At 35.6% G+C, this 144179-nt stretch overlaps 4 protein-coding genes and 1 long non-coding RNA gene across 6 annotated transcripts in view; 2 read left to right on the top strand and 3 right to left on the bottom strand.

Annotated features, from left to right (window-relative positions):
- The window catches only part of LOC132547654 (sestrin-1-like), a 57327-nt gene extending 14779 nt beyond the window's left edge, over positions 1-42548 (bottom strand). For both annotated transcript variants that reach the window (XR_009554125.1, XM_060211438.1), the window contains exons 1-3: positions 42464-42548; positions 41935-42267; positions 9515-9580 (exon numbers count right to left, since the gene is read on the bottom strand). Coding sequence is in view for 1 of the 2 variants with exons in the window: in XM_060211438.1 (XP_060067421.1) it covers positions 9515-9580; positions 41935-42237 (369 nt within the window). In the remaining variant the exon portion in view is untranslated. The remainder of the gene's footprint in view (positions 1-9514; positions 9581-41934; positions 42268-42463) is intronic.
- LOC132547655 (uncharacterized) lies at positions 41916-44480 on the top strand. Its single transcript, XR_009554126.1, has 2 exons — positions 41916-42277; positions 42558-44480. It is a non-coding gene; the product is annotated as an uncharacterized LOC132547655 (long non-coding RNA).
- An 11315-nt stretch (positions 44481-55795) lies between these two features.
- On the bottom strand, positions 55796-109167 carry LOC132547677 (epithelial cell-transforming sequence 2 oncogene-like). Its single transcript, XM_060211467.1, has 25 exons — positions 108961-109167; positions 108389-108424; positions 107524-107763; positions 106843-106980; positions 106259-106358; positions 105772-106019; positions 105325-105369; positions 102918-103060; positions 102099-102222; positions 101405-101520; positions 100891-101075; positions 99049-99138; positions 98455-98637; positions 97820-97923; positions 97458-97541; positions 96868-97048; positions 96253-96437; positions 94599-94744; positions 94259-94327; positions 93517-93741; positions 93037-93193; positions 88911-88976; positions 88238-88326; positions 70022-70194; positions 55796-56373 (listed from the first exon to the last, which is right to left on the bottom strand). Exons 1-25 carry the CDS (start codon positions 109165-109167, stop codon positions 56246-56248), a joined length of 3462 nt encoding a protein of 1153 aa, XP_060067450.1. The 3' UTR covers positions 55796-56245.
- A 2773-nt stretch (positions 109168-111940) lies between these two features.
- LOC132547664 (mucin-2-like) lies at positions 111941-122140 on the bottom strand. Its single transcript, XM_060211451.1, has 3 exons — positions 122055-122140; positions 118877-118939; positions 111941-117601 (listed from the first exon to the last, which is right to left on the bottom strand). The coding sequence occupies exons 2-3, from the start codon at positions 118900-118902 to the stop codon at positions 113461-113463; spliced, it is 4167 nt and encodes a 1388-aa protein (XP_060067434.1). The 5' UTR covers positions 118903-118939; positions 122055-122140; the 3' UTR covers positions 111941-113460.
- A 2930-nt stretch (positions 122141-125070) lies between these two features.
- On the top strand, positions 125071-126739 carry LOC132547741 (uncharacterized). Its single transcript, XM_060211542.1, has 2 exons — positions 125071-125324; positions 125895-126739. The coding sequence occupies exons 1-2, from the start codon at positions 125112-125114 to the stop codon at positions 126051-126053; spliced, it is 372 nt and encodes a 123-aa protein (XP_060067525.1). The 5' UTR covers positions 125071-125111; the 3' UTR covers positions 126054-126739.
- Positions 126740-144179: the final 17440 nt, after the last annotated feature.

The following is a 144179-nucleotide window of genomic DNA, read 5'->3' as shown; positions in this document are numbered from 1 at the left end:
ATGATACAATAAAACTAGTTATATAAATAATATTGATTAGTTTTTGATCAGGCCTGATAATAATCTACCATGTTTCCTTAAATCTCTGCTAACTCACCACAGTATGGCCATGTTCATTGTTGTCTGGGAATTAATTAATGGACAATGAACTGAGTGACATATGTACTGGAAAATTTAATCTAGAAACGTTCATGCTAACACCCTGACTTAGAACCAATATCATACCTTTCTCCACCCTCTTTAATAGCCTAAGACAAAGTATCATTTTCTGGGCATTATACTGTTAGGTAAATCAATGGGTATTAATAATTGACATCCTGTCTGTGTATGCAGATTATAAGTGACGTCCAACTTGGCTATCTGAACAACTGTCAGGTAATTAAGATGAGGGCAAATGAACTCAAAATTTAGACAAAGATAAATCAAGTCTGCCAATGATATACATTACAACATGATAAAAGAAAGACCTTATCCCACTCCTTTCAACACTTCTCACTGTTCTACTTCTAGTACTTATATTCCAATTCTGGAATATGAAGTAGAAGTACATAAAAGTTAATTTTCAGTTTTCAGTAACTGGTGGGGTGATAATTTGAAACTTATGATCAACTTAATGTTATGCATGAAGGCATCATGAAATCTTGATTTTCAATTTTCAACATTCATCAGGAAAAGTATTTATATATCTTTATTGACCCCTCCCCAAACTAGCAGATCACCAGGAAACAGTCAATACAATATTAAGGCTGCTGAACTATACTATATTATCAATATCACTATCTCATCCAGGGCTTTCCACCAAATAACCAGCCTGCTTTCTCTAACAAAAGAAAGGTGAATTATTCTGATCTTACACCCTTAACTGTAGGTGTGAAAGGGCTTGTAAGTTGTTAAATCATACACCCTGACCTTATCAGATATAGAACACTTTCTTGACTTTTATCATTTGAGACAGGCCAATGTTATCATGCACACCTTTGGCAGTGTGATTATATCTTGACCACTGTCCAGAAGGACTAAGAGTTCGACTAGTGCTGCCAGGTAAAGCTATACACCTGTACACCTGATAAATGTACTCTCTTACACAGGATGCTAGGGGCAGGTACACACTGATGACTGTCAGAAATTCTTATTACACAAAAAGTGATGTAAACTCTTGCCTGAGAGGAAATAGTTCACCTTAAATGACCACTTCGAAACAAATGTACCTTCAGACCATTGCAATTCAAACTTGTCAAATCAGTCCTTCACAATTTGCTTACCAGAGAGTTGACCAATATCAGTTATTATGGTATATCTGTTATTAGGCACCTGTGGTAATATTATGGTATATCTGTTATTAGGCACTGGTGGTAATATTATGGTATATCTGTAATTAGGCACCTGTGGTAATATTATGGTATATCTGTTATTAGGCACTGGTGGTAATATTATGGTATATCTGTTATTAGGCACTGGTGGTAATATTATGGTATATCTGTTATTAGGCACTGGTGGTAATATTATGGTATATCTGTTATTAGGCACTGGTGGTAATATTATGGTATATCTGTTATTAGGCACTGGTGGTAATATTATGGTATATCTGTAATTAGGCACATGTGGTAATATTATGGTATATCTGTTATTAGGAACTTGTGGTAATATTATGGTATATCTGTTATTAGGCACCTGTGGTAATATTATGGTATATCTGTTATTAGGCACTGGTGGTAATATTATGGTATATCTGTAATTAGGCACATGTGGTAATATTATGGTATATCTGTTATTAGGCACTGGTGGTAATATTATGGTATATCTGTTATTAGGCACTGGTGGTAATATTATGGTATATCTGTAATTAGGCACATGTGGTAATATTATGGTATATCTGTTATTAGGAACTTGTGGTAATATTATGGTATATCTGTTATTAGGCACCTGTGGTAATATTATGGTATATCTGTTATTAGGCACTGGTGGTAATATTATGGTATATCTGTTATTAGGCACTGGTGGTAATATTACGTTATATCTTATTAGGCAACGTAAAACCAACTAGCAGCTATTAATTTAGTCACTCAGAGGTTTCATGTGATTGTTGCAGGTCTGCATGTGTTAAGTTGTTGTTATATTTACTTAAAGTGTGAACTAGTTCTCAATTCATCAATGCACAACTAGTCCATGTCTTGAAGTACTGATGTCTGCAATACACCAACAGTTTCAGTGTCATAATCTATATGTTTAACTGTCCATTAATTCTAATGTGGTGTTCTGTTCTGCTCTGAATGTGACCAGAATTTAATGCTTATTTTTGTAGGTATTAGAGCATGACAGTAAGCTTCAGTCTAGAACTTATCGTCTCCAATTTTAAAGTTACTACTTGCAGGCTATATTTTTGAATCTAAGTTTGTGTAAGGTACGGTACATGGCAGACTCTATTTGAGCAAGTCTCTGCCATGTAATTACCAAAGACCTTCTTTTATGACCCAAAATTTCAACCCAAAAAATCATGGACAGGTAGCAGCTGCAGCATTTTCATTTATTCTTAAGATGCAGTTGTTAAATCTGGACGATTTACAAGAAAATTCCACAAAAGGCCCCTCATATTTCATCGATGAGAAATAGTGAGCGACCAGACCAAATCCCAATCCATGCAGTTATGGCCAGTCAACGAAAACTGGCTGATTCATCACTATCAGTCTCAAGCAGGTTGAATGTCATGTGAACTAATCATACCCTGTTTCCAACTATCAGGCACAAGTACAACTAATCAAATACACCCAGTGATCCACAATTCTGTCAAAAATGAAATCAGTTGCCAAGAGGTAGTGTAATCATGGTCTGGTGTTTCCTGTGACAAGACTTAAGACATATAGCTGTGTTATATAATAATATCAAAGTGTCAAATGTATCTAAATTGATGGAAAACACATTTAAGCTTTTAGGAGAATTGGAAATATAATAAAAATATCTAATGTTCATGAAGTCGTCATAAGTAAAACAGCTACAATTAAAAATGTACGAATTTCTGCAATTTTAATGGAGAAGCTATTTAGTTAACAAAGTGAACTGTCATGTTGCCCAGGGAAAACATTAATCAGTTCAGATTTTGTATAAGAAGCAAAGATCTCTCTTAAAGTAATTATCTCTTGGAACAGTGTTCAACCTAAATACATGTAATTTCTAATTCCATATACTGATAATAACAGGTGGCTTTGAAAACATTGATTTTATCAAATAAAACATTCTGTTATTTAAATATCAACCATATTGGTGAGTAGAGCTTGGTTACAGAGCATGATAATAAAACTCTCACTGTGCTGTCTTTAATTTCTAACATCTCTATAATAAAGTTAATACCAAGAGCTGTGTATATTTTTAACCAAAGAAAATGCTTAAAGAAAGTGATATTAAAACTCTCACTGTACTGTCTTGAACTTCGAATATCTATACAGGGTAACCAAGCATGTTACATAAAGGATTAAGAGATAAATGTTAAGAGTTCAAGTCATTTGGGACTATCAAAATAGTCTTCATTTTAACTAGATATAGAAAAACACACTATCTACAAGACCAAACTATGCAGAAAACTCAAGTCAGAGTTCAATTCCTAAGAACCTTGTTTATAATTTTATATAAGTTTTGATCAGATTAGTGAGATAAGCTATTGAAAACCCTATGTACAGATCTTACACGCCATAGAATCTGTTAAGTAATGGCCAGCACTGGAGACCAATCTTTACTTAGTACTGTTATTTTGACTGTGTAATCAATGTGTAAGCATTCCTTGTATGGTACACTCTAGACCTGAAAGTCTCCAACTCGTACATAATCAAAGACCAACTAATTATACATACTGGGATATATATATTGTGTCAGTGTGTCAATAGTTCTGGAATGAAGATTGTACTCCATTGTGGATTCTAACCCCAAATAAACCGGACAAACAATGGGTCAATTGTATGCAAAGAACATTTTAAACAACAGTCATAATAGTTCAGCCCTTCCATACAAGTTCTTCTTTATATGTAATTAGACCAGACTAAGTTGAATGAGTGACCTGGTACAAGTGACCTGTGGGGAGATTATCTACCTAAAGATATTAACGCTGTATACTCAAGACAGGTACTACAGTTAAAACTGTAAGGCACGAAATTACAAGTAAAGTCTAGTGGTCTTGGCAGTTACCTGAGGTACAATACTGAGTATCAACAGGAGGGTAAGCCTGGCACAAAAGAAGAACCAGTAATAAACAATATGTCTCCCTCCCTTCTCAAACATGCCATATAAGTTCTTCATGTTCTTCAAATTCCGTATAAGTAGACTTTAATCTAGAGATGTACACACACATGGGTACTTATTGGCCTTGCTGTAATGTATTAAGAATGTGTTAATAATTAGAAAATACTGTTGTATATATCACCTTTTGAATCCCATGATTATATCTGTTTATATCTGTTTTAAGAGCTGTGCTACATCATTGTCACATGGTTTAAATGGTGTTTTGCATGCTTTTTTACTGTCACAAAAACTATATGCTAAAATCCTTCTATGGCTTTGACTGTGATATATCAAGGACTTAAAATATTCAAAGTCCATGGCTATATCATGACTGATGTATAATTTGTGTCTTAAGGTCTCAAACAAATGCCATAAGATCTACAAGTTTTACTATCAAATTTTGCATTCCTTAATAAAATCATGATTAATGATCTCTGCATAAAGAGATACTTGTGACATAAGTCTACCATTTGTGGTTTACATGTGATAATAATGTAGTATGGCTCTCACAGACCATTTCAACACAAAAATTTGAAGTGATATAAAAAATGGTTTCCATCACATTAGGTACCTATTGTTTTATTAAATAAGACCTATTGTCTTACATTAACTTTATCTACTTTTATAAAGATCTAATGTCTAATATTAGCTTTATTTACTTTTATAAAGATCTATTGTCTAATATTAGCTTTATTTACTTTTATAAAGATCTATTGTCTTATATTAACTTTATCTACTTTTATAAAGATCTATTGTCTTATATTAACTTTATCTACTTTTATAAAGATCTATTGTCTAATATTAACTTTATTTACTTTTATAAAGATCTATTGTCTTATATTAACTTTATTTACTTTTATAAAGATCTATTGTCTAATATTAACTTTATTTACTTTTATAAAGATCTATTGTCTTATATTAACTTTATCTACTTTTATAAAGATCTATTGTCTAATATTAACTTTATCTACTTTTAAAAAGATCTATTGTCTTATATTAACTTTATTTACTTTTATAAAGATCTATTGTCTAATATTAACTTTATTTACTTTTATAAAGATCTATTGTCTTATATTAACTTTATTTACTTTTATAAAGATCTATTGTCTTATATTAACTTTATTTACTTTTATAAAGATCTGTTGTCTAATATTAACTTTATTTACTTTTATAAAGATCTATTGTCTTATATTAACTTTATCTACTTTTATGCAATCATTAGAAAACCCTAAAAACCACTAAAAATTAAATGACCCTAGTTTGACCCTGACAATTGATTATTGATAGCAATGAGAGATTTATGAAAGATTTTAAGCATTCTTGATTTTTCAGGAATTTCTTTGGTTTGTCTGCATTATGTGTAGATCCTATCAGTTCTATTGACATGACCTTGACCCAGGTTGTCAGTTTGTAGTTGTATGTCTGACAAATAACCCTGGGGTGCCTAAAAACAGGGAGTGACAGATTGGCAGAATGGTATATTGTGACTAGTGGATTCTTTATAGTTTTTGCTGTGTCTCATTTCTTGGGTAGGTGCAAGCAACATTATACACGTATGGAAACAGGTATCTCCTAATACTATGCATGTAGCACATTACATGTTAGCAAGTATCTGTAAAATATTAACAGGAATTTTCGCTAAACATTATGTGACAAATAATACATGTATGCTTAAGCTAGCTGACATATCCTTAATACCTAAATAAAATTAATGAAAGGGATAATGAAATCCTATTAAACTTAAAACCTTTCAAAATGAACATGGCAATGAAAACCTGTGTTCTAACATCCTGTTTACATGCACATGAAGTTATCTGAAAACAATGAGGCGTTCCAAATATGCTCAATAGTTATGAAAACTGAGAAGATTGGATGATTTATAATTCCTGTTTCAAAATATTTAAATTTTGTTGCTATGCATAACACAAACCACACCCCCAATAACAATGCAACTGTCTGTGGATATGATTTCAAAGAGTTTTACGTATTCTCTTCTAGTCATTTTCAATATATTCATACAAGGTGTCCTTTCTAATCTAATATTTACATATAGATGTACCTGTTAATTGAATTATTGTGTCATGTTACCTATATACCCTTACCCAACACCTGCTATAACTGTATGTAAATTAGACATGTCTCTGTCACCACTTTCCAGCTCCTGAGATGTCTATACATCATCCTGTCAACCATATGGTTATCTGGACAAACAAAGCCCAGTGATTGGTCAGCTTTGGTCATCGGTGAAATATGTCAAAACCTGCAGATGGCATGTGGTTCATGTGTGACATGTCACCACACCAGTGTGGTGTGATCACCTACGACTGTCACTCCACGGCACCATATAGGTAGTTACAGGGCAATTAATGACCAAAGATCTAACATAATCATGAAAGATGGTAAAAAGTAAGTTCTTTTAAATATTGAAAGCTGTCTGCAGGCGGGTGGATTATCAGAAAGAAACAGACATTTGTAAATTGATCAAGTAACTCAGTATGATTGGAAAGGATGCCAGATGAGACAACCAAAATAAAAAAAAGAACAAGTGTGGTTATAATAACACCTGCACCAATTTAATGACTAATCATTGACCATAGTCTGGCGGATAGGACTTTACATGGTGGCCCATGTGAGGACTGTGTTACTCTCGCACATTAAAGGTGGCCGGTGTGAGGACTGTGTCACTCTTGCACACTAAATATGGCCGGTGTGAGGACTGTGTTACTCTCGCACATTAAAGGTGGCCCTTGTGAGGACTGTGTCACTCTCGCACACTAAATATGGCCGGTGTGAGGACTGTGTTACTCTCGCACACTAAAGGTGGCCTGTGTGAGGACTGTGTCACTCTCGCACACTAAAAGGTGGTTATAATAACACCTGCACCAATTTAATGACTAATCATTGACCATAGTCTGGTGGCGGATGTGTCAGGTGGCCCGTGTACTGTGTCACACACTAAAGGTGGCCCGTGTGAGGACTGTGTCACTCTCACACATTAAAGGTGGCCGGTGTGAGGACTGTGTCACTCTTGCACACTAAATATGGCCGGTGTGAGGACTGTGTTACTCTCGCACACTAAAGGTGGCCCGTGTGAGGACTGTGTCACTCTCGCACACTAAAGGTGGCCCGTGTGAGGACTGTGTCACTCTCGCACACTAAAGGTGGCCCGTGTGAGGACTGTGTCACTCTCGCACACTAAAGGTGGCCCGTGTGAGGACTGTGTCACTCTCACACACTAAAGGTGGCCGGTGTAAGGACTGTGTCACTCTCACACAATAAAGGTGGCCGGTGTGAGGACTGTGTCACTCTTGCACACTAAATATGGCCGGTGTGAGGACTGTGTTACTCTCGCACACTAAAGGTGGCCCGTGTGAGGACTGTGTCACTCTCGCACACTAAAGGTGGCCCGTGTAAGGACTGTGTCACTCTCACACACTAAAGGTAGCCCGTGTGAATACTGTGTCACTCTCACACACTAAAGGTGGCCCGTGTGAGGACTGTGTCACTCTCGCACACTAAAGGTGGCTGGTGTAAGGACTGTGTCACTCTCACACACTAAAGGTGGCCCGTGTAAGGACTGTGTCACTCTCACACACTAAAGGTGGCCCGTGTGAGGACTGTGTCACTCTCGCACACTAAAGGTGGCCCGTGTGAGGACTGTGTCACTCTCGCACACTAAATGTAGCCCGTGTGAGGACTGTGTCACTCTCACACACTAAAGGTAGCCCGTGTGAGGACTGTGTCACTCTCACACACTAAAGGTAGCCCGTGTGAGGACTGTGTCACTCTCGCACACTAAATGTAGCCCGTGTGAGGACTGTGTCACTCTCGCACACTAAAGGTAGCCCGTGTGAGGACTGTGTCACTCTCGCACACTAAAGGTAGCCCGTGTGAGGACTGTGTCACTCTCGCACACTAAAGGTGGCCCGAGTGAGGACTGTGTCACTCTCGCACACTAAAGGTGGCCAGTGTGAATACTGTGTCACTCTCACATACTTAAGATCCTTCAGTGCCTTTTTGAAAAAGAGCAAGCATGATAATGCCGGTCCAGGTGTTTAGGGATAATGTTTGACTATACAATTGTTTTGAAGGCATTTGACAGACTTCAAATTAACCTTAAAGTGAACCAAATTTATGTAGGCCCAAATTTTTTCCTTTCCACTTCTAGACATATTTCAGACTGCAAGAGTTAGGATAAGGCATTATTTGATCCTGGATCTAGCATAATCAAACATTCACTGCTACAGATGGTTCCAACCCCCTGAGGGGGATGCAGGTCACTCCCTCACATTGCCAGAACACTCATGTTCAGAGTTACAGAGACAGAAAACCTGTCAACCAACAAACCAACCATCAACCAACCTTCAAATCTGAATTTGACTGAAAAATGTTTAAGGTATAAACAACTAATCACAAGAGATTGATTTCTACAGCAAGCTAATAACAGATGCTGTTCTACAGATATCACAGCAAGTGAGCAGCTGTCTTTTCAAACATTCTCCTATATATATATATTACATTGAGTTAATGATAACAGATGCTTGGTTTGTACTTCCCCAGCAATTTTTCCTTCTTCATTATTACAGGACAAGTCAAAAGTTACATAATGTCAATAGTTATTACTTTCCTCCTACATATATTACAGTGAGTCAATTTTTACACCATGTCAATAGTTATCACTTCCCACCTACAGATATTACTGTGAGTCAATTTTTACACAATGTCAGTAGTTATAACTTTCCTCCTACAGATATTACAGTAAGTCAATTTTTACACTATGTCAATAGTTATCACTTTCCTCCTACAGATATTACAGAGTCAATTTTCACACAATGTCAGTAGTTATAACTTTCCTCCTACAGATATTACTGTGAGTCAATTTTTACACAATGTCAGAAGTTATTGCTTTCTTTCTATAGAGACTACAGCAAGTCAATATCTACTATGTCAGAAGCGGTCACTTTCCTCCTTCAGATATTATAGCGAGTCAGTTTTTTACATGTGACAATAGTTGTCATTTTCCTTCTACAGATATTACAGGAAACTTTGTAATTGTTTTTTTTCACTTTTTCACTTGCTATATACATTACAAGTAAACAGTTCCTTGTTGCAGCAAGTTTATGGTTGCTATTTTCTCTAATTCTAATTTTACAGAAAAAAAAACCCCAACAGTTTTACTGCTTACATTTACAATTTCCTGTAGTTTCACAATAAATCTGACAGATTCAATTAAAACTTTTCTACTTACCTCCCTTTCTGGTACAAATGTGCTTATTCCCCCTTTATGCACTTGTGGAATTTTATATGACTTCTCCTGTAAAAAGAATTAAATGATTTAAAAACGATACATTTTATCATTTTTTTCCAGCTCTCCCTTGTCATACAATTTGTTATAATGAAGGCTCATTTTCTCCCAGATGTTACACACAATGATATCCTTTTGATGAACTCAAGGTAATGATAATATGTCAAACAAGACTGTCTCATGATCAGGTGATGTGATAAAAAAGACAACACTGCTGGTATTCAGTATTCACCTAATGATATTTCACAGAAGTACAATGTAGAAGTATGTATATATTAATGTCACCATTTTTAACAGGTCTATATCATATTTCTAACTACAATGAAAAATTCTGTTTGTGTTTTGATTATAATATTACATCAAGACCAAAATAACCTGTCACACTGATTCCCCTGATGGAATATTCATAACCGACCATTACTGTTTAACCTGTCACACTGATTCACCTGATGGAATATTCATAACCGGCCACTACTGTTTAACCTGTCACACTGATTCACCTGATGGAATATTCATAACCGACCACTACTGTTTAACCTGTCACACTGATTCACCTGATGGAATATTCATAACCGGCCACTACTGTTTAACCTGTCACACTGATTCACCTGATGGAATATTCATAACCGACCACTACTGTTTAACCTGTCACACTGATTCACCTGATGGAATATTCATAACCGGCCACTACTGTTTAACCTGTCACACTGATTCACCTGATGGAATATTCATAACCGGCCACTACTGTTTAACCTGTCACACTGATTCACCTGATGGAATATTCATAACCGACCATTACTGTTTAACCTGTCACACTGATTCACCTGATGGAATATTCATAACCGACCATTACTGTTTAACCTGTCACACTGATTCACCTGATGGAATATTCATAACCGGCCACTACTGTTTAACCTGTCACACTGATTCCCCTGATGGAATATTCATAACCGGCCACTACTGTTTAACCTGTCACACTGATTCACCTGATGGAATATTCATAACCGGCCACTACTGTTTAACCTGTCACACTGATTCACCTGATGGAATATTCATAACCGGCCACTACTGTTTAACCTGTCACACTGATTCACCTGATGGAATATTCATAACCGGCCACTACTGTTTAACCTGTCACACTGATTCACCTGATGGAATATTCATAACCGGCCACTACTGTTTAACCTGTAACATGACTTATAACTTTCTTTATATGACCTTTATATGATAGTAACCCTATCTTTATATAATAGTAACCCTACCTTTATATGATAGTAACCCTACCTTTATATGATAGTAACCCTACCTTTATATAATAGTAGCCCTACCTTTATACTCTATATTAATATGGCTTAACATGACAGATCATTACAGTTCTGAATTCATCATTGAAAACTGGAATGTAGCAATCATTATTAAAAACTGAATTCAAACAAAGGGCATTCTTAATGTATGTATAAGCTGGTATGAGAAAATAATTTGTGCTATAATAGAAACCTTCAAAAACATATTTATCTTAACAGAAGGCCCATCCCAAATAAGTACATATACATTTCTTTCATTCTTGTTTATAATTTGACCACATGTTAATTCTAAACAAACATACACCACATTGTATATCATTATATCTGCACTATCTAGTATCTGGTCTGCATAGAAATTTTGTGATATTATGCCATGTTCCTAGGGACATGAAGACACATATATAGACTGATGACAAGGGAGATAATTCTGTGGGAAGTGTTGGGATTTAATTTCATAAATAGTGTAATGACTTTTGTAATACTGTAAATTAGCTCAGGAATAATTTAAATGGATTTCAAGCTATTTTCTTTGGTCGTGTGTAAGAAATATTAATGTCCAATTGAAAGTCATTCCCATTAGCTTCAGACCACTTTGCACTTTTATGACAGCCACAAGATATATTAAAGCTGTTGAAAGACCCTACAACACTGCTGTCTGTAACAGTGACACTATCTGTTAAAAGTCATTGCCTGGATATTACAGAGCCTCCAGCAGGTCCACCTGATGTAGGTGACAATGTATCTTAAATCTTAGAGCCAGCTGACAATCAGCAGATCCAAATATAATACTTGAAGCATCTTTAAATCATTGAAGCATGCAAACCAGGTATATCCTTATGAAGGTAAGGTTATAAGGTAAAGTTCATGGCAGTAATGATACACAGCCAGTCAGATCGCTGACTCAGCAGATTCTATAGAATACATAGCAATAGGAAGAGTCAAGGAGACCAGTGACCATCCACCTGATGGTCAAGTCTGGTATAAACCACTGACTGATCTTTGGTTAAGGTATTAATTGTGACACACTGACTGGTTTTCAGTACCAGACTTTCTGACACATTAACAAGTGAATTTTCTTTTCTATATCGTAATTGTAACAGCCTTATAATCATACAATATAATGTACATTGTACTCTCCTGTATGTCAGTGAAAAGCTTGAGAAGTAGTTCATCTCCTGTGTATATAACACTATAGAAATAGATCCACATATATATGTAATTATGTTATAAAACATTGCGATTTAATTACACTCCAGTACAGATTAATGTTTAGACAATTATCATAATCACTACCATTAAACTATGATAAATTATCACATGTAGGCTATATCCTATCTACTAAATGTTTATATACACTCAGTTATTCCTGTATCATAGACTGCAATGTCAAAAAGTATATCATTTCACTTGTGTGACCCTCAATCAGTTAAGATGTCATTACTAACAAGATGTAACACAATGATTTTAATTGTCTGCCCATCATACTCTTATATGCATGGTGGAGCTGGAACCAATCGATGTCACATCAATTGATCATGTTGATTACTGGTTTGTTAATGATGTTTTCCTGAGTAACTATTTCCTGAATGATGTTTAATGTGTTACAGAAGAGAAATGATAACTTATAAAATCAACTAAGTCAAGTCCTTAGAGGCCGACATTTATAAAGCTAGACTCAAAGTCAGGGAGTGGGCTTATTTCAGGACCCCAGAGGTCAACACATTACTCTTTACTCAAAGTCATAGGGTTGGCTTATCAAAGGATAATAGGCACAGAGAACCTACATACAAAGCCTGACTCAAAGTCCTGAGGTGGGCTTATTACAGGACAATGCACCGAGATAACCAACATATAAAGCATGACTCAAAGTGTTGAGATGGGCTTATTACAGGACAATACACCTACAAGGCCAACACATAAAGCCTGACTCAAAGTCCTGAGGTGGGCTTATTACAGGACAATGCACTGAGAGAACCAACACATAAAGCCTGACTGAAAGTCCTGAGGTGGGCTTATTACAGGACAATACATCTAGAGGGCAAACATATAAAGCCTGACTGAAAGTCCTGAGATGGGCTTATTACAGGACAATACATCTAGAGGACCAACATATAAAGCCTGACTCAAAGTCTGGGAGATGAATATGGTATATGTATTACAGTTGGTAATGTTGGGCTGACGGGATACTGAATATGATCAGCTGTATCCAAGGTATATTTATCATGTCATCAGGTGTCAGTATTGTAATGTCAGATTAACTTCACTCCTGGTATATCATACTTTATGGAAATTGTATAACTCTCAAAATGAAACATTCTCTGAACCAATAACTGTAAAATGAATGGACCTTCAGTTGCCAAGGAAAATGTTTTACAATTAGAGTTCATATGTCTTGGAAACTTTCTTATATCTCCGGACAAGGTGAGGTGTTGCCTAGGACAGACAATATTTATTAATAAATTATCAGTTATTTCACCTCTAAGGATATTGTTATCTTTTAGATGGGAATTCTACAAGAAAATTTTTAAGAAAAACTTTGGCTATTTGTTAACTCGATCTGAAGAAGTCCACAACTGTATAAGCCTGTGTCTCGATCTGATCAAGATACTTTACTCTTTGTTTAATATTGAAGTGAAATCAGAAAACAGATTAACAATACTATTAATACATTGTTATTTGGTGTTCTAGTTTTTGAAACTGTATATTAGTATCGAGAGAAAAGTTTGTTTTCTCTTTGTTCTCAATCACAACAGCTGGTGTCCACATTCTTGTAGCTAGTAAATGGTATGGTAGGACCAAACACTGATCAATATTTCCTTAAGTCTAATATTCCACAATTAGTAGTCAATATTAATGCCCCCACAACACTTAATCACCATTGACTCTAAACCCTGACACACATTTCTGGTGTAACTTGATTCCACTGACCACATACAACAAAAGCATTGATATGGAACCTTTTGTATAGGCAAAGTCCAGAAGGTGTTTATAGTTTTTACACTTGCCACTTCTGTTTATCTCCACACACTTTTTGACCTGCAGTCCCTATTTGACAGAAAGCTGTTGCTAGGCAAGTTTACAGGTGTCAGACTAGTCATTGGTCAGAGCAGGTGCCCCTTACCAAACAAAGGCATTCTTTACATCAACAATAAAGAACTGGTAATGATTACGACCATAGTGTTCACTAATACAACAGCAAGGTGTTAAGTTTTATCTGATTACTGACATCATTTGTTACAAACTCTATTGCCCAGCATATCAAGTTTTCAAAAACTAACAAATAGAACCTTCTTTTAATAAACAAATTTCCCGTTTGGTAAGTTAGAAGTGTGAAAACTGATTATCTATACAATGATGTGACAAGAGGGAAAGTACGAATATGGTTTACTGATATCTAATGCCAAGGAAATATAATTGGATATCTGTAATAGTTTTAAATACAGTCACTCAGCTGACGGAGCATGCTCAAGAAAAACAGAGGGAGTAGTGTAAAAGGAGTGGGTTGGTTTGGCTTATACATAGTGTTAAATATGGTCTCTGTCACTCAGCTGACAGCCTGAGCATGCTTCTTCTGCTCAAGTGGTAGAGCCAGTTGATAATGTGTCTGAGATCTCAGTTTGATTCCTGATTTGGGCATCACAAGAAAATCTATAGCATGGATCAGCAAAGCCAATGCCTATAAAAAATATCTCCAACACAGTCACAGAAAATTTAAATGCTGACAAAAGTAAAGGGCAATAACTCTGTAAAAAACAGTCAAATTAATATGTTCTATACACAAAGGTTATGTAAAACCTCTTGTTATGAAAAAAAATCCAAACTTTAAATAGATCAGTAAAAAGTTGGTTGAGCATATCACCAGGATGTTTGACAATATGGTACTGTACTAGGTCCAGTCTAAAGTGTGTTCCTAGTGTTAACAGCATAGAAGGTTCATAACCTTCAGATATCTCGCCAAGTACTGACCATACCTCATCTAACAAATGTTGACCCCATCTCAAAGCTTATACATTTTATCAATCAGATACATGTACTAGTATATGATAATTAACTTATAATGTATTTTATGTTCACTTTAGTGCTAAACTTTGTTTCTTTTTCATGATTCAACTTTTGCTGCACCTCCAGATATTTTTATCATCTCCATATTTCCATAGGCTTCAGTAAAAAACAACACAGAATACATGTATGACATGTTAGAACAGGACAATACCATTGAGAGTGTTATAAAAACAACAAAAATAACCATGATCATCAATCCCTCCAACAAAAAAATTCAAGATATGTAGGTTAATGTGAAATGCCAGAATGATTTATATATTGTTTATATAACAGTACATCTTCTAAGTATTAATGGTTTAACATCTAGTGTGACAGCTTGTAACACCACAAACATTAATATCATATCATTCTTGTTAACACTGCTGATTAGGCATGTACACCTTCCTTAGAGTTCAGGTCATCTGATGTGGTAATTTCCCTATCTCAAGTGGTGAGTGTCTGGCTCGAGAGCAGAGGGTTGCTAGTTCAAACCCCAGCATAGACAGGGTGCTTTTCATAACTTGTTCCCCTCACATAACTACACAAATTGTACCAAAGTTTTCTATATAAACCAATGGGGATTCCATGCAATCAGAGAACAAAAGTGGGGGTGGAGAGATCATCTATGTCAGAATAAAAAATCAATAGCAATGTCAGATTTTTCTATCAACAATGATAAGAGCACTCCATGGTGGAACAAAAGGGCAATAACTCTTGTAAAATCATGATGCCTACAAAGTATTGCAGAATTTGGTTGAAAATATTGAGAGATCTTTGGACAAGATTAACACTGAACTGGATGCAATTCACTTTCCCAAAAATTATATTGCAAGATTGAAAATTTGCTAAAACTGGACTATAAGAAAAAAATACTGTAGCAAACAGATTATCTATCTATCATACAGAACTGGATAATGAATATCTGACTTCAAGTACATGTTCAAGGTGACCTTTGATTTAGATGATACATTGTCTAAATCTAATCTACCTGTATAACATACATAAATGTATTGTCTGTACAATTTTTGTTTGAATAAATCATGTTGATTGAAATAAACATCATAAAATTATAGGATTGAGTTGAATTTACCTATACAGTTTCTTAAGAATATATCCTCGTTTGACATACCTCCTACCACAGAGCTTTATCACCTCTAAATACCTCTACTACAGAGCTAAACACCTCTACCCTCTCTACCACAGAGCTTTATCAGCTCTAAATACCTCCTCTCTACAACAGAGCTGAACACCTCTAACTCTCAACTACAGAGCTGAATCACTTCTTCCACAGAAATTCTTGGTCAGCACTTAATCTCCAAGGTGCCTAAATTCTTGCAGTATTGAATGTTGAAATTTGACATTGACCATTGCAAATCAAAACAAATGAAACTGATTTCAGCCTGCTAAGTTATAGCATTTACTTGATCATAGGAGTTACATAAGGTTTATTTATTCCAAAACCTCCCTGTATAACATTCATCCATTCCATCATGAGTCATACAGCGTTCATCCCGTCTTTCCAACAGTATAAATGTTTCCCTCTCTATTTACCACACTGATACCATTCACCCCTGCAGTTCTGTAAGTGATATAGGTTTCACCTCAACATTTGCCCGAGTGATGGGTTCCTTCAATGATACGATAAAGTTCTGCCAGGAAGATAGGCTTGATTCCACCATTTCCCAGGGTGGTATATATATCATTCACCTGTCGGGTCTCCCTCTGAGACAATCAACAGAGAAACAGTTGTAGAAATTAGTGGTCATAAGCTATGCTATATCTTATCAGGGCCATGCAAATTGATGACCTCAATGTTAATTGCCATCAAGAAAAGTCTTACTTCAATGAATTAACCCTCAGTCTGATCAATAAGTCTTCCTTCAATGAATTAACCCTCAGCCTTATCAATAAGTCTTCCTTCAATGAATTAACCCTCACCCTTATCAATAAGTCTTCCTTCAATGAATTAACCCTTAGTCTGATCAATAAGTCTTCCTTCAATGAATTAACCCTTAGTCTGATCAATAAGTCTTCCTTCAATGAATTAACCCTCAGCCTTATCAATAAGTCTTCCTTCAATGAATTAACCCTCACCCTTATCAATAAGTCTTCCTTCAATGAATTAACCCTTAGTCTGATCAATAAGTCTTCCTTCAATGAATTAACCCTTAGTCTGATCAATAAGTCTTCCTTCAATGAATTAACCCTCAGTCTTATCAATAAGTCTTACTTCAATGAATTAACCCTTAGTCTGATCAATAAGTCTTCCTTCAATGAATTAACCCTTAGTCTGATCAATAAGTCCTCCTTCAATGAATTAACCCTTAGTCTGATCAATAAGTCTTACTTTGAAGAACTAATCCTCAGTCTCATGAATGAAACTTATTTCAATGGAATAACCCTCCGCCTCATGAATGAAACTCATTTCAATGGAATAACCCTCCGCCTCATGAATGAAACTCATTTCAAGGGAATAACCCTCAGCCTCATGAATGGAACTCCTTTCAATGAATAGCTCTCAGCTCCATACATCCACAAGTCCTAAATAAATTGACGTTCAACTTCATCAATGAAACTTTATTTGATCATGAATTAATTAAACCATCTCACTGACTCCCGTCTCCTAGAATTATACTACAGTCTCATCGTTATTTAGAGAATTAAGTAAAAGCTTCCTCGTAAATCCACTTCAAATATTTCATACTATATATATCTTACTCACAATACGCCAGACAGGGGTTGTTTCCCTTTATCATCATACCATATATACCTTTAAGCCTGTCCATTATTGTCTATAAATTTCTGGCTCTCATCTAACTCCATCCTAATGGTGTATGTAATCTAATTCATTACCCATAAGTCCAGAGAAATAGTAATTGGCAATAACGTCCTGTTTGGGATAGAGTTACCTGGTCCTGATCAATAAACATACATAGATGATGGTAAGGCTAAATGACATCGTCAATGGAAACTTTCAGCTGTATGACGAGATATGATCTTCATAATCGATAAACACTTTAATCTCTTAAAACAATGTATACTTTGTGAAATAAGAACTGCTTCCTGCTAAATTATTGTGAAATACTGGAGTGTTATTATCTCAAACGCCACAAAGCTCTGATAACACAGCCAATATTTCTCTTTAACAACTCATATGAAATGTCAGGACAGAAATGGATTAAGACCTCTTTAATACACCTCCTGGTACAGTTGACAATTCTAAATCCCAGCATCACTCAACGTGCCTGGTGCACATTGTCCTTAATCCTGTAATAATTAATCAATTTACTGGTATGAACTATAACAAAAGAAAACCTGTACCTGTTCAATGCCAGTTTGAGAGGTCGATCTATGTCTGTGAGAAACAATCAAAATCCTTAAATAAACAACATTGATGTCTGCATCATTACGGGTAAACAGAGAGCGACAAATCCAAGACATTAGAGCTATGTCAAATACAATGAGTAAATGTCATTTAATTGCTAATGAAATTTCAATTTCTAAATAAAAAATTTCATTTAATGTTTCAAATCCGTCTATGTTATATAGTGTAGAAACTTTGATAGCGCCTGTAACAAAAAATGTATATTTTGTGTTGTGTGCAAACTTTGATAGCAGTACTTGTATAAAATAAGCTTATTTTGCATCGTGTCGTTACTTGGATGTAATTTGTCAGTCATGTATCATGTGACATTAACAGAGTTGATAAAGTTCTTGTTTTCCTTTTGAACACAACATTCCACCGAGTGATCTGTGAGGGATCTTGGTGCACACCCTTGTTTGATCTTTATTTAGTCTTTCAAGTTAGATTTTGTCGCTTACTTTCCTTTTTTTTTCTTTTTTTTTTCGCTCTTTATATTATGAAATTTGAAAGCTACTTATAAGAAATAGTAATGTTGATCTAACGTCAATCAAAGATGGCTGCCTGTTGGCCATTCTGTTTTTCTGATTAGTCCCAATACTTCTAAGAATTATAATATCAAACCATTACTGTCAAAATCCAAGAAGGAAGCCTTTTCTGTTCAGCCTCAAATGGACTATGCACAACTTGAGGCTGAGGCGAAATTTGAAAATTATTGTTCCATCCAGTTCACTTCAAGAAATTGCGATAACAAACTACAGTATTACTATCAAAAATGGCTGCAGGTCAGCCATATCCTCCCTCAGATCAGTTCCAAAATCCAAAAATTCACAACTAGGGACCAAGAGCAATATACATATGGAATTTGAGAGTGATCCATTCAATATTAAATTGTAGAAACAAGTTATTACTGTCAAAATCAAAGATGGCCGCTTGTCAGCCATATTGTTTTCCAGATCAGTCCAAGAATACGACAATCCACAATACATACAACAATCCACCCATCACTTCACAAAAAAGGTATTAACAATGATTGTCCAAGGACAGACAGATCAATCCCGAACACTGGACCAAAGATGATGAAGGGCCATTTGAACAGCCAATGATGGTAGCCTTAAAGTAATGGATGGAAGTTTCAAGAGATAAAAAATTTGAGTAGTATGTCATAAAGAAACAGGGACACACTAATTCCTGTATTGTAGAACAGCAAGTAGCATCTATGTCTGTTAAATCAGAAGGAAATGAGGCTGACTATCACCAGCTTACAGACAAGCTAACAGACTATCAATGGAATCAGTTAGCCATCATAGTTTTTTATATGAATTATATTTTTGCTGATCTAGGCATAATGTGAAGAATAAATTTTAAAATCTTTTATTATGAAGATAACAAAGTCATGTTATATGAGTATGATATATGTTAACTGGATGTCTGTTCTGTCTAATCACTCCATTACAAAAGTGAGCTGTCAATCATATCCCCTCTCCCACATCCATTACTTATATATTTCACCTCCCCTTTCACACTTTTAATTCCGTGCTGTAAGTGGTCTTAAGTACCAGGAGGTACAGCTATGTAGTAGTACGTTTTCTGAACATCATTGATATATATTAGTGAGACAAAGGTGAACTTAATAGAGGAGCATAACTGTGAGATCAGCATTACTTACAGCACTATAACACAAAACAGTTTCCTAACCTGATCCTACACATCGTTAAAACAGAAGCTCAATCACTGGGTCAGACAGGTCTTTCCTTCCTGCTGTTTTTATGGTACACGTTGGTTATCTTATTTCCTTGCCAATTGTACATCAATATAACTGATACAACATAGGTCTTTCATCATCCTCACCTAGATAATCATGAACTTCATTGGAATTTGGAGAAAAGGGGGAGGGAGGAAAGTGGGGGGGGGGGGGACAGCAAGAATGCCAGTGAAGTACTGTGTGTGGAGAAAGGTAAGGGAGTGCACGAGGAGAGATGGAGTGCTGGAGGAGGGAGGAAATGAAGGTAGAAAGGGAAACAGTTGGGAAGAGGGAAAAAACAGTATTTCAATCCTCAAATGAGTTCCCTCCTCAAGTGTAAAAGTTCAGTATTAAAGTACAGGGGGGCATTTTTGGGAACTACTTTCAGCTTACTATTCCTCTTCATGTACTACAACTGATGATTGTGAAACACTGAAAAAGGAGGTTTATTTGTGGATGTGAAAAGGCTTATATGCAGATAAATACGGCAGAAGGGAGGGGCAGCATAGGTGTTGAGGGGATCAGTGGAAGGGGGCAAAAGCAGTAAAGGAAAGGTGAGTAGAGGATAAACGTTGCGGCAGAGGGTTGGTGGGCAATAAGTATGGAGGGGCAATGGATCTGAAGAGTGGAGGGACTGGTGGGCAGAGAAGAGGTATAACAAAGGGCTGGGAAAGCAGATTGAAGGATAGAGAATAAGAGATGGGGAAGAGGGAAGCAGAAAGAGGAAATAGGAAATACCGACAGAAGGAGCAGAAGTGGAGATAAGAAGATGGAATTGAATTGATAGGGAAGTGAACAGTCAAGAGGAAGGGGAATGTAAGCTGTGAGAACAAGGGTGGTGGGAGGGGAGGGTGTGGGGGGGGGGGGGGGTCAGATGTCATGAAAAGTTGGAAATATAGGAAGAAAGGAGAAAACAGGTGAGAATGTACATATGTGTAACATATGTGCTGCATCAGAAACACCATTGTGTGTATTACATCTACCACTAGAGGGAGGCTGTATCACAAACTCATCATAAAAAGTGCTACAATCAAATAGTTGTCATCCAATTTGTTAATGTTCTTGATCTACTTAGTCCTGAGTCTGTCCAATAGATGCACTGCAGTATACCAGCTACAGAGAAGTGACACTGTGTAGTCACTGGGGTATCAGATCTGTCAAAATGTATTATCTTCAAATAGATTGTCAATTCAAAATTACTGGGTACTAGGTTATGCTCTAAAAATACACCAACAGTGATCATTATTTGCCTCACTGACAAATTCTGTTAAGATATACAGAAGTGTTTTTCTCCTGGATAAGACTTGGTTGTCACTTGGTGGTCACTTGGTGGTTTATTGTAAGAGTGGTAATATTGTGGTGTAAGTGTCTGCCAGATTTAAATTTGATTAATGATAGAGATGAATACTTTGTGTTACACAGTTCTATATAGGCCAAGGTTAATGTTTAATCTCAGTTAAGATCCCATATTGTTCTGTGCTACATCTTATACACACATCTGTTGTGTACATCAGACTAATATGTACATTAAAGTGATGTCTATAGTTAGTCTTCTAAATTGGAAATATCATGGAAATTTATGGTTTGTTAAGTCTAGGACATTTTACAGTATTCCAGCTCCCAGGCAGTATATATTATTCTAACTGTTGCAAAAAGTGATCACCTTGAACCTTTTATTATCACAGTACAAATCAACATAATGAGATAGCATTCAATCAGTGTTTGGTACCAACTGCCTGAGCCTATAACCCAGTCAGTCTGAGCCTATAACCCAGTCAGCCTGAGCCTATAACCAAGTCATCCTGAGTCTATAACCCAGTCAGTCTGTGCCTATAACCCATTCAGTCTGAGCCTATAACCAAGTCAGTCTGTGCCTATAACCCAGTCAGTCTGTGCCTATAACCCAGTCAGTCTGAGCCTATAATCCAGTCAGACTGACACTATAACCTAGTCAGTCTGTGCCTATAACCCAGTCAGTCTGTGCCTATAACCCAGTCAGTCTGAGCCTATAACCAAGTCAGTCTGTGCCTATAACCCAGTCAGTCTGTGCCTATAACCCATTCAGTCTGAGCCTATAACCCAGTCAGTCTGAGCCTATAACCCAGTCAGTCTGTGCCTATAATCCAGTCAGACTGACACTATAACCTAGTCAGTCTGTGCCTATAACCAAGTCAGTCTGTGCCTATAACCCAGTCAGTCTGTGCCTATAGCCCAGTCAGTCTGTGCCTATAACCCAGTCAGTCTGTGCCTATAACCCAGTCAGTCTGTGCCTATAACCCAGTCAGTCTGTGCCTATAACCCATTCAGTCTGAGCCTATAACCCAGTCAGTCTGAGCCTATAACCCAGTCAGTCTGAGCCTATAACCCAGTCAGTCTGTGCCTATAATCCAGTCAGACTGACACTATAACCTAGTCAGTCTGTGCCTATAACCAAGTCAGTCTGTGCCTATAACCCAGTCAGTCTGTGCCTATAGCCCAGTCAGTCTGTGCCTATAACCCAGTCAGTCTGTGCCTATAACCCAGTCAGTCTGAGCCTATAACCCAGTCAGTCTGTGCCTATAATCCAGTCAGACTGACACTATAACCTAGTCAGTCTGTGCCTATAACCAAGTCAGTCTGTGCCTATAACCCAGTCAGTCTGTGCCTATAGCCCAGTCAGTCTGTGCCTATAACCCAGTCAGTCTGTGCCTATAACCCAGTCAGTCTGTGCCTATAGCCCAGTCAGTCTGTGCCTATAACCCAGTCAGTCTGTGCCTATAACCCAGTCAGTCTGAGCCTATAACCCAGTCAGTCTGTGCCTATAATCCAGTCAGACTGACACTATAACCTAGTCAGTCTGTGCCTATAACCAAGTCAGTCTGTGCCTATAACCCAGTCAGTCTGTGCCTATAGCCCAGTCAGTCTGTGCCTATAACCCAGTCAGTCTGTGCCTATAACCCAGTCAGCCTGAGCCTATAATAACAAAGCCAAAGTCCATACCCAATTTGCTACAGGCAGCGTGACATTTCACCTACAAACCTCTGGTTATCCCAACCCATTGTTACAGTCTGAGAAACAAGAACAATATTCTTTAGATGTCACTATAAGAAAAAAAATGACATCTTTCATACTGCATTGCAGAAAGCATTATAATGTTGTACGTTAGTGTAGTTATCACTGATGTGATCACACCTTTGACCTTTGACCTTTGACACTTTGTATATATAACAACTCATTAACATTTTATTACAAAACTTTGCCAACAACAATACACAAAGAAATCTTTACTACCATCCTACAACTTGCCAAGTGTTACTCAAGTTTCTACTGATCGATGTCACTTGTTACTTTTTATAAACTGAGTAATAAACAAAAGCCCTGTTTGGCACTTCTTACAGGTACTTTTACCTCTTGGCTTACTCATAGCATTAACATATATCTTACTTTAATCATAGCACCTCTACCTAATTTTCTTTGCAAACTTTGGATGACCTTGACATTTATCATAGTACTGGTGCACTATCCAGCAGAATTAACAGATTTTGGTAATTGAGCAGTCAGCACCCTGGCATGCACTCTCCATCATGCACATCACACACATGACTGTGTTCCTGTTTACTCATAGCCTTGACCTTTGCACTTTCCTCCTGATATTGCACAACCAAAGTAAACTTATTTTGGCAACAATATTGTCAGGAAGGTTGGGAGCACTCACAAGGAATCAAGGAGGAGTAATGAACCAGGCATATTGTGGATGTCATCTGTAAGCAGAATCCCACAACTCATTACAGCTGTGGCATTCTACAACTTATTGGACTAACAAGAATATAACTAGCCTAAATACACAGTATTAAAACCTTCAAATCATTCAACACACTAAGTAATTAAAAAAAGTTGCAGAACATACCACAGGTCATAGGAACAGGATATCACGTCAGAATACACTACATCATAGGATAGAGATATTCAGTCAGACTATACCTCATCTTAGAATAGAGATATTCAGTCAGAATACACTACATCTTAGAATAGAGATATTCAGTCAGAATACACTACATCACATGATAGAGATATTCAGTCAGAATACACTACATCACATGATAGAGATATTCAGTCAGAATACACTACATCTTAGAATAGAGATATTCAGTCAGAATACACTACATCACATGATAGAGATATTCAGTCAGAATACACTACATCACATGATAGAGATATTCAGTCAGACTACACTACATCATAGGATAGAGATATTCAGTCAGACTACACTACATCTTAGAATAGAGATATTCAGTCAGAATACACTACATCACATGATAGAGATATTCAGTCAGAATACACTACATCACATGATAGAGATATTCAGTCAGAATACACTACATCTTAGAATAGAGATATTCAGTCAGAATACACTACATCACATGATAGAGATATTCAGTCAGAATACACTACATCACATGATAGAGATATTCAGTCAGACTACACTACATCATAGGATAGAGATATTCAGTCAGACTACACTACATCACAGGATAGAGATATTCAGTCAGACTACACTACATCATAGGATAGAGATATTCAGTCAGAATACACTACATCATAGGATAGAGATATTCAGTCAGAATACACTACATCACAGGATAGAGATATTCAGTCAGAATACACTACATCACAGGATAGAGATATTCAGTCAGAATACACTACATCATAGGATAGAGATATTCAGTCAGACTACACTACATCATAGGATAGAGATATTCAGTCAGAATACACTACATCATAGGATAGAGATATTCAGTCAGACTACACTACATCATAGGATAGAGATATTCAGTCAGAATACACTACATCACAGGATAGAGATATTCAGTCAGAATACACTACATCTTAGGATAGAGATATTCAGTCAGACTACACTACATCACAGGATAGAGATTTTCAGTCAGAGTACACTACACCATAGGATAGAGATATTCAGTCAGAATACACTACATCACAGGATAGAGATATTCAGTCAGAGTACACTACATCATAGGATAGAGATTTTCAGTCAGAGTACACTTCACCATAGGATAGAGATATTCAGTCAGAATACACTACATCACAGGATAGAGATATTCAGTCAGAATACACTACATCATAGGATAGAGATATTCAGTCAGACTACACTACATCACAGGATAGAGATATTCAGTCAGACTACACTACATCATAGGATAGAGATTTTCAGTCAGAGTACACTTCACCATAGGATAGGATATTCAGAGAATACACTACATCATAGGATAGATTCAGTCAGAATACACTACATCACAGGATAGAGATACACTACACTACATCAGGATAGAGATATTCAGTCAGAATACACTACATCATAGGATAGAGATATTCAGTCAGAATACAGTCAGAATACACTACACTCATACAGGATAGAGATATACATCATAGTCAGAATACACTACATCACAGGATAGAGATATTCAGTCAGAATACACTACATCAGTCAGAATACACTACATCACAGGATAGAGATATTCAGTCAGAATACACTACATCACAGGATAGAGATATTCAGTCAGAATACACTACATCACAGGATAGAGATATTCAGTCAGAGTACACTACATCATAGGATAGAGATTTTCAGTCAGAGTACACTTCACCATAGGATAGAGATATTCAGTCAGAATACACTACATCACAGGATAGAGATATTCAGTCAGAATACACTACATCACAGGATAGAGATATTCAGTCAGAATACACTACATCATAGGATAGAGATATTCAGTCAGAATACACTACATCACAGGATAGAGATATTCAGTCAGAATACACTACACCATAGGATAGAGATATTCAGTCAGAATACACTACATCATAGGATAGAGATATTCAGTCAGAATACACGACATCACAGGATAGAGATATTCAGTCAGAATACACTACATCTTAGGATAGAGATATTCAGTCAGAATACACTACATCACATGATAGAGATATTCAGTCAGAATACACTACATCTTAGAATAGAGATATTCAGTCAGACTATACCTCATCTTAGGATAGAGATATTCAGTCAGAATACACGACATCACATGATAGAGATATTCAGTCAGAATACACTACATCACAGGAACACTGTCAAACAAAATTCAGCCCTTTTTCCATTCTGAAGCTTTAGACTATTCTTGCCAAAGACTTCAAAAAAATCCATAAATATATCTATTATTATCAGACAAAAATTCTTTACAAAGTGAATTCTTACAGATTGGTAGTCAAGCTAACAAGGCTTATATGGTGAAAGGTCTCCAAGATCAGTTTTCCTTGACCTTAAATGTGATTTAATGAATGTCATGAAGTGAGGTAAGAATGCCATGAGGTGGACCATGAGGTGGGCCACTAGGGCAGGTGTACCAAGGTCATATTGTGTACCTTTAGTTAACATGTTCCTACTGATACAGTTAACATTGTAATTTAAATATTACAAGATTTCATATTCATACAGACAATATTAAGCTGACAGGGTGCTTACATAAACAAATAAAAAGAAATGAGATATGACTATAAGGACCCTAAAGTATGACCCCATCATGTATCTAACTATATACCTAATACAAGCTTTCTTCTGTTCTAGCATGTCAACGGTATACAACATCCTTCACCACCAATAGCTAGGTGCTTAGTGGTAAGGGGATACTAGTGATAAAGGGACATCAAATGTCACTCTTTGACATTGATTCAAGGTCAACTGGTTAGGTCTTTCCACCATCTTAATGATATACTTGTTATATAATGCATTAAGGCAGAGTAACTGAGGACTTCTGGTAACTATGAATACTAGCATTTCAATATTGTGATTCAAACTCTCACAAGCTTCCTTTTCTAATTCAGAGAAAAGATATTGTATCAGAATATGTTGAACAGAATAAAATGTTGGTGGCATTCAGATCTACTCAAGACTATGTAATAAGTCTGAGACCTAACAGGAGATTGAGGTACAATGCTAAAGCTAGGACCTGACAGTAGATCTAGGTGCCATGGTAAGGCTGAGACCTGATAGGAGATCTAGGTGCCATGGTAAGGCTGGGAACTGACAGGAGATCTAGGTGCAATGGTAAGGCTGGGACCTGACAGGAGATCTAGGTGCCATGGTAAGGCTGGGACTTGACAGGAAAACTAGGTGCCATGGTAAGGCTGGGATCTAACAGGAGAACAAGGTGCCATGGTAAGGCTGGGACCTGACAAGAGAACTAGGTGCCATGGTAAGGCTGGGACCTGACAAGAGATCTAGGTGCCATGGTAAGGCTGGGACCTGACAGGTGATCTAGGTGCCATGATAAGACTGGGCCTGGCAGGAGATCTAGGTGCCATGGTAATGCTGAGACCTGACAGGTGATCTAGGTGCCATGGTAAGGCTTGGCCTGACAGGAGATCTTGGTGCCATGATAAGCCTGGGACCTGACAGGAGATCTAGGTGCCATGGTCAGGCTTGGCCTGGCAGGAGATCTAGGTGCCACGGTAAGGCTGGGACCTGACAGGTGATCTAGGTGCCGTGATAAGGCTAGGCCTGACAGGAGATCTAGGTGCCATGGTAATGCTGAGACCTGACAGGTGATCTAGGTGCCAAGGTAAGGCTTGGCCTGACAGGAGATCTTGGTGCCATGATAAGGCTGGGCCTGACAGGAGATCTATTGAAGTCCTTGTAAAAGAGGTAGAGCACTGAAGTCTGAAGGAATAACATAGAACATGGTAGGAGATCCAGGTTGTTAAAACCAGTTCTGGCTAGACTGAAGAAATCTACGTAGGAACAAAATCATAGTCTGAATAATTACAATTTGACATTTTGAAGAATATCATAACAGACTAATGTCAAGCTTGTCCAAAGTAGGTCTTCAGGTGTGTGTTATAGTGAACCAGACTAGTTTAGTTGCTGAAAGCATATCTAATGGCCTCGGATAGTGTGAAATCTTTTTTTTTCTTGCATTATGCTCTAATCATTTCACACTGAGAGCTGGCTCCATAATCTAGTCACCTTGGCATTTTAATACAACATCGACACTCAATGTCTGCCTCACACATCAGCAAGTGATGGCTGTACACCTGGAGATAGGCCAGGGAATCGTAAATCATCGGAAGTGGTCCAACACCTGTATCTGAAAATCTCCTCCCATGTTCCATGATTAAGTAATGTCAATATTTCTGACCCAGCATTTTTTCAATTTAATGTGTGAAATACAGAATCAGAGGAAGGTCAAGGATTTTGGCAACGGATAACAAAAAAAAATGATTATACTGAAGAGAGATGAAAGTGGTACATATTGTCTTGATGGTAAGGGAAGAGGACTGGGAAATAGGAAGCTCAAGCAATCTGTTCACAGGAAGCTTAAATCCTGGCTTTACAAAATGAATGATGCAACAGACAGAAAACGTCCAAATAAAATCACGATTTTGAGGTCAAAGTCGCTCCTATTTCATTAACGAAACATTAGAACAAACACATAAGGACTTTAGAGCGAAAGATCAGCTCATAACTAGGTAAAGTACACAACCACAAGCTTCTCACAATGAATACGCTGACCGCAAGCATTTTAGGGTTGGATTTTATTGTTCATTGTGTGTATACAAAAAGGATGAAGTTTTTTAAATATACCTTTTCCCATTCATAAAAATCAAAGGAAATGCTATTTAACTGTGAATGGTTAATGGAACTTTTGGCTCTGGTAGTACATCGCATTTCCATTTGTACAATATGTCTACATTTATCATATAGATTCTGTTTTGCAACCCCATGCCAGATTTGTCTGTATATACATGTATATTATTTGTGTCTAATTCCAGAAATATTGTGGTTCTGCTTGTATCTAAACAACCATTAGAGCACACAGACTTGACCTCCTCTAATGTGTAGGCTGTTTGTTGTACTTATTACACAGACTTGTGAAAACTGTCAACAACCATGAAGGCATAGCAGGTCTGTAACATGAAACTTAAGCACAAACAAAATATAAAAACAAATCTAAAATGAATTTTGAATGTTTTCAACATGAAATATGACCATCCTAGTGCTCTTCCTGTAAAACAGGTCACCATATGGCTGTACTTATTCCTTATACCAGTATATATAAATCATGTGATAGCACTCTTGTATACAGGTGCTTGTCTTGTCAGCAAATTATCATTAAATCTTAATCCTGAGGTAACAGTTATAAGCTGTGAGATGTTCTATATCTGTCAGAATGATACCAAAGGTATGGCACTCAAATATTTTCAGTTGATTGTTTAAATTTTTCCACTATCAAATTGTTTCCCTGACATAAAGGTGTGTAAAATTTATACCCTTGCTCTGGCTTTGTATTATAATACCCATTACAAAGGGCATCAAGTACACCACAAACTACAGAATTAATGACTAGTATACATTTGAAAGAAGTTGTCTGAATTTATGCCAACATGATAAAGCTAAGTATTATACTGATTAATCTTGATGAGAGAGCCTTGAAATGTGCCCCCTAACCTTTGAAATAGCAACAGATTTGGTACCTGTTCCCTAAACACTGCCTGTAAATATACCTGTGTAAACTGACTTCCCTTACTCTATAACGATACCTGTGTATAGTGACCTCCCATAAACACTGCCTACAAGATACCTGTGTAAACTGACTTCCCTTACTCTATAATGATATCTGTGTATAGTGACCTCCCATAAACACTGCCTACAAGATACCTGTGTATAGTGATCTCCCCTAAACACTGCCTACAAAGATACCTGTGTATAATGACCTCCCCTAAACACTGCCTACAAAGATACCTGTGTATAATGACCTCCCCTAAACACTGCCTACAAAGATACCTGTATATAATGACCTCCCCTAAACATTGCCTACAAAGATACCTGTGTAAACTGACTTCCTCTACACACTCTACAATGACTTCATTCATAATTACTCCACACCAGCAATACCATGAGAATTTTCCTTACGTGTTGTTTTTTGGTTGGACATGAATTCCAGTTCTTCACCACAGATTATTTTTTTGTCCTTATCTAAAACAGTCCATGTCTATACACAACTACACAACTCCTTTATACACCTAGAGTGGAAAATTCCAGTCCTCATTTGGACATACATATGTACTATATATAACATCTAATGACTTAAAAAAACTTTTTGAGGATGGCATTATCTGGTCTTCTGTACATTTTCTTAAGATGTCATTATTGTAATCAAATACTGGGACAATTTAAAGGGATCTATTCAAACCTATAGTAACCAAACAAAGCTATTGATAGTCTGTGGTGTCCTCCTGTGGTTAGGGTAAAGTGTACTTTCCAACGGACAACAATATTGCAGTAACAATGGACATCTGCCTAATAAGGGTTAAACATTACACTACGATTGTTCATATTTGTCATTAAAATCTTGGTTAATAAAAAGCTTGTCCCTCTCCTTAAAATACTGTTTATGGTAGTACTGTTAAATACATATTTTGATTTGATTGAAATGACCTTCAGTGTTACAGGAGTTTTAGGTTTACATCTTACTGTTAAAACTTTAATACTACGTTGCCCGTTTATCGACATATATTGAAGTTTTTGTTATCTTTTATCCCAAAACAACTAAATCTACATTCATAACAGAACATTTTTCACTTTGTTATTCAATGAAATCTCCTATTCATCTTAAGTTACATTCCTAATACAAAAAAGTTGTAAGTTATAAAAGTTATAAAAGTTACATAACATGTTTCAATACCAGATGGCAGAATCATATATCTTCATGAACCATTCAATACAGGTTGGAACATTTGGCTATTTCTGTATGAAAGGGAATTAAAAATAGTTTAAACATCTATTGAAATGTTGCACTCATAATGAAATCCTAACGAATCAATACAACACTGATTAAGAATTGTCCTTCAACTATAACCCTCCTTCCAATAGCAATGCTTGCTTAAATGCACAGTCTTTGTTCTGAACTTGACTATGTATTGTACTTATCAAAGATATTAAATACCGGACTGTTATGTACAAATACTACAGGAGAGGATAGAGAAGCAATGGTTAGATCACTCAGGACAAAGCAAGGTATCTCCCACATGTTATCAGTTCTATCCTTGTACAATACAAGGCTTTGTCAAGGAGATTTTATATATCACCTTATGTCTTACACTGTAAACAACAGCCAGAGACACAACAACTCAAGTAAGGTCATGCCTGCAAGACAACAAAATTAGGGTCATGTATGCAAGACAACAAAATTAGGACAACAAAATTAGGGTCATGTATGCAAGACAACAAAATTAGGGTCATGTATGCAAGACAACAAAAGAAGGGTCATGTATCAGAGACAACAAAAAATAGGGTCATGTAGTGCAAGACTCCAAAGTAGTGTTATACATGCAAAGGTTAGCATGTGAGACAACAAAAGTATGGATCATGCATGTGAGACAACAAAATTAGGACAACAAAATTAGGGTCATGTATGCAAGACAACAAAATTAGGGTCATGTATGCAAGACAACAAAAGAAGGGTCATGTATCAGAGACAACAAAAAATAGGGTCATGTAGTGCAAGACTCCAAAGTAGTGTTATACATGCAAAGGTTAGCATGTGAGACAACAAAAGTATGGATCATGCATGTGAGACAACATAAGTAAGGGTCATGCATGCCAGACAACAAAAGTAAGGGTCATGCATGCCAGACAACAAAAGTAAGGGTCATGCATGCCAGACAACAAAAGTAAGGGTCATACATGCCAGACAACAAAAGTAAGGGTCATGCATGCCAGACAACAAAAGTAAGGGTCATACATGCCAGACAACAAAAGTAAGGGTCAAGCATGCAAGAAAACAAAGAATGGTCACCGTAAAAGCAAAAGAGCCTTTTATATAAGAATAGTACGATTTAATCAAAAGCTTTATAATAAATTTCAAAAGAAGTGCTGATGATGGTACAAGAACAATAAACCATCATCTTCTGTCAAACAGGCACTGAGTCAGTATACATCTTCCTTCCAAAAACTGGATATCAGTACAGATTTTAATGGAACAATTTTGGAAATTGGTTTTCACTCAAAAGCTGGATGAATCTAGAGATTTCCTGTCTCCTGCCAACCAGATCATAACAGCTAATGACATGTGATTTATGTAGAAGGAAAAGCTCCTTATTCAATCATGACTTACATACTGGAAATCTAAAATCAGTATGAAATGTAACACAAATATCTTATCGAAAAATCTTCCAGATCACCAAGAAGATGGGTTAAATAACACAATTACTTTGCTTTAGAATCTTTAATCCAAATGTGTAAGAAACAATTATTGACTGTAATGAATGTTTATATGTTTTACGAACATTTACCACACCAGCTTAAAGTAACACATGTTTATCAGACATTTACCACACTAGATAAAACGAAAGAAGCTGCTTTAACAGACTTCATAATTTTTATTGAATAAAAAGTTGCTAGATTTCACGAGTTAAAGGGAGAAACCGACTTTTATTCCCAAAATGATATGTGTGAAGTGCGCATGATGTAATCCGAGTCCATGACGCATCCATTCACTTCACACAACGTCAAACCAATCACACAGTTGCAGACAGAAAACTGCACCTTTCAACTGCAAGTGCTGCAAGTCTTCTCAATCATTAACAATAAAGTTGCACTTCTGATGTACAACATCATTTTGTTATCATAAACCTTCATAATTGTCAAATCATGTGCATCAGATATTTTATATTATCATCTATTGGGAACACAACAATAACTGTATCAGCTATTGGGAACACAACAATGGTTGTATCATCTATTGGGAACACAACAATGGCTGTATCATCTATTGGGAACATCAGATATTTTATATTAATGTGCATTTTCTGCTAATTCATTGACTTGTTTTCATATTGCACAAAAGTGACCGTACCATCTATTGGGAACACAACCATGGCTGTATCATCTATTGGGAACACAACAATGGCTGTATCATCTATTGGGAACACAAAGATGGCTGTATCAGCTATTGGGAACACAACAATGATTGTATCATCTATTGGGAACACAAAGATGGCTGTATCATCTATTGGGAACACAACAATAACTGTATCAGCTATTGGGAACACAACAATGGTTGTATCATCTATTGGGAACACAACAATGGTTGTATCAGTTATTGGGAACACAACAATAACTGTATCATTTATTGGGAACACAAAGATGGCTGTATCATCTATTGGGAACACAACAATGGCTGTATCAGCTATTGGAAACACAACAATGGTTGTATCAGCTATTGGGAACACAAAGATGGCTGTATCAGCTATTGGGAACACAACAATAACTGTATCATCTATTGGAAACACAATGATGGCTGTATCATCTATTGGGAACACAACAACGGTTGAATCAGCTATTGGGAACACAATAATGACTGTACCATCTATTGGGAAACACAAAGGTGTTTGGATCATCTACTGATCGTCTGTTGGGAACACGAAGGTGTCTGGATCACCTACTGATCGTCTGTTGGGAACACAAAGGTGTCTGGATCATCTACTGATCCTCTGTTGGGAACACGAAGGTGTCTGGATCATCTACTGATCCTCTGTTGGGAACACAAAGGTGTCTGGATCATCTACTGATCGTCTGTTGGGAACACAAAGGTGTCTGGATCATCTACTGATCCTCTGTTGGGAACACAAAGGTGTCTGGATCATCTACTGATCCTCTGTTGGGAACACGAAGGTGTCTGGATCATCTACTGATCCTTTTTGGGAAATTTAAATGTGCTTTGATCATCTATTGAGATGCCAAAGATGTTAAGTTGAGCTTGTTGTAAAACAATGTTTAAGCATTATTTGATATTCTATAGGGAGGTACCAGTTACAGGGAGGGCTTTAGCACTGTCACCCTGGTTAGGATCATATTTTATACACAGGAGTTCCTGATCAAACGTCTATATTACTATTGTAGGATTGTACTGGCTCTGTGATGTAGCCTAACTTACCAGGACTATAATGACCTTTATTTAAAACATCTACGCTAGATTTTTAAATTCAGAATTACTGCTGAAAGTATTATTTGTGTAGGAGCATTCAGAATATCATATTCACGAATACAGGTTTCAGAGATAATCAGTCCCATTTTTTCCTGAATAAATGACACTAAATTCCAAGAATGGAACTGAAGAATGGACCAGAGTATTCATTACATTTTGATTTATAAATAATCCATGTAATCAATCCTAGTATGGCACTTTGGCTGTTGCGACAGTTAGGAATATATGCTTTTACCTTGGGTCAATACGCATTCACAGCTTACCACGCAGATGATGCAGTCACATAAAATTACAAATGGTTGTGAGAGCGAATAGCTGACAATTTACAGGCATATTTCAACACCAGCGTCAACTGAAGAAGCCCAGTAAGAGTGAAACTGGTTGACAGTAATGGAATAAACTGAGAAACTCTAATGCTGCTGTGGTTGATACTTGATCCTAAATTGGTACATATTGGCCATCAGATGGACAGTATTTCATTGTCATCATATAACACCCACTTCATTCCTGATCAGTCCACCACACCAACCAACAATCAGTGTTCAGATTCCTACAGACCCAGTCCACCACACCAACCAACAATCCGTGTTCAGGTTCCTACAGACCCAGTCCACCACACCAACCAACAATCAGTGTTCAGATTCCTACAGACCCAGTCCACCACACCAACCAACAATCAGTGTTCAGGTTCCTACAGACCCAGTCCACCACACCAATCAACAATCAGTGTTCAGATTCCTACATAGATCCACAAACAGTCTGACTTCGAAGGATCTATAAACAATATATTCCAAATACCTAACTTTTTTAATTGAATGTGTAAACTTCTATCACTAACATCTAAAAACTTACCTTTCCTGGTTCAGTTCCGACTAGCTTATCTCTTCTTTGATAAATAATTTTACGAATCTTCCTATAAAACCACTTCATTTTCAAAACTTCAACTTTGAAATGGTAATTTTATTAAGTCTGATGTCATGAAATATGGAATGAAAATAATACATTACATGTCAATAAAAATAACATAACTTTCTGTTTGTTTCACATAAAGATCTCAAAACTAGTTTATTTAAAGGTTGAATGTAACCCATTTTACCAGGAAGAACTAAACTTATATAGGAACACCTCAGTAGTGACGTGTCGGGTCTATTTAATGCTACCTCAACCAAACAGGTACATAACAGTTCCAGCATAATGATCAGCTACAACTACAGGAGAAAGATGATGTATACTGTAAAAGCATATGTGTTCAATGGTGAGTATCTTGACTTTATAAAGACTAGAGGTATCTTTCTGAAGTGGATGGCATTACAGACAATCTGCCGGTAAGTTTCTATCTTCCTAACACACCCTATAGGTATAATTATAGAAGTCATGTCAATATGGTCAAAAAGAAACAATGACAATAAACCTCATTAAGGCTAGAGTAACAGAAGTGTATTGACAGTTTGGCACTGATATGGAATTCTAGATCATACACAGAGGAAAATTTCAAAGTAAGCCTGGTTTATATATTGTCTCTAATTTAAGTTTAGTATCTAATACCCCAAAGTTTTTAATCACCAAAGTCTTTTTGTATCATTTTGTCAAATTACTTTTCTTTGTGAGCAAATTCTTGATGTAATTGTGTCAGTAATTCAGTATTACACACATACAACTATGGGTTATTTTCAAGCTTTTATCAGTCCAATGAAATTGCATACAAAACAGCTATTACAGAGGATAATAGAATAATTGCTATCAATAGCATCAAAACAATTGCTAACACCTTTTTTTAAAATTTCTGAATTAGATATTGGTGGGCTTATATGTTCCATTTCTACAGAGCTGAATTAGATAACAATAGGCTAATATGTTTCATGTCTACAGAACTGAATTAGATATTGGTGGGCTTATATGTTCCATTTCTACAGAACTGAATTAGATATCGGTGGGCTTATTACCAGACATAGGACTATTGCTAAACAGTAATTATACACACCATACAAACTGAAGGTACCTGATGATAATGGTCCTTGAAGACAGATTAATGACAAAAATGTTGATTTCCAAGACGTCTGTTCCTTCTATCATCTTATGATTACATAAAAATAAATGGTTCTGAGGTCCTACAGCTGGCAAATGGTTCTGAGGTTCTACTGCTGGTAAATGGTTCTGAGGTTCTAGAGCTGGTAAATGGTTCTGAGGTTCTACAGCTGGTAAATGGTTCTGAGGTCCTACAGCTGGCAAATGGTTCTGAGGTTCTACTGCTGGTAAATGGTTCTGAGGTCCTACAGCTGGCAAATGGTTCTGAGGTTCTACTGCTGGTAAATGGTTCTGAGGTCCTACAGCTGGCAAACGGTTCTGAGGTTCTACTGCTGGTAAATGGTTCTGAGGTTCTAGACCTGGTAAATGGTTCTGAGGTTCTACAGCTGGTAAATGGTTCTGAGGTCCTACAGCTGGCAAATGGTTCTGAGGTTCTACAGCTAGTAAATGGTTCTGTGGTCCTTTTACTGATAAACGGTCCTGAGGTTCTACAGCTAGTAAATGGTTCTGTGGTCCTTTTACTGATAAACGGTCCTGAGGTTCTACTGCTGGTAAATGGTTCTGAGGTCCTATAACTGGTAAATGGTTCTGAGGTCCTATAACTGGTAAATGGTTCTGAGGTCCTATAACTGGTAAATGGTTCTGAGGTTCTACTGCTGGTAAATAGATCTGAGGTTCTAGAGCTGGTAAATGGTTCTGAGGTTCTATAACTGGTAAATGGTTCTGAGGTCCTATAACTGGTAAATGGTTCTGAGGTTCTACTGCTGGTAAATGGTTCTGAGGTCCTATAACTGGTAAATGGTTCTGAGGTCCTATAACTGGTAAATGGTTCTGAGGTCCTATAACTGGTAAATGGTTCTGAGGTTCTACTGCTGGTAAATAGATCTGAGGTTCTACTGCTGGTAAATGGTTCTGAGGTTCTACAGCTGGTAAATGGTTCTGAGGTCCTACAGCTGGTAAATGGTTCTGAGGTTCTACAGCTGCTAAATGCAACAACTGCTAGTCATTGAAATCTCCAGAAGACTTGTAATAGATTATCAATCTTTATTGAACAGAAATCCATTGCTATAGAAACACCTTAAGGAACGTGCGAGAAATATTAATGTATACTCTACTGTTTAGAATTACAAAGGACTGTCCATTTCACAGTTTAGAAGGTCTTTTCGTCCAGTTTCTTTTTTTTTCATTTTAAGTCATAAATCCACAAAGCTTAAATTACTTTAGGAGGATGATCGACAGAAAATGATAAATTGTATTTGTTATGTATTTGATTGGTTTGATATCATAAATGATCAAAACAATAAAAGTAACAAATTTACTGCTGATATCATTAATCCTTTATTTTCTTCTTAATTTTCAATTCTATCAATGCATCACTCAATCAGTACTTTATTCCAAAATCATATAGAACAGATTTTTGATGATTGATATGATTAAAATTATACCAATGGTAAAGATGAAAATACAGCAGTAATTGAGAGATCTTATTTAAAGTTTTATACTGTTCCTCACACAGTATAAAACCCACAGCTATTGCTTTCTATATAAACCTAAATTCCTTTAACTATACACAGGTCAGTGACAAGATATCAGATATTTGTATCACACACCTGTCTCCCAAAACACCTGATGTTAACATATCTATATGTCGCTGACCCATTGGGTCATTCATCTTTTGGGGTGGAGCTGATCTAAACCTTTAGAAAAATCAGCCACTGCACTATCATTGACTATCACAACTCAAAACAATGGGGATTATCTCATCACTGGATAATCATTGAATATCACACAAATGGATAATCAGTGATTACCACACAAATGGACTGTGACATCACTACTGAGGTTCATGTTGTTTCGTTATTGTGACATCACTACTGAGGTTCATGTTGTTTCATGACTGTGCTGTTACTACAAAGGTTCATGTCATTTCATGACTGTGCTGTCACTACAAAGGTTCATGTCGTTTCATGACTGTGACGTTACTTTCGTTTCGTGACTGTGACACTGAGGTTCATGTGACTGTGCTGTTACTACAAAGGTTCATGTCGTTTCGTGACTGTGACGTTACTACAGAGGTTCATGTCGTTTCGTGACTGTGACGTTACTACAGAGGTTCATGTCGTTTCGTGACTGTGCTGTTACTACAAAGGTTCATGTCATTTCATGACTGTGCTGTTACTACAAAGGTTCATGTCGTTTCGTGACTGTGACGTTACTACAGAGGTTCATGTCGTTTCGTGACTGTGACGTTACTACAGAGGTTCATGTCGTTTCATGACTGTGACGTTACTACAGAGGTTCATGTTGTTTCGTGACTGTGACGTTACTACAGAGGTTCATGTCGTTTCGTTATTGTGATGTCACTACAGAGGTTCATGTTGTTTCGTGACTGTGACGTTACTACAGAGGTTCATGTTGTTTTGTGACTGTGTCGTTACTAAAGAGGTTTATGTCTTTTTGTGTCTGTGTCGTTACTACAGAGGTTTATGCTGTTTTTCGTGACTGTGTCGTTACTATAGAGGTTCATGTCGTTTAGTGACGGTGATGCCACTACTAAGACTTATGTTTTTTGGACAGAATAATTACCCTGTTATAACATTATTCTGTGGTTTTTGCTGTACCCTGTTATAACATTATTCTGTGGTTTTTGCTGTACCCTGTTATAACATTATTCTGTGGTTTTTGCTGTACCCTGTTATAACATTATTCTGTGGTTTTTGCTGTACCCTGTTATAACATTATTCTGTTTTTTGCTGTACCCTGTTATAACATTATTCTGTGGTTTTTGCTGTAACATTATTCCCTGTTATAACATTATTCTGTGGTTTTTGCTGTACCCTGTTATAACATTATTCTGTGGTTTTTGCTGTACCCTGTTATAACATTATTCTGTGGATTTTGCTGTACCCTGTTATAACATTTATTCTGTGGTTTTTGCTGTACCCTGTTATAACATTATTCTGTGGTTTTTGCTGTACCCTGTTATAACATTATTCTGTGGTTTTTGCTGTACCCTGTTATAACATTATTCTGTGGTTTTTGCTGTATCCTGTTATAACATTATTCTGTGGATTTTGCTGTACCCTGTTATAACATTATTCTGTGGATTTTGCTGTACCCTGTTATAACATTATTCTGTGGATTTTGCTGTTATAACATTATTCTGTGGATTTTGCTGTTATAACATTATTCTGTGGTTTTTGCTGTACCCTGTTATAACATTATTCTGTGGATTTTGCTGTACCCTGTTATAACATTATTCTGTGGATTTTGCTGTACCCTGTTATAACATTATTCTGTGGATTTTGCTGTACCCTGTTATAACATTATTCTGTGGATTTTGCTGTACCCTGTTATAACATTATTCTGTGGATTTTGCTGTACCCTGTTATAACATTATTCTGTGGATTTTGCTGTACCCTGTTATAACATTATTCTGTGGATTTTGCTGTACCCTGTTATAACATTATTCTGTGGTTTTTGCTGTACCCTGTTATAACATTATTCTGTGGTTTTTGCTGTACCCTGTTATAACATTATTCTGTGGATTTTGCTGTATGTATAAATAATACAATACTGCAGTCAAAGCATAATTTATGATTGGCCTAATAAGGTCATTAATGATTCCAGTCCCCCGAAGAAGTTGGACCTTTATAGCTCCGACAGTAAAACATCAGGGTAAGATGACCTTGGGTGAAGATCTTAGGTGTGTGGTTCACTCCCTACATGAGGTGGTATATGTTTCTTAGAGGCCAGGATCACATACTGTCCTTTAGTGTTGTGGTTGTGTTCATGGACAAAACACATGATTCCAATAGATGTGGAGAGCATGTGACTGGCCTTCCTCACATTGTTCAGTGAGATTGCCACCAGCTACTTCAAAGAGATTCCAATAAAAAAGTGGCAAAAAAACATAACCACCAGTCCAAGAACAATGACAGCATGCCAGATTTCCCAAATCAGACTACAGATTCCAGTCCAATTCATGTAACATGCATCTAACTTAAAATTGATGATTCAATGAAATGTTAACATATTCTTCTTTCTTTACAGTAAAAAAGAGGGCCACAGTTTTTTCCTGATACAATTAATCATCAATACAATCACAAATAAGGCAGCTAATACATAATTAATTCAGTGTTAATCTCCTGTACATACAAGCTAATTAAAACAAACAAATCTGCTTTTCTTTTTTTTATTTTGACCCTTGTTTTGCTGACATGCACTGAGAAATCATGTACCTGCAGTGTTACAGTGTACTTGTTGTAACTGCAGTTTTTGACCTATTCTGTCTAGGAATTGTCAGCTAGATATGGAGGCATAACAAAGCTGTATCACATGCACCATGTGTTAAGATAAAACAACATTGTCTACATCCTGTGATGATGACAAGTTGATTTATGATACCAGTTTTGTTGTTTACATTTTAACTCAGTTAACATCATCTATCACAGGTATCCACTTGGCTTATATAAAAAAAAAAACCCATTCAAAACATATATAACTTTTTAACTCTGACCATACTTACGTTAAGATTTGGTCACATTTATGATGTAAAAGCACCATTCATTGGTTAATGAATGCAGTAATATAATGAAATCAGTTAGACCAGAGCTGTATTTTTGCAATATATGTGTAATTACTTTATTTTTATGTTTAAAGAGGACATATGTTAATTGTTTCTGAAATAATTACATTAAAACACAATAAACGCTAAAGCAGTCCCTTTCTAATTACTATAAAGACTAATTCATACATGATACTATAAAACTTCTAAATTAATATTTATGTACCTTCATCTATCTGTGAAAAAGGAGTAAATTAATGAAATTCCAGCTCCAAACTTGACCCCTTGACCAACATAAATAAATGACAGAAAAAGAGGTAAGATAGGTACACTGGTACCATCCTGTCTGTCTGGAGAGGCAGATAAACAAGGATAATTTATTTATTTCATATCTACAACATTCAGTAATGAATGAAGTCAGCAACATAGAGCTATATTAAGATGAATGTTGAATGATATTGTTTTCATCTGGTTCTATTTAAGGAAATCACATGACTTGATTGGGGAAGTTATCCATGTTCAACCATGAGACTTATCTCGGTCAGCCTTGAAGATACTCAGACTGGTAAACATTGACAGATCAGACTGATTAATTACAAGGATATCCTTGGACACAAGTTGTTCACAATATAGCAAATACACAATACACTAAAACAAATTTTGAAGGTTTTGGGGTTTAAATTTGTATGACAACTTTCAAAATCTAGCATTTTGGCTGCAAATTATAACTGCTCTTCTTATACTTTTGTTCGTTCCAATTTTAATTGTCATTTAGAAATTCAACAAGCTAACAAACAGATGAAAGACATCTAGAGGTAAGCTATCCTTGTAATAGCTGGTGGCTACCTCACTGAACAACATAGGAAGGTCTGTAGCATGTCATACAGAGTAAATTTGGATAAATTAATAGACACAACCAAGTCAGCACAGAGTGATACACTTCTCAGACTCCTGAGAAACACAAACTGCCCCATGTAGATAATGTGAAGTAAAAAAACAGTATGATTCCATCGATGTCATCTTTCATGTTGAATAGGTTTTACATCCATGGTTAAGTACACAAACTCTTGTCTGACATCTATACATCATTTTGTGTGAATTAATTGAAAGTGTTTTGTTTTAAAACAAAATGTTAATGATGATAAATGGCACATAACATTATGTATGTAAATACAATGCGTTAATGTGAAACCATTTTAACAACCTCCCCCCCCCCCTCCAAACCTTCCCAGCCAATAAACATAAACAACGATCGTGCAGTACATTTAGATGCATTTTATCTTACCTGCATGTCCCTTAGCAAATCTTTGCATCTTTCCAACACATCCTCGAACGGACACTGGACGGATAACCGGAGTATGTCGACCAGGTATTCATCAATCATAGTTTTCGTATCAACTGCACCGTGGATGTTGGACACCCCTTTCATGTCCGGAGGGCTACCATAACCTCCGATCAAGGCATCGAACACCCGAAGTATGGAATCGAACGCCCTGATCCTTACTCCGGGGTCTCTGTTTGACAGACAGTGCACAAATCGCAAAGAATCCTCATCTCGGATTTTCATGCGAGGAGGATCTTCGGCCATATCAACCACTTTGCGGAAACCAGAAGACAGCTGAAATTGCGTAAATGTCAAATGGTTATGTTAAATTCAATTCGTGAAGTATATAACAGTGAAAATGTAAACTTGTATTTTCCACAGCATTCGGAATACGATCAGCTGATTTTACAGCTACCGGTTTGCCTCTGTGAACCCGATTCAATCGAAAAAAATACGTGTCAGTTCACAACAAAATACGGATTTTACTTACCTTAAATGTAAAGCAGAATCTCTTGAAGTAAGTACATTAATCATTTAAGATGAAAATTATATATTTCCATCTAAAAAATCTATTATTCCGACAGATTGGTGATGAAATTCTTCATGCTGACCTGTGCACTTGTGCTCTGCGACCTTGACATGCGAAAGGGGGCGTTTCCGACCGAATTCTGGGCCAATGAAATTTGTCGAGACATCCTACCTTCGCTAGTTCGCCGGGCGATGCAAAAAAATAAAAGGGAGGGTACAGCACTGAAGCCAGTATCATTTTCATCTTCTTTCACATATTACAATTATGGTAGCTGTTACTTATTCAAGGAGCAGTATTGATTAAGTAGTACATTTATTTATATTGATGACAAGACATCCTAACATTCCAAGAGCAACGTCGATCGTGTGGTTCTCCAAATTAATAGCATTAAGTGAGATTTATTGCATATTAAGAAGATATTGTCAATAAGTGTATAAGATATAAGACTCTTTAATTCCGAATGTGCACTCGATGGTGGAACGGAACACACTATATAACGATGTCGAGAAACGCTTTTAAGAGAAAAAAAGCTCCTCATCCCACGGTACTGGTTCTTCAGAGGTCATGTAGAACAAGTCCACTCGCAAGGAGTTGAAGATCATCATGATTTATCAAAAGACTCGTTGGAACAGCTTGCGACAGTGGTTGAGAAATTTGACAGTTTGACCAAGTCTTGGCCATATATAAGGCATCTTATTTAAAGACTCTTATTTAAAGCTCGTATAGTAGTCTATATGAGATATGTTATATAACTGAAATAAAATATGAAACAGCATTGCTCCTTAGATAAATAAAAAAAAAACATACATTGTAGATAATTCATGAAATTATATCTGTGGTCAGGAATTATCTATTTTCTTAAGATAGGATATCTTTTATTTGACATTAAGCACAGACTTATGATGATACACATGTAACATAGATATTTTGTAAATCTAAGAAACTTATCAGATATCTTTATAGGTATAATTAGTAATTAAATATTGGATCAACATTGCTCCATGAAGAAATTAAATGTCAGTTCTCGGAAGTTTGCTCACCATGATAATATAATATGCCTATGTATCTTTTTCAAAGTTCATGAAATTTTCTTGCTTACTACAAAGACCTATAGTGTCTACATCTGCTTACCAAAGACAGTTCTAACTAACATTGATTTGACATTTTAAAACTGATGTCGTAATCATCTTTTATGACAGTCAAACAGGTTGAAATTAAACTAGTGAAGAAGGAACTTATAACATAGGTGTAAGTTCATGAGTTAATTAACAACAATTTTACTTAAGTATACACTGTAAATACAATGTTTAATTGTGTGTAGAATTGCTGTAAACAGTTGCCTATATGTCTGATTTAGACAATGGCAGCTCATATCTCCCTTAGGACCACCCATATACTTACAGGTAAATGTCATGATGTATGCTAATCGTGGCCCCATACCTGTTTTTGATAACTAGCTGGTGGCTACAATATATAGCTGGTGGCTACTATGTATATATAAATCTAATACTTGTCAATTTTCTAACAACAACGATAGTATGGACTGAAATTTCTGCCAAATAAAAGATTTTATATAAATATTTTTATGTTACATGGATTGTGCATTTGGTATAACTATAGCATAGACATATCTGTATTATATGTCACTGAATTCAGTAACAGAAATTGAAAAAGGGGGATGCTCAATAGCCTGTGTCATTTTATCGTGATCGAAAAAAGATAGTTATTGATGAATGTGTCTAAATGAATTTTTATGTGCTTCCCAAGTCACAGTAAACACCAACTTTTCTTTTTACCTAAGCTTACAGCCATTCAGTAAAACATACTTCATTGACTCATGTGTTAATTCATTTGATTCAGTAGTACTGAATATCTTGTATGTGTAACAAGTACTTTTTTACAAATCTGATTATATTAACCGAAATAAAAAAATCAGTGTCAACTTCTCATTACTTTGATATTAAAGATGATACCTTCATAGATGTGTTGATTTGTAGATAGATTGTAATAGTTTTGATAGAGAACATCTTTTAGGTGTCATATAAAATCTTTCAGGATCAGTTTACTGAAATCTATAGAACTGGTAGTCACATTCATAATCTATAGAACTGGTAGTCACACTCATAATCTATAGAACTGGTAGTCACACTCATAATCTATAGAATTGGTGGTCACATTCATAATCTATAGAACTGGTAGTCACACTCATAATCTATAGAACTGGTAGTCACACTCATAATCTATAGAACTGGTGGTCACAATCATAATCTATAGAACTGGTGGTCACACTCATAATCTATAGAACTGGTAGTCACACTCATAATCTATAGAACTGGTAGTCACACTCATAATCTATAAAACTGGTGGTCACACTCATAATCTATAGAACTGGTAGCCACACTCATAATCTGTACAACTGGTAGTCACACTCATAATCTATAGAACTGGTAGCCACACTCATAATCTGTACAACTGGTAGTCACACTCATAATCTATAGAACTGGTAGTCACACTCATAATCTATAGAACTGGTGGTCACACTCATAATCTATAGAACTGGTAGCCACACTCATAATCTGTACAACTGGTAGTCACACTCATATACTATAGAACTGGTGGTCACACTCATATACTATAGAACTGGTGGTCACACTCATAATCTATAGAACTGGTAGCCACACTCATAATCTGTACAACTGGTGGTCACACTCATAATCTGTACAACTGGTTGTCACACTCATATACTATAGAACTGGTGGTCACACTCATATACTATAGAACTGGTGGTCACACTCATAATCTATAGAACTGGTGGTCACACTCATAATCTGTACAACTGGTGGTCACACTCATATACTATAGAACTGGTGGTCACACTCATATACTATAGAACTGGTGGTCACACTCATAATCTATAGAACTGGTAGCCACACTCATAATCTGTACAACTGGTGGTCACACTCATATACTATAGAACTGGTGGTCACACTCATAATCTATAGAACTGGTAGTCACACTCATAATCTATAGAACTGGTAGCCACACTCATATACTATAGAACTGGTGGTCACACTCATAATCTATAGAACTGGTAGCCACACTCATAATCTGTACAACTGGTGGTCACACTCATATACTATAGAACTGGTGGTCACACTGATAATCTATAGAACTGGTAGTCACACTCATAATCTATAGAACTGGTAGCCACACTCATATACTATAGAACTGGTGGTCACACTCATAATCTATAGAACTGGTAGCCACACTCATATACTATAGAACTGGTGGTCACACTCATAATCTATAGAACTGGTAGTCACACTCATAATCTATAGAACTGGTAGTCACACTCATAATCTATAGAACTGGTGGTCACACTCATATACTATAGAACTGGTGGTCACACTCATAATCTATAGAACTGGTAGTCACACTCATAATATATAGAACTGGTGGTCACACTCATAATCTATAGAACTGGTGGTCACATAATCTATAGAACTGGTAGTCACACTCATAATCTGTACAACTGGTAGTCACACTCATAATCTGTACAACTGGTAGTCACGCTCATAAATGTAGTCACACTCATAATCTATAGAACTGGTGGTCACACTCATAATCTATAGAACTGGTAGTCACACTCATAATCTATAGAACTGGTAGTCACACTCATAATCTGTAGAACTGGTGGTCACACTCATAATCTATAGAACTGGTAGTCACACTCCTAATCTATAGAACTGGTAGTCACACTCATAATCTATAGAACTGGTAGTCACACTCATAATCTATAGAACTGGTAGTCACACTCATAATCTATAGAACTGGTGATCACACTCATAATCTATAGAACTGGTAGTCACACTCATAATCTATAGAACTGGTAGTCACACTTATAATCTATAGAACTGGTAGTCACACTCATAATCTATAGAACTGGTAGTCACACTCATAATCTATAGAACTGGTAGTCACACTTATAATCTATAGAACTGGTAGTCACACTCATAATCTATAGAACTGGTGGTCACACTCATAATCTGTAGAATTGGTGGTCACACTCATAATCTATAAAACTGGTAGTCACACTCATAATCTATAGAACTGGTAGCCACACTCATAATCTATAGAACTGGTAGTCACACTCATAATCTATAGAACTGGTGGTAACATAATCTATAGAACTGGTGGTCACACTCATAATCTATAGAACTGGTAGTCACGCTCATAATCTATAGAACTGGTGGTAACATAATCTATAGAACTGGTGGTCACACTCATAATCTATAGAACTGGTAGTCACACTCATAATCTATAGAACTGGTAGTCACACTCATAATGTATAGAACTGGTGGTCACATAATCTATAGAACTGGTGGTCACACTCATAATCTATAGAACTGGTGGTCACACTCATAATATATAGAACTGGTAGTCACACTCATAATCTGTACAACTGGTAGTCACATTCATAATCTATAGAACTGGTAGTCTTGTGTATTTAAATGCACCGTAATATTGGTAGTTAGCATAGATTTTAGGGACACAATAAAGTGTACTTGTATGTAGATAATGAAAAATTGAGCTTAATCATGACATCGTCCATCTCTGCATGTACTAACACCTCTGGAAGACTGATCTCTGCTACTCATTGTGTGCAAAGCAATTATGCAGGACGTGTCCACATGCTAATTAAGCTCATGTGTTTTATTGGTGCATTGGGATTTAAAAAGTTTTGGTTGTCTTTGATGCGTCAGACTGATGCCCTTCATCAATTCACATTTCCTTTAAACCTGGTAAAATAACTAACAACTATTTCACAAAGTAAGATGTAAATAACTACTTTCTGAAAGAGGTAAGATGATACACACTACTGTTAACCCAGTAAGAAAACCTCTCATTCCTCAACCAACTAGGTTCATTTTTAACACAGTAAGATAATCAACACTTTTCTCAAGTCAGTAAGATAAATCACTTCTTAACCAATTAAGATAATTCTTTACACAGCAAGATAATTCACACCTCACTGAACTCAATAAGACAATTCACTCTTTTCTCAATAATTCTTAACAAATTCAGAAAATTCACTCCTCTCCTAACCACACCTCTCTCAAGAATGTTAGATCATTCTTTATACAATAAGATAGTCTGAACCCCTTTCAATTCAATAAAATAAATCACTCCTTTCACAACCAATAAAGATAATTTGATACCTCTCTGAATTCAATAAGATAATCCACACTTCTCTAAACTTACTAAGTTAATCCACACCTCTCTCAGCCTACTAAGATAATCCACACCTCTCCCAGACTTCTATGATAATCCACATCTCTGTCTACCAAGATAATCCACACCTCTCTCAGCCTACTAAGATAATCCACACCTCTCTCAGCCTACTAAGATAATCCACACCTCTCCCAGACTTCTATGATAATCCACATCTCTGTCTACCAAGATAATCCACACCTCTCCCAGACTTCTATGATAATCCATACCTCTCTCAGCCTACTAAGATAATCCACACCTCTCCCAGACTTCTATGATAATCCACATCTCTGTCTACCAAGATAATCCACACCTCTCCCAGACTTCTATGATAATCCACATCTCTGTCTACTAAGATCATCCACACCTCTCCCAGACTTCTATGATAATCCACATCTCTGTCTAATAAGATAATCCACACCTCTCCCAGACTTCTATGATAATCCACATCTCTGTCTAATAAGATAATCCACACCTCTCTCAGACTTCTATGATAATCCACATCTCTGTCTACTAAGATCATCCACACCTCTCTCAGACTTCTATGATAATCCACATCTCTGTCTAATAAGATAATCCACACCTCTCTCAGACTTCTATGATAATCCACATCTCTGTCTAATAAGATAATCCACACCTCTCTCAGACTTCTATGATAATCCACATCTCTGTCTAATAAGATAATCCACACCTCTCTCAGACTTCTATGATAATCCACATCTCTGTCTAATAAGATAATCCACACCTCTCTCAGACTTCTATGATAATCCACATCTCTGTCTAATAAGATAATCCACACCTCTCTCAGACTTCTATGATAATCCACATCTCTGTCTAATAAGATAATCCACACCTCTCTCAGACTTCTATGATAATCCACATCTCTGTCTACTAAGATAATCCACACCTCTCCCAGACTTCTATGATAATCCACATCTCTGTCTAATAAGATAATCCACACCTCTCCCAGACTTCTATGATAATCCACATCTCTGTCTAATAAGATAATCCACACCTCTCTCAGACTTCTATGATAATCCACATCTCTGTCTAATAAGATAATCCACACACCTCTCTCAGACTTCTATGATAATCCACATCTCTGTCTAATAAGATAATCCACACCTCTCTCAGACTTCTATGATAATCCACATCTCTGTCTAATAAGATAATCCACACCTCTCTCAGACTTCTATGATAATCCACATCTCTGTCTACTAAGATAATCCACACCTCTCCCAGACTTCTATGATAATCCACATCTCTCTCAGCCTACTAAGATAATTTGCCAGCTCTGTCACCTTACTTTGATAATCCACACCTCTGTCAACCTCCTAAAATAATTCACATTTTTTGAAGACAATAGTTAAGATTCTTACAAATTCCTTTGCTTTATGAAATGGTCATTATGGTTGCTAGATTTCGAGATAGAATGTCTGTATCTGTTAGAAAGTATATAAAGCAGCATCGACAAAGTATAACTGTGTCTATTTTTATCCATCTACACTTGTTTTCCTAAACAAACTTTTCTTGGGTGTGATGTGATTAGGTCGTTTAGCATCACAGCTTACATGTACTGCTACGTAATGAACCTTCGCTTTAGGAAGTTTGATTGGATTATTCAGGAGAAGGTTCCTTCATTTCCGGGAAGGATACTAAAGTATTGGTAAAAACATATTAACCAAGTGGAGAGAGCCAAACATTTGAACCATTTTACAGAAACCAAATCATCTATTTTGTGACTGGAGAGTACTTTCTATTTGTGTGCAATCATCTGAGTAAGGAAATCAGATGTCTGTCAATTTGGTTTTACTGATTCTCCTCAAGTGCTGTCTCCCATTAGAGAAATTAAACGGTTAAAAAAGAGTACTGTAAAAATGAAGCTACATAATGCAGGAAGATTGAGCTTTAGACTACAGAATACGTCTCCCCTTTCAGTGGTGTTAATGTGTTTATTTTTAGTGTTGTTTAATTGGGAGAAGACACATTGAATTTCAGAGGTAATAAGTACAACTTTACCTATTACTACTATTGAATCATTTCTAAAACATCCACTATTGACCAAAGTCCCTAAAATAGGGTTAATTTTGTTTGCTAGCACTGCTCCCTTGGAAACACAATTCTCATTACACAAATGTCATAATCTTGTCCTGGTTGTTTATTGGATATGATTGAAATCTAGTGAACATTTCTGGAGGAGTTGTCTTACAGCCTTGGCCAACTCTCAAAGTTGTGCATGCATGGTTTTTAACAATGTAATGGCTGAAATGCAAAAGGACCATTCTATCTTCAAATTTTAATAGATTTTACACCTGTTATAACCTTGTATGAATGCATGACCTTTGCAACCTTAATCACATGACATGACCCCTGTATGAATGCATGACCCCTGTAACTTTAATTAAATTACATATCCCCTGTAATCTTGGATATATACATGACCCCTGTAACCTTGATTGAATGACATGATCCCTGTTTTAACTTTACGTGAATGCATGACCCCTGTAACCTTGGTTGAATGACATGATCCCTGTTTTAACTTTACGTGAATGCATGACCCCTGTAACCTTGGTTGAATGACATGATCCCTGTTTTAACTTTACGTGAATGCATGACCCCTGTAACCTTGGTTGAATGACATGATCCCTGTTTTAACTTTACGTGAATGCATGACCCCTGTAACCTTGGTTGAATGACATGATCCCTGTTTTAACTTTACGTGAATGCATGACCCCTGTAACCTTGGTTGAATGACATGATCCCTGTTTTAACTTTACATGAATGCATGACCCCTGTAACCTTTGTTGAATGTCCTCTACAACTTTTGTTGAATGACAAAGCCCCAATAACCTTGAATGAATGACAAGACCCCTGCTACTCTGAATGAATGAAACTACCCCTGTAGCCATTTTTTAATGTTATGACCCCCTGCGATGTTGGTTGAATGATTTGGCACCAGCAACCTTGAATCATTGATAAGCCCCAGTCTTAACTGACCATTTGTCAAAAATAATGATCTTGACCATCTCCTAACTTAGAACATAAAGAAATCACTCAAAGATTTTAAAATATTTGACCCCTATAACCTCAGATGTAATAATACAGTAGTACTTAAGAATTGCCCAAACTGTCCCAGAAAGAGAACTGTTAATGTTTTTGCATCTGGAGGATAAATTTCAGTATTTTTAACAAACCTAGATGCCCCCAGTATTTATAAACAGAGATGATTTGTTCATGACAGATATATTCAAAACAACAGGAGGACATCTGTACCGATATCAGTACTTGTGTGTTGTACTGTGACTTGTTTAGTAATGTGTACCTGTATCAGTACTTTAGTAGGTATGTATAGCTGTGTTGGCACAGATGTGTGTCAGTATCTTTATCAGTACAGGTGTAGTACAGTGTACCTGTATCAGTACAGGTGTGGTACTGTGTACCTGTATCAGTACAGGTGTGGAACTGTGTACCTGTAGCAGGACAGGTGTGGTACTATGTACCTGTATCAGGACAGGTGTCGTACTGTGTACCTGTAGCAGGACAGGTGTCGTACTATGTACCTGTATCAGGACAGGTGTGATACTGTTTACCTGTATATGGACAGATGTGGTACTGTGTACCTGTATCAGGACAGGTGTGGAACTGTGTACCTGTAGCAGGACAGGTGTCGTACTGTGTACCTGTATCAGGACAGGTGTGATACGGTTTACCTGTATCAGTACAGGTGTGGAACTGTGTACCTGTATCAGTACAGGTGTGGAACTGTGTACCTGTAGCAGGACAGGTGTCGTACTGTGTACCTGTAGCAGGACAGATGTGGTACTGTGTACCACTATCAGCACAGGTGTGGTACTGTGTACCTGTATCAGTACAGGTGTCGTACTGTGTACCTGTATCAGGACAGGTGTGATACTGTTTACCTGTATCAGTACAGGTGTGAAACTGTGTACCTGTATCAGTACAGGTGTGGAACTGTGTACCTGTATATGGACAGATGTGGTACTGTGTACCTGAATAAGGACAGGTGTGGAATAGTGTACCTGTAGCAGGACAGGTGTGGTATTCTGTACCTGTATCAGGACAGGTGTGGTGCTGTGTACCTGTATCAGGACATGTGTGATACTGTTTACATGTATCAGGACAGGTGTGGTGCTGTGTACCTGTATCAGGACAGGTGTGGTAGTGTTTACCTGTATCAGTACAGTACTATACCTATACGGATTCATCAGGACAAGTCTTCTCACAATTACTATAGATCTGCTTTACATGAGGATGGCCCATTGAAAATAAAAACAATTGTTGTAAATATTAGCTTATCAGTGATTTTTTGTATCATGCCAAATAAATGGCAGTTATATAATTGTAAAAAAAATGTAACTACACACATGATACTTTTTTATCAGATAATCAATGTGATTATGAAGTGTATAATAGGCCTCTAGAATGATTCAGACCTGGTGAGTCAGGAAGACATTCCCTAACAATTAAACTTCAGTTTGTTATCAGTGGAGAAAGATGACTATCACTCTGGAGGGCCTCTACTTTGTTACAGTTAATAAGTTATTTCCCAAACTGGTTGGAAAGCATTAAAACAGATAACAATAACAATTTCTCTTACACTTTCATACTTTATTCATTGTCTCAGTTGATCCCAGTTATGATTATATTGTCAATATTATCACATGCTGAGTAAGTTCCACTGATCACAACCCGGTAGTCAGTATGTTATCTAATATGTAATGATTACAAACTTGTACTTTTAACATTTAGTATCATCTAGATAGTGGTTTACCACAAACTTATCTATTCTAACAAATAAATCTATCAGAAAAACAAGTATATATATTGTGTAGATCCAACTAGCTTATCTCGGTTTGCTGAAGGTTTTAAAATGTTTTTTTCTATATTGTGATACTGGAGCGTGCATACATAATCACCTACACTACAAAACAATACCTGATATGCTTTAAACATTTCCTTTTTTTTTTTTTATTTTCAATTGAAAATTATTGAAAAAATATGTCAATAACAAATATAAAATACACATTAAATGTATAAACAGAGTACATATCTATCAATAAGCCTATGTCCTGTTATAAGCCCACCCATACTGCTGTTCAGTAAAATTTTATATTTAACATATTTCCTTGTCCTGCCCATCCCCTAGCACTGAGTCAGAAATAATATGTTTGTCCCCTTGGCTAACTGAAGGATAACTATGGTAACATTTTGTATGACAATAACTATTTTTCAATAGTTCAAAGTATTTCTAATTTTCATAATGTTTTTTAAAACTTCTGCTGACCAATATATGTTTCATGTATTTATGAATTTGTAATAAGAATTTAATCATGATTTTATCAACATCATATGTCACCATATTAAAAATTGTCATTTGTATTGTTAAATTCTGTACAGGTAAACATGTTACTAGATATATGATACGTTATTACTAGTGTAGTGTATATACTGATACAACTGATATTTGAACAGCAGGATTTTACTTGTCACATATATATCTCGATCCAGGATACAATTTAAAACATCAATATTCAAGCTTATTTTTCATTGTACATCTGCAAAATGGACAGGGCTGTTGTTAATACATTGGTCCAACAGTGTGGTGATAAACTTACAAAAAGTAAAAATTAAAAAAAAAAAAAAAAACAGTTATGAAGAGTGTTTAGAGTTCTTCACAGTAAAACAGAAGTGACTAGGACACTGTCCCGTGCCTGAAGTCAGTAAAACTAGGACACTGTCCCAAGCCCCATCCTATCTGAATCTTACCAATGGAACCTAGTAACAAGATATATGTCTTGTGTATTATTTCACACTATACACATTACATTTAGTGCTTGAATTGATCTGGGCTATTACTTATTCCTTTGTTATACTCTGGTATTACACATTATCAATCCATTTAGCTTATTCTTATTTCCATCCATAAATCCATAAGTCAGATAAACTTATTCATGTATGATACAATGGTGTATAATGTACTGTGGGTCAACCTAGCATAGTCTTTTTACACAACACACTTATCTGTGTAGAAGTACTGAAAAACACTTCATGTTTATACAGTAATATAATGGGTAGGTCAGAGTGGCCGTCTCAGCCAATTCAAAAAGACCGTGATGACAAGTAATAATTACACTATAACTCATTCATTTTACTTCACAGAGGTAAATAAAATATCTCTTAGTCACTCTAGCTTAATTATTTCACTATTTCCGAAGTTTTTCAATGGTACAGAAAACACTGTAATTGGTCTTGTTTATTTCTCCTGTGAGTATACAGTATTTGATGTGATCAAATCTACATAAATCTGTATACATGGAAAGTGATAAGAATGAAGATACACACCAGTACTATCTAAATAAATAATATATTATTAAATCTATCAATATTTCAACAATCCACTAATTTTTAAATTAGAATCACATCATAAATTGAATTGAAAGACATCACAAGTTCACATTTCTTCTATGTCAATTTTGGACTGATCTAATAAAAACTTCTTTTAACAAACATCATGACACCACAATCAATTTCTATACAAAATAATTGATACACTGCCTAAGGTCTATTAGGTATATCAGATGCAATGAGTTTGTGCATCCCATGGATTAAGTTCAGGATAATGGATTTGAGTAAATTTTACACCCTGACATTTTAAAAGCCTTAATTTACAAACTGACAAAGCGCTGACATGTCACTCTTTTCTCACAAGCATACATGCATATAAACCATCGATAAAATTCACAACCAGTTACAAAAAATAATATCACATAACATTTCACGGCAAATTCTCAATTAGTAAAAATGTAAGTTACATGACAGGTGCAGTTTGTTGACCTATGTCTATATTACCTTATATAAAATAACTTACAATAGCTTAGGGAAATAAATTATACACTAGCAATTTTACCAACAGGGGAATGACTTGTGTTTGAAAGACAAGGCAGCAACAGTGCCTACTCTGTAGGAAAGAAATGATAAAGAATTATGCAGTTGAATCAAAAGTTTGAAATGATTATGCCCACAAGCAGTTTCATCCTAATCTGATTTTCATATGTTGATCACAAAAGAGATTGTTTCCAAAAGGACAGACATTGCAACAAAGTTTTATATAAATAACAAAAAATTAACTTTTGGCAATTTTACTAAGTATTAACGCATAAATAAATAATTTAAACCAACAGATTAATGGAAAAATAATTGTAACTGTCACCATTTCTCACTATCACAGAAATTAAGGATGACTTGACAGAGTTAATAACCTTTATGGATAACAATAAAATCTCCGAGTTATATTACACACAAAAACCCAACAAAACAATATAGGATTTATAACAAGTCTCGTTAGTTTAATAAAGCTGAAGTAAAGTTTGGATTATTTCCAACCATTAACAGTAATAAGTTACAACTAAAACAGCTCGGACAGTAACAGGGGAAATAACAAGCACCAAATATGAGGGTGAAAGACACCAGATATTTATAATGACTGGATTATAAATAACTGGTAGGTAGAGATAAAGACAAGTATGAAGGGTGAAAGACACGAGATATAAATAATAACCGGGCTCGTAAATCAGGTACAGGTAAGTCTAAACTTATGATGAAAAAGAAAGCATTTGTTACAGTAGGATATAAAAGTTTTGTACTAAAACTCAATGATTTCAAAGCACATAGGTATAAAAAATCTCTAATTATAGCTGTAAATCACTCTTTGCTGTCTGTATAACTGGTGGTCTTTATAGAAAGTTTCAATAAACATTATAAACAGTATCAAATATGCTGAAATCTCTAGGAAATCAACAGATATTTAAATAAACTGAAATTAGTATTTTGGAATTCTTTTAACATTTCATAATCAAAGAAATAATGATTACAACACACAGACAAAATGTGCACATAAAACTTAACAAAAAAACCTTTGGGTATTGATTAACATGTTCATTTGGAGATTCGTACATCATCACAACATTTCTGATGAATAAAAGGAAAACGTAATATCCTAACAAATATTTGAAATGCTTTAATGACAGAATAAAGCTCCATAAACTGCTCCTAATACCTCAACATATCCAATACTAATCCCTTAAATACCTAACACATGTATATAAATCTTAGGACCATCAAACCTTCACTTTCTATATCACAGTTGAATAGTCAATGACAAATGATTTTAGAGATCAACAACAACATGTCAATTATATAAATCCAAAATAACAGTTTGGCGCTTGATTGACTGACCTCTGACCCTTACATTTTAAAATTCCATCATTCAGAGAAATAGATAACTTTCCTTATTAAAAAAATAAAAAAAACATCACAGACCAAGTTATATATATACACACAAATGTCAAATGTACCCCAATTAAAGTGTGATTGTAGCTAGGGCAGGTCTTATGACAGAAAGGGTTGGCAGTATCATAGCCTGGTGCTTGTGTTTAGTGTTCCAAGACCTGTTCATCCCTCGAGGGCAGTGCGAATGGATTGTTCCAGCAATGTGATCCAATTAAACTTATCCTCTTCACATGAAGTACAACAGTAAAGCTCCTTATTTGGGGTTTCCATCTTGAAACCATTTTGGATGTCTGAAATAAAATTAAAAAAGCAATGATAACATTTATAATTTCTGAAAAAGAGATTGCAGAAATTATGCCTAGTCAAAGCAGAAATGTTCTCAAGATGGCACTATTAAGTTAACTCTGGTACTACCCTCTCAGACAGACAATTGGAGCAGTTTGGAGGGTCTTCATGACAGTTTAATTTCCTTGACCGTGAATGTTTAATCCTATCCTACATGATGTTGATGTTGAAATTACACTTCAGCACCTTATGGTGTCTGGTAATAGAACTATCAACATTTTAATATCATTTTACTAGCAAAAATGCAGCGAGCTTTGCAAGGACTTCAACATTTTATTTGATGATAAAAGATTAAATTCCACAGCTTGAACATTCTAATGGTATATGTTGTATATCAGAAACTCATTGAAGTCTGGAAATTATTTGAGTTTTGTTACATACTCTTCAAAGAATTAACTTTGATGGCTTTTAAATCTAATTCATTATCGTAGTCACTAATCTAAATGTGTCTCTGTAGAAAAGTTATTGTATTGATGTTAGGTTTAGATTGAAACAGTCTGTATGCACCATATCTTTCCTGGGTTTGCTATTTGTTTACATTGAAACAGTCTGTGTGCACCATGCCTTACCAGGAACATTTTTAAAACAATTCAACAATTTTAGGACAACATTTACAAAAAAGACACCAATGGTGTATCCAGGTCACACTATTTTCCCTTGAAGACACAAAGGTCATCCAGACTGTTTGTTACACAGCCAAATGTGTTTTGTCACCTGACCAACTAGAACAATAGACTACTGGTGGGGCTGATGAGAGACATATCTGGATTCTGTGCTACATCTACACCAATACAATTAAATCACACACAATCAACCCCAAACAAGTCACCTTTATCAAATATTTCAAATTAAGATCAACTATTAAAAGAAGGACACCTGAACATAATTCTTTCCTACACATGAAATCCTGTTGTTCAAGTGGACCTCAGAACTGGAGACATCCTTAGGAAATCAATCTTCTATTCATAGGGAGAGTGACCTTGATCTATGACCTTACAACTTTAACATTTAGTTCTATACAAGTACTTTTGGTACTTTTTCACAGTATGAAATTTGATCTGTCCAACAAATGGATATTTAGAGGAAACCCCTTTCCTTTTTCATGGTTCAATTAAGTGACGTTGGCATTTGACTTTCAGGAAAGTATGCTAGCAACCATTTTTGAAGATGATCAAAACACTGTAATATGAACTTGAGTTTGACCTTACAGAACTCAATACATCATGTAAGAACAGAGATGGGGTGGACAAATGATATTTCAATTATATCTCCCCTTACATTTCTACACTTTACATATGACTATGGCACTTGTCTTCTATCATGCAGGAACAATTTAAACACTTCATGGCTATATATCTAGTGTTTTTTTTCTGTTTCCCTAAAAATTAACGTGTCAGAAAAATTGATACAATTGGGTAGACAACTGAATTATTGAAAATTATGCTCTTTACAAAATATCTATCACTGTTTACTGAATCAGGCACAGATAATATGGGTTATGATTATGTATACAATGTTTGATAATTATTCAGTAAGCTAGGTAAATTTAACATAAAAGTGATACAACTAGTTTATCAAGAAAATGAAAACAAAAAATAAATCAAAATACACAGATTTACTTTTCAGTGTTCACCAAGCATGTGTGTCAGAGAAAGAAATATGTTGCACTTATTGCAGCTAAACATTTCTGCAATAACAAAGATTTTAGATTTCAATACAAGATTTGCTTTTGGATAGAAGTAAAACTAATTTGTGTTTTGTATGTGTTAATGAATCCGTGTGGCAGGTAATAACAATAGTTATAAATGGTGTTTACTCCTCTGTCCCTGACTGCATTGGGCCAGCAGGGTTGATCTTTTCCTTTCATACCTGAACATAGTGAAATGTAGAGGGATGGGATTTTGACAGGTGAGTTTGACCTTGACTTTGGAGCATGGTTTGTTCTATTCTTAGACAATGATTTAACCCTACAAAAATTTCAGCTGAATAGACAAAAACAATATCTTTTAGTTGTGGCTGTGTATGACTACATAGCCTTAAACCGTTTAGTCATCATTTTGAAATGAAGTGATTTTGATATAAAAGTAGCAGCAAGATTCAAATGCCACTGTCATGATCTTTTGTAGTATTTAAAAACATCTGACATTTTAAGGGACGATCAAAATAATCTGAATTTCTAAAACTCAGACCAGTGTTAGTTAAATTGATTATGAATATATAACCTGGGTCCTTAGAAGCTGATGTTAAAACTAGTCCTCCAGAGTCTTGTTGACAGAGACAGATGTGTTTACCCCGGCTTTTATCAACCTAGGTACAGCTGATAAGCACAGGGCTGTTGATGTGACTCAGAGAAACAACTGAGAATTCCAACCTTTGCATAAATTTGTATGTAAATGATTTCAGAATGTATTGATGAATTTAGAATTACACCATAAAAAGTGTAATATCTAAAACCAATCCGATAATTAACTACAATACATTTGCTAATGAGAAAATTTTGAAACTCTTTATTGATATATATTATTTTATCTATGTGTCATCATTCCAAGTCCCAGTTGTACTTCTATGGGATATCTCCAATTAGAATTCTTATTTAATTAGTTCCTCAGTAACAAAGCTTGAAAGCTTGAAGCAACTAATTCCTAAGAAATAAGTCACAACATTGTCAAAATTTTAGAAAATGACCTGAGCAACCTGCATTTTAAAAGGTAAAGTAACACTATATCAGATGTTCATATAATGTAATGTCATATACATTTAAAATTTTGATTAACAATGATGGAAAGAGTCAACATTTATGTTCTGTGATGAGCAACTCTCATTGTTAACAAAATAAAAAATTTTACAGATATTTGTCTTTGCTATTTGTGACTGGTTACAGTAGGTGTCAGAAAATATGACCTTGGACTAAAAATATTCAAACTAAATAAAACCAATAAAAATGCATTTTAATGAAACTTACATTGGATTTTTTCAATTGTCTGATGATATCAAGGAGGTTTTACTACACTCAGGATTGTTAACATCATACAAAGATTAACAATGAAATCTCTTTGTAAGCAATCTTTGCTGAGTGCAGAGAGCCTATAAATACCAGTGTTTATCATACAGGTCGCCTGTTTGCCATGTACTCCTTCAACTCTTTCATGACAAATTAGGTTTTTATCATGTTTCCTATATTGGATGAATTCTTATCCTTAGTTAATAGTCTTAGAACACTGTTACCATACAGTCAGTGTAGGAATGGGTCAGTTGCTATAATCTTGGAGGTTCGTTTCCTATCAAACCATTAAGAGCTCAGACCAAACAAATGACCTAAGCTTAGACTCTAAAATCTACAGGAATTCTAGACATTGGATTACTTCTTTCTTTCATATGTATAGATCTTGATAAGGGAAAGTTCAAGTTATGGTCAACAACCAATTTATTTTTTCTGCCAGTCTCAGGATTTTAAAAATCAAAAAATTAGACTTCCAATATCGATGTCTTTAATATATAAGCTTTAACAGATATATGAAATACTGAAAGGATCATATAAGGGATATGAGGGATCATAGGAACCAATGAGAAGTAATAGGAACCAGTGAGGGGTAATAGGAACCAGTGAGGGGTAATAGGAACCAGTGAGGGGTTATAGGAACCAATGAAGGGTAATAGGAACCAATGAGGGGTAATAAGAATCAATGAGGGGTAATAGGAACCAGTGAGGGGTTATAGGAACCAGTGAGGGGTTATAGGAACCAATGAGGGGTAACATGAACCAATGAGGGGTAATATGAACCAATGAGGGGTAATATGAACCAATGAGGGGTAATAAGAATCAATGAGGGGTAATAGGAACCAGTGAGGGGTTATAGGAACCAATGAGGGGTAATAGGAACCAGTGAAAGGTAAAAGGAACCAGTGAGGGGTAATAGGAACCAGTGATGGGTTATAGGAACCAGTGAGGGGTAATAGGAACCAGTGATGGGTTATAGGAACCAGTGAGGGGTAATAGGAACCAATGAGGGGTAATAGGAACCAAGGAGGGATAATAGGAACCAGTGAGGGGTAATAGGAACCAATGAGGGGTAATAGGAACCAGTGATGGGTTATAGGAACCAGTGAGGGGTAATAGGAACCAGTGATGGGTTATAGGAACCAGTGAGGGGTTATAGGAACCAATGAGGGGTAATAGGAACCAGTGAGGAGTAATAGGAACCAATGAGGGGGTTATAGGAACCATTGAGGAGTAATAGGAACCAATGAGGGGTAATAGGAACCAGTGAAGAGTAATAGGAACCGATGAGAGGTAATTGAAACCAGAGGTATTATGAAATTCTGAAGGGGGTTATATAATGAACCAGCGAGTGGTAACAGGAACCATTGTGAGAGATACTAGTAACCAGTGAGGGGTAACAGGAACCACTGTGAGAGATACTAGTAACCAGTGAGGGCTAACAGGAACCATTGTGAGAGATACTAGTAACCAGCGAGTGGTAACAGGAACCACTGTGAGAGATACTAGTAACCAGCGAGTGGTAACAGGAACCACTGTGAGAGATACTAGTAACAAATGAGGGGTAACAGGAACAACTGTGAGAGATACTAGTAACAAATGAGGGGTAACAGGAACCACTGTGAGAGATACTAGTAACCAGTGAGGGGTAACAGGAACAACTGTGAGAGATACTAGTAACAAATGAGGGGTAACAGGAACCACTGTGAGAGATACTAGTAACCAGTGAGGGGTAACAGGAACAACTGTGAGAGATACTAGTAACAAATGAGGGGTAACAGGAACCACTGTGAGAGATACTAGTAACCAGTGAGGGGTAACAGGAACAACTGTGAGAGATACTAGTAACAAATGAGGGGTAACAGGAACCACTGTGAGAGATACTAGTAACCAGTGAGGGGTAACAGGAACCACTGTGAGAGATACTAGTAACCAGTGAGGGGTAACAGGAACCACTGTGAGAGATACTAGTAACCAGTGAGGGGTAACAGGAGCCAATGAGAGGATAATGGGAAAAGTGAAGAATAATAGAACCAGTGAGAGGTAACAGGATTCAGTGAGAGGTAACAGGATTCAGTGAGAGGTAATAGGATTCAGTGAAGGGTAATAGGAAATACTGAATGGGTAATATTGCAAATAAATGAGTTGTAACACAAGAAATTGATAGTGAACAAGAGAAGAGTACGTATCACACTTGTGAGCAGTTCATTTCCACTTTGTCAGGAAGAGGCCCAATTGACATGCACAATGCATCTACTATTAGATGGGAATCTTATTCAGAAAGTATCTACCTCATAACACAATAATATCATAATATATATCTACATAAATTCAGACATTAAATATGGGGACCTGATTGAAGATGCCACTTTCAGAACTTATCTAATATAGTCCTTAAAAAGGATTACAAACTGAAACCCTCTTAATTCCAGTTTATCACAGGTCCTTCCTCACTGTGGATTATTAACCAAATTTAGAAGTATTTTGAGGAAAGCTGATGAGAATATCTGAACAGTGTTCATTGCAATGAAGGTAACAGTTTCAACTTCAAGGACTCAGTGATTTTCCTAGATTTTTTAAGACTTCAATGCATTTCTCATATGCATGATGTGTCATGACTGTGAAATTGCTAAATTGAAATACATCATGGAAAACCACTCCAAAGTGTAGCCCATCAGTGATGGAGAAAATCTGACATTTCCAGCCTCATGAGTCAGTGCTGGTGAGAACTCTCATCTCTCTACAGGGACACTTCTGAGGAAATTATCTCAGAATTATCTTAGTAATCATTTTAATTATGATTTAAACTCGCCGAATTTTTAAAACAGAGGCTTTATTTATTATAACTTGGATCCAGAAACCCAAATTAAAAGAGGTATGAGTATCCATGCGGGCCTGAAAATAACATCAAAATTCATTGATTTTACCAACATCAGAAGGGAAATATTACTGAAGGCTGAGGTATAAACAACATGCCAGCTGATGAAGGATGCCCATATCAATTCTGGACATATGGACAAAGAGAATAGAACCTGCTTATTATGGTGTGGTCAACAGACATCAAAGGACTGAGACCACAGACTGGCCATAGGTTATCCAGATTGGAATTTTATAACAGCTGGAACCCACTTGACCTTGATATTTTGGTTATCTCAGAACAACAACAGTACACACAATGTACTGGTAATTTCAACATTTCACTTTACCAAACAACTGCTATACGATGGCTGATTTATAAGCATTTCTTTGACTACAGTTTTCTCTTTGTTGTGTGAGCTTCAGTGGCAATGGCAGCCATAACAGATAGAATAATTACCAGTAAAACCTCAGACACAGTTTCTGTTTTGGTTTATATTGGAAAAGATATATGTTGTAAATGAAGCAGTAATTTCTCTTGGTCTGAAATCAAATTTTGATACATTTAGGGATTGTTGAAGTTTGAAAATATAATTTTTTTCATAAGATGCTGATGATTCCTACTTTTTTTCTTTCTTTTTTTGTTTTTTCCTCTTTCTGCAAATAAAGAAAATATAATGGAGCATAACTACTGTTTGTTAAAATATGGGAAAATAACAGCATTTTAAACCGCAAGCACAGAAATATTTCACTGAGTAAATGATACTGATTATATGTAGCTAGTGTTATGAGAATGGACGAAGGCATCACAATGCAGCAATGCTCTGGACAAACTTCAGTGTACAGGCCAACAGGTTCCAGTGTGTGATCCTCATTAAAAAGAATCATGGCTTATTAATGCTTAAGCATAATCCTTTACCTTGGAATGACTATGGAATAAAACAATACAAAGGGCCATAACTCTGTAAACAACTAAGCAGAACAGTTGACTTCAGTTTGACAATCCATGATTACACAAGCTGATGTTTCACATGTATGTTTAGGTTGACAGAGTGAATGTTATAGATAGCACCAAACTAGGATATAGGAATTACCAGACAGATCGCCATACTTATTGTAGTGCCGGCACAAACAGGTATGAACCCAAATATAGTGAATAGGATGTATGGAATATGTTACTAGATTTCATTCCATTGAGACACACAGTAAACAAAGGCCTTGCAATAACTACTGTATATAGTGGAAAACAAGAACTCATTTCAGAGCATTCACATGAAAACTTCACACAACTTTAGGTTGATGTACTGTTAATTGTTTTTTTTTAAAACTTAACTGTCGAACAGATGGAGCGTGAATCTACAGGCAGTGCCCCTGGGTAAGCAGTCATTAAGGATGTCATTCATCAGCAATAGGACAGTGACATCATTAGATATCAAAAATAGAAACAAATTAACTATAGTAGTTATTACCAAATATAATACTGACCAAATTTTAATAAGCAGAGGCAAATACAGCTTTTACATTAAAAAGAAAAAAACCCTGAAAATTCATGTTTAACGATACTTAATTCAGTCAGCAAACTTGTTCTGTAAAAAACAGAACTGTACATCCCTTTAAACTTTCAAAACCAGGTTCATATATATGGTATGGACAAACCTGATAAACACTGAACAGAGCTGGTATGTTGAGCCAACCATAAACACATTGGTCAGGTTGACCTGTTAGGAAACACACACAAGTTGTCCTATAAATTGACTCATTTGTAGAACTAAGGATGTTATGATACTGGACAGCTGACTTTCACATGTCAGTACTGCAGTGACTGGTCAGCGGTATTGGATATAGAGTAATCCTTACTGACCTCTAGCTGTTGCTCGTTTTTGAGAATATTTCAAATATTTTGGCCCAGTACATGCCTATTATATCAGCTTAACCTAGACAGTCGTAGTAGTATTAATTAGCTATTAAAAGTGCACGATTACAGGTCGAACTGATGAACTGACCCATCATAGATCTCTATTTAGGCCAAATGATCACAAGTCTAACTGGTGACTGACTTTTAACTGATTAATTACAGATCTCTAACTTGAACAGCTGATTACAGGTCTAAGTGGTCACTGACTTTTAACTGATTAATTACAGATCTCTAACTTGAACAGCTGATTACAGGTCTAAGTGGTCACTGACTTTTAACTGATTAATTACAGATCTCTAACTTGAACAGCTGATTACAGTTAATTACAGATCTCTAACTTGAACAGCTGATTACAGTTAATTACAGATCTCTAACTTGAACAGCTGATTACAGGTCTAAGTGGTCACTGACTTTTAACTGATTAATTACAGATCTCTAACTTGAACAGCTGATTACAGGTCTAACTGGTGACTGACCTTTAACTGATTAATTACAGATCTCTAACTTGAACAGCTGATTACAGGTCTAACTGGTGACTGACTTTTAACTGATTAATTACAGATCTCTAACTTGGACAGCTGATTACAGGTCTAACTGGTGACTGACCTTTAACTGATTAATTACAGATCTCTAACTTGGACAGCTGATTACAGGTCTAACTGGTGACTGACCTTTAACTGATTAATTACAGATCTCTAACTTGGACAGCTGATTACAGGTCTAACTGGTGACTGACCTTTAACTGATTAATTACAGATCTCTAACTTGAACAGCTGATTACAGGTCTAACTGGTGACTGACCTTTAACTGATTAATTACAGATCTCTAACTTGGACAGCTGATTACAGGTCTAACTGGTGACTGACCTTTAACTGATTAATTACAGATCTCTAACTTGAACAGCTGATTACAGGTCTAACTGGTGACTGACCTTTAACTGATTAATTACAGATCTCTAACTTGGACAGCTGATTACAGGTCTAAGTGGCCACTGACTTTTAACTGATTAATTACAGATCTCTAACTAACTGGTCACTGACTGATTAATTACAGATCTCTAACTTGAACAGCTGATTCAGGTCTAACTGGTCTCTACTGACCTTTAACTGATTAATTACAGATCTCTAACTTGGACAGCTGATTACAGGTCTAACTGGTGACTGACCTTTAACTGATTAATTACAGATCTCTAACTTGGACAGCTGATTACAGGTCTAACTGGTGACTGACCTTTAACTGATTAATTACAGATCTCTAACTTGAACAGCTGATTACAGGTCTAAGTGGTCACTGACTTTTAACTGATTAATTACAGATCTCTAACTTGAACAGCTGATTACAGGTCTAACTGGTGACTGACTTTTAACTGATTAATTACAGATCTCTAAGTTGGACAGCTGATTACAGGTCTAACTGGTGACTGACCTTTAACTGATTAATTACAGATCTCTAACTTGAACAGCTGATTACAGGTCTAAGTGGTCACTGACTTTTAACTGATTAATTACAGATCTCTAACTTGGACAGCTGATTACAGGTCTAACTGGTGACTGACCTTTAACTGATTAATTACAGATCTCTAACTTGGACAGCTGATTACAGGTCTAACTGGTGACTGACCTTTAACTGATTAATTACAGATCTCTAACTTGGACAGCTGATTACAGGTCTAACTGGTGACTGACCTTTAACTGATTAATTACAGATCTCTAACTTGGACAGCTGATTACAGGTCTAACTGGTGACTGACCTTTAACTGATTAATTACAGATTAATTGAACAGCTGACAGATCTCTAACTTGGACAGCTGATTACAGGTCTAACTGGTGACTGACCTTTAACTGATTAATTACAGATCTCTAACTTGGACAGCTGATTACAGGTCTAACTGGTGACTGACCTTTAACTGATTAATTACAGATCTCTAACTTGGACAGCTGATTACAGGTCTAACTGGTGACTGACCTTTAACTGATTAATTACAGATCTCTAACTTGGACAGCTGATTACAGGTCTAACTGGTGACTGACCTTTAACTGATTAATTACAGATCTCTAACTTGAACAGCTGATTACAGGTCTAACTGGTGACTGACCTTTAACTGATTAATTACAGATCTCTAAGTTGGACAGCTGATTACAGGTCTAACTGGTGACTGACCTTTAACTGATTAATTACAGATCTCTAACTTGGACAGCTGATTACAGTTAATTACAGCTTGGACAGCTGATACAGGTCTAACTGGTGACTGACCTTTAACTGATTAATTACAGATCTCTTACTTGAACAGCTGATTACAGGTCTAAGTGGTCACTGACTTTTAACTGATTAATTACAGATCTCTAACTTGGACAGCTGATTACAGGTCTAACTGGTGACTGACCTTTAACTGATTAATTACAGATCTCTAACTTGAACAGCTGATTACAGGTCTAACTGGTGACTGACATTTAACTGATTAATTACAGATCTCTAACTTGGACAGCTGATTACAGGTCTAACTGGTGACTGACCTTTAACTGATTAATTACAGATCTCTAACTTGGACAGCTGATTACAGGTCTAACTGGTGACTGACCTTTAACTGATTAATTACAGATCTCTAAGTTGGACAGCTGATTACAGGTCTAACTGGTGACTGACCTTTAACTGATTAATTACAGATCTCTAAGTTGGACAGCTGATTACAGTTAATTACAGATCTCTAACTTGGACAGCTGATTACAGGTCTAACTGGTGACTGACCTTTTAACTGATTAATTACAGATCTCTAACTTGGACAGCTGATTACAGGTCTAACTGGTGACTGACCTTTAACTGATTAATTACAGATCTCTAACTTGGACAGCTGATTACAGGTCTAACTGGTGACTGACCTTTAACTGATTAATTACAGATCTCTAACTTGGACAGCTGATTACAGGTCTAACTGGTGACTGACCTTTAACTGATTAATTACAGATCTCTAACTTGGACAGCTGATTACAGGTCTAACTGGTGACTGACCTTTAACTGATTAATTACAGATCTCTAACTTGGACAGCTGATTACAGGTCTAACTGGTGACTGACCTTTAACTGATTAATTACAGATCTCTAAGTTGGACAGCTGATTACAGGTCTAACTGGTGACTGACCAGATCTCTAACTTGGACAGCTGATTACAGGTTAACTGGTGACTGACCTTTAACTGATTAATTACAGATCTCTAACTTGGACAGCTGATTACAGGTCTAACTGGTGACTGACCTTTAACTGATTAATTACAGATCTCTAACTTGGACAGCTGATTACAGGTACTAACAGCTGGTGACTGACCTTTAACTGATTAATTACAGATCTCTAACTTGAACAGCTGATTACAGGTCTAACTGGTGACTGACCTTTAACTGATTAATTACAGATCTCTAAGTTGGACAGCTGATTACAGTTAATTACAGATCTCTAACTTGGACAGCTGATTACAGGTCTAACTGGTGACTGACCTTTAACTGATTAATTACAGATCTCTAACTTGGACAGCTGATTACAGGTCTAACTGGTGACTGACCTTTAACTGATTAATTACAGATCTCTAACTTGGACAGCTGATTACAGGTCTAACTGGTGACTGACCTTTAACTGATTAATTACAGATCTCTAAGTTGGACAGCTGATTACAGGTCTAACTGGTGACTGACCTTTAACTGATTAATTACAGATCTCTAACTTGGACAGCTGATTACAGGTCTAACTGGTGACTGACCTTTAACTGATTAATTACAGATCTCTAAGTTGGACAGCTGATTACAGGTCTAACTGGTGACTGACCTTTAACTGATTAATTACAGATCTCTAACTTGGACAGCTGATTACAGGTCTAACAGGTGACTGACCTTTAACTGATTAATTACAGATCTCTAAGTTGGACAGCTGATTACAGGTCTAACTGGTGACTGACCTTTAACTGATTAATTACAGATCTCTAAGTTGGACAGCTGATTACAGGTCTAACTGGTGACTGACCTTTAACTGATTAATTACAGATCTCTAAGTTGGACAGCTGATTACAGGTCTAACTGATGGTTGACTTTTAATTGATTAATTACAGATTTAACTTAGCATTCACTAATTATCTAATACAGAAAGGATTACCATTTAATAATCTTCTGACCAAAACAAAAAATTCAATGACCTTACACTGGATCCTGGACAAAACACATCAATAATTACCCAATATCTATAATTGACAATACGCCTGAACCTTAGACAATAAGACACTTCACTTTGAATGACCTTATACATTACAACAGCTGTAGTATTGTTCAAAATTATGCCCATACTTTCACAACTAAAACTCAGTTTACTGCCATATTTGTGAAATATAAACAGTTTAGAGCTTACATCTCAGATGTGTGTGAAAAACTTGATCAAATGATTGTACAGCATTTTCTTTTGTCCAGTACAAGACTATATATAGACAAGGTATGAATTGTAATCTGGCACACATAGATCCTCATTTAGATGATTGGTAATAACAACAAAATCTCAGACAGGTATAATCATGTATATAGTATGTAATCAGACACCAGGACAAACATACACTAGTGATGAAATCTCATATCACATCCTTCTTTTAAATTCCAGTAAATGCTTTCAGCCAAAACCCCATTTACTGAATAGTCAATAAATCTGTCATCCAGCTAATATACATAGAATGGCAGGACTCCTGCAGAATTAAGTGTGATGTGATAAAAAGGTAAAGATATTTTCAGATTTCCTATCAATCTATTTGCCAATCACTATTTCCATCCATGATTATGTTAATCTTTAGTTCTCTCATGTTATTTAAAGTGCCATTTCAGGCACAAAACCACCATAAAAAGCATTGATATCTCCATCAAACACCAAAGGATAATCAATGAGCTTTCAGTCGACATCAGCATAATCAATGAGCTTTCAGTCGACGTCAGCATAATCAATGAGCTTTCAGTCGACGTCAGCATAATCAATGAGCTTTCAGTCGACGTCAGCATAATCAATGAGCTTTCAGTCTACGTCAGCATAATCAATGAGCTTTCAGTCGACGTCAGCATAATCAATGAGCTTTCAGTCGACGTCAGCATAATCAATGAGCTTTCAGTCTACGTCAGCATAATCAATGAGCTTTCAGTCTACGTCAGCATAATCAATGAGCTTTCAGTCTACGTCAGCATAAAACTTTCACTTAATTAGATATTTTATTGAATCATAAAGTCTGAAACAGAAAATTCATGATTTATAAACTACAATGTGGTTCTGTCAACCCAATACAGCTAATCAAATATAAAATGGTGATAATTAGACCCTCTGAAAATTGGGCAAGGTAATTTCTTTTCCAACTTTACTGAGGTTTGCTGGTTAAATATCCTCATAATGATGTCATATGACAGCTCTAAACCAATGAATTATATATAGGCAATCGTTTCTGATGTGCAATTACATATCGTAGCACAAATCAACTAGAAAGAAATTGATTAAACATATGTGGGACATTCTTATTTAAAATAGAAATAGGGTGAAGCAAGATGAAACCTCATGTAATCTAGTAACGTGAAAAATGTAGGTTACAGCAACCTATATAAATCAAAGTTCATTAAGTACTTGGACAGACACATGAAATCTAACTTAAATACTATCTATGGGTTCCTATAAAACCATGGTAAAGATGTCTAGTTCTCTTAGTGACTTAATACAGCAGAATGAAATGTCTGATCAAAAGATCAAAGGAAAAGACAGACAGATAGACTGGCACACACTTGACAGTAAAGAAGCCAAATTTAATAAAGATGAAATTTGTTACTTACATTTAGTGTTGTCAATGTCGATGACTTTGAGGCGTGCAAGAGACAAACTTGTCTCAAACCTGTATGTATGTTCAACTGCACGCGTGAATGGGAAATGTCTGGATGTGCGTCTTGTAATGACCAGGGCATCATTGAACAGAAAAAGGCCAAGGTCCTCAAAGTGCTGGTAAACTCTGAAATATAGAAATTTGATAGGTTCCTGTTAATGGCAGTAATATAACCACAATTGCCATGCAAAATTTCCGACTCCAGAATGAAGTTTTTATTGGTTTCCCGTCTTCTGTCTAAAGACACTTTTTACAAGACCATGAAATATGCTTGTTATATTCATAAAACACGATGCAAGCTACCTTTCCATGCCAGATTTAAGGGTGTATGCTGCTATTTTATGTAAGACTGAAAGATGCAAGCTACCTTTCCATGCCAGACTTAAGGCTGTATGCTACTTATGTAGGACTGAAGGATGAATGCTACCTGTAACACTGAGACTTAATGGATGTATGTTGCCATACTTTGATTTCTAATGTATGACACCTTTCTGTAACACTGAGACTGAATGGATGTATGTTGCCATACTTTGATTTCTAATGTATGACACCTTTCTGTAACACTGAGACTGAATGGATGTATGTTGCCATACTTTGATTTCTAATGTATGACACCTTTCTGTAACACTGAGACTGAATGGATGTATGTTGCCATACTTTAATTTCTAATGTATGACACCTTTCTGTAACACTGAGACTTAATGGATGTATGTTGCCATACTTTGATTTCTAATGTAAGACACCTTTCTGTAACACTGAGACTGAATGGATGTATGTTGCCATACTTTAATTTCTTCTGTATGACACCTTTCTGTAACACTGAGACTGAATGGATGTATGCTACCATATTGTGTCACTGTATCTTTTACTAAAGATGTGCAAAAGAATGTCATTCTGAATAAGACTGACAAGCACTATAATTACATACTGGACTGCACAGTAATTCAAATGAAAAACAATTCTTATCAGGCCAATGAACATACAGTAAAGTACATGTGCAATGAAAGGACAATCATTCATTAATCTATTCTTACCTACCTGGTAATTAATATAAAAATTTCTTTTAATTTCTTTCTTATCTTTTACCTATTAAAGTTTATTTCATAATGCAAACTGGAGGTTTGTGAAATACCTACACTGCTTCTACTTTGACAAGACCAAGAGCTAACACAAATTCAAAACAAAATTTCAGTGTGATAGATTTTAGTCCATAAAGCATTAACAGCAAAAAATGACGAAATTTTTTAATAATTCCATGGCAGAAATATTAACAGTATTATCTGCCAGATCACAACTCCATTTGTCTTTACAAAAAACCACTTGCTGACTTGACAACATTTTAGATAGAATAACATATAATAAGTTGACAAATGTGGGAACGCCCTGTGACATGGCCTGTTATTAGTTAGTATTAGCTGTAGGAAACATGTAGTCAGGTCATTCCTCAGTGTCCAATATATACAAAAGCTCATTAATGACATTTTCCTGTCTGCTCTTATAATGCTATTTGCTCCCAGACAAGCTAGGCAACATTTACAGTCCAACGACTCCAGATATAGCCATAATCACGCTTTAAATCTTAAATGATTCCGCAGGAAATCAACCTGCATATCATATCAGATGCATCTTTTAATAGAAGATGAAACTGTATATTATTTTTTTTATACACCATTAAGGTTCAAACACTGTGCTTGCAAATTTTGGCTTTAAATACGAAAGACAGACCTCTAGTTGGTAAACATTTGACCTGAAACCAAGATTTGAGCTTTCACAAATGAATACTTATACCCAAATATTAAAATCCAATGTTTCGTATGATTGACCTCCCCTAATCACAAACATTTACTGAGATTCAAGCTTAGTCTGGGATCATTTTCAATTGAATTGAGAGAAATCTAAAGCTGAATATAAGCTGTTCATTGGTTTTATCATACAACGCTAGTCACTCCAGGCCAAACATCCTGTCAATTTGAGGTTATGTACATCAGAATGATGCCCGTGTATCACAAGTCTGTGTCTAAGACCTCTGTTGTTACTGACACAAGTCTGTGTGTTAGGACCTCTGTTGTTACTGACAGGAGTCTGTGTGTAAGACCTCTGTTGTTACTGACAGGAGTCTGTGTGTTAGGACCTCTGTTGTTACTGACAGGAGTCTGTGTGTTAGGACCTCTGTTGTTATTGACACAAGTCTGTGTGTAAGACCTCTGTTGTCACTGACACAAGTCTGTGTATAAGACCTCTGTTGTTACTGACAGGAGTCTGTGTGATAGGACCTCTGTTGTTACTGACAGGAGTCTGTGTGCTAGGACCTCTGTTGTTACTGACAGGAGTCTGTGTTAGGATCTCTGTTGTTACTGACAGGAATCTGTGTCTAAGACCTCTGTTGTTACTGACAGAGTCTGTGTGTTAGGACCTCTGTTGTTACTGACACAAGTCTGTGTGTTAGGACCACTGTTGTTACTGACACGAGTCTGTGTGTTAGGACCTCTGTTGTTACTGACAGGAGTCTGTGTGCTAGGACCTCTGTTGTTACTGACAGGAGTCTGTGTGCTAGGACCTCTGTTGTTACTGACACGAGTCTGTGTGTTAGGACCACTGTTGTTACTGACAGGAGTCTGTGTGTTAGGACCTCTGTTGTTACTGACAGGAGTCTGTGTGCTAGGACCTCTGTTGTTACTGACAGGAGTCTGTGTGCTAGGACCTCTGTTGTTACTGACAGGAGTCTGTGTGTTAGGACCTCTGTTGTTACTGACAGGAGTCTGTGTGTTAGGACCTCTGTTGTTACTGACAGGAGTCTGTGTGCTAGGACCTCTGTTGTTACTGACAGGAGTCTGTGTGCTAGGACCTCTGTAATTGTTCCTGACACATTACATTAGGTATGACACTATCTAATGTAGCTGGCACACTTCTATTTAATATGTTTAGTCCTGGTCAACTATAAATTACTAATGACCATTCCAATAAATTAGACTCAATAACAACCATCTCTGACCAAATCCATTTACCATGGTACCTAGCTGCCAAATGGTCAGAAATCTGTTACCTCATACAGAGGTAATGAGACATGACTTACACCTAGGATAATGACCAGGGGGACCTGTGCTAAGACCACCTATTGGTCAGCGGATGGAACCAGTAAGACCATGGTATGACCACCTGAAGGTCAGCCATGTCCAATGTGTATATAATTATGACTGTAAGAATTGTGTAACACTAAGGCCTGGGTGTTTTGTCCAGCAGAGATAACCAGTCACACATTCTATTTCTAACACCATCAACACTGCCCACAGGCCATTCTGATCAGCCATTACAATTTCAACAGATCACAGAACAAAAGTGGGATGTTTATTATCGGAAAGGTTTTAAACTTATGGATGAAGTGAGGGTGTTAAAAGTGACACATTAATATCAGGGTCTACAGATCACAGGGAAAACATCCTGTCAGTATTACTGCCTAAAGTCAGGAAATAAAAGGTAACAGTCTTCTGATAACAAATGGCTTAAACACTTTGTGTCAGGAAATTAGTATTGAAATATATAGGTTACATAAGTCATCAGACATTAGCACATAGGTGATTATCTACAGCATTAAACTATAGGGTGTTAGATTCCATGTAAATATTACACTAAGAACAGTCTTAACAAGCAGAGTATCAAAATCCTCAAAAAATATGCTACAAGTTGTTTTTTTTTGTAATCCTGCATGCCACATATATCAATTCTTGTGAATATTGGCACCCATTAAGAGAATACATATGTCTTAATATATATACTTATACTACATTCTTTTATCCAAAATCCAAAATTAGATTAATGGAAGGCGGTACATGCAACTCATTTGTCTCATTTTCTAATATTTATCCATAACCATGATTTGAGTTCAACACTTCTGTATTCAGAACAGCTGTATGATGCAGTTGTAAGGCAATATTGTCACATTAACTTTATTTTACAACAATTGCAGAACAAGGTTGTCATTTACATTAATCACTCTGGCCACTTTTTGACAGACACTCAAGGAATCAAACCCCAAACTCTAGATGACAGGCAAGTGTGCTATCACTGTGCTACCTGCCCACAGCAAGCCATATACATGTATATAAATTGTTGCTCATTTAAGAGTCCTCAGTATATGCTATTTCATTGTCCTGTAACATAACATTAAGTCCCAACACCTTTGACTTTGAGGCAAAGTAATGTTTTGGGCTTTGCTGGGTGATCACAGAATAAACATAGTTCTGTATTCATATTAATAAGGGTGTGGTATGCTATTATCATGTGTCTTCTATAGAGGGAGTAGATTTATGGATGTTTCAGCAGTTCCGACATTAAGGGTGAAACACATACTAAAAGTCTGACATACTAGAAAGTATTCTTGACCTCACAAAAATGGGTTGTGAAATATTGAAAGAGACGATACTTGTTTTTCGGGAAATGCTTATCTAGCTTGATTCTGACAGAATGGAATCTGTCAGACTTCTTGAATGATGTAATAACTATATATGTGACATTGACTGTTTCATAACCTTGGACAACATGAATAACAAACTTTCTGGAGACTATCCTTGACACCATGCAGTTGGCTCAAATCCACAGTACCACTAGCTGAGATTATGATTTTTCCTGAAATGTGCAGCACACAACGTCCTGTGTCTAACATATGAACTGTTTGTTAATTGGTGACTAAGTAACGAAGTGTGCATCCACTTTTCTTACTGTAAACTCAGCATTGACTAAAATATATGATAATTTTGTCTAATTTCTAAATGTAGTATCGATCTCTGAAAGGGGTATATAAAGATTGATGATGATAACCATGATACCTGTAGCACAGAACAATACCCGAGTTAAACATCAGTATACTGGTAGCAGGCCTCAGACTGAAACAACAGTCACATGTGATTTTTAACAATATCAGATAATTCTTAATGCTACGGAAGATAGGGCTGTGACCAGGTTTTTAACATAGCTACTGGGTAAGCAGGATAACAAGCTTTACAGTATGTTGAGTGTACATTAAAGGATATGGAACATCCATTGTAATTCAACAAACAGGGTATTCACCCTACTATTTATTATTTAAGGCTACAAAGTTAATATGTTTAACAAGCTTCAAAATAAAAAGATATCTTTTCTGCCATGTACCATTAACAAATACTGAAGTATAAGAGTTTTAAATTTCAGGATCAAAGAGAGAAGTTAATTGAGGGGTTGTCATCACCTGTTGTACTAAAACATGCTGTTCTATCAAGTTAAATAACATCCCCAGGACCGCTGATTAAACTTCCTCAAAGCCACCTAAACAATGTGTGCTAGCCTTCTGTCATCAGACCCCTCATTTAACACCAGAATTTGACCCCCTCTCTCATGGGTATCATTAATCAGGCAAAGTTCAGTGTCACATTTTCACAATGTATTATCTTTTCCTATGTGTGACAATGGTGTATGTTATAGGCCAACATATGGTACACAGAGAAGACAATGGTAGAGAATGCAGGAGGTTGGGCAGGAGAGTGTATTAATGTGGAAAATATCACTCTCTATATACACAATATATTGTTTAGGTATCTTTCTCCATAACAAAATCAACAGATCCTGATTTTGGCATAAACATGTTCTGACAAACTCCTCACAGAAGAACAATTTCAGGATTGATAAATGATTAGAAAATATGGGTAATCATACGAAAGTCTATCCAGTAGGTCAGTAAATATGATTTACATAGATAAGTTACCTTACTCTGGAATCACAAGTAATTAACACTCAGAAACTGTACCACAGTTAATCACTGAGGGCTTGTAGGGATGGAACTTGGTTACTGAAAAAGTTTCTTATTTCAGACCTTTCAATAATTATCTAATCAAAACATGCTAAGTAGTTTTATCATCAACTCAAATCCCATCTTTCCAGTTATTCTCTTTTTTGATAGGTATCTAAGCTTTCATATCTAAACACAGACTGGCTACGTGCCCTTAAAGTTTGTTTAGAAATACTTGCTGTATTTGCTTACTATATATTAAATTATCGCCCCTTTCTGTCTAGAACAAGGCATATTTAAGGGATCTGATTTCCTAAGACTCGTTTTATTATGATTTAGGAGATTAACACAATGTATTGAACATTTTGACTGATTTAGAAAGATTTTGTAATTATCAATTTCAAACAACAACAGGTTTACAATGTTACAAAAACTTACACTCTACTGAAGTAAAACACTTCTGACTACTCCACTGGGTAAGTTCATAACAGATTCCGAAATCAACAAAAATACATTATGTCAGTTCAACAGAGATTATAAAATTGGTAACATGGATGTAAGATAGCTGTGTATTAACTCTGATAAAACATTTTCAGACAGTATGAGAATGTTATTTCCAGTTGACATGGCATCAAGATGTAAAACATTATGTGCATCCAATTTTATTGTCTTTTATCTATAACTTCTGTGTGTTTAAAGGACTTCACTGAGGATTCAATATTTTGAGATACAATAACTTAGATGTCTTTTAATGTGATTTATTTTGTGACATAAAAATAATTAGGGCAATCATGTAATTCTATCTCGTACTGTTATCAGGGTTTTTTTTAACTAAAAGAATTTGATACCTGCAAGTGGGTAAGTTTTATGACAATCAGTCAACATATTCTGCAAATTTTATTTTTTTAAAATAGTAACCTTGTATTAAACAGTAAATTTATAAAAGCAGTGATCACTTCATGCAAATATGTTCAGTTTCACAAAAGATCACATAAGATATGAATTTAACAGGGAGCACACTTATTCTATTGATATAACATTATACCAAGGTATTTATATAGTAACAATGACATTGGTTATGACCGTGCAAGGATTTGTCCAAGGTTAAAATCGATGGGCATGCACATGAAATTTCTACAATATGGGTTAAAAATGAAGTTTAATGTGGAATAAGGATGTCTGAATTAAATTTACTATTTATAGTAACAGTACCCTTTTTTTTTTAGCTCCACCATTGACGATTGTGAATGCTATATGTGAAGTTTTCTATGACAATCAGTATAGAGCAAGATGTTGCTGGGTTACACTGTATGTAGACAATAAGGAACAAATGTACTATATATACATACTGATGTACATACATAATGTATATTCCCTCAGAGAGTATCAACATGTTAAGACTCGTCGCGTGGGGCCCCCCATAATAATCCATATCAACTTGTCATTTTTATTGTAAAATTGACATATCTATAGTATATAAATGTCACCTTTTTCATTTTTTCTAATGTCCATTATGTTTGTTAAAAACAATAATAATTAAAGATGTGACCAATTCCATCCAGAAGAACATAGAAAAATAATGCATCATATCTTTGTGTGATAACTGTATGTAGTGACACAAAAGAACACTAACTCCATAAAACTTAGTCAAGCAATGGGGTGAAACCAAGGGCAAATGTGGGTAATTTAGGAATGTTTGCATTATTAACAAACTAACAAATCTGACTGTGATCAGCTGGTCTGGAATCAGCTGTGTGATCAGCTGATCTATCACTGCCAATGCATGACTCACACAATCCCTGGGACAGGTGAAATCAGCCACTATTAATACTCCTCACTTATGTTATATCCAACCCCCAAATCAGCTGATTTTTACCTGTGTACCTACAGGACCTTCACACTCTTACATCTACCTGGCAGACAAAGGCAGTAAAATGTTTCTCTGAGTCAGCACATTTATTTATACTTGATCCTAACCAGCCTCCAAAAATCTCACAAGAAAAACAGTCTTAAACTTTGATGAAATTTTTAAATATGGAAATTTGGGTCTAAATTTTTTTAAAGAATTGAAGAAAAAACTAAAGTACAATTTAGACTTCTAATTTTACTCAAAGTTTAAAAGTATCTCTATCTGCAACATGCAACAAATGGACATTTTTTATGTAATTACTTCCTACCATGAGCTAAAACTAGCTGCATAAATATCCTCAAACTAAACAACGATAACATGCACCAGCCCTATCCAGCCCTACTTGTTGAATCCTACACCCCAGTCACAACAGCCCTATCCAGCCCTACCTGTTGAATCCTACACCCCAGTCACAACAGCTCTATGTGTTGAATCCTACACCCCAGTCACAACAGCCCTATCCAGCCCTACTTGTTGAATCCTACACCCCAGTCACAACAGCCCTATCCAGCCCTACCTGTTGAATCCTACACCCCAGTCACAACAGCCCTATCCAGCCCTATGTGTTGAATCCTTCACCCCAGTCACAACAGCTCTATCCAGCCCTATGTGTTGAATCCTACACCCCAGTCACAACAGCCATATCCAGCCCTACCTGTTGAATCCTACACCCCAGTCACAACAGCTCTATGTGTTGAATCCTACACCCCAGTCACAACAGCCCTATCCAGCCCTACTTGTTGAATCCTACACCCCAGCCACAACAGCCCTATCCAGCCCTACCTGTTGAATCCTACACCCCAGTCACAACAGCCCTATCCACCCCTACCTGTTGAATCCTACACCCCAGTCACAACAGCCCTATCCAGCCCTATGTGTTGAATCCTTCACCCCAGTCACAACAGCTCTATCCAGTCCTATGTGTTGAATCCTACACCCCAGTCACAACAGCCCTATCCAGCCCTATCTGTTGAATCCTACACCCCAGTCACAACAGCCATATCCAGCCCTACCTGTTGAATCCTACACCCCAGTCACAACAGCTCTATCCAGCCCTACCTGTTGAATCCTACACCCCAGTCACAACAGCCATATCCAGCCCTATGTGTTGAATCCTTCACCCCAGTCACAACAGCTCTATCCAGCCCTATGTGTTGAATCCTACACCCCAGTCACAACAGCCCTATCCAGCCCTACCTGTTGAATCCTACACCCCAGTCACAACAGCTCTATCCAGTCCTACCTGTTGAATCCTACACCCCTGTCACAACAGTCCTATATGTTGAATCCTACACCACAGTCACACCAGCCCTACCCAGTCCTACCTGTTGAATCCTTTACCACAGTCACACCAGCCCTAGCCCTATCTAGCCCTACTTGTTTATCATCAGGTTGAAGCTCAGATTTGTCTTCTGATCATCAGGTATGACATCCCTGACTGACATCTATTACAATGACTGTCTCACAAAAACCTCCATTCTAAAGTAACAATCTGTAATTTATAAGGCACCATAGATAATAAATTTTCTTATTTATTCAAATCAGGCAGTTTCTAGCCTTCAGTATATTCCTGTACATGATGCAACTTTGTTATATATACACATCTTTACTGTATCTCACACAGAAAATCCTATTAAATATCATCATTTCTGTCCAATGGAGACCAAAAACTGTTAAGACCTGCTGTGAGATTTCAGTCCTGACAACAGGTGCAGAGGTTGAAAACTTAAATTTTATGATAGCTACCAGATGCTTGAGAAGTTACTTAAGTTAATCAAAAACAAAAAAAACAGAACTGATTTGAACATATCCTAACAGAAAAAATTACAACTATTATACTAAGGATAAATTACTCTCCTCACAAACGCAAAGAGTTTATACATAAAATGTTTTAGTTTCAGTTCCAGTGACCTCAATGATTTATGGCCTTGAATTCCTATCAAAAGGTGATGAAATTGAAAATTAAAACATCCGTGCAGAAGCACACTTATCATCCATTTATGCAGATTTCAAATGAAATCCACTGTGTCTGGGGTATAAACAGTGCATGTACATCATCATATGGTTACTAGTATTCCCACGTAATTTCACTGAATTCAGATTTGGATTAGCAGTCAGGAAAAACTTATCTGATCATAGGTCTTCTTTCCAACAGCTTCAAAAAGGGATCCAATGCATTTGTCATCCCATGTACCTATAGTCAGCTTAATCACAGAACAATTCAATTTTGACCAATCAGGAGCCTTTGTTATATTTCTCAAGTAACAAATTCGGAAATATCTAATATATGTCACTGAGATTGAATTAAAAGTTTGCAAGGAAAGAGAAGAAGAATATATAAGAAAACCAGTTCCCAGTATTTTTCATATTTTTACAGCACACCGTGATGGCTGAAGTCAGAGGTCATTGTGGGTGAAAGGACAGAGGTTATAATGATGGCACCCATATGTCTGACGGTCAATCATGATGTATTACAGACCCCTGACAATAGCCATATCCTACTAATTAGTAACACAGTATGTTTATCATCATAACCATCTCACCTTTCCTCCACAATCTCAAAAACTTCTGTCCAGAAAGAAAAACAAAATCTATCAAAAGAAAATGTTCCTTCAATAGAACACTAAAATGATATTCAGAAGTATAGACAAATTTTATTTTTCTCTAAGTCCCATGTTTTTTTAGATGAAGTATTTACCATTGGCAACTTTTTCAAAACATGTTGTTTTAATTGGCAACTGCAAACAAAAAAACCTTTGAGTTTTGTTTGAATTCAGTTGTTTTGCAAACCTATGTAATGACCTTTGGCAGCAACAGACTATTACCATAGTACCACTCAAATAAAACGAGGAACATATTTTCATTTTAATTTGACTACCTACCCTCTGGCATTGTTGGGTGTGTGTCTATCAGCCACAGTCATGTAGCAACAGCCAAACAGACTAAAATGTTCAAAGAATTTCTACCAAAACAAATCTCAATCCCAAATATCTGGGTCATAATCATTGTAGAATCAATGCATCTTCATCACAGAGATATTTTTGGTTTTAAAAAATCAGTATTATAAAAATTTTGCAAACTACTGTCAGTGCAGATATGGGGTTTACACTTTTGGAGGGGGGTTGTTTGAACTAATCCATTACATAACCAGATATCTTTTAAAAGTTCACAAAATTAAAAAAAAATGTCAATTTAAAATGTTCACCTTCTTTGACAATATTTCTTTTTTAATTATGATAACAAATTGAAATGGGAGATAGACATTTAGTACCCACAGAACATAAGGGGATATTTAGTACACACAGAACATAAAGGGATATTTAGTACACACAGAACATAAAGGGATATTTAGTACACACAGAACATAAAGGGATATTTAGTACACACAGAACATAAAGGGATATTTAGTACACACAGAACATAAGCGGATATTTATTACACACAGAACATAAAGGGACATTTAGTACACACAGAACATAAAGGGATATTTAGTACACACAGAACATGAAGGGACATTAAGCACACACACAACATAAAGGGATATTTAGTACACACAGAACATAAAGGGATAATTAGTACACACAGAACATAAAGGGACATTTAGTACACACAGAACATAAAGGGATATTTAGTACACACAGAACATAAAGGGATTTTTAGTACACACAGAACATAAGGGGATATTTAGTACACACAGAACATAACGGGACATTTAGTACACACACAACATAAAGGGATATTTAGTACACACAGAACATAAAGGGATATTTAGTACACACAGAACATAAAGCGATATTTAGTACACACAGAACATAAAGGGATATTTAGTACACACAGAACATAAAGGGATATTTAGTACACACAAAACATAAAGGGATATTTATTACACACAGAACATAAAGGGACATTTAGTACACACAGAACATAAAGGGATATTTAGTACACACAGAACATGAAGGGACATTAAGCACACACACAACATAAAGGGATATTTAGTACACACAGAACATAAAGGGATAATTAGTACACACAGAACATAAAGGGACATTTAGTACACACAGAACAAAAAGGGATATTTAGTACACACAGAACATAAAGGGATTTTTTGTACACACAGAACATAAGGGGATATTTAGTACACACAGAACATAACAGGACATTTAGTACACACACAACATAAAGGGATATTTAGTACACACAGAACATAAAGGGATATTTAGTACACACAGAACATAAAGCGATATTTAGTACACACAGAACATAACGGGACATTTAGTACACACAGAACATAAAGGGACATTTAGTACACACAGAACATAAAGGGATATTTAGTACACACAGAACATAAGGGGATATTTAGTACACACAGAACATAAAGGGATATTTAGTACACACAGAACATAAAGGGATATTTAGTACACACAAAACATAAAGGGATATTTAGTACACACAGAACATAAAGGGGTATTTAGCACACACAGAACATAAAGGGATATTTAGCACACACAGAACATAACGGGATATTTAGTACACACAAAACATAAAGGGATATTTAGTACACACAGAACATAAAGGGATATTTAGTACACACAGAACATAAAGGGATATTTAGTACACACAGAACATAACGGGATATTTAGTACACACAGAACATAAAGGGATATTTAGCACACACAGAACATAAAGGGAGGTGGATATTTTGTTTATGAATAATCATGTTATTTTATGAAATGTTTGATGAATACAGTAATCTCCTTCATATTAATAAAACTCTTCAATTACAATTATGTCCTTTTTTATCAACATCACAAAATGTTCTATATACTCTCTTGTGACAATTCAAACCCGAGCACAGTTGGAGCGTTTAGTTTCTACTAAAATGACATATCTGATACACCATAACATGTTACCAATAAGTTATCTTTAGTCAGTAGTAAGCCCATGCTCAACCCAATCAAAATCTATTGCAATTTCTGTAGCAATGTCAGCTAATGTCCTGTAATAAGCCCTTATGTTTACAAAGAATCTGTGTGTAGACTCATTGAAGGATGAAGAGATCAAAATTCTACAGTAATTTGATGGTAAACAGGGGAAGTTGGAAGCCACATTAGCTACTACACAAAATATTTACTGTTCCTTCCTTACAATGATTTTGATCATGACATCAAAGAAATACAAAATTTCAACTTTTTTTTTCTTGGCTACTGAAACGTATTTTGTAATTTTCAACTTGATTGAGCTAGATAGAGCATTGGTGGGCTTAAATTAAATTAGACTAAAGTACTCCCAATAGGAGGGGGTTAAAATATCAGAATATAATGGTACTAATCTGTTCTGTCTTTCCTTCTCCTGGATGAATATCAGGATTGGTGAAGAAAAGAATTAAAAACAACTACATGTATGTGTAGAATGTGATATGTATAATAATGATAATGACTGCCAGGTAAAGTATCACAGCAGGGGAAAATTAGGTTGTTAGCCTGGTACCAAAAGTACATAGTATAAGTATTGACAAATCTGCTCAGACTTACAATACACAGCACATTCTAACAGCACTGTTTTAGTCTTTTAACAGACAAAAAAGTATCTTCATAATATTAACGACTTCTTCTTAAATGTCTTTCAGCTCTAGGAACAGTTAAAGTGTATGTAGTATTCTTTTTCTTTATAATGTACCCAACAAAGATACCATTAAAAAAAAACATTTGATGTTAATTGAAGTTTTGTAACTTTGCCATTCTGTGTTGGAAAATTTCAAAGAAGTTTAACATCACCTTGTCCCAGACATGATAATTGAATACAGACAAGGATGTTACATGGAAATTCTTTACCATCTACTGGTGATAAGATGTGCAAGTATATCAGTAAGAAATGCCACACTGAAGAATTAGACAACAGTTTCAGTAATGGTATATGCAGTTTAAGCATGATTTGGACACCTATTATAATGAGGTTTTATAGTTTTACATAACTCATAGGAATATGGATATTTATTTCTCTTTAATAAGGATTACTTAACACTTATTTTAACTAACAAAAATACAACATGAAATATCTGTTGTTTAATACAGTTCATGGCGGGGCAAGTAGCACATAAGTTAACATTTTTATTTGAAATGCTTCCAAAATTTCAGCTATGCAGACGATGATGTCAAAAAAATGTCTGTATGTGATCTAATTTTAGATTATTAGTCAGCTGGTTGCCATATTGTAGGACTTGGGTAAGGGGAGATAACCAAAAAAACATCTATCCTCTTTATCACATTTTGTTATTAAAATAGGATATTTCTTCAATTCAACTTCTGAGTTTCTATTTGAATAAAGACAATTTTTTGAAAAGTCAAATAATATCTTTTCACTTCCTTTATGTTAATCTGTAACTCAGTATTTTAAAATGTGACATATTTATAATGTGTTTGAAAAAAGATTATCTTTGGCATTAATGTAGCAATTTAAGAGAGTCTATACTTTACAGTGCCTGTCAACCATGAGGTAAAAAGTAAAGTGTCTACACTTGAACAGAATAAGATAACGTAATATCCTAAACTCAATGGTATCAGTCACGTACACCTAGAAATGATATGAGACAATCTGCAAAATCTTTAAAGTAATTAAAACCAAAATATAACCAAATTTATGACACTTGTACAAATCTATTGAGCACGTCTTTTTCAATAAAAACATTCATTATCGTTACTTTTCCTTGCTACATGCTTTGTACAACAGTTTTTTTAACAAAACACCCAAACAATTTTCTGGTATTTTCTTGTAATTTAGCAGGAAGAAAGATATTATCCAAAACAAAATTGCTGAGATCTCCTTTCGTGTATGGATACCTTTACAAATTAACACAAAATCATAATGAATTACCAGCGTATATTAGCAATTTTACAATCAATAAATTCATATCAACTAAAAAAAAACTTTGAACCTGAAGCAGTCTTTACACTGAAAATGTGTGAACATGACAATGTCACGATGATAAGTTAAATGTTACACACAAATATGAATTTTGACATTCCAAACATGACAAGTATTGAGATATAAGTAAAATTCCATGGAGATTAGATAAGGTATAATCTAGGTGTGTAGAAGTCTAGGAGACAGATTTAATTAGATATATTCTAGCTGTGCAGAAGTCCAGGCAGGACACTATAAGATGAAGGTACAATAGATATTGATTTTATTTTACAATGGAAATAAACCAAGTTGTATCCTATTAACAATAAATTTTATGATGAGGGTGACTCACCTGACAGTGGTAACAGCTGTAACACTTGGATACAGATACAGTATTTAATAAAGCAACATTTGGAATGTTAGATATGTAGGGGTCAAAATGCTAGTGACAATCTTCGTGCTCATCACCCTGAATAAGTTTTAACTACTGCAGACAGACAAATAAAACCAATATTTACTCTTCCTTAAGACACAAAGTTTTTCACTTCCATCACTTTCATAACAAGTGATATGAAAAGCTAGAAATGTCAGGTAAGACTTTCTTTTAAGTGAAAACAAATCTGCAAACAACCTTTGCCTTTATTTCTCTAATCCCATAAGTACTCAGCAGCAAGTCTATCAGCCAGAGGTGACCTGCTCATCAGCTTATTACAGGATAAACATGACAGCAAAATAATTCTATATAAAGATACTGTTAGAGAGACCAGAAATTTTCAGCTGTAAAGCACTGAGAAACATCCATATTGAGCCTCTAGAGGCCAGCCAATTAAATAGAAGTACTAGACCATCCATTTGGAGCTTCAAGAGAACAGCCAATCAGATTGCAGCCCATATGGAGTCTCAAGAGGACAGCCAATCAAATAGAGCACTGGAGCAATATCCATTATGGACAAGAGGACATCCAATCAGACAGCAACCAAAACCAGAATTTCTGATGAGATAATATTTCACAGCCAGGAAAGAGTAATTGGCTTGCTGACAAAGATGAAACCTTCATCAAAATATCACAACAGCACAAACAATGAGTGGTGTGATAAAGACAACAGACTCTTAGAACTGTTTCTTATGGTCTGAGATGACTTTGACACATTTCTAACGATTTAAAAATTTACTTGTTTGCTAGGTTTCTTGACTCCTTAAATAATTAGAAGTGTTTTGAAAAAGGGTATCATTTTAGTGGCTGGTAGTTACCTCACCTCACCTCAAGTCTGAAATATTCACTGGTTGTTTGTTTCCTGATTTGAGAAGTCTACAGCAGTTCCCATGTTGTTTAGTGATATGAGAAGTCTACAGCAGTTCCCATGTTGTTTAGTGATATGAGAAGTCTACAACAGTTCCCATGTTGTTTAGTGATATGAGAAGTCTACAACAGTTCCCATGTTGTTAAGTGATATGAGAAGTCTACAACAGTTCCCATGTTGTTTAGTGATATGAGAAGTCTACAACAGTTCCCATGTTGTTAAGTGATATGAGAAATCTACAACAGTTCCCATGTTGTTTAGTGATATGAGAAGTCTACAACAGTTCCCATGTTGTTAAGTGATATGAGAAGTCTACAACAGTTCCCATGTTGTTTAGTGATATGGGAAGTCTACAACAGTTCCCATGTTGTTTAGTGATATGAGAAGTCTACAACAGTTCCCATGTTGTTTAGTGATATGAGAAGTCTACAACAGTTCCCATGTTGTTTAGTGATATGAGAAATCTACAGCAGTTCCCATGTTGTTTAGTGATATGAGAAGTCTACAACAGTTCCCATGTTGTTTAGTGATATGAGAAGTTCCCATGTTGTTTAGTGATATGAGAAGTCTACAACAGTTCCCATGATGTTTAGTGATATGAGAAATCTACAGCAGTTCCCATGTTGTTTAGTGATATGAGAAGTCTACAACAGTTCCTATGTTGTTTATTGATATGAGAAATCTACAACAGTTCCCATGTTGTTGACTTATTTGAGAAGTCTACAGCAGTTCCCATGTTGTTTAGTGATATGAGAAGTCTACAACAGTTCCCATGTTGTTTAGTGATATGAGAAATCTACAACAGTTCCCATGTTGTTTAGTGATATGGGAAGTCTACAACAGTTCCCATGTTGTTTAGTGATATGAGAAATCTACAGCAGTTCCCATGTTGTTTAGTGATATGAGAAGTCTACAACAGTTCCTACGTTGTTTAGTGATATGAGAAATCTACAGTAGTTCCCATGTTGTTTAGTGATATGAGAAATCTACAGCAGTTCCCATGTTGTTTAGTGATATGAGAAGTCTACAACAGTTCCCATGTTGTTTAGTGATATGAGAAGTCTACAACAGTTCCCATGTTGTTTAGTGATATGAGAAGTCTACAACAGTTCCCATGTTGTTTAGTGATATGAGAAGTCTACAACAGTTCCCATGTTGTTTAGTGATATGAGAAGTCTACAACAGTTCCCATGTTGTTTAGTGATATGAGAAGTCTACAACAGTTCCCATGTTGTTTAGTGATATGAGAAGTCTACAACAGTTCCCATGTTGTTTAGTGATATGAGAAGTCTACAACAGTTCCTATGTTGTTTATTGATATGAGAAGTCTACAACAGTTCCCATGTTGTTTAGTGATATGAGAAGTCTACAACAGTTCCCATGTTGTTTAGTGATATGAGAAGTCTACAACAGTTCCCATGTTGTTTAGTGATATGAGAAGTCTACAACAGTTCCCATGTTGTTTAGTGATATGAGAAGTCCACAACAGTTCCCATGTTGTTTAGTGATATGAGAAGTCTACAACAGTTCCCATGTTGTTTAGTGATATGAGAAGTCTACAACAGTTCCCATGTTGTTTAGTGATATGAGAAGTCTACAACAGTTCCCATGTTGTTTAGTGATATGAGAAGTCTACAACAGTTCCCATGTTGTTTAGTGATATGAGAAGTCTACAACAGTTCCCATGTTGTTTAGTGATATGAGAAGTCTACAGTAATTCACTGGCTGTTTATTGGTTCAGGGCACCTGTTAATAACTACACACATTTCTATTTGTATGACTCATTTGTTATAAGAATCAGTGATAACCATCAGCAACAGAAACTCAAATTTCCTCATTAAAATCCGAGTTCAGCAACTTTATATATATATATATATTTTAACTGCAATTAAACATAAAAAGTAATTATACTTTTTCCAAGTTTAATTTTCGTTACATGACTGCCTTTTTAAAAATTCAGTGTACATATCCATGCCATTTTTTTTGTATCACACATGTGTGATGTAATGTAATGTGACGCCACTATAGATATAGACAAGATATCATACTTGCTTGAAAAAAGTATGTGATAAAAAGGAAAACAGACCTTACATTTGTTTCCATTTGATATGTGAATTTACGAAACAAGTCTAAGAATTTTTCATTGTAGCAAGTTTGATTGGGATTGCTCCTTTTCTTTTTATTTCTTTATGCAGTTTTTAGTTTCAAACTTACAGTATCTGTACTTCTCTGTTACTACTTAAACCTACTGACAAAACTCCAGTAACACTGATTGGGACTATGCTATTTTTAAGTCCTTACCTGAGCTCAGGGACCATGGTCTTGGCTGGTGGTCGAAGGTTAGCCACATCAAGCTGTTTTATTAGGTAGCGATTGGATTCCAGGAGACTCTGGAAATACCCAAAGAATTTTACATTTGAATCAGATCTCCCTTTTTCAAAATAGCACTGGAAAAAACAAGTCTGCATAGATAAGAAGAAAAAGAAATGACAAAATTTGTATATCAATAGCTCCTTTGACAAAGTGAAATGTGAAATATTTTCTTTGGATATTTGCATTTTTTCCACAGCAATCATTTTACCACAATGTTGATGTATCATTACTTGGTTTAGAACACTGGACTCCTTAACAATACTGTACATAACTGACCTGATGCAGATCTCTCCAGAATCTAAATAAGCTTTCTCTTTCCAACATTAGTACCTACTTGCCAGTTTAACTAAACAGCTTTAGCTATCACGATATGTTTAAATCAATAGTCAGTATTATTATATATTAACAACAATTGACATCACTTGCGAGTGTAACCTTTCATCAACAGCTAAGGTCAAGGGGAGATAATTAAAGCATAGAGATGCGCTAGTTGTTATACTTCCCCAATGCTGAGCTGTGCTTGAAGACTATGTCATGTCTCAGTCAAAGCTTTCCAAGCATTGTTAAACACTACCCAAGTATCAACATATCATCAACTTACTGGAGAGTTCAGAATAGACTTCTGCAGTGCTATCATGGTTCTGTCTCTCTCAAGTCTCAGCTTTGTCTGAAATACAATTGAGAGCAATATTGATCAGTTTAATCATTTTTGAACGAACATTCCACACAAGCTAAGATTTCATAAGATGCTTTTACAGAAAATGGTACAAAATTATCTACTCATGTTCTTAGGTGCAGAAAGTCTTAATAGATCTAGCTAGATTTATTTACAAACATTCACACGACTCTGATTGCATCATGACAGGTTTGCATTGATATTAGCCAAACAAAATGAAACGTTTTTGTAAATTATAAAATCTACAAAAAATAAGCCTCATTAAGTAAAAAAATTGCAACCCGAGCAGAAAGTTAAGTTAGCAGCACACATGCTTGTGTATTTACCCATTAATACTCTCAATAAAATGTATGATTCATGACCTTTTAGTTCCAGATTTCCCGATGCGCTATATCTAGAGGGTTAAATTTATATTTGCTGGGAGTGTTCCCACCAATTTCGCCTGCCCAAACTGACCACAGGAGAGATTTATTGATGCTAACAATAGTTTGAAGTTATTAGAATGAGTTCTTAAAAGGTACAGAACAGCTAGAGTTTTTTTTAACTTGGGCTAAATATCCCTTTAAGATTTCAACCAACATTTGCCTGAATTAATTTGATTCCATATCTGTTCAATTACGTTTGTTACTGTATGTACAACATGCCATTCATGAGATTATTCCTAGATTTACCTTTTGCGAAGAAAGTAAGATAGAAATAATAGGTGTTTGTGAAATAAGTAAAACCTAATTGTGACCATCCCCTTCATGTATGATAAAGCCCATCTCTGGTATATGATTAAGCCCACATCCTACATACAACAAAAATAAAGTCTCCCTTCTGTTTATAAGATAAAGTCCATTGCCTGTAAATAAGATATGGCGCAACTCTGGTATAAGATAAAGCCCCTCTCTAGCATATAAAATAAAGCCCATCCCCTGTATGTATCATAAAGCCGATCTCTGGTATAAGATTAAGCCCACCTCCTGCATATAACAAAAAATAAAGCCTCCCTCCTGTATATAAGATAAGGCACACCTCCTGTTTATAAGATATAGCCAAACTCTTGCATATAAGATAAAGCCCATCCCCTGCATGTATCATAAAGCCCATCTCAGGTATAAGATTAAGCTCACCTCCTGCATATAAAGTAAAGCCTCCCTCCTATATATATGATTAAGCCTACATCCTATAGAAGATAAAGCCCACCTCCTGTATAATATTAAGCGCACCTCCTATATAAGCTATTGTCCACCTCCTGTATATAACACAAAGCCTATCTCCTATGTATGATATTGTCCACCTCCTATATATAACACAAAGCCTATCTCCTATGTAAGATATTGTCCACCTCCTATATATAACACAAAGCCTATCTCCTATGTAAGATATTGTCCACCTCCTGTATATAACACAAAGCCTATCTCCTATGTAAGATATTGTCCACCTCCTATATAAGCTATTGTCCACCTCCTGTATATAACACAAAGCCTATCTCCTATGTAAGATATTGTCCACCTCCTATATAAGCTATTGTCCACCTCCTGTATATAACACAAAGCCTACCTCATGTATAAAAGATAAGGCCCACCTCCTGCTTAGAAGATATAGCCAATCTCCAATATGAGTTTAAGCCAATCTCCTCCATATACAATAAAGGTTCCTTTATGTATATCAGATAAAACCTGCATGCTATATAGGACAAGGCCTACATCCTTTATAAAATAAAGTCCCCTTCCTGTATATCAGATAAAGCCTACATCCTTTATCAAATAAAGTCTCCCTCTTGTATATCAGATAAAGCCTACATCCTTTATAAAATAAAGTCTCCTACATCCTTTATAAAATAAAGTCTCCCTCTTGTATATCAGATAAAGCCTACATCCTTTATAAAATAAAGTCTCCCTCCTGTATATCAGATAAAGCCTACATCCTTTATAAAATAAAGTCTCCCTCTTGTATATCAGATAAAGCCTACATCCTTTATAAAATAAAGTCTCCCTCTTGTATATCAGATAAAGCCTACATCCTTTATCAAATAAAGTCTCCCTCTTGTATATCAGATAAAGCCTACATCCTTTATAAAATAAAGTCTCCCTCTTGTATATCAGATAAAGCCTACATCCTTTTTAAAATAAAGTCTCCCTCTCTGTATATCAGATAAAGCCTACATCCTTTATAAAATAAAGTCTCCCTCTTGTATATCAGATAAAGCCTCATCCTTTATAAAATAAAGTCTCTCCTGTATATCAGATAAAGCCTACATCCTTTATAAAATAAAGTCTCCCTCTTGTATATCAGATAAAGCCTACATCCTTTATAAAATAAAGTCTCCCTCTTGTATATCAGATAAAGCCTACATCCTTTATAAAATAAAGTCTCCCTCTTGTATATCAGATAAAGCCTACATCCTTTATAAAATAAAGTCTCCCTCTTGTATATCAGATAAAACCTACATCCTTTTTAAAATAAAGTCTCCCTCTTGTATATCAGATAAAGCCTACATCCTTTTTAAAATAAAGTCTCCCTCCTGTATATCAGATAAAGCCTACATCCTTTATCAAATAAAGTCTCCCTCTTGTATATCAGATAAAGCCTACATCCTTTATAAAATAAAGTCTCCCTCCTGTATATCAGATAAAGCCTACATCCTTTATATCTCCCTCTTGTATATCAGATAAAGTCTCCCTCTAAAACCTGTATATCAGATAAAGCCTACATCCTTTATAAAATAAAGTCTCCCTCCTGTATATCAGATAAAGCCTACATCCTTTTTAAAATAAAGTCTCCCTCCTGTATATCAGATAAAACCTACATCCTTTATAAAATAAAGTCTCCCTCCTGTATATCAGATAAAGCCTACATCCTTTATAAAATAAAGTCTCCCTCCTGTATATCAGATAAAACCTCAGATAAAGCCTACATCCTTTTTATCAAATAAAGTCTCCCTCTTGTATATCAGATAAAGCCTACATCCTTTATAAAATAAAGTCTCCCTCCTGTATATCAGATAAAGCCTACATCCTTTATAAAATAAAGTCTCCCTCCTGTATATCAGATAAAGCCTACATCCTTTATAAAATAAAGTCTCCCTCCTGTATATCAGATAAAACCTACATCCTTTTTAAAATAAAGTCTCCTTCCTGTATATCAGATAAAGCCTACATCCTTTATAAAATAAAGTCTCCCTCCTGTATATCAGATAAAGCCTACATCCTATATCAGATAAAGTCTCCCTCTTGTATATCAGATAAAGCCTACATCCTTTATAAAATAAAGTCTCCCTCCTGTATATCAGATAAAGCCTACATCCTTTATAAAATAAAGTCTCCCTCTTGTATATCAGATAAAGCCTACATCCTTTATAAAATAAAGTCTCCCTCCTGTATATCAGATAAAGCCTACATCCTTTATAAAATAAAGTCTCCCTCCTGTATATCAGATAAAGCCTACATCCTTTATAAAATAAAGTCTCCCTCTTGTATATCAGATAAAGCCTACATCCTTTATAAAATAAAGTCTCCCTCTTGTATATCAGATAAAGCCTACATCCTTTATAAAATAAAGTCTCCCTCCTGTATATCAGATAAAGCCTACATCCTTTATAAAATAAAGTCTCCCTCTTGTATATCAGATAAAGCCTACATCCTTTATAAAATAAAGTCTCCCTCCTGTATATCAGATAAAACCTACATCCTTTTTAAAATAAAGTCTCCCTCCTGTATATCAGATAAAGCCTACATCCTATATCAGATAAAGTCTCCCTCTTGTATATCAGATAAAGCCTACATCCTTTATAAAATAAAGTCTCCCTCTTGTATATCAGATAAAGCCTACATCCTTTATAAAATAAAGTCTCCCTCCTGTATATCAGATAAAACCTACATCCCTTTTAAAATAAAGTCTCCCTCCTGTATATCAGATAAAGCCTACATCCTATATCAGATAAAGTCTCCCTCTTGTATATCAGATAAAACCTACATCCTTTTTAAAATAAAGTCTCCCTCCTGTATATCAGATAAAGCCTACATCCTATATCAGATAAAACCGATATCCTGAAGGTGAAGCATACCTCTTGTATATGTCTGTTTAGAGTTCCTATAGTTTGTATGGCACCAGCTAGGTCAGCTCTGTCCTGATGCAGCTTAGGTGTGTGCATCTCAAACCAGCCCAACAAGAAGGCATACTGTTCTATACGACGTGGAGGCAGCAACATCAGCTCTTGCAGACTGTTTCAAGTAAAATGATAAGCAAATTACAGTTTAAAAACAATATGAACTTTTTTATACTATAAAAAAACCTTTATTCTAAGCTTTGTGAGGAAAAGCTAACCTCAATCTCCAAGCTGTGTCAGTTTTCCAGTCCTGGAATCTCATAGCATATGTTTTCCATCAATGTATTAAAACTGGGACATCTCATTATAATTAAATTCATGGTAGGTATATCTGAATAAGCTGATACCAACCACAATATTACATCACAGATTCAACTAACATTAATACAATAGTTGGCATTGGTTAGGACTGGTTTTGAGATTTAGTGTCAAACTCACGTCATCATACGGGTCTCTGGGATGCGTTCATGTCGGTGAAGAAATGCACGAAAGGACGGTGTTTGTTCTTTGGTTCGTTCTATACATTGCAGGATGACGTCATAGTTATTGACGAAGTTGGTGTAGACCTTTAAGTGAGTACAGAAGCGAACAAAAATGTCCCCCAGGCATGTATTGGTTGGGTCCCAGTCAGCAAGGCGGTTCTTCAAATCCTCTACCATTTCACTGTAATGATAGTTTATGTACTGATTCGTAAAAATAATTTATTCAGAAAAATTAATGCATGAAAATGACCATCACTAATTTAATTCATTGAGTGAGGGAACCATTCACACACAATGTCATCAGTGCACAGATCAAACATGGATCAGCATTCAGGACATGACATCTTTTCATCCAATTTATAGCAAAATATGTATACAGTAGATTTAAAGTATTGCAGTGTTTATATTTGATGTGAAGTGTTTACCAAACATTAATTGTTTTACTAATCAGACAGAAACTTACAGAACAGCATTACCTATAGAAATTATTTACAGCAATCTGTCTACTGTATTGGATTTACTTTTACTCTTCAATATTATAATCAAGGGTTTATAATTCTCATGTTTAATTTTTTTCCACTTGCAGTCAGAAGAATTATGAATTTTGTGTGCCCTGAATATTAACAAGCTCTAGATAGTCTACAGAAATGTTTTCTATGGACCATTTGACAATGACTGAAGCATGATGGAACCGTTACCTGCTAACATCCAATATATACATGAGGTCTGTGAACATGATCTGCACATTCTGGAAACTGGCAATGGCCCTGAAATTAAACATGACATAATCATTTAAATCTGCCTCCATGTATCATGGAAGTCCCTTCCAAATCTACAGGATCTCTTGAAGGTGTGATTTCTGCGGTGCAATAAACACACTTCATTATTGAATTTTTTTCTTTCAAATTATTATGTGAAAAAAGCAAACATGCCCTACAAATTGTAAAAATCATCTTCAGTATTTTTACATTGCTCATTTTAAAAACTCTGGATAATTTTATGTTATCTTAATTGACTACTGAAGGTTGTGAGTGCTACCTGTCTGAACTGAGAGCTGCCTTAAGAGGTTTTACGTAGGTGTTTTTTATTCCTTTCAATATCCTGTTGTACTCCACCTCACTAGAAAGAATCTCCATAGCAACAGGTGTTCTCTTCTCAGGGTGTTCACTGAACTTCTTAGTAGTCTGTAGGAGTATACATCAGTGAGATAAGATATTTTACAACAATTCTCAAACAGATACACAATTGTAAAACACACTAAATGTTTACTGCATCAATGTAAAACACACTGAATGTTTACTGCATTATTATAAAACACACTGAATGTTTACTGTATTAATGTAAAACACACTGAATGTTTACTGAATTAATGTAAAACACACTGAATGTTTACTGTATTAATGTAAAACACACTGAATGTTTACTGAATTAATGTAAAACACACTGAATGTTTACTGTATTAATGTAAAACACACTGAATGTTTACTGCATTAATGTAAAACACACTGAATGTTTACTGCATTAATGTAAAACACACTGAATGTTTACTGCATTAATGTAAAACACACTGAATGTTTACTGAATTAATGTAAAACACACTGAATGTTTACTGAATTAATGTAAAACACACTGAATGTTTACTGAATTAATGTAAAACACACTGAATGTTTACTGCATTAATATAAAACACACTGAATGTTTACTGCATTAATGTAAAACACACTGAATGTTTACTGCATTAATATAAAACACACTGAATGTTTACTGAATTAATGTAAAACACACTGAATGTTTACTGCATTAATGAGAAACACACTGAATGTTTACTGCATTAATGAGAAACACACTGAATGTTTACTGAATTAATGTAAAACACACTGAATGTTTACTGAATTAATGTAAAACACACTGAATGTTTACTGAATTAATGTAAAACACACTGAATGTTTACTGAATTAATGTAAAACACACTGAATGTTTACTGAATTAATGTAAAACACACTGAATGTTTACTGAATTAATGTAAAACACACTGAATGTTTACTGAATTAATGTAAAACACACTGAATGTTTACTGCATTAATGTAAAACACACTGAATGTTTACTGCATTAATGTAAAACACACTGAATGTTTACTGCATTAATGTAAAACACACTGAATGTTTACTGAATTAATGTAAAACACACTGAATGTTTACTGAATTAATGTAAAACACACTGAATGTTTACTGCATCAATGTAAAACACACTGAATGTTTACTGAATTAATGTAAAACACACTGAATGTTTACTGAATTAATGTAAAACACACTGAATGTTTACTGAATTAATGTAAAACACACTGAATGTTTACTGAATTAATGAGAAACACACTAAATGTTTACTGAATTAATGAGAAACACACTGAATGTTTACTGAATTAATGAGAAAAATAATGTTAACAAATTGCATTTGTGGCTCCTGAATTTCATAATTTTCTGCATGTTAACAAAATTGTTTTGATTTTTTTTTCATAAAGAAGACTTTACTGCACTATAATCATTGTTTACTTATCCCTGTCTTAATCTCGACTATCAACTTTGCAAAAGTAAATCACAAGAATGATGGGTTATAGTAATAATGATTTAATGATGAACGGAATATATGCTTTGAATGTACAGCTGAAACGTTCACCTCAGACCATCTACTAACCAGACGTTCATGTTTCCCTGTCAGGGTCATGGTACCAAATGTTACTTTGAAATCTTTCATCTGCTTTGTCACTTTCCCTGTCTTTGTCATCTGCTCTTTTCTATCCTTCTTCTTCTGTCTCTGTTGTTCCTTTTCACTCTGTTCATTCTGCGCCTTCTCTCTCATTTCTCGTGGTGAGGTCTCCTCTGGTAAAGTCACAGAAAACCATGACATGGATACTAACATATTTTTCCTTATATGCTTATTTTCATATTTAAATCTTGTGATCTTCATTGATGATATCTGGCATAAATAACTGGAATATACTAAAAACTGAAGAGTTGATCAGGATAATTGTTTACTTCTTTAATACAAGATACAGGCCCATTTTTTAAAGCCAAATAGGGCCTTAAGACTTGTACATACAATGTGACAACATTGCTTCATAATAATGATTGATAGAAATTTTATGTATAATCCAGCAGATTTCAAAGGAACACTGACAGAACACAACAAAGACTGATTATAACTGCATAAAGATTAATGTCTAAACTATACATAAATATTTATTTATATCATACAGCAGACAAACTATTCTGACATAGACACACATAACAGGAGCCTTATTGTTCTTACCATCCTTTAGTGCCTCTTCCTCCCCGACCTCATCCTCTTCCCCAAACGCTGTCATCTCCTCTTCCTTGGTGTGACCATTGATCTGTTCAACCTCACTATCCTCCAGGGACACCTCATCATCACCAGCTGATGAGTCCATAGACTCATAACGATTAACAGGAGGTTTCTTCATTGTCTTTGACTGAATTAAATCAAAGAATATACTTTATAATGATGTTAGTCAGTGTTGTCTAATTTTACCTGGGCTTTTTTAAAATGAAGATTATTTCATTGAAAAATATTCATGATTGTCTGATAAAATTTGAAATATACATTTTTTGTAACATACAAAATTACTATCATGAGAAACATGATCCAATTTCTACCATCACTTTATAACTATACTCTCATTACCACAGAGAAGATCAGTAGGGCCAATTAAAACTTAATGAAAAATTGAAATTACAAATAAGAAGGCCATGACAGTAAAGTGTGATATCACACTGAGGTAGGTATTCTATATTATGTGATATATGTGATATCTTATAGACAGCAGTACTGTGTGTTATATTTTATAGACAGAAGTATTGTGTTTAAGATACTATCTCTACCTTTTCCAGGCTACTTGTAAATGACAGATCATCCACACCTGCTCGTTGCAGTAAAAATTTCCCAAGGAATTCAAGAGGGTTCACCTGGAAAAGATGAATAATTTGAAACAAGGCAAAGCATCGCAAGTAATCCAGTTCCCTGCATCAGGCCAAACTTTGTTATCAAAATAATGAACAGAGGGCAACAACTCTAAATAAATTGACAGTTTGATGGAAATCCTTTCCCATTTATTGACAGAGGTATAATAATAACAAATCCACTTAAAGAGCTTTTACCTTCCATTTTCATCCTGTTGTGGCCTGATGGTTCAGTACATGTAAATACAAATATCAACAAAAATAAAATCTGTCCACTGACTTACATTGTCCTCACTGCCGAGATGGCGCAGACCCTCTGTCAGAACATCAGCTATTTTGTTGGTCCCCTGGATTTCTGTCTGACCAATCACATCAAAGACAACTTGGCCTACAAAGATAAGAAATTGGACTGTCGATACATACATCTCAACAGACTACTAACTAAATCAAATTCACTTTAACTTTGATGAACATTATTATAAAAAAAAGCAAACAAGAAAAAGACCAAAAACATTGTAGTAAGGTAAAGAGAGTTATCAAACTCACAGATCTTATACTATTAACCAATGTCTGTCAGAATCTGACATCTTAAATCAAAGTTTCAAACATAAAATCAATCTGGCACACACTTTATAAAGAATTCTGGCTTACAACATTCATAATAGAAGTTTGAATCAGAGAATATGTTGATGCATTTTTTTATATAAACAAACCTGATAATATGATATTCATAGATTTGTAGTCATCTAATAAATTTTCTTCAAATAATAACATCTCTTACACAGTTTAATTTCGTTTATTTTCTGATGTTTTAATTATATTAATTTCATACAATCACCAAATATGTTTTCACAAGTGAAAGTAATTTGTAACATGAAAGTTAATATGATATAACTGTTGATAAGTACATATCACCTACCTGTCAGCTGTGACACAATATCCTTGTGTGTTTTCTCAAAGTACGGGGACAGCAATTTCTTACAGGTGGTCAGCGCTTCCTTTGCCTGGTCAGCAGTATTGGTCCATACATCCAGTTTGGATGTACAGAAATACATGGACGGAGGTGACCCTTCTTTGTAAGGCAACAACCAGTCACTATTAACTGGAAACACAAGATAACACAGGTACAGGCTACTCCAGAAAAAAGTATGGAATAGGGGACTAAAATACTGTTACAACACCATTTATAGACATGGTAGAATCAGCAGGTACTTAAACATCTGGAAAATTTATGCTCATGACTCAAAACTTTGTAGAAATCAACACTTCCTTTGCTCAAGAATATCATTAGTATGTCAAGGTGTTTTTGCCACCATCAGTTACAAACACTTTAAAAATCTGTAAGACAATATTGCTTTCTTGGTCTGTATTGAACCTTACTGTCATGGCTCTCTGAGACGTAACAAGTGTTGTGATACTAGAACTGTCCTCTGGGCTGCCCTCAACAAAACATACACTCTGTATTTCTGGTTCAATGTAAGTCAGTGGTATTAGCATTATCTGTTTGACTTACCATGGTTGTAGTAGCCAATGATGCCAGTAGGGGAAGACAACTGCATGCCTGTCATCACACTGAGTTGTATCAACATCTCAAGACCTGGCTCTGTAAAACAACAGATGATGTAGGGATCATACAAAGTAAGTACAAGGCAAGACTTAGGAAAAAAATTCGATTTACAAGTAATATCGATTTATATTTACTAAAGATCCTCCACCATCTACTGAGATCATTCAAAAGAAAATTAAGGGGTAATAGTCAATATGATGAGTGGGATAGAAGTGATGAATAAAGTCTTGTTAATGAAGTTATTTCTAAAAGGTTTTAGAGATATGTTCCAGAAATGCTACAATCAGTGAATTTGTTTCGATGGTAATTAAAGAAATATCAAAACTGAAAACTCCTCTATAGAAGAAGGCACTACTACACCAATCAACTGATGTGTGCAGAATGCTTTGTTAAGTCATCTTGAACAGTTTTGAAGATATGCTCTGGAAACGCTTGATGGACAGAACCTATTTGTATGTCCCCTGCCAACCTTCACTGGGTGGATCATAACTTCTTGTTTTGTTGCCCTGCATGACAGCATGCAGGAGACCTACCCATAGTGTGGAAAGAATGTAAGAGCCCACATTGGTGACCCATTTCCCGTTGACACAGATGATTTGGTGAAAGACAAGTATGATACAGTACTCTCTGCACCACTCAACCACCCAATAACGTAAAATCTGGAGGCATATGTGTTACAACAACGCAACCATATTGTAAAGAATGAAAAATGACAGTATGTGCATGGTGTTGTCATCTGTTTTCGATCGTTATGTCTTTTCGATCATTTGCATGTACCAGAAATACTTTGCATGCAAGTGCAGATGCAGCATATTTTGCATAGCCTTGTAAACACGAAAGGCCAGCTGAAGGTCTTGAAGAACTAAATACTGTAAAAAATTTAAAATTTAATCAGAATTTCGAACAAACCATTGTTCTACTAATCCCATCCCACAGGTCAATTCAAAACTCTTGGGAAAAAAAACCCAAATTCAAATGATTCCTCATTGGCACCATCGTCTGCTGGTGAATACAATCTCTGACATAATATTATGATCATGTGATAATCAAAGGTTCAAAGGTCAGCTGAAAAAAGAGGGTCTACATGAGTGGATTGTTATATATTTTTTGTTCAGGATTTTTATTATTATGATTATTTATATTGTTTGTATGTTGTGATATAAATCAAATAAATAATGTCATTTTACATCAACATATTAACAATGTTTTTTTTATAACTGTCTTAAATTATGTATGATTGAAATATCCTTTACAGACACTAAATTATTTAAATATTAAAGAGAAAATTATATTTGATGTATTTATTATAAATTAAAAATGTTTGAAAAAGCAGTAATTAGATTTGCCATAAACTTGTTCCCTTCCAGAGCCCCAGTGATGTAGTCATTGAGGACCTCTTTGACTTTATCATAGATGATCAGAAACACACGACGGTCATGTTCAAAAAAACTAACTGGCTTGGTATGCATAAATATGGATTGAAAACCAGCTTTTTACTTGATCAATATTAACAGAACTGCTAAAATTATACAACAAATGGCTGAATTAAAAAAATGTTGAAACAACACTTACGTTATCGAAAACCCATGCCCATCACACCTGGATTATGCAGTAGTTACAAATTATGATCATCAAGTTATGTGGAAAAATCTTACATTCACAAACTAAATCTTCCTCAAAACAAATATTATACCTTTATTTCCAATTTCAAATGTTGTGATACTTACAGGGTCAATACAAATTTTAGCAAGAGTTGTTCTTATATGTAATGTGAGAAAACTAGTATACCTGATGCTGCCAGAGGTACAAATACATCCATCTGTCCACCTTTGTTTGGTGGTATAATGCGGTCAGCCACTGTCTCAAAGAACTGGGAGACATAGGACACATCCAGTGTATTCAAAGTTACTGTACAGTTCTGAACCAATCGCAACTCTCCTGGTTCCTGGCTATGGCAAAATAAGCCAATACTCCTGAGGAACAGAACCACAAATGTGCTAGTGAGGCCATATGACATATGTGGGTTCAAATTGTAATAGAAAATTTCCCATATCAGCATTAGAAATAACAGCTCAGTAACTTATCTTCAGACTCATCCTACATATTGTGACTAGAAGTACTATTAAAAAGCACATGAACATATAATTGGAGTGAAATTCAAAGAAAGAAAAAGGTTGAAAATTTATGATGAATTGGAAAACTAATTACAAGACCAGACAAATTTATTTATACCTTCTGTTTCATGAATACAGATTAAGATACTGCAGCAAAAAGCAAAGTTGCATGATAATCAAAAACTCACTGTGCTTGTCTCCCTTGGAGTGCCTTCTCAAGTTTTAGGAGGAGCGTTTCTGTTGTAGTGCCTTCATACTCATACACTACTGGTATGACACCAAATAGAACAGCATCAGCTAATAACTGACAATAAAAATAAAAAAAAATACACTTTATACAGAAAACTAACACACTCCAGAAAGAAACTTAAGACATGAACTTAGCATTTACAGTATAAGTCACATTCAAACATATATAGCTTTTCAAGTGTACATGCTTCAGCAGACAAAGGTTAGAAATAATTTACCTGTTGGCTCTGTGCACTTCATCACTGGATAAGATCATATGTATACAACAAACTACAAACTTAGATTTAAGATTGGAGAAGTATCCAATCATTATAATTTTATCCAAAAATTATCAGCTATTCATGGTTGCTACGACAATGGGTAAACGTAACCAGACATTTCAAACACTGTACAAACCAGACTGTATGTAACACACTGAGTAAATATGAATCTGTGATATACCCACCTAGATGTCAAAAGTATTCCTTTATTCAGAAGTTGCCAGTTCACACAAGGATATACACATGGTAAAAGAGAAATACATTTTAAAATCAATATCCTGATACATATATCTCTGTGTGTTTAGTTTCCGTCTCCATCAACCCTTCCTAAAACTTCCCTAACCACTGATCCCTTCTTTATGGAACAACTTACATCAGCTGCCGGTACCCTGGAGGAGATGAAGATCACTCGAGGTTTTTCTACGAAAAGTTGACCTTTAGGATCAGATTCAGTTTGGTTGATGTTGTAGGGGTACACACCTTTGGTCATATCAGGCCTGTAATTAACACAAACAATAAATAATTCAAGTACTTTTATATAAGTTTACTGTAAAAATATCTATGATAACTGTCCTGGGATTCAGTAAATACAACAATGACATAATTTTCCATAATATTGATTACATAATGATTTCACAAAAACTGATGTTCTCCACTTCATAGTTTTTCATTAATTTTGAGGACTGAAGGAACATTTGAAGACTATCACCAAGCCTGGCATGTAAAGGGAGGAGAATGAAGGGGAAGTTCTATAGAACAGTATTGTGAAGAGGAATGAGGGGAGCATCCTCAATACTCCAGAGGTTACAATCACTTTCGCTCTCTGTAACCCTAAAATGTGTCATAGCAAAATCGAAGACAAGTGAAGTAATTTGATTGGTTCCAGGGGGAAAAACTGACCAATCATAGGCTGCTACACTTCTTATGAAAAATACTAAGGTGAGACACCCTACTTTAAAGCCATTACAATATACCGTTATGCTACCTTGAGATTCGTTTGATGTACATCAAAGGATCAGACTAACTTTTTTGTCTTGTTCACAAGGTGTTGGACACGGAACCTACAATTTTAAAGACATGTTCCAAGGGTGCAGAGAGTGAAAGTAATTGTAACCCTTGGAGAATCGAGGATGTGAAGGGGATATTTTTTCTATTGACTGGCAGGGGGAGGGACCTGATATTTGGTACTTACTTCTGCACTCGTGTCCTATGAGGGGGATACCACTCTGTGTCCACCAGCTGTTTGACCCGATTTTCTTCCATATTTACTAACTCCATTGTGTCCCTTAATGACTTACGCTGAGACAGACGCTTCAGGTCATAGTCTTCTCCAGACTGACAAACCAAATGGTATTTATATCATTATCATTTTATACATAAAGCAATACCCTGTGATAAAAACTTATTCTTTTTAAAAAAAATTCCAGGTTTACATCACATATATACTTTATCAAATATTTCTGAACTTAAAGAAAATTGGTAGCCTTGACAAGCAAACAATTAATGTAAAACCTGATATTTCTACTGTAAACTGATCTTAGCATAAACTGATCAGGGAGCTGTATAAGTTTCTAATGGTTTAATCACAATCTCAAAAAATATCAAAACAAAATCACAGACTGGTAGAGCGTTTAGGTTACGGTGAAGAGTAGATTCAACAATACGAGGATCATTAAAAGTATTTTACTAGTATGGATGTACATACAAAATAATGGTATATATGTAAAAGAGACTCAAAATAGCCATGCAAAATAAACAAACTACTGACAAAAATTTTATTTAACTGACTTTGATATACGAACAAGAACACACTAATAAACTGATAGTAATGAAACAGTTGTGTCCTTTAACATGCTTGAGACTCGTCTGGAGAAAACAAATTGTTTAATTTCTTTGATGGAAATATTCAGTTAATAATGTTTTAATAAATTATTGTGTTTAAATATGTGAGTAAAAGTAGCAAACAAAGCTGCCTCCTGTTTACTGTTTTTACTGGCATGACAAGTATTAACATTTATATCAGGTTTCTGTTATTGTACATCACAGTTGCATAATCCTTTCAACAAAATCATCAACATCATATTTGCTTCAAAATTTCATTATCATACTATCATAATGTTAGAACAATTTAGATTTGTTAAATTTTCATTGTGCAATTGAAATATTACTTTAAATCAGAATCATGCAAATTTAAATGAACTATTACAATAATACATTTAATTCACTACATACAACACCTTGCAGTCCAAGTTCTTTCCCCTATTTCACCAAAGTGTACCTAAATGTACTCAAGGTACATTCTCAACATTATCAATGTGTTTCCCAATGCTATCAATATGTATTCTCAACACTATCAATGTGTATTCTCAACACTATCAATGTGTATTCTCAACACTATTAATGTGTATTCTCAACACTATCAATATGTATTCTCAATGCTATCAATGTGTATTCTCAACACTATCAATGTGTATTCCCCACACTATCAATGTGTATTCCCCACACTATCAATGTGTATTCCCCACACTATTAATGTGTATTCCCCACACTATTAATGTGTATTACCCACACTATTAATGTGTATTCCCCACACTATCAATGTGTATTCTCAACACTATCAATGTGTATTCCCCACACTATCAATGTATATTCTCAACACTATCAATGTGTATTCCCCACACTATCAATGTGTATTCTCAACACTATCAATGTGTATTCTCAACACTATCAATGTGTATTCTCAACACTATCAATGTGTTTCCCAACACTATCAATGTGTATTCTCAACACTATCAATGTGTATTCTCAACACTATCAATATGTATTCTCAATGCTATCAATGTGTATTCTCAATACTATCAATGTGTATTCCCCACACTATCAATGTGTATTCCCCACACTATCAATGTGTATTACCCACACTATTAATGTGTATTCCCCACACTATTAATGTGTATTACCCACACTATTAATGTGTATTCCCCACACTATCAATGTGTATTCTCAACACTATCAATGTGTATTCTCAACATTATCAATGTGTATTCCCCACACTATCAATGTGTATTCCCCACACTATCAATGTGTATTCCCCACACTATCAATGGGTATTCCCCACACTATTAATGTGTATTACCCACACCATCAATGATATTCCTCAAATTATCAACGTGTACTCCCTGTGCTGTCAGTATGCATTTCCAACACTATCAACACTATCAATGTGTATTTTCATGCTGCCAATGTGGACTTCCTGCCTTATCAAAGTGTATTTAAAACATTGCCATGTGTTTTTCCAACACTTGAAACACTATCATTGTGTGCTCCTAACACTTTTACTGATCTGCATTCAAAATAGTTGTCTTTTTGTTCAGATTATAAATCTTTTATAAGGAAGGTATCAAATCTAGTTCAAAATGTGAAAATGTGTTTGGCCAATATAAAATCAATAGCAATGTTGATTCTATTATATATATGATCATCCCAGCCAAGCAAGACATTGGGAAATAAGGGAGATAACTTGGATTATGACAGATTAGCAGACATTCAAGACATTTGACTGATCATGCTGTTGGGTCTGTGTAAGGTGAGGAACTTACTTCACCCTCTAGTAATGTCACATGTGACAATGTCATTTTATTATCCTGAAACAAACATTGTTATCAGACAACCTATTTAATTCTTTCTAAAATTTTAAATGACACTTCCCCCCCCCCCAACCAATGTCACAAAGAGATTAAGTGTAAGTTCTCTATTCAGTATTTTTATCATGTAAACTTTAAAGAAGTTAGGCTACACAAAAATCAAAACACCTTTTACAACAGATAAACATTCTATAAAGACCATTGCAACATTTCTTACTGCATTTAACTCTGATTATTTTCATATCTGCTAAAATTTTCTTTCAAATGAAATGAAACTTCTACATAAAATGATAATTATACACTGAATATTACAGTCTTTCAAGATTCCTATGAAATGACTAAAAAGATTTTTTCATGTAGCTTTTAAAAATATGTTGCTAAATGTTTGAAATGTCAACATACTGTGAGAGTCCTGTGGCCATCTTTTCGTTTGTAGGAATCAAGACCAAGCTCGAAGTCCTCGGATCGGCTCAGTGCCTGTTCATGCCGTTTCTTTGGGATGCCCCATTTGTTATGGAGAATAAGGGCAGACTTGGGAATGTTTGGATCATTGGGATTGAATCCATGTAAGAAGGCATGGAAGGATTTATCCAAGTCTTTTGGTTTCTTAGACACACCAACCCATGGAGGTCGGACATCCATGTTACGCCCTAGTATCAAAATATATTAGAAAAAATGAAAGATTGCGAACTCCATGAATTTCATTTCATATGAAGTGTTCTTCAATATTCAGATATTGCATATTTAAATATTGGAAAAAATTACAAAAGTAAAAAATATATCCTGATCTACATGTAAATTCACAACAGATTGTGAGAGTGAAAATTGGACATTAAGCACAAATAAATGAGTGTCCCAATGATGTAAGGCAGTAGAAGGGCTAACTTACGGCTGGCAGTGGGAGAGAGGCGGCCCGATCTTGATGCTGACTTTGTCTTCTTTTTGGAAACAGATGGAGTTAAATGGACACCCATCCCACCAAATGAGTTCTTTAATAAAAAAAAAAATTCATAAAAAGTTCAATGTGATATATTTGATTATTTTTCTACATATCTGAATTTACCTACATAAAGCATTTTGTTATGGTTGACGTAACTGACCAGTAAACAGTATAATGTCTATTCTGCTTTGTATTTTATTTAGTAAATGCTTCAGGCCTTCATGTCATCGCCTATCATTGCTTTTATCTTGGCTCTACAGCTAGAATTACCTTGCATATTTGGCACTACTGCTTAAAATTTTCTAACCTGATTTCATGTCCAAATTATTTCATTCAATTAGAAAGATATGTCATCATTGGCAGCAAATGTCTTGTTAAGGTACCAGAGACAGATCGGACTCAACATAAAAGCTAGCACTGGACAGCTTGTGTTAATTCCCTGTCTCATGTACAAAAAAATTCTTTTTCTTTAAGTAATGAAAATTTTGAGTATACTGTATGAATCTTTTTATGATGAATATGGTGCTATTTACCACATCTTCAGCTGGGATATAACCCTGGGTATGTGCACATAAGACATAATGATTTTTCCATGCACCATACTCATTCTTTGGGGGTTTATATGGAATCATCCAACCATACTTTAAGCACTTAGGCATCCAGATTTCATCCTAGAAAAAATCAAGTTTGATATAAAAGAAAGAATACCATAACAGAACATGCACATAGGTTTTTACTCTATAGAATAGTGTAAACATATACAGAAATTCTATTTCTCATCCAAACCTAATTCAAATCCTAATGATAACAAAACAAGAATTATAATTTCAATCCAAAATCACAAAGACATGGTATTAGGTGTTTTCACAGTGTTATGCTTGGTGTCAAAATCAGTAATTCAACATGAGGTAACATGCCCCAATTATTCTCTGTGTAATGCTAGATAATATTATCTATATTCTAAGGGATATGTCACTATGACATAGCTGTCAATTAGTTATAGATCATGAGGTCAACGTCCAAACAGGGTACTAATTATGTAACATTCCCTAATGTATTTTCTGTTATTTTGGAAATAATATTTGCCAACGTGAAAAATAATGAGAGAGTTCCCAAGAAAACAGATAAATCTGAATCTGACTTTTTACTTCTGCTTCCTTATAAATTTCTAAAGGAGTACTTCAAAGAACAGGAGCATGCTATAAGTGCCCTACCTGTGCTGTAAGAAACTTCCAGTGCCAGCAGGCCTGGCCAGCTCTACACAGACTCTGAGGTTCCAAGAAAGAGAAGATATAAACACTGAGAAAGCGTGGCAGTACAGTGGTAAAATCAAGGTGCTGGAGGGGCACTCTGTCCTGGAACCACTGCTGTACAAACTTGTACTGGTTACGTCGACACTGCTGGAACACCACATCAAAAAATCGCTTCCTCTGGGAGTCAGACCAAAGGTCAAACTGAAACATACATGTAACACAATTATAAATACTTACATGTTTAACAGAATATGTACAATATCAAAAAAGCATAAGGCATAAGTAATATTTTTTGCCCCGTCTGGAATGCTGGTCAAACATTAAGAAATCATACTCAGCTGATGAATATTATCATTGAACTATTTCTAAGGTCTTCAAACGTGAGCCCTTGTTTCAAAAATGGCCTGTAATGCTTATATAATTACATTTCTGAAGTATTTAGGCTGATCAAAATAACTTGTTCAGTATCTATACAAATTTGACTCCAGTGACCTTCAATATGGGCCAAAGTCCTCTTCTTTTTGCATTTCTTGCAGACCCCATCCTAGTTATCAAATATCATGATTCTTAATAGGCCTTATATATTAATAAAACATTGTTTGAATGCTTAACAACCTTATCCTCTGTGACCTTGAATATTTGTCAAGGTATTTTTTTCTTTTCAAAATTAGTCAGACTTTATCCCTTGTATCTTTCAGCCATGTTTCTTTGATCTATGCTGTTCGATTGATCATAAGTTGTTTGAGAGATTTCGAAAAAAATACTCATAAGCCTTAGTGGTACATATGCAGTTTAAATCTTGAAACAATGAAAGTTCTATCCTTACCCAGTGAGAAACTAGATCCCGTCTTTCATGAAATATCTGAAGAAAAATGAAAACAATCTATTACCTCACACAGTTCCATAACTATATACACAAAGAATTATATAAGGTGCTTGTATGCATGAATACTGACATCTGAATTAGGTACACATTAACAACAGGGGTGTGGAGACACAACGTCCCGCAAACAGTGAAATCAGGAAATTCCTTCAGGGAACAGCCGTGGATCCAAAAGGATACAGAGTACCCGCTATAAATAAGTAGAATAGATGTCAGGAATAGGCACAACATAAAGCAGTTCCGGTCCAATCCACGATTTATTCGTGCTGAGAGTTGTTAACACGTTTCGGATCCAAGTGATCCGTCATCAGAACAACAATACAGATTGGACTGGAACTGCTTCGTGTTGTGCCTACTCCTGACATCTATTGGGTACACATTGTTTAAATCACCTTCCTTATTGTTTGGAACACAGTTCAGTTGATCTTACTTTTGCATCTATAAATGTTATGCACACAGAGATTAGAATGTATATAAGTATATTATTATTCTGTACTTCATTAGTAGTATTTCACCGTTTCATTAGAAGGCTTGTGAACCACTGGTGTCCAGGCACTATTGTATGTCCTCATTTTGTTGGTGCTATACTTTTCTTGAGAGGCCACTACTTCCTTCTTTCTATCTGTATTCTGACCAAGAATTTTTTTGTCATTTTTGGTCAGATGACGAGTGGAAGTCGTCACCTTCCTTGACTTAGTGTTTAACTCAACCTCATCTGCCATCTTCGCCTAAAACAGTGGAGTAAATACATCTTTATCAAATTCTGTCTAGCACTATAAAGCTTTTTTAAAATGATAAAATGAAACAATACTGAAATATATATATATATATAATGACAAACCATTCACATGAATAGATATGATCTCCCTGAACGTGTTTTTGTTTCAATTCTATTGGTGTCTGTAAAAGTAATGTAGAGAACATTTTATGTTAATGATTTGCATAGACCTTCTCTATATCAAAGCAGAATACACGCTGTTATTAACTTGTATATTTTTCACACAAACTGTAAGCAGGCTCTCTTATAAATTATGTATATCAGAATATAATGAGATATATCCCAAATATTCAAACCGAATAGGTAAATACATATTCTTCAAAACACTTTTACGGTATTTATTTTCATATAGTACAACTACATTATAAAAGGTAACTCATTGGTTTCATTTCAAAAGTATCCTAGTTTTCTTTGAAAGTATATAATTATTAATCATCACACTGAAATGTGAAAAACAACAAAATACATTCTTTCGCAAGTTCACAAGCTGTTTTTACCATTAAACTGGACATGGTACTATTGATTTATGTCTCCATGTTCTGATATAACAACTGGCAAACTCTGCTAATTTTGATCACATTTATGGTAACCTCTTGACCATTATATAACAACATACATATATCAGCACATGTGTGTATAAACATGAGGTTTATGAGCATATACTTAATATTCATTTTGAATTTATCAGCATATTTATAACTAATTATTAATTTATGATAAATGTTTGTTAGAGTTATATATGGTACATGTCTGAAATAATGATTGCTCCCCTGCAGCTACTTGGTAAAGCATATCGTAATTTAGGCCCCATATGATTCTGATTAAAATTACTGATAGTTTCATTCACGTTAAAGGCAAAAACGATGTACCATAATTGCATGTCAATGTAAATAAAGAGCACAATATACAGATTCTCCATTTATTCAGTAGTCCGTCAACCGGATGTTGTGAAAACTCCTGAATAGTCTGCAAGATAAACTTGACATCACTTGTCGCCTCAGTAACATGTTTCGCATTAACACTCCGATCACATGGCCTTTTACATGTAGAACGGAGATCTAGTTATTTTTCGTATATCTAAACATTTCAGTGATCTGTACATTGATGCATACTTGCCTGTGTAGTTATATCCGTTACCTCTACTGTTCGGTTCTAATCCTCTTTGACAATAAGGCCCGCCATATTTTTTCTTCCTACGTGTGGGCATGCGCAGCGTATAGTTGCCACAACAACAAAGCGAACGCACCTGCTTCCGAAGGGGCATAAATCTGTTCGTATTTAGTATGTAGGCCCCTTTCAAAATTTGAATCCTTTCTGTACGTGCACAGATATAGACGTATCTGTACATATTTCTTTTACTGAATAAGCATTTTGTTGGTTGTAAAATGTATGTCTCTTTTCTTTACCGGATGTTAATGACAAGCACGAAGAAAACGTAATTATATCTATTAGTTCGACGTAAATGGGATCGACAGTAGAGTTCTTCATAAGGAAATGATAACTTTTTTTTCATCTTTGCCAATAATGACTAAATTTCTGAGACAATTTGTTGACATGAATTTTCATACTGGATTTATACGTTAATTGTCACTGTTTGTTTTAAAAAAAAAAACGCATGGAAGTGATATTAAAATATATTGATAAATTTCAATACGCACAAAATACATTAAACGTTTCCAGTAATTGTCAATGACCCCACGGCATTTCAGAAAAAAGTAGATACCAACGGTTAACAAACACTGGTAATACATCCTTTATCGGATCTATGGATATACACAAGGAAATGTATATAATGTATGTTTGGCGACACATTTCTGGTGATTCGAGGAACACAATCATGACATGTGAGACATTGAACTTTGTAGTGTAACGTATTCATTATAATATCTTTTTCCAACAGAAACAGAATGTTCCCATTTATTATGCAGGTAATGTTTCCGTACAAACACATTCTTTAATAAACTCTATATATTACCACAACCCAATGTTAATTGAACAAAAAAGTAAGATAAATACTTGAAGACTTTCATCAGTTTACTTCGACATGTTTTTAGTTCAACTTGTTGTTTGGTGGTGTGAGATTTTTCTGAGACTTCTCATTGATGAGCGACAAAACATTATTCGTATGATTGAGAACAACCAAGAACGTTTCAAAGTCTTTGTTATCACCGTAGGAAACCATCGAAATTTACTGGGAATAACATTTCTGTAAAGCTAGGGATTGACTTATACTATTCTTCAGGATACAGCACACATGGTTCGAGCTAAATTCAACAAGCCACTGTATAGAACCTGACAATGGATTAATACCAATCGGCCATTGACTACCAGGTTTATACGGCTTGTTTATAGTGTCTCTGATGATGCCATATTTCAATCACTCTTGGGAATGCCCTATACCAGCCATCTAGTGGTCGGACCGTACATAATTTGAACAAATCCACCAGTTTTAACGGAGCAATATCAATTATTTAATGACATATAAATACTTCTTTCGACAACAAACTATATTTTTGTGTATCATAACTAATCAAAATAAAATTTTACACCTACCATCTAGAAGTACATTATTTTACTTGCGACGAACTTTTTTCGGCACAGTTTTGAGATTACATGTATATTTTTGTAATATAGAGATATGTAAACCGATGTAAATGTTCATCAATAAAACGACACAATACGATATATATTATTGAAACAAATTTTACTTCCCTCAAGATAAAAAATTAAAATAATATTACAGCTGCAGCAAGATTAACAAAAAACAAGAACACATTTGTAAAATCTTCTTATGCTTCTAATATCTGCTTGGATGAAAGTGGAGCTAAACAAAATCTAGAATCTAATAAATACTTTCACAGAGCGCTGTAGATATCGATAAAAACAGGTATAAGGTAGGTACATCTAAGTCTATACATGTTAACGTGATCTTACTTAAGGCCAGACGGACGGACGCACAAAATGAACATGTCCGACCGAACCGTCGTACAGTTACACATAATGGACACGTAAGGACGTACATATTCATAAAATGAATATTATCGATCTATTCTGGTTGAAATATAATGAAGAAAAACAAACCTTCTTAAAAACGAATGAATGTTATCTAACGTACAGGGAATTTATGCATGTGAACGGTAACCGAAATATGCTAAATGCACATCAAATATTTAGAAAATCTAATCTGTACAGTTGAATAAAATTATGTCAAACGAATATGTATTACTATGAGTGGTATTTTCATCCATTGCAAGAATTTCCGCATCATATCAGGTTAAAGACAAAACAGTGGTATGGACATATCGTAAGGAGGAAAACATTCCCACTGTCCGATACGTACATATGATCAATCGGTAACATTGTAGTTATATGTTACATATCTGTGGTAACATTGTGATTACATATCAGTGGTAGCATTGTAGTTATATGTTACATATCAGTGGTAACATTGTAGTTATATGTTACATATCAGTGGTAACATTGTAGTTATATTTTACATATCAGTGGTAACATTGTAGGTATATGTCACATATCAGTGGTAACATTGTAGTTATATGTCACATATCAGTGGTAACATTGTAGTTATATTTTACATATCAGTGGTAACATTGTACTTATATGTTACATATCAGTGGTAACATTGTAGTTATATTTTACATATCAGTGGTAACATTGTAGTTATGTCACATATCCGTGGTAACATTGTAGTTATATGTCACATATCAGTAGTAACATTGTAGTTATATGTTACATATCCGTGGTAACATTGTAGTTATATGTTACATATCCGTGGTAACATTGTAGTTACATGTATATGTTACATATCCGTGGTAACATTGTAGTTATGTAACATATCCATGGTAACATTGTAGGTATCACATATCAGTAGTAACATTGTAGTTATATGTTACATATCAGTAGTAACATTGTAGTTATATGTCACATATCAGTGGTAACATTGTAGTTACATATCAGTGGTAACATTGTAGTTATATGTTACATATCAGTGGTAACATTGTAGTTATATGTTACATATCAGCGGTAACATTGTAGTTATGTAACATATCCATGGTAACATTGTAGTTATATGTTACATATCAGCGGTAACATTGTAGTTACATATCCGTGGTAACATTGTAGTTATATGTTACATATCAGCGGTAGCATTGTGATTGTTTTTTTTATACATCTCACATAAGCCTACACGAACCTTACATTCACGGACAATTTGGCAATTTTATAAATCACGATCCGCTGGTGTTGTTTCAGCAAAACGTCGCTGTCTCATCTCCTCTAAGTCTTTTTCTTGCTTTTTCAAGAGTTCCTTCAATGAGTTAATCCTCTCTTCTTTTGACATAACTTTTTGAATCTTTGCTGGAGCGACACCATCCTCTGCAATGAGATCAGGAGCTGCACTGTCCCTTTTTGACTTTAATTCTCGCGATGTCCGTTTTGGTGGTTCAGTGTCCATTCGTTCCAGTTTAGGCGGTTCGTCGGAGTACCCCCTATTCATACGTTCTTGTTTAGGCGGTTCGTCTGAGTACCCCCTATCCATACGTTCCTGTTTAACAATCAAAGGTGGCTGTGTATTTGTCTCATCGCCGTAGCCATATGTAACGGGCTCGGGTTTGATGTTGACATGTGTAGACGTTGTGGTTGGAGTCTTAACTGGCTTGACAGCACCCGGAACGTCCTTTGTATTGACATTAGATGACACTATACAAGGTGACTTGGTAGATACACTGGGAAGAACTCTCTCGTTTGACGCTACAGTAGCGTTCGGAGAAGACGTTTGATCGGCAGTAAAGGAACCCAAATTGAATTTGTCATCATTTATGATAAAAGCCTTCGGTTTGTTTCCTGTATTAACGTGAGGAATCACCACAGTTTTACCATCAACTCGTATCAAATAAAATTGGTCTGAATTTGTCAACTTTTTAACTATATGCAGAGCTGAACATGAAGATGACTGCTTTGTATCTGACATGTCATCTTTCTCTCGTGATGACACAGTAGTGGATGGCGTTTGTTTACTTTCGTCTTTTTTAATCCTGTTTGTTTTGCTAACTGCGACGTGTGCAGCTGCGTCTAATTCAGCGCGTAAAATATCACGTGACCGTTGCATTCTTATTTTCCCAGCATCAGGTAATGGAACATTGCTTCTTACGTTCGCATTTCCTTCTTTGTTAAGTAATGGATTGTCTACAACTGCAGCCTTTCGTTCTGACCTTGCTTGCATGGAGACGGACTCCTTCTTGTGTATGGCCACGCGTACTTCTGATTTCTTGGAAAGAAAATTTTGCCGACAGGCTCTAGAGCACCGCGTATTGATACCCTCCATTGTCCCTCCATGCATGTGGAGAGTGTCCAAGACTACATAACAAGGAGAAAATATCTTTGATTCTGTTATCGCTTCATCCGGAAGAACTACTCCATTGAAATTTGACAGATGGTCGAATTCCCTCAATATCTGACCCATAGATTGTCCAGAGTCTGTTGTGCTTTTAGACTCAAATCGCTGGTTCAATTCCAGATTTTCAGACGGATTTTTGCTAGTTTTTGAGCAACTTTCATTTGCATTGTCCGCCTTTTCACAATTTTCATTCTGGTCCTCACTTGATAATGAGAATACTGAATCTATGACGATTTGCATATCGCTGACATCTTTTTTCTCATGTGAATATGACAATGTATTTGAATGGTTGGTCATCATCTGAGTAGAGCAAGAGGTGCTGTGTAATTGCGTAGAGCCAGCATTATTTCCGTTGTCACGTGACAAATGAAAGACCGGATTGGAAACATTCTTTTCATTCTTGTCGCTTTTGATGGCATTTACGATACTACTAAAATTATGGGGATATGTCTTCACTAAAGATGGTCTGACTGCCATTTTTGTACCATTTGATGGGACAATGGACACAAGATTCCCCATTATGGTACTGCCTTGTTTTGGTCTTGCTATCGGATTCTCGGATATAATGATTTTGGGCTTTTGTAAAATCCTCCTTCCATTAACACCAGTAACACGATCGTTAACAGGTAATGTCGTCTGTCCAGAATTTCTCACTGGCGTAAAGATAAGTTTAGAATATGAATGCACGTTAACTGCACTGGAATACGATAAAGTACATGATGTTTTAGTTGAGCTAGCAGTCTGGGTTGAAATAATTCGAGGTGCTGCATTTTGAACGTTCAGATTTGACGCAGTGGTACCGACATCTTGGTCAGTCTTTGTTGGTCGTACACACGGAGCCACGTTGCAAGACATGGATACAGATATTGATGTGGCTGGTGAAGAAGCAATCGCACTCCCTAATCTGTAACGTTGTAGTGATGAATGTTCTTTAGAAATAGGTATCTTCAAAACTGTAATTGTCTTTGGAGTGTTAGTTGTTGAATGTTCACTAGCCGACAACTTATAGATTTTTTTCACATTTAATGCTGGAGGGAGACCTTGTTGACGAAGAGACTGCGATGCGCTACTGATTGTACTATGTGACACGGCACTCAGGCTTTGCATTTTGGAGGTTCCGACATCTGATGTTTGAATTTCGTTACTGTCTTGTTGTTTAAGGGGATTTGCTAAATTCGTTGGCTTGAGATTTTGTGCTGCATTGTGACTAAAAAGCATCATCGGTGTTGCGTTACTTAAAGATGTTCCAATGTTTTGAGTTGACATTTGAGGCCGCACTACATTCATTACACTATTAGCACTGGTTACTTCACTTTGTAACTTTGTTGTTGTATATACAGCACTTGAGCTACAGGTTAATGTTACGTCGCTGGAATGTTTTTGTGCTTTGTTCGAAATTAAAACACGATTTCCATCAAGTGTCCCAGGAACAGGTACATAGACATACCGATCACTTCCAGAGGTGGTTACATAACTAATCATCGGGGTCGACTCTAATGACTTCGACGTCGCTGCAGTAGTTGGGCCCGAATTGTGGCTAACTGTGGAAACTCTTGTACTTTGGCAAGCTGCTGAGGTAATGGGGCTTTGTTGAGGTCTAGTAGCGTTACTCACAGTATATGGTACTGGAGTCTTTTGCATGGTTTTGATTAAAGAGGCTACAGTGTCCGGTAAAGCCTTATCACTCAGTACAGGCGTTTTGCCTAAGAGAGTCAGCGCTTGCTGTGGGGTTACAAAGATAGGACTCTGTGTGACTGCGGGTACTGGTGGTTGTTGAAAATTGGATACAGTGGTAACATTCGATTGTTTAGGGGCGATCTTCACAGGGACTAGTGACACTTCCTGTGAGGACACGACGACTGGAACTTGCTTAAGCGTACATAAGGAGTTCGACGTCTGCGTGTTTAGAATCGACGAAACATTATGTGATGACGCTGGAACAGTAGTCATTGGAGACTGGAGAAAACTGGACGCTGAGGTAATAATTTGGTTTGTATTTATTAATACTGGAATTAACGGAACTTGTTGTGATGGAGTTGAAACTCCTATCTTTGGAAAGAGTGGAATGCTGGATGTTGTTGTAGTCGTCGTTTGATTTGAGGTCAGTGTGGTGGTTAATGATGGCGATTGTGATGGTGTTGAGTCAAATACCACGTTTGGCGATTGCTGACATGTTGCCATTATCGGTGGCCGAGTTAGTGGAGAAGGAGAGTCCGATGTTGCTAACAGAGTCTGGTTACTACACGTTTCCTGCGGAACCGCTGGAATAGTGGCAGAGGTCAGAATTATTACCGGTTTGGAACTAGGCAAACTGGGCACAGTAGTTACGGACGAAAAAGGAATACTTTTTAGGGAAGGGCCGAGCGTTAATTGACTTCCCGTAATACCACCAGAGGCCTGTGTCACATTTAGGACTGGTACAATTGATGAAACTGTGCTGGTCCTTGCGTCAGGTCCTTGGCTTGTTTGATATTCCTGTTCCATACTTGCACCAGACGGAATAAACGAACTAGCTGTGGATGTTTGTAGGTTGGTTCCAGTATCTTCTAAAGGACGTGTAACTGATGGATTACGTATTCCTGAATCGTTTGATTGTGTAGCGTCATCACATGCTTTCGACTCTGACGATATATGATCTGCGATGTTCTTGAGGACTGCCGATAGAGCATGTGACGCCTGTCCAGGCGTAGCCGAAGAATTGGGATTAGCTGGAGGGTGTGAAGCATTACTGGACAATACGTCACTAGTAGTCATGTTTAGTTTTTCCATTTCTTTTTCAGGAACCACCAAAAAATATTTTCCCTTATTCACTCCCTCAGACGGAATCATAAAAAGGTTTGATGTGCCATCTGCTTTTTTCTGCGATATCAGTTTATGTGATTCATTTGGATTAGACAATGCGACTTTGTCATCGCCTTGGACGAGGAGTTTCCCATTTTTGTCAATCAGCAATTTCCCTGTACCACTGAAAAGACAAAAAATAAATACTTTAAATATACATGTACACTATTAAAACCAACCGGTTCGTTTCCTCCGTAACACCTCTGTGAACGGTTCATACCGCTACGTTATTTGTCAACACCACAATTTTCGTCTCATGTATACATTATACATAAAATTATAAATTGACTTATTCGGACTTGAAACGTCTTTTTGTCAAAAGACCTGTTTGCATTTGTATTGTGGTTGTTATAAAAACTATCCATTCATATGGGGTAGACTTTTTTGGTGTAAATGGACGACATCTTAGATATTGAAGTTGTGAAAATAAATACGTTATAATAATTATTACTAGTTGACAGATCTTTCATATGGCGATTATGTAATGCTGCCATAAATGAAAATGTATGATAGCAAAATAATGACCAGTTTTATTAATTTTTTATGAATATTTTTTATTATCTTTGATCATTTGCATACCACTACTATTATTATATATTTCATCTGTAGCTCAATGAGTGCTTCGTAAAGTGTCGCAATCCTGATACAATATAAATACGCATTTACTAATTATCACAAGTTTAAGCTTGTGATTTGTTCACAGAGGTGGCGTGTAGGGGGGCAGCTATGATAAAGCCTATAAGATATCGGTAGATTTTATGATAAGTATTTAGCAACTGCAAAAATAAATCTATTACATCACAAGGGATGTCGGAATCTTGGATTCATACTGGGATACATTTAATCCATCGTGTTTTTTTTCATCATTCACTAATATCCTAATCTGTGGTTTGTTTATGCTTTCCTAAGTATGTATTGTCATGAAGACTTGACCGTTCTACAATTTCGTAGGGATTCCTTCACCAATTTAGGCCCGGTGTTGCTAGCTCGTGTTTCCTAAATACATCCACCGGACGTAAGACACTTTAAGACAGTTGTCTTTACACTATGGAACACCAGACGTCTGGCTATTAACATGTCTAACGTCTGTGTAGGAGTCGGAGGATATTTGCGCTTTGGCGTTGCTATTTCCGCGTACCGAAGACATTTCCAAGAAATAAACCTCATCACAGTGGGCATTAACTTCGGTTTATATAATCATCAAACTAACCAATTATGAATTAGTCGACTCAATTGTCCTTTAATAAACACATATGTGTATTTTGTCCATCCATTAACTTAGGTGTACAATTTATATCAAGCGAAGAAATCCTATAACTTGATGGCTTGTGATGTTCACGTCGTTATTACAACCCCCCCTCCTCCTCCTTTCTCTGGTGTCGACCTACATCGTACTTACACCACTGGTTTTTTCACGACCGCCATTTGTTCCGATCAATCTACCAAGCACCATAAGTTTGTTCTGAAAGAAAGAAATAAAACAAAATTAGAAAATGTCGTTTTTTTTGTGTTTTTGTTTTTCATTCAGCTTAATTTCCAAACGTGTATCTACTGACCCATATGACATTGAAAGTGGGTCAAGGTAATTAATTTGAACAAACTTCGTAGCCCTTAATCCCAGTTTGCTCCAAGTGTAATCGGCTCCCTGTGTCTCTTCGTTACTAAAAAAATGTCGTTTAAGATTTTAATTCATGCGACTCCTGCGACCTTGGAAAATAGACCAAGGGCATTGATTTGAACAAACGCGGTATCCATTCATTCCAGAAGGCTACATGCCCTATATCGGTACACAAGACCTCTTGGTTTTTGAGAAGATGTTTAAATTTTCATCCAATTCGGCTTTTGTGACGTTGAAAGTGGGTCGTTTGAACAAACTTGGTATCCCTTCCTCCCTGCATGCTTCAGTCTACATGTCAGTATCCTGAGCCTTTTGATTATTTGAGTTGATAAGAAGTCGTTTAATGGGAAAATTGACGACGGACGGACCATGGTATCGGACAAGTGAGGGAAAAAAAGGACATGTAATCGTGATCCTGTCTTCAAATGAACCACATACACACATATATTTAATGTGTGCATACTTATAACTAACTTCATGCATTTCTTGCGTATTTACTCTCCAGATAACGTTATTTCGAGGCTGTATTAGTATGAATTCTTTTAACGAGACACGTATACAGCTGTTAAAGTCATCAAATGAAAAAATACTATTTCGTGTATTGTCGATACAAGAATTAGGTATCGATAATGGGATGCAATCCTAACGATGTACTTTTTGCAAAGCACACGCAATCGTTCCACATGTAATTCAGTACTAGTATATTAAAATATCAAATTTCTACAAGACGGTGTAAACACTAAGATAAATGATTATATCACCTGCAAACATAGTTCAGAATAAAATATAGAGATGAAGTATCATAATTTTATCTATCAATTCTAAAATCGTTTTTCTAGTACCTATTGAAGCATTCGTATGATGACATGCCATTTATGCCAGTGATCAGAAACACGATTTCAATAGGTTATGTTCTCTTAATACAAAAAAAATCCAGGTAACTCTACTGTCTCATAACAGGAATTCGTTCTTGATATGAATGTCATCCGCCAAGGTCGTCTAAGTCAATAGCTTAAAATAGCAATCTCTGTCGCATTTTCTCGATATCTTATTAAGAGACATGTTCATATTTTACAAACTTTAAGGTACCTTCAAGGTTTGAACGTTTTCAATGATAATTGTCAACAAACAAAGTCTAGGCTAATGTTGCTAAAAATAGAATACTTTATCTTGCTGTTCATTCAGCAAACAAAAAGCAAAATTTGTGTGAAAATTCCTACTGCTAAGTGAAGAGATGATGTTTCTGTCCTGCCGGTCCGCCCGTCCGTAAGTCCGTCTATTGCTCACACTTCTATATCACCACTTTAGGAGCTATATTCATAAACCGGCTTTATTTATAATTTATACAAGTAGGGACAGGCGGTATTGAGAGCATTTAATTCGCCTTGCCTGGTTTCTACAGTATTTCTATAAGTTACGAGTAAACTTATAAAAAATCAAACAGCAGAAAAACCAGTAAAACCTATTGATTGTCCATTCAAAATGCCGTCCTGGCGGCATCTCTCCTTGTTATCTTGAAATTACAAGAGATCTCCTGACAAACCGAAAAAGCTGAAAATAACAAAATTCTCGTTAACTTTTCTTTACTTGAAGAATTCGAAACACAGGTTCATGTCGTAATGATATCGCATCACTAGTTTAGTGACGATCGATCGAAACTAAGAGAGTGGTATCGGACAGATTTAAAATGGCGAAAACAACAAACGGCAGTAATCCTCTAACTGTACACATAGAATCAAAACATTCTCAAGCAAAGCCTACACAATTTGTATAGAGCCGTTTGTTCATTTGTCCAGTTTACAAATGTAGATCCTGATCCTGACTTGGTACAGCTGATCGTTGCTAACTGTGATCAAAATCCATTCAACCATTTCAAAACGGGAAAAAATCTTAATTCTTAGTTGCTAAAGCACGTTGACGGCCGGGGCATGGTCAGAATAGATTACCCCAGCTTACATTTTGTTTCAGGTAACCTAACGATGGAGTTTACCCAGTTTCAAAGAGATCGGATTCGATGGAAAACTGAGAGAGGAAATTTTAGAGAAAGAATTTGACGGACGGGCAGATGAATAGATTTAACAAGCGTGTTAAAAGCAAAAATCATTTGTCATCTTTTCCTTATTTTTAGAATTTTGGCTGATCAATCATAACAGTAATTTCAATAACCGGATGCATAGTATTAAAACTATATGTTGTATAATAGTATTGTCCTCTGAATAGTACATACTTCAAATGCAGCTGTTTACTTATATCAGTTCTATTAGTAGTATTAGTTAATTGTATCTGCTTGGAGAAATGATAATGAAATTTTCCTGAAAAGGACACGTTTTTTTCAATTTCAGTCGGGATAATAACAATCAAGAAAGTATATTTCACCACAGACCTGTATACCGCAATCTAGATCTGTTAGAAATAAAAATTCTGTCACCTTTTAATTAAAAGTCTAAATTCGTGCGTCAGAGACGTACATACTAGTTTTTTTTATAAACGCTTCAGCGGGCATACCCTAGTCTTTTATAAATTTGAATCTTCATAGCGGAATAATTGACTAAATATGTTTTCAGCTACACTCTATACCTCAGTTATTTCCATTTACTTGTTGATTCATTTTCACATACTTAAGATATTTCGCTTTTAATAAATTTCAAAATAGATAAGCAGTATAACTGTCAGATGTCTTAAGTCACATTAAATAATCGACCATAGGTATTTCCTTTTATTTGATGATTTGTTTCCATCATCATATGACATTCAGCTTTCCCTCAAATTTCAAATTAATATTTCAAAATTTTCAAATTTGATTAACATTACAACTTTCTGATGTCTTAATGGCATGAAGTGAATAAGGTGACTTCTTCCACTTCCTCTATAGAACATAACATGTATGGTTGCTATAAATAGACATGCAATGGTGTCGAATCATCTGTTTGTGCAAAGTTCTGATCGCAAAAATACTTACCTAAATGACGGAGTCCATAGCTGTACGTAGGAGTGAAACATTGGATGTTTTTATTAAGCTTAACGTCAATATCGTGGTACGAAATGCTAAAAATGGCGTCTCTTCCTCTCAGAGAATGCGCGCGTCGATAGACCATCATACCCTCGAACTTGTCGGTCATGCGCAATGAATCGATAATGCAAATCAAAACACTTTGCCGACTAAGACACAATATTATGTTAGTTATATCTATCTTGTTTTACATAACTGTTCCGTATGTTCCGATTAATCTTAAACCGATGAATATAAATAATTGTGATTTTAAAAGATTAGCATTTCATAGTTGATGATATTTGATCATCGGTTATCGACCAAACGAGAGTTTAGTAGGTCAACGGAAGTTCAAATCGAGGGAGTATTCATTGTTTTGTGTTATGCGAGACATCGAGTAGGGTACAAGGCACGATATGTGTACGTATTTGTATGGTGTTTACGATGGAGTTGTGAACAATGGAAATAACTGATTTAACATGGACAGACTAGAAACTGCGACTAAACGAAATACATTCCCTTGGGTCCGGACGTATTTCATCAGTGTGTGTATGTCAAATTCATTTCGAATATGTGTTTTCATTGTCTAGGTTTGGAGTAAAATTCTGACATGAGGGTATTACGACTGCAAAAGGCTTATTCACACACTGTTCTACAATATTCTGACCACCTGTCGACTAAAATACCTCGGCAGGTTTACTGTTGGTGTGGTTTCAATAAGCATAAACACCATATTGTTGAAGGAAAAAAAGTGTGTGTGTGTGTGTGTGTGTGTGTGTGTGTGTGTAGGGGTGTAGGGGGGGAGGGAGAGTTGCATAGAAATGATAAATATAGAACCTTATCACACAATCTTCTTTTCTATTGAAATCATTTATGTAATATACATAAATATTACCAGAATTATTACTGTTGAGAGATGAATCATGAATTTAACTGATAAAATAAACTTATTTAAACACTTTCTTGAGCTGGTAATCTATATGATTTAGGTTCTTACGAAACGCAGTCATTTGGGAAATATTTTTAGAAAATATTCCATTCACGTTATATTTAATTCAAGATTCATTGTGGTTAGTTTTCAGTAGCTAATTGTATGGTACGAGAGATGTTCTGTGTATCAAATTGTAAACAAAATAAAAATATAAAAAAATTGAAAAAAAATGATAAAATGTGTGACAGCGAGAATTTTTGTTTAAACATATTTTATTGTGATATTAGAATGTCAAAATGATCTTACCAACTTATAACTGACCTCTCCCTACATACAGATATACAATTATGAAATAACAATTGTCACATGATTAAACAGAGTGTGAAATATGAAGAGATAAGACTATCAATTTATCATGTTTAGTACTTCATATAGCTTCAGTTACTATCGATTAGAAATTTATTAGAGAGAGATCTCGAACCTACCCGACCTTCCCAGGAAATGCTGTGCAGTTTTCACAATATTTTATTGTCATTTAGTGAGATGAAGTTATCATATAAAGAACAAGTAAAAAAGAAATGATAAAGAATCTTTTCAGGAATGTCCACATTGACACTCGGCAGACTTTTTTTTCTCTGAGAAGATCATAATTAAGACTGCTCACTCGGTTTCTCGGACGACTATAAAGAATATTTAGTTTTCTAGCTTCATAGTTTGTTAATAGTTTGCTTAGATGACAATTAGTGGATATTGATTTTTTTTACATTAGCCTTAAAAGATTTCCTAGAAGATTATCTAATGTTGTTAACCAAACAATTCCAAAGTTTTGTTGTAGCAGGAAAGAATGAATTTGGCAACAGTTTAAGACTGAAATGTTGTCTCGGTAAGTGTGCGTTTCGTAAATTGTATGGAGCTAGATTTCCGATATCCGCTGGCAATAAATCTGAGAGAAAATTAGTCGCAAAATTGTTTCCTATACTATGTGTAATAGGGTATGATACAAAATACACCCGCTACATATGAAACAATAGTTTCCGATGTTTTCGTCTTTTAGAAAGTTGTAGTCAATCGGTTTCACGATACAAAAAATATGTTTTGTTAATACAATGCACTATGTTAAATGTCTGTTTTATGGAATTATTCATTGTCAACATTGGCGATATATTACAGTTAAAAATATATAATTACAGAGATATTGGGGAAAGGAAGAGGACGTTTTAGATCAAACAAGAGTAGAATGTATATGTAAAGGTGTATTACTTAAAACTGCATAACTGGAAGGAACAGTCGATTGGTTAAGTGACGTCATACCATAGGAACGTGCAAGTAGATGGTCTGTTGCGAGTTTAATAGGCAAATCACCAGTGGCAAGACTTGGCTGTCCAATCCGACTTACATGTCGTGTCAAAGATTACAACACTCAAGTTGTCATTCATTAGTTTAAATCAAATTGTATACAAAGTAAATATTTCACACACGATTAGAAACGTAGTTCCGAGTGGACATGGCAAGTATAATCAATTGAATTGTTTTTGGAAAACAAAAGGGCGAAGCAACAGTAAATATAACGAAATAATAACAAAAGAGAGAGAAAAAAATGAACACCAAATTGAAAAGACAAAATCGACGCATTTTGACATAAAAATCGGCGAGGTAATGGACGAGAGACACACTGTATTTTGTGTGTTGATATGACGGCGGTATCCATTTTGTCAGTTATAGTTGATCCACAGTCACATCAATAAACTGATCGTGATACTGGCAGGTTACTTAGCCATAACTCTGACGTTCGTTGATGAGACACCGCCTGGCGAACACAAACACACCGACTGGTAAGACCGTGTTCTATATTAGAGTTACTGCCCCTTGAACACACAAAACTATTTCTCAACTTCCGGGTAACAACATGTTATCGATGGTTGTGCAATATCGAGAATTTCACCACAGCTTTGTTATGGTGTATATAAACAGCCACGCTTTAGGAACTATTCAGAGTTATCGGGGAAGTGAGAGTATACACTGTCAGATCACTGAGATAAGACAAAACAGCTTCTGCTTCAGTTAAGATTTCGTCTCAACTCGTAAACAAACACACCATGTCTGACTTACCAGAAAAGGAAGCTATCCGTCTGTGTAGAAGCACTACGACGATTGAAACTATCGTAGACTTGACAAGGCACATAAGCCCACAAGTCAGACAGACCGCTCTCAAGGAAATGTGTCCTTGCAGGGTAAAAAAAGACCACGAAGACTTCTGGAAGCGTGTACTTGAAATGGTTGGTGACGAGGCAGCTAACGTCCGATTCCAGGTATCATTTGTTTATTGACTAATCAACTGATCTTTTTTTTTACGAGAAGTTTATATAATTGATGAATTATTATCCAATAACGAAAATTAATTACTGATTTATGGTTGATTTGTTTTTTCATTAATGTTTTAATATCTTTGAAAAAAAACCACCCTAAAATGCGCAGAAAATGTCATCACTATGTATCATTATTCACAAGATGAGTTGATTAATATTTACGCATTATCAATCTTTCACAATCCGAAACTTTCAAGGGCTAATTAAAATTTTAACATATGAATGGCTGGTATTGGTAAAAATCTAAATTTATTCAATGTAAGTAATAAATATATATATTCGATCACTCCCCCTTCCGTAGATGAAGTGTTTACCTATCATTGACATTCGGAAAGTTGATAAGTAATAATTGAAAAAAAGAAAAAAAAAACTTAATTTTACAAATCGCTATATCTACAAACATTATTATAAATTCATGTAGACCTAAAACACGTCAGTTATATTCTGTAAAAAGGTAATAACGACACTAATCGATATAACTTATTAGTATTATTTCCGTTTTGTCCTGACCAGGTGCTACATACGCTGTGTGACGGCTCCCCCACCCACCTGGAATACGACGTTGCCGAGGCACTTGACAGATTCAACAGGGATTCTGACCCCAAAATCCGCAGGACAGCTCACAGGGTCCTCACAACTTACTGGAAGACTGGAAAATGGAACGTCCTATAAACACAATAGGTATGCGCCTTCTATGCAACACTCTGCGCCGATCCAACCTTTTCTTCCATGGTGCGGTGAAATCAGGCACAGGGTAACGTGGCGCGGGCACACCAGAACCAAGTACGCGCGGTACAAACGTGCAAGGTACCGGTACAACAGAACCAGGTTCAAAGTATCCAGTGACCGGCACACGAGAAACAGGTACCCTCGGTACAAACGGGCAAGGTACCGGTACAACAGAACCAGGTTCAAGGTAGCCAGTGACCGGCACACGAGAAACAGGTATCCTCGGTACAAACGGGCAAGGTACCGGTACAACAGAACCAGGTTCAAGGTAGCCAGTGACCGGCACACGAGAAACAGGTACCCTCGGTACAAACGGGCAAGGTACCGGTACAACAGAACCAGGTTCGAAGTAGCCAGTGACCGGCACACGAGAAACAGGTATCCTCGGTACAATCGGGCAAGGTACCGGTACAACAGAACCAGGTTCAAAGTAGCACACGGAAACCAGGAACTTGTACAGGAGAACTCGGTACAAAGTTGCCATAATGACTGATCGATACACAATGTGTCAGGTACAGGCATTAGAAGGTGATCTGAGTACCCTGGGTACAAACGCGTCTGGCCAGCGTAGGGCCTTACTCCGTGTAGTGAGGGTACAGGTGTCTGGCATCAGTACAACAGAAACAAGAACAGAGGAGACTTAGGAGGTAGAGATAAAGTAGGAGAAAAAGAAACGACTGGTAACATGGACAGAGGAAGTGGATGTTTTTGAAAAATGTAATTATTTGAACTTGCTTTGATTTTTTTTAAAACGTTCAAGAATATGCTTAATGAACTTTAACTGAGACATTTAAAGATAGAGATTTTGGTTTTCATTATTATTATACAATTTGTGCATGATCATTCATATTAGAACGAAAAAAAAAAAAAAATGAAAGGTCGGTTTATCAAATTGTTTTCCGATTTGTGTTGAAGTTTGTCACCTCAACTTGTCCCTTTGTCTCCTTGCTGTCACCTCAACTTGTCCCTTTGTCTCCTTGCTGTCACCTCAACTTGTCCCTTTGTCTCCTTGCTGTCACCTCAACTTGTCCCTTTGTCTCCTTGCTGTCACCTCAACTTGTCCCTTTGTCTCCTTGCTGTCACCTCAACTTGTCCCTTTGTCTCCTTGCTGTCATCTCAACTTGTCCCTTTGTCTCCTTGCTGATGTTTTTTTCTGATGAATTCAAGATCATTTAGCTCATTTGCAAAATAAAGAAATATTTGAAAACAGTTTTCTTATTGTTATTCTATATGACAATAACTTGTTTTTCTGTCAGTATCCCGACCAGTGTGTTATTCTATATGACAATAACTTGTTTTTTCTGTCAGTATCCCGACCAGTGTGTTATTCTATATGACAATAACTTGTTTTTCTGTCAGTATCCCGACCAGTGTGTTATTCTATATGACAATAACTTGTTTTTTTCTGTCAGTATCCCGACCAGTGTGTTATTCTATATGACTATAACTTGTTTTTTCTGTCAGTATCCCGACCAGTGTGTTATTCTATATGACAATAACTTGTTTTTTTCTGTCAGTATCCCGACCAGCGTGTTATTCTATATGACTATAACTTGTTTTTTCTGTCAGTATCCCGACCAGTGTGTTATTCTATATAACTTGTTTTTTCTGTCAGTATCTCGACCAGTGTGTTATTCTATATGACTATAACTTGTTTTTTCTGTCAGTATCCCGACCAGCGTGTTATTCTATATGACAATAACTTGTTTTTTCTGTCAGTATCTCGACCAGTGAGTTATTCTATATGACTATAACTTGTTTTTTCTGTCAGTATCCCGACCAGTGTGTTATTCTATATAACTTGTTTTTTCTGTCAGTATCTCGACCAGTGTGTTATTCTATATGACTATAACTTGTTTTTTTCTGTCAGTATCCCGACCAGTGTGTTATTCTATATAACTTGTTTTTTCTATCAGTATCTCGACCAGTGTGTTATTCTATATAACTTGTTTTTTCTGTCAGTATCTCGACCAGTGTGTTATTCTATATAACTTGTTTTTTTCTGTCAGTATCCCGACCAGTGTGTTATTCTATATAACTTGTTTTTTCTGTCAGTATCCCGACCAGTGTGTTATTCTATATGACTATAACTTGTTTTTTTCTGTCAGTATCCCGACCAGTGTGTTATTCTATATGACAATAACTTGTTTTTTCTGTCAGTATCTCGACTAGTGTGTTATTCTATATAACTTGTTTTTTCTGTCAGTATCCCGACCAGTGTGTTATTCTATATGACAATAACTTGTTTTTTCTGTCAGTATCTCGACTAGTGTGTTATTCTATATAACTTGTTTTTTCTGTCAGTATCTCGACCAGTGTGTTATTCTATATGACAATAACTTGTTTTTTCTGTCAGTATCTCGACTAGTGTGTTATTCTATATAACTTGTTTTTTCTGTCAGTATCTCGACCAGTGTGTTATTCTATATGACAATAACTTGTTTTTTTCTGTCAGTATCCCGACCAGTGTGTTATTCTATATAACTTGTTTTTTCTGTCAGTATCTCGACCAGTGTGTTATTCTATATGACTATAACTTGTTTTTTCTGTCAGTATCCCGACCAGCGTGTTATTCTATATGACAATAACTTGTTTTTTCTGTCAGTATCCCGACCAGTGTGTTATTCTATATAACTTGTTTTTTCTATCAGTATCTCGACCAGTGTGTTATTCTATATAACTTGTTTTTTCTGTCAGTATCTCGACCAGTGTGTTATTCTATATAACTTGTTTTTTTCTGTCAGTATCCCGACCAGTGTGTTATTCTATATAACTTGTTTTTTCTGTCAGTATCCCGACCAGTGTGTTATTCTATATGACTATAACTTGTTTTTTTCTGTCAGTATCCCGACCAGTGTGTTATTCTATATGACAATAACTTGTTTTTTCTGTCAGTATCTCGACTAGTGTGTTATTCTATATAACTTGTTTTTTCTGTCAGTATCCCGACCAGTGTGTTATTCTATATGACAACAACTTGTTTTTTCTGTCAGTATCTCGACTAGTGTGTTATTCTATATAACTTGTTTTTTCTGTCAGTATCTCGACCAGTGTGTTATTCTATATGACAATAACTTGTTTTTTCTGTCAGTATCTCGACTAGTGTGTTATTCTATATAACTTGTTTTTTCTGTCAGTATCTCGACCAGTGTGTTATTCTATATGACAATAACTTGTTTTTTTCTGTCAGTATCTCGACCAGTGTGTTATTCTATATAACTTGTTTTTTCTGTCAGTATCTCGACCAGTGTGTTATTCTATATAACTTGTTTTTTCTGTCAGTATCCCGACCAGTGTGTTATTCTATATAACTTGTTTTTTCTGTCAGTATCCCGACCGGTGTGTTATTCTATATGACTATAACTTGTTTTTTTCTGTCAGTATCCCGACCAGTGTGTTATTCTATATGACAATAACTTGTTTTTTCTGTCAGTATCTCGACCAGTGTGTTATTCTATATAACTTGTTTTTTCTGTCAGTATCTCGACCAGTGTGTTATTCTATATAACTTGTTTTTTCTGTCAGTATCCCGACCAGTGTGTTATTCTATATAACTTGTTTTTTCTGTCAGTATCTCGACTAGTGTGTTATTCTATATAACTTGTTTTTTCTGTCAGTATCCCGACCAGTGTGTTATTCTATATAACTTGTTTTTTTCTGTCAGTATCTCGACCAGTGTGTTATTCTATATAACTTGTTTTTTCTGTCAGTATCTCGACTAGTGTGTTATTCTATATAACTTGTTTTTTTCTGTCAGTATCTCGACTAGTGTGTTACATTGACATTGACTTCGGCGAATCTGAATTGGCTTCACGACCTAAATGAGGTTTTAGTAAGGCATGTTACGTGACAGTAGAAGAATGTCAATCTGTCTTACGAACGTTTTCAAAATCTTGCCTCTTTTTTTTTTGTAAAATAGTAACTATTTAGGAATAGGCAGAACAGGCATTTGACGTGTATTATTAATAATCGGAAGTGTCAACGACTTTTGCAACAGACATTTAAGCAACTCCGCTAATTTTATTTTCCCTCCGTCTTCATGCTCACAGTCTAACACCTTATACAACATACCCTTTGATATATGTCCTCCGTTAGATTTTCGGCATTATTTTCGTGTACTTTGATACTGTCATTTAGGACTATAACATATATGCACCTTAGTAATTCAGAACAAACGGAAAAGTTGTACACACTTTCAAATGTAATAGAAGAAATTATACATCAAAGCATAAAGTAATGTACTAGAAAGAAGTTTATTTTAGAGAATTTCCGTGAAATACATTGCCTATACAGTATTGTTGCATGTCACAAATTCCACAGTGCCCCCATCTCGTTCCAGTTTCCATTTTCATGGCGTTCATACCGTGATGTAATTGGCCTACAATTTCAAGGTGTTCTGATACAAATGCGATTTAATTCGTCCAACAATGTATATAGCACAAAGCGAAAAGTGATCTAAATGAAATTAGCATTTGAACAAAAATACCCCGATGCGCTTCCAATTTCATCGTCGCCATACCATAACACTATAGGCCTCGAATATCATCGTCGCATTACCATAACACTATAGGCCTCGAATATCATAGTCGCATTACCATAACACTATAGGCCTCGAATATCATCGTCGCATTACCATAACACTATAGGCCTCGAATATCATCGTCGCCATACCATAACACTATAGGCCTCGAATATCATCGTCGCATTACCATAACACTATATGTCTCATAATTCACCATTGCCATACAAAAACGTTATATTTCTCCAATTTCGTAGTCGTCAAATAATGATATTTCCTATTTAATATGTAACTGTTGTCTAATGTTAGTCAAAATGCGAAACCTTGGCCTTAACATATTAGTTTCTGCAATTAATTCGCAAAAAAATCATGTTCTCTATCATAGTAGAAATGCCAGACAAAATCAAAAGGCATTGCCTCCCACGAATCCATGTAATAAATTAAGATTATTTTTCCATAGGCCTCATGAGTTGATATGGTTAGATACATATGAAGGGAGCATTTATCTCAACATCATGTACGGACACATGTACTGCTGTAGGAAAAGTTTTGGTAATTTATGGAAACCACTTAGATGGACCTAACCAATGGCTTGTCAAATACACTGGCTGTTCCATCAAGGATTAACAACACCAACTCGGCAACAGCACCGACTTCCCCAACACTTACCAGATTAGATATTCCGAGCCTAATTCTGTTACTTCAACGTCTTCATACATACAACGTGTAATTACAAGCTTGTTACACAATACTTAAATTCAGAAATTGTTAGTGACAACCGGAAAATCCCATCATTAGTGGAATACTGGTCTCTACTTAACAGCAATATTTCCAATTGTGGGCCTGCTGCACCTCCCTTTCTATATTTTGACTCGGTCACTTCCTAGACTCCAGGCCCTTCGCATCGCTGACGCACGAAAAAACTTTATGATGCAGTTTAATTCATTGTTTGGCTCTATTGTATCTAACTCTAAATATGCTCTAGCAGGTGTCCCGATGCATTTTCATGTCCGATTGGTGAATCGCCCCCGGCAGCAAAGAAAGAAGATTATTGGAACTCTCATATTAACAGAGAAATCACCGTCTCCTTACGTATGTCTAAATGACCGCGCCCACGAGTATTGCCATCATGGCCTCTGGACTGTAAGTTTGTGATACTTTTTACCTTTTATAGAACAGGTAAAAAGCAAAATCGATCGACAACAACACATCCACGTGTGAAGTAAGAAATGGACATAGTTTAAAAAGATCTTTCATAGTGAGAGTAGTTATGAAGGCATTTCCATTCTGAAGGAGGATGAAGACATCTCCATACTCACCACGAATCCCCTACAATTTAAATGTGATAGAATTTAGCAACTGGACATGAATCAGAACACATTTTGAAAGATAATGAGATTTTGACGGCTTTCGACGTGGAATAATATATCTTGTGAAAGAAAGATAACGAAACATAGAAACATTTTTTCTTCTACACTGTAGTTCATTTAAGAGCACTTCACGACTATCACGATCTCCAGGAATGTAGAGTGCATAACTTGGAATTGGCACAAGATTGAACCATCAAGAGTTGTTGTAAATCATTATCGATTGTAGAAAAAACCGCTTGCATCAGAACGTTGATAGGAACTTTCTACTAACCTCCCAGAGCAGAGGAAATAAAAGTTTATGATTTCTCTACAACTTGTCTCATTGAGCATTCTTAGCTGAAGATTGATGGCGTGTCTCCTGTATGTATACAGCATAGCTCATGTTTGAAGGTATGTAATTGTTAACGATAAAAGTAAAAAGAAAAACCATATACTAGTAGACCTTATTTTACAACTTTTATGAAACAAGTTATATCAGCTGATAATAATTACTATTGTTTGCGTCGATAAAACGCACAATGGGTTTGACAGAGTATATTTGGCAAACCCATATGCTCGAGCAGGTGCCCCCATGCATTTTCATGTCCGATCGGTGAATCGACCACGGCCGCAAAGGAAGGAGATTATTGGAACTGTTGAAACCATTCAACATTTGAAGGGGACTTCTAATATAACAGATACAGATAACGACTATGTTGGACACACCTGTACGGATAATAAATATTCGTCAAGCGATATGTGTGATTAGGTAGCCACAATCAGTAGGAGCATGTGACAATGCTAACCTACCTTCTTGTAAGTGTGTTGTTCTTAATGTCACCAACAGTGTGTGCAATGAACTCTGAAAACGCATTGAATATGTTTAGAGCACGTTCGCCTAAAACATCGTGATGCTCTAATTAACCGTTCATGAGACAAGGTCTCCGAGTTCAATTAACAATTCATAAATCTACCGTTGTATCAATGTTCTATATTGATTGTAAAAAGAGAAAAGTGGGGACGTTTCCATACATCTGAATATTGATAGTTGTTATGGATCTACTCGGATATTGATTAACTCCGCTATCCATGTCGGGTATTTTCTAAAGTTTGGTCATATATTAGCTTAGGAAAATAGGACGTCGCTGATTACAAAAGAATTCCTTTGATTGGTCTTAGGTCATTTATCTCATTTTGGAATTAAAAATCAAAGAAATGATTAAGAAATCACTGAAGTAGTAAGTCTTCATTGTGCACTTGGTGACAGAAGAAAAAACTTTGATATTAGATCTCATGATAAATGATGTTTTATATTATGTTCGAGCCTAGGGAATTTTTGCTCTGCATACTTATATCTTTTCATCAAAGCGAAGTATTCCTTTAAAATATAGTATGATTAATTTATAGTACGTATACCCATGATGTTTTTGTTTCTGAAATGGAAAACCTTATTATAAAACCAGTAGAAGATTCGAATGTGACATTTCGATGATTACATGGTAACCTTCAATAGACATATGACCAGAGTGGAGAGTATTAGCACTGACATACATAGTGGTCTATGAGATGGTAAGGAATCGACTAACTTTTTCGACTGTACTATAATCCTATGTACATTAAGGTCGACTGTACCATAATCCTATGTACATTAAGGTTGGCTGTACCATAATCCTATGTACATTAAGGTCGGCTGTACTGTAATCCTATGTACATTAAGGTCGACTGTACCATAATCCTATGTACATTAAGGTTGGCTGTACCATAATCCTATGTACATTAAGGTCGGCTGTACTGTAATCCTATGTACATTAAGGTCGGCTGTACTGTAATCCTATGTACATTAAGGTCGGCTGTACTGTAATCCTATGTACATTAAGGTCGGCTGTACTATAATCCTATGTACATTAAGGTCGGCTGTATAATAATCCTATGTACATTAAAGGTCGGCTGTACTGTAATCCTATGTACATTAAGGTCGGCTGTACTATAATCCTATGTACATTAAGGTCGGCTGTATAATAATCCTATGTACATTAAGGTCGGCTGAACTGTAATCCTATGTACATTAAGGTTGGCTGTACCATAATCCTATGTACATTAAGGTCGACTGTACCATAATCCTATGTACATTAAGGTCGACTGTACCATAATCCTATGTACATTAAGGTCGGTTGTACTATAATCATATGTACATTAAGGTCGGCTGTACCATAATCCTATGTACATTAAGATTGGCTGTACTATAATCCTATGTACATTAAGGTCGGCTGTACTGTAATCCTATGTACATTAAGGTCGGCTGTACTATAATCCTATGTACACTAAGGTCGACTGTACCATAATCCTATGTCCATAAGGTTGACTGTACCATAATCCTATGTACATTAAGGTTGACTGTACTACAATCCTATGTACATTAAGGTCGGCTGTAACATAATCCTATGTCCATAAGGTTGACTGTACTATAATCCTATGTACATTAAGGTCGGCTGTACAATAATCCTTTGTACATTAATGTCGGTTGTACTATAATCCTATGTACATTAAGGTCGGCTGTACAATAATCCTTTGTACATTAATGTCGGTTGTACTATAATCCTTTGTACATTAAGGTCGGCTGTACTATAATCCTATGTACATTAAGGTCGGCTGTACAATAATCCTTTGTACATTAATGTCGGTTGTACTATAATCCTTTGTACATTAATGTCGGTTGTACTATAATCCTATGTACATTAAGGTTGACTGTACTATAACCCTTTGTACATTAATGTCGGTTGTACTATAATCCCATGTACACTATGGTCGGCTGTACTATAATCCTATGTACATTAAGGTGTATATTTCTCATATTTCTTGTTGTAGTAAGAGTATCGTGGGCGGCGAGGTGATGTTCTTATTTACTCATCACAGAAATTGTCAATTTGTAATCGTTTTTCTCTCAGTTTCATACTACTTTTCTTATTTCAATTATATGAAATGCATTTAACAACAGAATCAGTTTCGGTATAACATATCCCCGAAAGAGGCTTGTTTAATCTGTACAGTTCTTTTCAATGCATTAACTTTTTCAGAAGAAAATTTGATCAAATGGTTTATGTTATCTCCCCGTTTCCATTATTATTAAGAGTTCCTCCTAAATGACGATGGGAGTCGTTGAACTCAATCGCCTCACCATTCCATACCTGGCATAACTGGAATATTTTTAGATGAGAAGATAACTGCATCAGTCTTTGCGGGATTTGACTGCTTAAGCTATTGACCAGGTCAAGTTTGAAGACGGTGCAAATCCTGATTTAATGTTTGTTCGATTTCATTTAAATTGTAGCAAGTAGTCTGAAAAATGTTTGCATGGGATCAGCCGAGTCGTTAATAATGAAACATGAACAATAAGGGCACAAGTTAAGAACCATGAGAACCCCTGTTGTGACACGTTTAAAAGAACAAGCTTTATTTCCATACATTCCAGGTTGTTGTCTGTTCATAAAATAGTCTCCCATCGAATAGAGTAGTTTTCCCTGTTTCTCATACTGACGAAGTTTGAACAAAAGACCTTCATGCCAGACTTTGTAAAAACCTTTTAACAAGTCACAAAAACAACACAAGAATATTAAGGTATATATAAACTTTTCATGAATGTGTTCTATAACATCATATCAATTTACATGTTCTTTTCAATATTGCTGAGAAATCTCATTTCGAAACTGAAACCCTCTTAGTGCTTAAATAAAAATAATTTTCCAGAGTACAAGAAATGACTTTAATACATAATTTATAATTATGAAATAAATCCGAGGCAAGGTAAAATGGCTGATTTACATGTATAGATACACGTAGTGTGGGCAGTGTGCCCACAAGTAGAAAAAGTGGTCCCCGAACACCTTCCGTTTTGTTTACATTGTGAATCAGTTTGATTTCGTCTTAAAATGTGTCACTTTAATCGTTCATGAGAACATATATTGAAATATGACCTAATTTACTTATTATCTCAATATTTCTGATGTTATATATTGTTTTTTAAGTTTGATTCCAAGATGTTGTTGTTATGTGTATATCGACATGTGGAATGCCCCGACACAGTAATGTACTTTATATAACAGTCAATCGTGGCATTTTTATGGCATTTGCTATCACCAAATTTAAAGACATGGAAAAAAAATAAGTTAAAAGTATCAAGTAATGACTGTTATCTTTAAAAATAGGATATGAGTCACTTCGGACAAGGTCGTTCACGTAACTGAATAAAGACGTGTCTGGTTCTCAAACAACCCTTTCAAAAAAAAACACTTTATTTTTAGCTGTCATACATCATTATGTAAACTATACAGTATCAGTTTCGCTTTAAAACAATTTGAATGTTTGTAAATGAATACAAGCGTGACCTAGTGTCAGCAGATAAATAGAGAATCGCTGTCTTCAAAGTAGTACTATGACGTCACGCGTTTCCAATTAAGAATATTCACGTTCACCAGACTAACCTAATGGGGACGAGGACAGATTTCGCGGTCGTCTGTGAGCTGAGAGAGACGGGACATCGCCGTCTACTTATATTATTACATCATTTCGGGCTTAGATATATGGCATTATGGAAAAGTGATCGTATGGACAGTATAAGCTTGTCGACTTTGAATTACCACACACAATACCATAGCTATTTGTTAATTATTGGATAATACGACCGTCGTCTGCACGTGATATCAACATATGTCGTCGATCTTAAATTGCTCTTGTTTACAGAGGTGGGATTATATGGCGGTAAGAGTCGTAAAATCTCTCCAGAAATTCTATATTAAAAAAATCAATATAGTAAGGGACAGCTTTTTTTAAATAAGGTTCATGTGGATATATCTATTTGTTAAACTGAATGAGTAATGGAGAGTTTGTTTGTATATGCTTCACATTTGTAAGCATCGTCATCTTGTTGTCTGTTGATTTAATAGGGAATAAAATCAATAGCAAGAGAGAATCCATGCCATAATAGTTTATGACTTATAAGAGACATATGTATAACACATAAACGTCTTTGACTTTGTATTTCTCGTTACAACATATCATGTACAAGCCATATAATACCGAGATCCGTGATTGTAATTTTCTTTCATGTCCCGCTGTCACAACCTGCGCGCGCCAGCAAACGATCGGTACCCAGAGCACGGAATGTAGGTAAGTGGTTTTTTTTATCAAAGAGTAACGGACTTTCACTACACATTTTCATAGGATAATTGCGCGAATACTATCCTTATTATGACGTATCAGTAATCGTTATGTTATCGTAAGACTAGCACAGATATGTTTCGTAAACACCACTAATGCCGATTTCAATAATTAACATTCGTTGCCATAGGACCAATGCAGAATCCACATACTAATATGTCAACACTAACGTCCGTCAATTCACACGCAGACAAATATCCAACGTGAAGAAGAATAAAATGAATGCTGTAATTTCTTAACAATAGAAAATGTAAGTGGTTAAATATAAATATATAATCGACATATTTTTTCAATGTTCCACACAGGCCAATGTCTGTACCGATCAGTAATTTCCTGTCTTGTTAGTTGCTATCAAGTTTTCAAACACTCGACTCAGTTTGCACTTATATGTACAATGATAATTTCATTCATTTTTGCTGCCCATACATGTTTGTGTACCAGATAATCCCGAAAGTGATCGCAAAATCTTTTTTCACCGAAAAATAAATAAATAAATAAAATGTATAAATGAGAAAAGAAATTATGGCGCACTCCTTACTTTGGACCTTTATTTTTTCAAGATAAATTGTTCACTTTACGTGCGGGTTATTACGGTACCCAAAGAAACCATTTATAATGTGTTGTAAAGTTTTGTTTTTGGTTCAATATCTAATACCATGTCTGTGGCAATCTCTTGATTTGGAGCTTTAAATTGTTTCCATGCATCATGCGTAATTGAATGGTGACATACGTTTATAATCCCTTAGAGTCAGTCGTGTCATTTAGAACAAGCGGGCTACATACGAATTTAAAATGTGTTCAAGTTTCTTCATTTCACTCAGGCAAATATACATGTGCTACTAAAGGTAATCTACACATTACAGGATTGTCGAATCAATACATCTATACTAGTAATAAATATATATTAATAGTAAGAATGCAGTTACATTGTATATATATGTATTTATTAAAGAAACTACAACACAGATTGTCTCGTCGATAATAGATATTAAATACACCTTGGTAGTAGCAATGCAGTTACATTGTATAAATATGTATCACTAGAGAAACTACAACACAGATTGTCTCGTCGATAATAGATATTAAATACACCTTGGTAGTAGCAATGCAGTTACATTGTATAAATATGTATCACTAGAGAAACTACAACACAGATTGTGTAATAAGTAATTTATACTTAATACATGTTGGTAGAAACAATGCAGTTACATTGTATATATATATATATATATATATCATTTCAGAAACTACAGTTAAGATTTTCCGAACAATACTTGATATCAAATATACTTTGGTAGTGGCACTGCAGCTACAATGTATATAATAAATAATAATAATAATAATAATAAAAACAAGATTACATGATGGTCTTGCAGTAATTTAGCTATTTTAACATTACACCATGTAAACATACCCTTCATTATTTCATGTAAATTTGGGGTATTTAAAGCAGTATTCCGAAATAAGATTGCAAAATCTATCTTCTCGCTGAATTCTTGTCCACCTACCTGTTTCTACTGGTAAATGAAAATTGGTTGAGCGAAATTTACACATAATGTTTCTGTTTTTATGATTAAGTTTAAATAGATACTTTTCAATTCCAAAATTAACTTTCAAAATGGAGTACGCTTGATCAAGGCTACTATTTTAAATATAATCATACCATTTAAAAAAATGGTCTTGAAGTCTCTGTTGTAGTAAATGCTTCAAGCGGTTTTTATTCATCGCTGTTGAATTCTGATATATATATAATTTATACCAGTATCATGAGGCATTTGTTTTACATAACTGACCCATTTAAACGTCACTTAACACTTTTCTGTACCTGAAACAATAACTCCTACATACATGTAGATAGTTAATTATTATCTTGTGTTATCAGTGTTTGCCAGAAAAGCACCATTCTCAATTTTATTTGCACTTCTGAAAGAAAACATCCAGTCTCGCCATAAATCATGAAATCAGAAGTACTTTTCCTCAGGTTAGGTCAAGATTTTGTTTTACAGGACTGTACGTAGATTTTTTCAACCAAAGTACAATTTTCAAATCTCCAAATTTCTGTTAAGTACAGTAATGTAGGTGATATCAGAGTATCAAATAATTTCACTTATATATGAACTGGTAGACTAATATTTCTAAGTTTCGTATAAGAAACAAAAAGGGCTTCTTGTGCTTGTTCTGAAAACTTTTTTTCTTTCGTTACAGAAGTTACCATTGTAGTTAAATAATATTGAATGTGTATGAATATGAGTCAACAATTTCAATTTGTTCATCAGAAAATGTAAATCTAGCTTTATTCTTACATTTCCATTTTGTGAATATCACAATTTACGTTTTTTGTGTATTAACAATTACCTTACCTTCAAGATTTCACAAAAATCATTAAAATATTAAGAGCTGTCTGTAACCCTTTAGCAGATTCAGATATAATTACAGTGTCATCTGCGTACATACGAATACATATTTTCAAAAATGCAACAATATTTTCTGAGAATAAACCATTTACTTCTTGAAAACAACTCACTTCATGTTCAACAAAATAATCTTCGAGGTCATTTAGAAAAATAGAGAAATAGGGATAAATGTCCCCCTTGGCGGACCACGATCTTACTCACAAAGAAATCTTATTTGTCTTGAGAGTTTTTAACACATGATTTTGCATCATAATATAAATTGCAGATAACACTGAATATTTTTCCTGTTATAGTTTTTTTTAAAATTTCTTCCAAAGTCCCATTTTCCAAACATTATCAAAAGAAATCAATAAAGCTGCAATATAAATTTGTATTAAGAGAGAAACATATTGATAGAAGAGAATGTAATATATATATTTTCCTTCATGGAATAACCTTTCCTAAACCAACCTGATTACAATGAATCAGATTAATATTATCTGATAGTTTGTTTACTCTGTCATTAAATATAGATGTAATGACTTTGCCGAGAATTTGATGTAATAGCTCTTTAATTGTCAAGATTATGTGCCACCTTTGTTTATCTTTTTTCTGATTTCCAACAATTTTATTTAAAATTTTCCAAAATGCCTTTGTATCAGACATTGATGTGTTCTTAATTTCGGCTTCCATTCATTCCTCCAGTGTATAACATAGCTAATACTGACAACATTGCAAAAAAAAAGTATGGTTTTCATCCATTTCATTTTGTCGGTGTTGGGAATCACCTAAGTGATTCAACTTTTCAGTTAGTAAGTTAATTTAAGAGATTTATTAATAATAAAATTTGTAAAGACTTGTTTAAGATCACATCTCTATTTAACATGTTTAAGCAGTTACCTTAGTATTATCAGTATGGATAGTACTTTGGATGGGTACTAAGTACACGTCTTTTGATATTTAATACATAAATCAATTCAAAATCAGCAACACAAAGGTTATTGATGATTGAAAACATATCTGCTGACAAAATGACATAGTCAATTAAGCTTGTATCACTACAAACATATTTATCTTCGCCAACTCAGCCATCGGTATTATAAAAATTGAACTTTTCACAAAGTTAAATAGATTTGTATTTGAAGTAATTTGGTTTAGACTAATTCCCCCCTGTGTCTGTCTGGTGGATTTAAGTGTTGAGAGGTTTTCAAAATCAAACATAGTAATTTAGTCTTAGCATTGAAGTCACCCTTTAAGGCAACTCTAGTGTCACCCTTCTCCATTTGAATCATTTCGTTTTTAATTTGATAAAAAATATCCACATTATAATTTTTTTTTAGTTTTCTGGGGGTATATATACAACACTAATTAATAGATGTAATTTTTTCTTCAGTGTTAACCATGGATACTTTCAGATTTATGAAATTTCAATAATGATTTGGATTTTTCTTTGCATGTTAGTACAATATCACAACATTTATTCTACATATTGACCTATGCTTAGCATGTTACATATAATCCTCATGAACTTCCAATATATCAAAATAATCTGTTTTACTTTCAACAAATACAAGAAGGTGATTGGATTTAATTTCGTCGATTAATTCTATAAGAATCAGTTTGGATTTTACATCACATGCATTAAGCACTGATATTTTGAAATTGTTAGTGAATTGAGAACCTCTCGTAGCATGTCCCTAGGTGTGACCTTCGTTGGAGGCACGGGGTATATTCTGTACGGATGAGGGGTGTCAGTGAATAAACGACGGACACTGACACTATACTGTGGTTTACTGGAAACTTTCTCGGGGACTGCTTTCACGACTCTGTCACAGTTTCTTCTGTTAACGGACTTTGCGACTATTGAGCGTAGCTTGCCCTTATCCCATCGCTTAAGCCTATAGACAACCCAAAATTGTGTTTCGTACCCTATGTCGAGCTCGTCTTGAAGACATTTTTCAGCGTCCTCGTTCGGATAGTTTGAATCAGTACTTTCTCCCAAAATTAAAATTTTCCTTCATGGATCTAGTCTTAGCGACGAGCATTCGTTCATTTTGAACAAAATAGTCCTTTCTCATCATGTCATTTTCACCTTCAACATCGCTCAATCTGCCTTCGAGTAGAGTTTGATGGAAACCCCGCTCTCAAGCTTTGCAAGTGAATCGCCAGCTCCCTTTTAATGTCTGAGGCTGCTGCCCAGGAAGTGTACTCACAAAACTCGGGGGGGGGGGGGGGGGGTTACTCACCAGATTAGGGGTGCAGTACCCTGATCATTCGCTAGGGAGACACATATGAATATGTCAGGAGATGGTGAGGGATAGAATGATTAAACCCATGTTATGGCTTGACAGGAGGACCATAAACCTCTTCATGAGTATTCCGTATGACCATTCTGGTGTAACCGAGCACTTGACTAGGTTGAGTTGGTACGCGCACACTATTCATAATGTCATGGTTGACTGACCAGACTGAACAGGTGTTAACTTGTCTCGTTTTCGTTTTTTACTACGTCTTCCCATACACAAGGTATTAACACATTTCAGTCCATACAGACCTCAGCCTCACCATACCTTTCCCTTCAGCACCAAAATATTCGACTTCGATTATATAGTTTCACGATTACTGTACAAATTTACAGAGCACCGGCATAAGCGTGTTGATGTGTCAAGTACCGAAAGTCATATCCTATCTATTCAGAATTGCTTACGTCATAGATCGAAACAGGAATAAGTGTCGATTAAAATCCTTTTACAGTGTAGAAATATTGGAACAAAACCCGGTCTGAACTGAAACTAGGAAGATTATTTACAGGAAGTCGATATGCAATGATTTGTGGGTTTTGCATAATTTAGATTGACATTAGCAGTATATTCTGATGCAGAAATCAACGTTTGACATTGTAACTGAGCATGATCTACATGTATACGACCGATATGACCATTATACATTTCTATAACAGATGACCGCGGCTGTGAATTCCTTATACTTAAACGTTTAATAGAGGGACTACCGTGTGGTAGTAAATAGTAATTTTTGATAGTTATATATGGTACTGTAGAATCACGGCACGCCTCCCGCTTTGATAGTGATCGTTTTGATCAATATAAACCAACTGAATTCATTCTATTGATATACTGGTATCATGGATCTGCATAATGAGGACTTATTGAAATATTTAAAAAATAGATTCGATGCACAATCGAATTTATTTAAATGATATACAACAGATGTTTGGATGATATAACTGTGTAACATAAAAAATGACTTCATTGTAGCTTTCGTACAGCATATGTTTCAAGATAGGTAGGAAATAGATTTAAAAGGTTCAGTCAGGTAGGGTATCGAGATGAACACATGAGCGGGGGGAGAGGAGTTGTGTTCTACCTCATTCGATTTCATGAACACTTTTTAATAAATGTTTATGTTTGTTTCGTAAACTTCCCACATACTAACAAATTATTATTGGTGGCTCGTCTAGTTCTCTACTTAACCTTTATCAAAGTTTCTTACAATCATTTCCTTGATATTATTAAATCAAAGTTACATGTTTGGATTTTTTACCAAGCATGAGCAGTCTCTGTTGTAAACATTGTTTTTCCTGGAAGAAATTTTATTTCGTCTTTGGACGTATTGGTTTTGTTGTTGTTTACATTTTTCTCACTTTGAAATGTAACATCACTTATTTGGATGGATCAAGTTTAACATGGCGGGTGTCGTACATGAAGTAAAAGCCGCCTACTCTTCCGATACACCTGGTCTTATTCTCCATGCACTTTTCGTAAGCTTACTGAATTCTGATTTGGATTATGGTTCAATACTGTGCTTAACTCCATAAAATTCAGTAAACCTACTTCGTCATCTGATAATCCCTGCAACAATAGAGCATTATATAGTGTATCGCTCGGAGGATCATACTATTCCCTGGGACGTATTTGCGCCTGAATCCCTACTGTAATCCTATGTACATAAAGGTCGGCTGTACAACAATCCCATGTACATTAAGGTTGGCTGTACAACAATCCCATGTACATTACGGTCGCCTATACTATAATCCTATGTACATACCGGTCGACATTTCTCATTGTCTGTTGTAGTAAGTGTCTCGTGGGTGGTGAAGCCGTTGAATTCAATCTCCTCAACATTGCATACCAAATTTGGCTTAACTTGAATATTTTTGATGAGAAGATAACTGCATCAGTCTTTGCGGGATTTGACTGCTTAAGCTATTGACCAGGTCAAGTTTGAAGACGGTGCAAATCCTGATTCAATGTTTGGTCGATTTCATTTAAATTGTCAGCAAATAGTCTGAAAAATGTTTGCATGGGATCAGCTGAGTCGTTGATAATGAAACAGGAACAGTAAGAGCCCAAGTTAAGAACCATGAGAACCCCTGTTGTGACACGTTTAAAAGAACAAGCTTTATTTCCATACATTACAGATTGTTGTCTGTTCATGAAATAGTCTCCCATCGAATAGAGTAGTTTTCCCTGTTTCTCATACTGACGAAGTTTGAACAAAAGACCTTCATGCCAGACTTTGTAAAAAGCTTTTAACAAGTCACAAAAACAACACAAGAATATTAAGGTATATATAA

This window comes from Ylistrum balloti, unplaced genomic scaffold, assembly GCF_031769215.1.
Source record: "Ylistrum balloti isolate Yb309-2 unplaced genomic scaffold, AGI_CSIRO_Ybal_v1 Utg369972, whole genome shotgun sequence".
Lineage (NCBI taxonomy): Eukaryota > Metazoa > Mollusca > Bivalvia > Pectinida > Pectinidae > Ylistrum > Ylistrum balloti.
This window is presented reverse-complemented; position numbering and strand designations above follow the sequence as displayed.

What these genes read in the sequence shown, in the direction of transcription:
- LOC132547664 (XM_060211451.1), bottom strand. Translation starts at nt 118,902, where the DNA reads ATGGCGGTCGTGAAAAAACCAGTGGT. An exon ending in GTCGTGAAAAAACCAGTGGT is followed by an intron (nt 117,602 to 118,876) that starts GTAAGTACGATG and finishes TTGTCTTTTCAG; the next exon opens with TGGTACAGGGAAATTGCTGA.
- LOC132547677 (XM_060211467.1), bottom strand. Translation starts at nt 109,167, where the DNA reads ATGGCAGATGAGGTTGAGTTAAACACTAAGTCAAGGAAGGTGACGACT. An exon ending in ACAAGCCTTCTAATGAAACG is followed by an intron (nt 108,425 to 108,960) that starts GTGAAATACTAC and finishes ATTTTTCTTCAG; the next exon opens with ATATTTCATGAAAGACGGGA. An exon ending in AGTCTATTCTGAACTCTCCA is followed by an intron (nt 88,327 to 88,910) that starts GTAAGTTGATGA and finishes GGGTATTTCCAG; the next exon opens with AGTCTCCTGGAATCCAATCG.
- LOC132547741 (XM_060211542.1), top strand. Translation starts at nt 125,112, where the DNA reads ATGTCTGACTTACCAGAAAAGGAAGCTATCCGTCTGTGTAGAAGCACT. An exon ending in CAGCTAACGTCCGATTCCAG is followed by an intron (nt 125,325 to 125,894) that starts GTATCATTTGTT and finishes TGTCCTGACCAG; the next exon opens with GTGCTACATACGCTGTGTGA.